This window comes from Chrysoperla carnea, chromosome 5, assembly GCF_905475395.1.
Source record: "Chrysoperla carnea chromosome 5, inChrCarn1.1, whole genome shotgun sequence".
NCBI classification, from domain to species: domain Eukaryota; kingdom Metazoa; phylum Arthropoda; class Insecta; order Neuroptera; family Chrysopidae; genus Chrysoperla; species Chrysoperla carnea.
In genome coordinates, this window is record NC_058341.1 from 55,120,605 (window position 1) to 55,264,783 (window position 144,179).

At 30.4% G+C, this 144,179-nt stretch overlaps 5 protein-coding genes across 5 annotated transcripts; 3 read left to right on the forward strand and 2 right to left on the reverse strand.

Moving 5' to 3' along the window:
- Window positions 1-6,834: 6,834 nt before the first annotated feature.
- Window positions 6,835-96,132, forward strand: LOC123301241 (fibrillin-2-like). Its single transcript, XM_044883976.1, has 26 exons — window positions 6,835-6,864; window positions 46,148-46,377; window positions 74,885-74,970; window positions 78,546-78,650; window positions 78,880-78,984; window positions 79,044-79,334; window positions 79,394-80,113; window positions 80,182-80,424; window positions 80,493-80,642; window positions 80,751-82,214; window positions 82,283-82,408; window positions 82,472-82,723; window positions 82,783-82,864; window positions 82,923-83,283; window positions 83,341-83,896; window positions 83,961-84,178; window positions 84,238-84,490; window positions 84,550-84,708; window positions 84,768-85,483; window positions 85,542-86,216; window positions 86,316-86,697; window positions 91,828-92,031; window positions 93,764-93,889; window positions 93,968-94,821; window positions 94,879-95,079; window positions 95,144-96,132. Exons 1-26 carry the CDS (start codon window positions 6,835-6,837, stop codon window positions 95,387-95,389), a joined length of 8,835 nt encoding a protein of 2,944 aa, XP_044739911.1. The 3' UTR covers window positions 95,390-96,132.
- Window positions 96,133-96,305: 173 nt separating this feature from the next.
- Window positions 96,306-98,103, reverse strand: LOC123300676 (protein trunk). The gene is made up of 2 exons (XM_044883287.1): window positions 97,732-98,103; window positions 96,306-97,539 (listed from the first exon to the last, which is right to left on the reverse strand). The coding sequence occupies exons 1-2, from the start codon at window positions 98,028-98,030 to the stop codon at window positions 97,182-97,184; spliced, it is 657 nt and encodes a 218-aa protein (XP_044739222.1). The 5' UTR covers window positions 98,031-98,103; the 3' UTR covers window positions 96,306-97,181.
- Window positions 98,104-99,514: 1,411 nt separating this feature from the next.
- LOC123300031 (coatomer subunit epsilon) lies at window positions 99,515-100,706 on the forward strand. Its single transcript, XM_044882488.1, has 4 exons — window positions 99,515-99,664; window positions 99,729-100,187; window positions 100,260-100,481; window positions 100,544-100,706. Exons 1-4 carry the CDS (start codon window positions 99,563-99,565, stop codon window positions 100,676-100,678), a joined length of 918 nt encoding a protein of 305 aa, XP_044738423.1. The 5' UTR covers window positions 99,515-99,562; the 3' UTR covers window positions 100,679-100,706.
- Window positions 100,707-100,716: 10 nt separating this feature from the next.
- LOC123300030 (fructose-1,6-bisphosphatase 1) lies at window positions 100,717-104,682 on the reverse strand. The gene is made up of 5 exons (XM_044882487.1): window positions 104,286-104,682; window positions 103,716-103,860; window positions 102,255-102,486; window positions 101,913-102,196; window positions 100,717-100,946 (listed from the first exon to the last, which is right to left on the reverse strand). The coding sequence occupies exons 1-5, from the start codon at window positions 104,504-104,506 to the stop codon at window positions 100,752-100,754; spliced, it is 1,077 nt and encodes a 358-aa protein (XP_044738422.1). The 5' UTR covers window positions 104,507-104,682; the 3' UTR covers window positions 100,717-100,751.
- Window positions 104,683-106,920: 2,238 nt separating this feature from the next.
- LOC123300395 (protein SMG5) lies at window positions 106,921-118,152 on the forward strand. Its single transcript, XM_044882966.1, has 5 exons — window positions 106,921-107,372; window positions 109,554-110,098; window positions 110,306-111,855; window positions 115,607-115,853; window positions 117,142-118,152. Exons 1-5 carry the CDS (start codon window positions 107,293-107,295, stop codon window positions 117,564-117,566), a joined length of 2,847 nt encoding a protein of 948 aa, XP_044738901.1. The 5' UTR covers window positions 106,921-107,292; the 3' UTR covers window positions 117,567-118,152.
- The last annotated feature ends 26,027 nt before the right edge of the window (window positions 118,153-144,179 follow it).

The following is a 144,179-nucleotide window of genomic DNA, read 5'->3' on the forward strand; positions in this document are numbered from 1 at the left end:
TAGATGTTCATAAAATCACCTAATTAGCCCATTTTTGGTTGTCCGCCTGTCTGTTGTTTGTCTGTCTGTCTGTCATCACGATAACTCAAAAACGGAAAGAGTCAATTGGATTTTGTGTCCGTAGGAAATTAATTTCGTTAACCGTTATAGATAGAACAAAAGCTTAAATATAAAAAAATAAATAACCATTGTTTGAAACATTTTTTCGTATACATCACTGTCTACTCGTGAGTGAGTTATTAGGCGAAAATTGTATAGTTTGTATTATATGGAAATATCAGTTATGATGTGTAATGTGACAGTGTAATCAGCACTATCTATACATGGTATTTCAACAATTAACTCAGTCAATTGTTTGTTTTCACTTGTTGTTAAATAATTCTCGATTACATCATTTTTTTTATTAAATACAAAACCTCAACGCATATATTTTACAATAGGCAATTAATTTTCAGTTTTTTCTTTTATCCTAAAATTTATTTTTATTATAATAGTCAAATGAAAAAAGAATTTATTAAAAAATTCATGAAAAAAAAAATCTGTAACAATACCTATTTATAATCACTACGCTATAAAAAAGTGAAATAAATTAAAAGCAACTTTAGTGTAGCCTTGAAATTTATAATTAAATATCTATAAATTTTTTTTTTTATTTATCAGCCGTTACGAGGAAAATGGAGGAGGCACGAGTTATATAAAAATATTTCTATTAAACTAATTTAGTATTTATTTTTTTAAATAGTAGTTAACTTTATATAGTAATGGTGAATATTGTAAAATAATTTGAATTTAACTAACATTAATTTTATTTTTTAAATATATTTATTTGATAAAGTTTTATGTAATGTCGTGGGAAACAACTGATATAAATTATGGAGTTATAAAAATTGGCCTTGTAAATATGTTAAAAATTCAATCTAATCGGTTCAGGTACTTGTTTAGGTCCATGCAAATAGTTGTTTCATATACAGGGTGTTCTGTTATTAACTGCAGATCGTTGGCATACAGAATAAGCTCATAAAGACGAAGGAAAAAGTCATTTACCAATTTTGGATCTGAGCCCTAATTTGGGCGCTACAGGTATGACAAAAATTGATAAATTAGTAAATTCACTGGCTATCATTCGATAACCAGTAGCCAATGATAATCAGTAGATATTAATAAATGTCATTTGATAATATTCAACTAAAGAAGGGGTATGAACTGATTTCAATTGGGTTATATTATTTTGAAAAAAACATTTAAAAAAACAATTTTATTATTTCATTGGTTTGTTCAATTCCCACTTTTTTTTATTATTATATTTTTGCAAGAAAACATTAGATTCTTAGTAAAAAAACAAATTACGTCACAAAAAGAATGTTTTTAATTTAGCGTAAATAAACAAAAAACGCCTTCTTTGTGACGTTATTTGTTTTTTTACTAAGAATCTAATGTTTTCTTGCAAAAATATAATAATAAAAAAAAGTGGGAATTGAACAAGCCAATGAAATAATATAATAGTTTTGCTTAAATGTTTTTTTCAAAATAATATAACCCAATTGAAATCAGTTCATACCCCTTCTTTAGTTGAATATTATCAAATGACATTTATTAATATCTACTGATTATCATTGGCTACTGGTTATCGAATGATAGCCAGTGAATTTACTAATTTATCAATTTTTGTCATACCTTTAGCACCCAAATTAGGGCTCAGATTTAAAATTGGTAAATGACTTTTTCCTTCGTCTTTATGAGCTTATTCTGTAGGCCCACGATCTGCAGTTAATAACAGAACGCCCTGTATATGCCACATACAGCTGTAGAGAGTAGTCCGTTACTTTTATACTCTTAAACGCAATAACGACACACTACTATAATTAAGTTTTTTTGCTTTTTTGACAAAAACTGAAAAGTATATAAATTGGAAAGCATATAAATTTTATAACAAAACTGTTCTTACAAGCTTTTATTTAGTTACCTATCCCATTGTCTGTCTGTAATCAATTCTTGTAAGTCCAATTTGATCCACTTCCCGGTTTCCGATTGAGCTGAAATTTTCCCTGCACATTTAGTTGGGATGACAATGCATGGTAAGATTGTGGCGTCCTAATTTTCCCATCGCTTCCATCATATTTGATATATATACATTTTTTTCAAACTCAAATTAGAAATTTTAATAAAAACGCTTTTTCTATGAATCTATGAATCACTCATACCCGACTATTTGTAAAATACACTATACACTATTTGTGAGGCCCTAAATATCAAGAATGAATCCAGCTGTCTTAAAATCAACTTTTTTATGATATTACTCAATTACAACAACATTTTCCAGTTCATATGGAAATGTTCTGACACGAATGATATCTGAATAAAAAACAGATTAAAATAAGTCTCAATCAAAATATTTGTTTGATAAAGTTCAATCACAGAGATTTTCTGGGTTCAATGTACATCGCCTACATTAATATTCTGGATTAATTTAAACAAATAAACAAACAAAAAAATGGCCCGCCAATAATCAATTAAACAAGTCTGATAAAAAAAACTAGTTTAAAATATATTCCAAAACTTCAACAAAATATTATAATAAATTTCAAAAGTATCAAAATCAATTTAAATTTATTCCAATCAAAAAATCAATTTATGCAATCAAAAAGCCAAAAAAAAAAACAATAATAGTAATAATAATTGAAAGTTATAAGTTAAATAAAAATTGATTTTCTCTAAAAAACTAAGTATTTGTCTTTGTAGGTTAAACATAAGTCTAGAACCACGCGGAGTATTTAAAAATGAATATAATATTTCCAAATGAGTAGAAATTGAAGAGTTTGTTCCTTAGGATGTGCCCAGCAAATTTTCCCCTCCGTGATATTCATTGATAAATGTATTCAAATAAAAAGATAATTAAATAAAATTGCAATTTTTTAGACTTCGGAAAACAGACCAATCGTTATTCTTGCCGTTAAGTCAAAAAAAAAAAAATACAAAACAAAAAAAAAAAAAACCAAAAAAAAAACAAAAAAAAGCTAAAATTATTTAAAAAATTTCAAAATATTTTCTGGGAATTTCAAACAAAAAAATGTTTTCCTGAAATGGACCCATTTGATCCCTTTAATATTGTCAAATGAGTTTATCATGGCATTAAAATCAATAGACTCTATTTGAAGCTACCTACAAATTTTCAACTCTTAATCATTAATAGATTTAACGAAAATGGAAACTTCAATTTTTCCCTTATTTGGACGGGAAAACAAAGATATTTATGTAGATAAATAGGAGAAAAAGGTATTTAAGATTTTACGTTTCAAACAAAAGTTATTTATTTTTATATATGGAATATTTCAATTTTTGTTCTATCTGCTTAAAAGATAAGTCATACCGATTTGGCCCATGTTGCTCATTTAAAAACTCAAACACACTTTAAACACGCTATACAAATTTCAGCTCGATATCTCTTTCCCTTTTTGAATTATCATGCTCACGAACGGATATTCGGATACACGAAGAAATACTAATTAGGTGATTTTGTGCACAGCTATACGAACATTTTGTTTGTAGCATTAGTATTTCTAAGCGTTTTAAATTGGAGATTAAACTTAATATACTTTGGTTTATTTCATATTCTCATTTCACAAAGTTCGTATATGTTTTGATATTTTATTGAAATGTAAACATTCAGACAATTTAGCCAAAATTCAGACAATTTAGCTGGAAACCAATTGTCATAAGGTTTTTACATAGTCATTTTCAGCTTTTCTAAAATGACTGTCAAGTACTACGCCTAACCCCAGACCTTATAGGTGATGATTATAATAATTTATAATGAGATGAACAGTGGCTGGGGGTCTGACTGGCTAACTAACTGGCTATTAAGATGAGTTTGAATAAAAACAAAAAAACGCATATTAAAACAAAATTGTTATGAAAGAATTTACCTACTTTTTATTTCAACAAAATATTTATTGTGATACACCCAAAAATGACTGTGTTAAAGAATTTCATTTTTTGTATAATTGTTAAATACTACTACACAGTTTAAAACGAATTGAGACTATCAACAATTGACCTTTCTCAATTATAATACATAGGCACCGTGTGAGATCTATTGTATAAGGTCTAAATCAATTTTGGCTAATATTAACCAGAAAAGTAGGTACTATTCGATCATTGTAACTCAGGCAAAAGACAGAAGCAGGTCCTTTTTTGGGTTACAATTACTTAAAAGTTGTCTATGGACATGAAATTTTGTTGACTTTGGCCCCAAAATACAATCGCTCGTATACGACTTTACTCGATATCTAAGAAACCACCTTCCCAATCTCCCAAAGGGTCTGACATTTAAATTTCAAGGGCCAAAATTGTGTTAAAAAAATAATATTTTTCCAAATCGGAGACAATAAATTTTCCCGATTTTTTACAATTCTCAAGATCTCAAGATGTACCTCCTTTGAAAAAAAATTAAGAAAATCACAACAAAAAAATTATGAAAAATTATGGCCCCAAAATACAATCGCTCGTATACGACTTTACTCGATATCTAAGAAACCACCTTCCCAATCTCCCAAATGGTCTGACATTTGAATTTCAAGGGCCAAAATTGTGTTAAAAAAATAATATTTTTCCAAATCGGAGACAATAAATTTTCCCGATTTTTTACAATTCTCAAGATCTCAAGATGTACCTCCTTTGAAAAAAAATTAAGAAAATCACAAAAAAAAAAATTATGAAACTTATATGTTGTATAATTTTGACCCAACAAAACTATAACAGGACTCATTTAACGATTTGGTGAGTAGGCAAATGAACTGGAATTTTTTGTTTATGTTTATGTTTTTTTTAATCCAAATTTTGTAAATAATTTATAGTCCTGAAAATCTGTTACATTTTCCAATTCAATTACAAGTTCTGAGATATTAACGAAAAGGATATTAATCCGAAATTTATGCTCTCCTCTATGATTCAGTTGACAAAAAACCAAAACTAGATTTTTTTTCGGCCAGAAAAGAAGTTTTTTGGAGATATTCTCCGTGTTATGTATTATAACTAGGGGTTGTCAGTTATTTGTCAATAACTTAAAAAAGAACTTCCTAATTTGCCTCCATTGCCCCGGTAGCTTTATAAGAGTACATATCTATGTTTTAAGCACGATCTACACACACAACTCATAATATTTACATACGGTATATTAAACAACAATTTGATAGTTATCTTAATATTCATATCATGGTCCACTGACAGACAAACTCAGGTGTTCTTTTTATTAAATCAGATTACTTTTAATTGCGAGCCATCTAAATCTTATTTAATTATTTAATTTTTTAATTTTATTTACAAATAAAAAATTTAATTTGTATAATGATTATATGTCTGTTTCCAAGTTTAATTTTCAAATTTTTTTACACGTTATACCACAATTTATTTAACTACTAGCCATTTCTTGCCAGCTTTGCTCGACAATTTCAGAATTCTTGAAAAATTCAAAATGCAATGTAAAGATTCATTAACTGACAGAATGATTCCGTAACCTTCTTACACACTCAATCATGAATCCACTACTTTGATCCACTATCTACTCTTAATTACTAAAAATCGATAAACCACATTTGCAAAATTTGGAACATGAGAAAGAGATTGATCTACTTGAACACTTCGTTTAAAATCCGCAAGTCTTGCAAAAGCATAGATGTGGAAAATCATCTAGTCGACTGTGTTTATTATTATTTGACATCCCACCAGGCGGTACCACTGAGCAGCTTGTATATGCTCTTTTTATGTGCAGAGAAACAATCGATGATGCTCGAGGAAGCTTTGCGAAATCGAGCTTTTCATTTGGTGATACATAGTTGTCCGAAGCCCATTCATTTTCCTGCTGTATAGCGCCTGAACTAGAACGGAAAGCCCGAAACAAGGGATTGCAAAAATAAACAATTTTTACTAAAAGAAAAATTGTGATTTCAGTCCATTTCGCTCTTAAAATTAAAAGTGTATGAATGACATTGTCTGCATGTATTTTTTTTAAATTTTAAGTTATCACAAAATAAGCTATGTAACTGCTTTATATAGAGATTTATTATAAAATTTGAAAAAATTTTAACCTTGGCTAAGCTTCTTTATTATATTGGATGGAAGAGGACCAAATTCATTTTATTTTTCACGGGCCTCGAACGGTATAATTACTCTACTGTTCGAAGCTGTCATTTTTGGTAAGAAAGACAAGAAAGTGGAAAAATGTAACCTGTAAATACGTAATTTTTCACATTTAAATAATTCAATACATCACTCATATCTTTCTGGAACTTTTTTATCAGCTATTTCATTTCATTATAATGATATCGAATACTGTTGAAAATAATGTGGATAATGATATTTGAGAAATTGTGTATACATGCAAGGTTCGAGAAGCTTCTCACCGAAGAAAAGTGCTCATTGCGGACATGCAAGCAAACAATGATCAAAATAGAACTGGTTCATTAAATGGTCAACTTAAACTTGATTTTGGTCAAAGCCATTGTTTTCATGCAAAGTACTAGTGATATTTAAAATGTTATATAATATAATACTCTTGAAATCTTCCATAAAACCTTGACATCAACCAAACCTTCAAGAACAACAAAGAAACAAACGAATCGAATTACAAAAACACCCACTAGATCCAATACTGTATGCCTTTATTATTATTTCATATACAGAATATTTTTAAAATTATGAAAGTGAAAAATCAAGACGTATTTTACATATTGAAAATTTGATATGAATAGCAGATTATTTGTGTGTTTTCGGGGTTTGCTTGGAGGAAGCCCACACACACATGTTTTTGCAAAAATTCTTGGATAAAAGCGTTGAAAAATGTCATCAAGCGAATGGTCACATGCAATGGTAAGGTGACAAATATTTACTAACAGATATTCTATCAGTCGATTTTTTGGATTAATTGGAGAGCCGAAAGATTTATACCTCGGAATCTAGGGCCAGTCAACGAATCTTTATAAAATTGTTCGACTGCATTGTTAAAAGCTGACATAAAGAAGTTAAAAAAAAATTTGTGCGATCTTGCCCCGACGATAGGGCCACCCCTTCTCGGGGGTGGAAAAATTTATACTGAAAATAACGAAGGGAATTGATATATGAATGAATTTTAAGCAAAAAGTGGCATTGTAACATATTTCAAAAAGTCAATACTTCCGATCTGTGTAAATGACCATAGTTGTTAAACACACAGTATAAAAATATATAAAAAAAAAAAAAAAAAAAAAAAAAAAATACTTCCGAGTTATTGACGATTGGAATTCGGAGTATTTAACGCCAAATAAATTAAAAGATTTGACGTTTTTAGAAAAAAGTATATCATACACTTTTTAAAGTACAATCAAAAACCTTGAAAATGAACAAAGTTTCAAGGCATTTGTATGAAAATTGACGGAGTTATAATGAAAACAAAGTCTCTCGGACCTTTCTTTTTATGTTTTATTCAGTACAAAAACTGATCAATTTTCCACGGGAACTAAAATTAATTCTTGCCGCTTTCCAATTAACTTTATTTAGGTACTGGCAATATAAAGTTCAAGCAGTTTTTGATATATATTTTTTGAAATATTTCAATTTAAATGCAAAAATTTTTTTCGAAAAATACAACAAAAATGTCTTTATTGTTAAATAACTCGAAAAATTATAAAGTTACAGAAAAAAGTTTTGAGAGAAAAAATACAGTTTTTTTTTTCAGCATAGTATTTTACCTTCTAAATGGTTATTTTGATATGAATTTCTTTATTTACTACCAAATAAAATTTGATATCAATTTCCCTGGCAGTATATTCTTTCAATATTTCCCAAGTTCACTGTATATTTGGACAATAATAAATATTATTAATGTATTATTAATTATTTTGATGATTTAATAATTATACATAAATATATTATTATTATTATTTATTGTTATTAAGTTTTAGAAAACAATACAAGATTATTTATGCGGTGGCATAATCTTTTTAAAACAACATATAACAAAAGTTGACGGTGCGGCGGTAAGATAATACAAACACCTTCTTGTATTTGTTTCTTTGTCATCACAAGAATGTTGGGCACGTTTAATTTAAGTATAGGTATACCTTAGTGTTATTGTTAGAAATCATCTTTAATTAACAAAATAAGATATGTATCTATTTAGGTATGTTTTTGTCTGAATATTAATTAATAGTCCAAGAGTCACGGCAAAACCTCAAATGCTAAATTAAATACGAATCGAGTGTAAAAATTCATTTTATACATAATAGAGGATATCGATGATTTATTTTCGCATTTCTTAACCAAATATGAAAATTCCGTAAAAGAGATGACAAAAGTGAAATTAAAATTAAAATTTTTCAGTTGTTTGACGCTTGACATATGACTCCAATAGTTTTTGCGGTGAAAAGGCAATTGTCTTCAACCAGCTGTGTCTCAACAAATATCGCTCCGAACACGAAACGAATAAAATAGTACACTAATATTTTCGATTTTGTTATTTAATTTTTCTATGGAAAGATTTTTTCCGTAGGATGTCAATTTCTCTAGTTTTAATAATAATAATAATAATAATAATATTTATCTGACTTCCTTCATTCATTCTAAAAATCACGGTCAAATCAAGTTTGGCATCCGTTATTCGAGAAAAGCTGATGGTAAACGTGATGTCTTCAACGAAAAATGGTTAATTTCAATCACTAATTACTCGGAAAGTATAGACTTTTCGAAATATGCTTGTATAACACTTTTTGCTTAGATTTGCTTAGATCGATTCCCGTTGTTTTTTTTTCACCATAACCTTTTCCATCCTCTAAAATGGGTGGTTACCATCTTCTGGACAAAAGCACCATTCAGCGCCATATAATTTTTTATCACGAGTGTAAAATAAAATTAATCCTAAATTATCATTAAAATCGGTGCTATCGGTCAAAATTTAGAGATTTCGCCTTTTTTCTCCTCGTATACTGGAGTAGTGAATGAGTTTTAATTAAAAATTTCAAAAAAATACGTCAAACAAATCATCGTCTCTTATTCAATAAAATGCGAACCTTTATGAACCTTATATCACGCTGCGTCACATCTTCCAAAACTTCTTAGTAAATATTAAGGCATTTTTTCTAGACCTCCTTTGCTTTTTCTCCCCTAGTTTTCGTGATGCATAGCCCCCTATTTGTAATGCCTAGAGTTGTCTGGTTAGAGTTAATAAGTTCCTGGAACATTCAGTTCTGTTTGGCTTATTGACACATGACTTGAAATTATCATTGGATTATCCACTTTAGATATTCTATTATTCTATTCGATCGATTATAAAAAATTCAATAACTCTTTCGATTGATCAACATTCTAAAGCTCTTATTTCGATATTTTTTTCAAATTTAAATATCTAAATTTACTTTCACTTTGGACATTTAAGTATTTTTCTAACCATTATACGCCACTACGCTTTTATTTTAATACATTTTAGGGCAAGAAAGCAATAAAAACCAAAGACTTCAAAAAAACTTAAATATGAAACACTACTTTATGCTCAAAATTCATGGAGCTTCCGGCATTTATCCGGCATTAGAAAAAATTTATATCCAAATATAGTAGCCGAATGGCAAAACAACTGCAAGTGGTTAAAACTGTGAATGATAAGAAAAGTTTTACATCTTTGCTCCCGGGGTTAAAAAGCCAGAAAATAATCAAGTAAAATTAATCACTGTCTCCCTGTCTATGATTAATATTCAATGAATAACACTCAAATTGATTTGATCTCTTTGAAAGAATTTACTATACATAGAAATATGTGTACCTAATATTTTATTTACAAACATGTGTTTTTATATGACGCATACTACATTTTTGAGGAAGTGCAACTTTGTAATTGTAGTCAAGGTTGAATACTAAAATATGATTTTATGTTATCACGTAGCGTACTCGAATTTCTATGAACTGTATGATAAATCATTTAATAATTATCATTTCTAGTATTAGTAATACGTTAGAAGTCCATATAAAGCAATAATAAGAACTAGATACATTCTCGAAATTTATAAGAGGTAATGATCACTGTGGATTTTTACTTCAGCACCCCCAAACTTTCATAAAATGCAGATGTCATTCGTTTGAAAATAATTTTTTCACGTTTGTCCATTCGAAATTTTTATTTGTCCACCCTTCAATTTTAATTTATGAAGACTTGACACATGACCTGAAATTATCATTGGAATATCCACATTAGATATTCTAAAGTGGATTAATCTACTTCAGCATCCCAAATTGGAATTTTCATAAAATGCAAATGCCAATCAATAGGTAAATCCTATTCGTCTACCCTTCAATCGTAAATTTTAAGAAAATTAAAATATTCATAAGCACTTCCAAATGCGAATTTTTACAAAATGTAGATACTACACCTTTAATAACGATTTGTCCACTCAAAAATTTTTTTTACCGACCCGTCAAAATAAAGGTAAGACAAAATAAAAATGTGGATGCTATTTTCACAGGGCTGATGTAATGCTCAATTTATAAAAAAATGTATACCAAAGGCAGAGTGACCTTCATTGCGAAGCAAATAAAGGATGATCCAATTTCAGTTTGCTATGTTTAAAACTCTGTAAATTAGAATGCCCTGAATATCTATTATTTATGTTTTCTTTTGTATACAATTTTTCCAAAGGCACTTGGTTTTAACCCATGAGGTGCGGCGTCGAGTCCTGGTGCAAGTGAATTTTTGAATTCTCTATAATTAAGATGCTGTAATACTTACGCTTTTTTCAGAAGTCAAATGTTTGTTTGAAACATTACTTTTACGAACTGAGCCAGTACTCAAATTGTTTGCTTGTTCTACAGAAATAACAATTCTGCAAGAAATGTGTATAGCCAATTCATTCGTCCAAGTGATCGGATAATGCGCATCATTTTGTAAAACTCGTATAGTGTGTATTCTCCAAGAATACGCCGTTTCTTTTTGCGGATTTTCGTGTCTTTTTCAACAAACCTGCACATTGTCGAATCTTAAAGCTAATATCTGTCTTAAGTTATAGCCGAAATAAATCTCGAAAAATCATAGAAAATTACCTCGAACGAGTAAACTACTTCAGAAGGTCCAGAGGCGGCCATTTGGTTGACATCATTTTTCATATGTAATGGGCTATGCTTAATATTCGATTAATTAAAATATAACAAACATAATCAATTATGTGTGTTTAAAAAAAAGTCGGCGAACATTATTGCGCATCACCCTGTATTATCTTTGATTATACTATCAAATTAATTAATTACTTGTTACTGCGACTCATTTAGTGGAAGTCCTTGGTAACCCACTATTAAATAAGAGAGTTTGATAACGTTATCTGGAACCAGGGTGATTAGAAGGAGAAGTTGGTCAAAATTGATTTTTTTTTACAAAATGTTCGAAGCGTTGGGAAGTTCAAGTGAATATTCCAATAATTAATTTAAGCAATATTTAAAAACATGACGGGACGTTTTAAAAACTTTTGAAATTTATTTATCTCTAGGATTATACAAACTCTCCACGGTTTTAATTATATTTATAAATAGGTAATTTTAATTGCAAAAAAAATTATAAAGAAAGACATTTTGATTTCTAAGAAAGTTGGACATTTTGTTCGTTCGTTTGAATAAACTATTCAATGTCGATCTAATGTCTATTCAATTTTCATCACATGAAGAAAAACGTCAATCTTAAGAAAAAATGTTTCGCATTCAACTTTCTTATACATTATATAAGATTAATAGATACGTAAGACTAAATCAGACGATCTACTTGAAATTTACTAGTAAAGCAGTTTCTTAAGATTTTAATCCATTACGATTTGATTAGAATAAAGAATTCTTTTATTTAAATCGCTCAAGTTTTAAATGTAATATTAAGAATAGTTAAAGAAAGATATTTACAGATTCACACCTACAGATTCATAATTATTAGACACCTTCGATGGCTCAGAATAATGTTTTTCGTAGGAGGTAAATCATTAACTTAAATTGGATAAATTTTACTAAAATTTATTTTCTTTACATACTGTGTATATTAAGCTTACAAAAAAAAAAGGATTGATCATAAATTCTAGAATAATCCCTAGACACGTGTAACGTCATACCTTTATAATAATTTGATAGTTTGAGCCTGGTGCGACCATTGAGGTCCACACGAATAACTTCCTAGTCTATTAAAAAGTAATATAAAAAAAATTAATATTTCAGCACATGCATAGGTTTATAGATAACTAAAGTATTTATTTAAAAACTAGCTCGATACCCGCCGTCTTCGCTGGGTTTAAAAGGAAAGATTAGTAAACACTACCGCGTTACAGCCTTTACCTCCTTTGCTCTCACTTATTCCCCTTCCATAATACTCGAAATAATGGTAGGGATTGTTTTACGCGGGTAAAATATATGTACAGTTTAAATTTTTTTTTTAAATATAATACCCATAATTCATTGAGTAAAGCAGAATAGATGGACATGAATTAAATTTAATTATTGTCATTTTCTTAAATATATCTTTATAAATTGTAGCTCATGTGTTATTCTGATATATCAGCTATATTATTGTTAAGTTTCATTCAAATTCATTCATTAGTTTTTGCGTGAAAGCGTAACAAACAAACAAACAAACAAACATCAATACTTTCACATTTATAATATACCTATAGGAATTATCCTTCAGAAGTTTGCCCGATAAATTTTTTTTTTTAAATTTTCTGATTTTTCATCCAATTTACTGATTTTCAGTCTTTTTGTTAAAACGACTAGACCGAATGTTACTAATTCTTACATTTCAGATCATAGTACCGTTAATATGCTTCGATTGACAACGTTGTCGATATCATTTTTTGTTCGCGCGATATCGATCAGAAAAAAAAAGGACCACACACTTACGTATGTACGTACTTCTTCACATACTTCTTCTCCAAATTATATTGTGATGCTATTTCCACTTGGAAATTTTAAAATATTTTGAATACTGCGATTTTTATGATCGGACCCACTGCAATAACTTCCCTATAGATATACTGGAAGTTAATAACGCACTTATACTTGGCTAAAAAAATCTCACCCCGAAGTTTTACACGTCTTGCCTTCATAATAAACTGAGGTAACAGTGAGATTTAAGAAGAAAATAACTCAACCATTTAAAGATAATTGTGTAGTTGGACAGTTTTTTGGATCCCTACCCCATTTTATACTCCGTGATTTGAGTGCATAGCGCATAGAAGTGTTAAGTCTGCTGCTGAGGGAGTGATTAAGAGTCCTTATTTTTCAAGAATCAGGGAAACACATGCTTGGGAAGTATACTTAAAGAGAAATATCAGAATTCTCTATGCAGTTTACATAAATTGAATTCCATTAGTATTATTTATCTCCTTTGAATTATTTACCCATTCTGCCATTTAAAGTTGATAAAGACGCGGCTACTTACTAATTAGATGAAAGTTGATCGCCAGAACTTATCATTACAATTAACATAAGTATATTATAATAAAAAACAAATGAACATCCCATCACATGTTTTAGTTAAATGACTTTTTACTGACTGAGCATTGCAATAAATAATTGAACAGAACTCAGAAAGAAGATGAAATGAAGAAAACGATTTAAATAATTTTAATGTAATTTAAATCTTTATACACAGTATCACTTAACAACAGTCAGTATATTAAATCAAGTGAAATAGGTTTTTTTTATGATGCCATAAATATGCTGTTATTGTAGCCTATATGTAGGTATTCTGAGAGCCAACAAACCTGCAAAAGAACTTCGTCGCACGCTGGACTTCTTGAATTAGCCAGGGAGATTGATAGCCCTTGTATCTCAATTTCTTGAAGATACTATTAAGACAAAGTTTACTTACTATGTCAACACGATAGTGGTTGCCCATATGCAATACCGTTTTCATGTAAAATAGAAACAAATTATTTTAGTGCACGTCGAAATTTTGGTTTTATTGTTTATTCATTTAAAAACTTATTTTTAGGTAATTTGCTATACCATATTTCACTATGATAAATGCGTAGCATGTTGAAGAGAAAAGGTACTATGCGATCAGTGAATAGGACGACTAAAAGCAAATACACTGCGCCAATTTATGAAGGGAACAAAATTTTACACAAATTTTACATAACTTTCAAACAGCTCATTTGAACTTCCATAGCTCATTTGAAAATTTGTACTTTCTAATTTTGGCATCTATTGGTCAACAATTTTTAAGTGTTCAACAACACTTGCCGCTTTGCATTGCGAATATCTTGATTTACAAACGATGAACGGTCTTAACAAATATTTTGAAATTTTTTTTTAAAATTTGTGTATGCCTTTGCATTTCTTTCCATTTCCACCTTCCGTACAAAGCGGCAAGAGATGATAACAATTTTTGACCAAAAGATTCCAAAATTAGAAAGTACAAGTTTTCTAACGAGCATCATAAAGTTTACGATAACGCTTTTTTTTATAAAATGGCAGCCAGGTGAAAAAACACCTAAAATGGAGCAATTATAAAAATTTTTACAAAACAATTATATGCAAGAGCTAAAAAGGAGATAGTTTAAGCTTATTAACGATATGAAAAAAGATTCAGTGGGATGATTATTTCAAAGATGGAGGATTTTAAATGCAGAATGTCAATTTTACTTGATAAGCAAATATCTTGGTCTAAAAAGGTCGTACGATAATTTTTTATAGCTCATTTTCAAGAAAGAAAACAAGCTTTCCTTTGGTTTAAACAAATTTGTTGTAAAATAATTTTTAAAATTTTGGTACGCTTTTTAACTTTATATAAAATTTAGGGGAAACATTTCTCACCCCTGCAACCCTCTGTGCAAAGCGGTAACGAGTGATAAAATTTTTAACCAGCAGATGCCAAAACTAGAAAGTACAAGTTTTCAAATGAGCTATTGAAGTCCCGAATACGATGGTTTATTAGACCTTATCGATATATAGTGCAGCAAGAATCCATTGTAAGACAATAACTTGGTAAATATGGCTCTTGGTATAAGGAAGACTTTTTATTAACAGTAATTATAATCATGCGAATAATTTCTTGGTTGTTAAAATTTGATTCGGTTCATTTTATTTATGTGTTAATTTATGGCAGATATGATAGATATTAGATATCATATGTCATGTTTAAATTACGTGCGGTTATTCTAAGATATTCACTTAAATATCTTCATAAAAGAATGTTAAAACAAACTGGCTGCACCTATTCCAAATTGTCTTTCCATATAAAATTTTAAAGTAAACTAAATTCCTTACTTTACATTCCGTAATGGATCTCATTTGTCTTTCTTCATTTTATCCTGTCATTTCTCACATTACTATCACCTGGGAAAATAACGAAGCATCGAGAATTCTATGTCTATGTCTAAAGTTGTGTTAAATGTCATAAATAAAACTTGCGTTGGGCGTACGGCGAGTTCGGCGAACCGAAAACCGATCAATTACAGTAGATTTCTCGAGAGATTTGCTGTAATTGTTTATCCATTGTTTTTTATTATTCCAAAAAAAAAAAAATGTTTCTATCGCACCGAAACCAAAATTTTCATTTTAAAATTTTGTTATCTATCAAAGTGGTTTTTGTGTGAATCAACATTTGGTCACACGATCAAAAAACTAAAACATTTGTTATTGAAATAAATATCACGATACTCGAAATAAAAATTGAATGTTACGAAATTTTATTTAAAAGATATAATTAAAAAACCTAGAATAGACTTATATTTTACTAAATATCGATATTTCGATTGCAAGGCAACCATCGTCAGTAGCTAAATTTTTTCGTATAAAAAAAACAAACATTATTTACAAAGTTAAAAATAAATATGTAATACATTACCAACATTTAAGTAACACTTACAAAAATGAAATAAAAATACACAAATTATCACCAAATCGAAAAAATTAATTTTCCAAAACCATCAAACTTTTTGTAATAGTTCACAAAAAATTATTTCGTAGGCCTTAGACTATATGCCTATATTCGCTATTACCGGCGAGAATTTTTTTATGCCTTTACGTTTAACAATAGTCAGTTTTATCAATTCAGAGGCAATTATAGGACCTTTATTCCTGTTGAAAGCCATATTACCCGCCTTGTGGATTGAAATGCTTTTGTACGCTATAAACTATAGTGAATCTTAACAGATTTAACTACAACATTCATCGTTTTGTCTGTCCGAGATTATCACAATCAAAATTTACCACAATTCGAACAAGACATATTTCAATTTCTGGGATGTAAAACTAACTTTAATCCCAGATTTGTTCAAAATTGATCACATGATCAAAAAATTAAAACATTTTTATTCGGTTACGCCATAAAAATATAGAAAAAATGATTTTGATCTATAACACACAAACTTACACAAACTTTCAATAAAGTCTATAATAATCAATTTAACAAAATAAGTGTGCATTTCTGGTGGGTACTGCTGAGGCCGAGTTTTATCAAATTTTTGGATAAACTGTACCCAATGGTTTAAATCAACCTACACAATTCTAAAATTCTATTTTTTTTTTATAACGATGCCATTAAAATTTAAAAAAATTGATTTTTCTCTATCATACCCAAACTTTAACCAATTTTAACAAACCAAATATGTAATTCTGGGAAACAAAATTTTGGGAAAAAAATTTAACTCGGGGCGTATATTTGGATAAATTTTATAAAGGTTTTCAAGTTTTCCTTCACTATTCAAATAATCAAATAATCCCTTGTCAAAAACCAAAAAAATTTTGTCTGTCACACCCCAATTCTAGTTTTATTCTTATCGATCTACTTTCTATTTGTAAATAAAATAAAAAAATATTATACCAAATAAATTAATTCAAACAGATTTTAAAGAGATAATTTATTAACTGATAACTATAATCAATTCGAAATTTGCTCCAAATATTATTATTATTATTATTCCTCCCAGATAAATCAATCAAAACTATCAATCGTTATACAGAATATACCGTTAATATATTATGCAAAATTTTTTAGTATGCCTTAAAGATAAGAGAGTATTGAATTGGTTTTAATCAATAGGTAATATTTGCCGCTATAATAATCCCTCTAAGCTTCACATTGACCTGTACGATTTATTTTCAATGTTAAAATGTTAAAATATGGCGAGAGCGGGTGTAAATTTTATTATGATGCTAAAATAATTTTTTTTGAAATTATTTTACAAAAATTATCATTATAAAGTATTTTGTAAGAGGAAAAATATGTTTGTTTCAATGTTAGATAGAAATTATTAATTTTTTTGTGATTTATAAACTGACAATTATTAATATTTTTACTTTCATATGATAATAGAATTTATGGAAGTATTGAAATTCGTCAAAATAAAATCTAGTTGTCACGTAGATCGGTCTCTCTGTGAAGAAAGAGTTTCAAAATTATTTCCATTTAAAAAAATGAAGATATGAGGTGTCCGTCAAATTTCCGCTAATCAAAAACATAAAAATGCTGCTCATTTTACGATTAGTGTTTTCGACATATCTTAAAAACTCCTTCGAAATTAAATATTTGTGTACTTGATTTGGGTGGTATTATTTAAACTAATCCAGGGCTAGATTTAATGGAGGACAGGAGGGGCTGAAGCTCCAGAGCCTTCACAGAAGAGGGGCATCCAAAAGAGCTTATCAAAGTTATCCGTACTCAGCACTGAAAATGATTTACTACGAGACCTAGATTTTACCGAAGTCGTTAATGATTTTTCGCAAAAAAAGCTCGCAAATTTCCATTTTCCTAAGCATATAATTAATTGAATTGGCTTTATTTCTTGTATTATACGATATATGTTTGTTGAGAAGATCTTGTTTGAAAAATAATTAGAGGCTTCCTACTTCTTTATCGCCCAAGGGCCTCCACACCTTTTAATCCGGTCCTGAAATAATCATTCATTCGTTAAATTAACTCAATTTTTTAATTTTTTGGGTCAAAAAAATTTTTTTTGTGATTTTTCAAAACATATTCTTATAAAACTCCTTTAAGCAAAAATGATTTTCTGTAACAACTTTGACACTAAAATACAAAAAAACAGATAACTTTGGCGATTAGGAGATTAGTTTCTTAGATACCGACTCAAATTGTGTATATTTATCATGCATACCTCAAATACTTGTCGATCTAACGCAAAACAAACCAAATTTTGTATCCAAGAATGTTTTAGGGTAAATACGATCCAAAAAATATACGAATAGATACAAACTCATTTGGCGCTTAAATGAATATTTTCGAGGCATCTCCAAAACTGCTTCAAATCGAAGCCTTTTTCGCCAACAGGATTGTAGGTGAAATCACAAAAACTACTCACACAATCCTTAAATTAATCAGATTTATATTTTTTTTCCGCTCAAAATTTCCCAAATTTTCAAGTTTATACAAATTTCCAATCAATAGTTTTAATGTGATTTTCACGATGTTTTCCTAAGAGATTGCCTATCCCCATAAGAAAGTCTTTTTTTTTTTTAATTAGTTTTGACCTAAAAAATATAAAAATCAGGTCACTTTAGCAATTGAAAAATCATTTATGTCTTACTTCCTCCAAAAATATTGATATGAATATGAAAGTAAAACATATATGTGTGAGTAATTTTGACCACAATCATAATTCCTAAAAAATTATTAAAATATTGTTTTTTTAAAGGTGATTAACATGTTTATTTTTAATTGCTTATTAATAATATTTATTATTTCTAATATTTCATAATAACAATAATTATAATATTATAAACTATTAAAAACAATATATTACCACATTTGGATGGCATGGCATCAAACACAAACTCACATATGGATTTTATCCGAATATGTACCTACGAGACTCACGTACCGGCAGCTAACAACACTTGTCTTATAGACACAAATTGTCTTATAGATTGGATTTACGAAAAAATAGATTGAAAAAAGTTTCTATAATATGGTCTCAAATTGAACGCAAGGACGAAAGACTTCAGAACCCAATTAACTCCTCTATAGTCGACAAACTCAACCCAACCAACCCGTAATTACAACAATGCTCCGAGCCTATAAAATTTTCGGTCTATTTTTTTCGATTACCTTATAGATTAACATTTGCCAATAGAATGATATTTAGCTCCAGAAACGGGTCGAATTCTAAAGTAAAATGCTTTCGCATCATTTTTCAGAATCCCCCTAAAAAGTATAAAGTACTTGATAAATCGGATATGGGCTAGTTATTAAACCTAAATTCAGTGATGGATTATCGACGTAGCCTAGAGTAGCAAAAGCTGCGGTCCTCGCGTATTTACGGGGACCAAATTGGTTTACGAATACTAAAAAAAAGTGGACAAATAGAAGAATAGTACAACGGAAAAAACAAATTTTATGGCCAAAGAGCCTCTTCATTGTGGACCCAGATAGATTTACGAAGTCTGAAAAAAAAAAGAAAAACACACACCCATTAACAAAATTTGATATAGACCCCGCGTTGGCTTACTCCGACACGGCTTAAACTGATTCGAAAGAGGGGCGAGTATTTGAAATACATAGACTTTTTCTTGATGGTCTTTCTCCCTAAAATATCTTAAAATCCTAACACCAATTTTCAATTTTGTTACAATTTTGCATCGACAGAATAAACGACGCCAAATTATTTTTCGAAGTAAACATAATTATCGAAGTAGGCTAGAAATGTTTCTCGAGGAATTCTAACAATTGATACAAGTGACATTCAGATCAAAATCACGACGCATTTTTTCGGGTTAAATATCATAGTCTATATAGACAATTAATTAATTTTTGTGACGATGAAGATTGATTTTTGTGACAATGAAGATTGCCTTTTATAAATGAACGAAACAATTATATTCAAATTTGATTACGATTTCCAGCGAATTTATTTCAAGATTCATAAATTTTGGATATTGTTATTCTTTTTCAAATTAGATAGGAATGAAGCACGCCTGACACCCAAGAGTGGTTCTTCACTTCCTTCCTATTTTAATTCTATAAAAGAATAATAACCTAAATTCCAGGCATTACTTTATGGAACAATTTAAAGCGTTGTTAACTAACGGTCCATCAAGAAGAATGGATAGGTATAATAAAATAATAAATAAAAAACTTTCATTAATGAAAAGTGAATTTTTTTTCATTTATGTTAATTATTGTATAAAAAAATAAAATTTATTATGATTTTTTGAAAAATTATAAAATATATTTAGAGATTTTATAAGAAAAAAAAAACCAGTTTTATTTCAGTGTATAATTTTTATTTGGATTTGGTCTAATTTTTAACTATTTTTGATTTTGACACAATTATGAAAGAATTAATAAATTAATTTGTGGATGACACTTGGTGTGTGTTTATCTATTTTTACTATCTATTAAATTACATAATTATTAATGGTCTTTTAAAAATACTAAGGTGTGAAAGTCCGTAGTTGTTGAATTAGCATCATTAAAAATTTTTAAATTATATTAACACTTACAGGATGCTACTGAATGCTACGACAAGTTCTGTGGTGATTCAAAATTTGAAGCCTACTTTAAGAGTGGCAGGTTTATGTTATATTACCTTTTGAATATGATTCTAGTCGATATTTCGGAAACTATTTTTTATCCAAATCTGGTACCAAAAATATATCCTGATTTTGATAAACAAAAGAAAATTTTTTATTCCAGAATTTGATGAAACTTCACATATAGGGTTCTTTTGACCCAAAAAATACAAACCATTTCATTTAACGATTTAATCGTATTTTCAATGGAATATCATGCAAAATCAAGTACGAAAATCTTTTATTTTGGAGCAATTCTGGAGATCGAAAATCGTCAAATGAGGTATTATAAATTTGGTCGCTATGTGTTTGCTTGTCTGCCTGTGGCATCCTAGCACCTAAACGGGTGAACCGATTTTGATTTTGTGTGTTTCGTTTGAAAGGTAAGTTAATGGAAACTGTTCTTATGTAGTATGAGCTTTGTTTCAAGTGCGAGTTTAGGGTCTTTACCCGAAATAACTAAAAAATTAGCGATGATCTTCAAAATCGGTTCAGTTTAGAAAAGGCTTTAAGAAAAAAAAGTAATTTAATGGAGAGATAAGTTAAGAAAAAGGTAAGGTAATTTAATTCACTTTCATCTCAAAAGCCATTGACACGAATACCTGGTTGATTATGCGATTGAACGCAAGTTTCTAATCTACCGACTGAAGAAATTGCTCGGAAATACCATCCGTCTTATACTATTCTAGTTGAAATTTCGGAAACTACTCGATCAATCGCCAAAGGACCCGATTTCTGTATTTTTTTTTTTAATTTTTTTAGGAATACCTCCCATTAAAATTTTAATAAATACTTGACTTTCTTACATTTTGGAGGGGGCAATTACCACGATTTCCTCCCTAAAGAAAAATCTATGCAACCGCTTGAATTTTTAAAATCGATGCAATCACTTTAAATAAATGAACATTTGTATGAATCATATAAGCAAAGTCCACTACATAAATGTCTTAGCAGTTGCCATAAATACAAAAAGAATGTTAAGAACACAACGTGATATTAATTTATCCAATCGAGTAAATATATTATTATTAAAAAATAAAACAAAAGGATATGAAATATTAGACATAATATTTTAAATTATATACTCTATCAAAGTATGAATTTGTTATTTATTTTACATATAATAAATGCTGCATTATATTACTGAAGAATATACTGATTGCTGATAGCTGATTGATGATAAATAATATTGAAGTAAACTTGTTTTATTTACATGGATAGACATCTACATCTATTATTATGTACTAGAAATTATAATCATGTGAAATAGAATGTTCAAGTAAACAATTAAACAAAGATAATCTAACATAATTTCTAGAGACCGATCCTAAACTTATAAAATGGATCAGGACTTTGATCTTGACGCAAATAACAAATCAGTTGTTGAGATTTCTTCAAAAAAATTTCTAGTCTACTATCCAGGTAATTTCTATGTGAATAAAAGTTATCTGAACACTTCAAAAAATAACAATTGATCGATTTTGGATTCGTAAAGTGGGTATAATCGCCCATAGAGAAGAACTTGAAATCTTCGAAACAAAGCGTGTACATTTTTATATATTTTAGTGCCAGACAGGCTGTCAGTCGAATGTTTTTGTTGATAAGACTTCCCGCCCTTTTAAAATTCGTTTAAAATTTAACTAATCCATACGACTATACGTCATTTATCAACCACTTTCAGTTTTGTAAGCCCCACTTATCTTCACCTTTCATTGTTTATCACGTTTGTAATTCCACTCGCCATTGATTTACTACATATTTTTAAGAAAACATTTTTCACATGATTTGTAGTTGTCTTTCAAATATGTATTATTTGCTTGAACATATCTATTGATTCCATAGTAAAGATGTGTGTATGCAAATAATGTAACAAAGGTATCCTTTAACACATAATTAGAGTTGATGTTAATTATGTAAAATTATTGACTTGTCTTCATACTTCATGTAAGAATAAGAAGTGTAACTACCGGAAACTGATATTAATTAACTACATACATCAATAATATACGTCTTATGTGTTTAATTTGCAAAATCTGATTTAATTCTTTGTAAATCTTATTAACAAGATTATTTACATCAGAATATTTCACTATTTGATTGAAAATTATATATATTTCACTATTTTAGTAAATTTAAAAGTAAAAAATAATTTTAAAAGCATTTACTCGTCACAATGCAATTTATGGTAAGTATGACCTGATTTTCCCATCGCTTCCACCATATTTCATATGCATACGTTATTTAGTTTTTAATTTAAAATTCAGACAAAAAATACTTATTTAGGGACCGACTTTTATTGTACTAAAAAGAAGAAATTAATTTTTATTGTTAGTAAAACCTTGAGGCGCTCCGAATCATCCCTAATAAATTAAATCGAGCGCGTCCTTCTTTTACAAATAGTCAGGTATTAGTGAGCTACAGTGTACTTTTTGGTACAATTTTTTCTTTCTTATTGTGCTTTTTAGTACAAATAAGAGTCTTCCCTTTTTTTTAGTATTTTTTTATAATTTTTTTTTTGTGTTAGTCTCAATCATATAGATATAATACCATAGAGCTGCAAAGTCACGGCCAAAATGTTTATCGCAGTAGAGAGGGGCACATAAACACATCCGTTTCTCTTATACGCCTACAATTTCTGCCTCTTTTTACCTCTCTCACTGCGGTAAAGAATTCACTCATTGCGTTTCCTATATCTATACAACTCTATGGTATTATCTCTATGATCTCAATCAAAATATCTAAAAATTTTATTATAAATATCCTTGTTAATGGCAACCTTCTATTGTATTTTTTTGTTCATTTATGAAACATTCCGGAAATAGTTATAATTTTGTAACATTTGAATTTTCTCATCGATTTGAACCAAAACTAATGGGAGGTCTTATTCTTGTACTTTTTTTTTTTGTTAGAACCATCCTTTTACTTAAACAATGTATATACATCAGTCAATGACTCAATGTAGCTTTATGCATTGTACAATCGTAGGTAAATTCATCGAATCTTAAAGGCGATAAAATCATTCAGACCAAAAAATGCTTATTTAGGAGCAATTTATAAAATAACTACAAATGTATTCGTTTTTGGAAAATAAGTTTCCAACAAATGTTGTTAGTTATTTATTTTATAAATTATAATTTTCAAAGTGTACCTCCACAATTTTTGCGAAAGAGTCTGAAAAAACCAGTGGCGGATTTACTAGCAGGCTGAGTAGGCTGGAGCCTAGGGCGGCAAATTTTAAGGGGCGGCAAATTTAGTTCATAAATTTTTTATTTCGATTGACAAAATTTAGAAAAAATTATAATACACACACAAAATACGAATTTCAAAAATTATAGAGGAATTAAAATATTCAACAAAAACCGAAATATAGTCCTACATATTATAGTCGAAATTTAGTTATTTTTACATATTTTCTTCACTGATAATTACTATAATTTTTTCTCCGTGTACCTAATAATTATGAGATCTCCTTACACAATTCAATCTTGATACAATATCGATGGTCTAATCATGATGATTGCTGCAGCAAGTTTGCAAATTGTCAAATTCTATTCCAGAAAGTTATTTCTTTATGCGTAAAAAATACTGACTAATTTTTATTAAATAAAAAACTAGTTCGATATCTTATAGAGATTCAGAATAAGTATAGTCTTTTTGTTTAAATCAATCGAATAACTGATATTTGATATTTTTTGGAGAGAATAAACAAAGTAAATGTTCAAATTCAGACTTCAAACATAGATTTAATCACCGTTGCTGATCTTTACGAATCACTCCGTAAGTTTTTCATAGCTGAACGAGAGAATTTCAAGTACTTCGAAGAAAAGGCGATCGAGTTAAGCGTATCAAAAGAATATACAAGAGAGAAGAAAAAAAGACAACCAAAAAGAAAACAAAGATTCGATGAAACACCCGATGAAGATATTGGAATAGCTGCGAGTGATTACTTCAGGGTTAACACATTTCTCGTTGTCATAGACAGACTCATATCCGAGTTAGCAAGCTTCTCTTGCTTGAAGAGAGTAAAGAACTACCTCCGATCGACTTTAAGTCAAGAAAAGCTAAACGCTTTAGCTCTCTTGTGCATAGAGTCAGAGCTAATAAACAAGATTTCGTACGACGATATAATAAATGATTTTGCGAATTCAAAGTGTCGCAAAATAGTATTGTAATGCTTTTATAATTTGACTTGAATTATAATACTAACAAATAATTAAGAAAGGATATATTTATTGTGTTGTTTTGTAACTGTAAGTGTAATAATAAATATTTATCAACGTTCGCCAAATCTAGATTTTTTGTGTAAGCTTTATTCCTATTACATAAGTATTGTATAGTTTTAACACATACCTTAACTTACTTTAAAATTGGTACATGTTTGAGATATTTTTTGCATAAAATATTGTTTTTTGATAATTCTTTGCTGTAAAAATAATCAAGGATCTAACACGGTACCATAGTTCTCGATGATACTAACCATACGGGAAAAGTTGATGTAATGAGGATAATGGAGCACAAATCATAAAGTTGCAATTTTATTGATAGATAATTGATATGATTGTGAACTAAGATATCAAAATTTAGAGGCGGCAAAAATTGAATAGCCTACGGGCGGCAAATCTCTAAATCCGCCACTGGAAAAAACCGCCATCAGCTCTTACCCTGAAGCAAGTACTTATTCACTGGTAATAGAAACTTTATTAAGTTGTCATATTTAAGGGGTTCTAGAACTGAAAAAAATAACTAAATTTAAAAAAAGAGGTCATGTTAGGAATATAGTTGCCCAAAAAGACCCATTCCATATAGAAAAATAATTATGTTTTTACAATTAAATATTATTTTTTGCAATTTTTTTTTAATAGGTACATCTCCATATCGATAGACATATGTCCATTTGCATTTTTATTAAGAATAAAAATTTTGAAAATTGTGTTAAACAAGTGGGCCATCTTGAGTCTATCAAAACTTAAAATTGCTACAAAAATTATAAAACATGCACTCACTTTGTTATATCAATGAAAACTAAAACCCAACGTTAAAATGGCGTCGCATTTGTGTATGGGTGGGATGCCTTTTTGCCTGAATACTATTATTTTTAAAGTGTGGGCTATCATGAGAACCCGGGTCATCACTAGTTCCACTACCTTATACTCCATCCAGTAAGCGCATTCAACAAAATATTTTGAATTTTAAAGGGAATGTTATAGTGGGAACGCCAAGTAAATAAAATAGTTCATGGAACCAAAATATTTATTTGAAAACGTGTATTTTTCGACTTTCAAAATTTTCAGAAATTGAATCTCTGAAATGATCCATTTTTAAAAGTTGATTCCGTAGAGCCTTTAAATAACAACTCTTCACAATGTATGAAAAAAAATTTACAGAAATGCAAACACAGTTTGTACATTGTGAAATTTGATTCGCACTGATGGATTATCAAAGCAGTAAAAACGGGAACATGGAATAGTATTGAAAGTTTTTATATTACGTCTACTCCGGCCGCTGAGTCTGTTTTCGTTGATTTTGCTCATAGACCGAAAACAATATACGGTTTTCGGCGAATTTTGTTTTATTTTTTCGAGATATGATACAGTAACTTTTTATATGCAATTTAATTGCTTACATGTTAGGCAACGATTTAGTTTTTAAACTGTGAAAACGGGTAATATTATTAAAATTAACCAGCGAATCAACCAGCACAGCCAATACAACCTAGCCCTTCGAAAGAATTTGTCAAAAACATTAATTAGAATAAAAGTTATTCAAAAATTTCGGGAGAAAACCGGGAAAATAGCACTTCTTTAGATATTTTCGCTTATATCTTGGGTTTTAATTAAAAAACAAAACTTCTCATTTGCAATCTAAAAATTTAATTTAAGTATCATGCAATATTGTTTAAAAGGAAGTTACACAAGTTATAACATCTCTATCTTGATTTTCGGATTCAGCAGAAAAAAAAAATACGACAAAAATCATACTTCGTTTTCGTGCAACTCAATCGGCCACGAAAACCGGCTCAGCAGCCGAATTATCCGAGCCATGAAACAAACTAACAGTTTTCATCTAGTTATTGGTAAAATTGGATAAATTTACTTCTAACCGCATGAAATGTTTTGATTTAAAATAAAGACCTTTTGTTCCACAGAATATTCAAGCTAATTGCATTGCCTTCAGGGTTGTTTCTACGTACAATATATCACAAATATAAAACTGTTGTTCAGTATACAGGACAATTTTTCATACATTGAATATTTTGTTTTGAATACAAATAATAAATTAATAATAATAATAGCCGCCATATGCATATTATTATAAGAGGTGATTTATGTATTAAAATTTGAAATAATAACACGTATATATAAAAACCGCCTACATTATAATACTAAACGTTTTACCAATTTTATACATACTGCATAAGTGGCAAAAATATATTATAACGAGGTGGAGAACCCGTTGAAAAATCATTCTTTGTTCAAATCTTAAAAACTGAGTCAGGGAGCCTAAAACGGCTAAATTTTGAATTTTTTTTTCTTTATTAAAATAAGGTAGGGATGAAGAACGTTGACATATGCTTGAAACTCGAAAAAATACTTTTATCGATAAAAATGATTCGAACCAAAACAGATGGGTGTGTAGGCGTACACTCACTGTCAGAAAAAGTGCCACAGTTAAAACATTCTAAGCGTACGCATCATATGTTATGTTATAATAGTAACACTTAGAATGTTTTAAAACGAGCATTTTTTGTGACATTGAGTATACATCTTACGCAGACATTAAACGTGACCTAGGTTTTCATGCTCACTCTACTCCATAACTGATAATCGATAGATGGATACTTTAAATTAGAAAGTTGTTATTGATTAATAAAGCAACATTTTTTGTTCAAAACGTTTTTCCGAAAACCGTACAACTTAGGCAAAAACGGATTGAAAAGTTTTACCGAAAATTGTTATTTCGTATCGAAATTGTTATTTCTTAAAATTGTTCCTGTGAAATCTAGGTACTCTTCGAAAAAAATGTTCCAATAAATCGAATAAAGTAGTTTTTCTATAAAGACCACTTTTGTTCAAAATGCTAAATTACTATTCGGCGTACAAAACAATGTTTCAAACAAAAAATGTTTGCCTATTTATAAAGGACAACTTTCTAATTTAAAACGTTCATCTCTTTGTCAGTTATGAATCAGAGTGAAGTTTAAAAAATTCGATGCCGGTATAAGATGTGTCCCTTTGGAACTAATACTTTGCGTTTGAAATATTTTCATCAATTAAATTTATTTATCGAGTTACAAGCATATGTCAACATCCTGTATATGGTATGAGTGTAAAGGACTTCAAATATTATTTTTGCCCGGAGCGGCTAAATAGCTATATCGGGCCCTGCTTATCGTGCTGGTTAATGACGAAAAATAGACTCACGGTCCAAAAATATGCTTCACCGATTTGACATTTAAGATAAAATTTTGTTCAGTATGTAATTTGTATGTCATATCTGTAATAAAATTGCCTATACACGATAATAAAACATATATCCACACTTATATATTTTTTTTTTAGCCTATTTTTAGCCATCGCACTACACGGACTTCCGGACGGATCGACTGATACATTTATCTTGCTCAACGGACATGAAAAAAAAAATTTCAAAAGTGTCTTTCTTCCACTTTTGACTTAATATCTCATAGAAAAATACTTCGCCAAAACCTTTTTCATAATATCCTGGATGCGACGTCATCCATTGTATACAGGTGCGTTGTGGTCAATGATACATTTTTAATTATCAATAATTTGTACTACGTTTGACCGTCATAAGCATTATTATGTTATTATACACAATTTTGTATACCTTGTAAATATGAAATATATATCACAAGTTATACTAATTTTAGTCCCGAGTTTGTAACGCTAAGAAATATTGATGATACGAACAAAATTTTGGTATAGGTGTTCGTAAAATCAACTAATTAGTCTATTTCCGTTTGTCCGTCCGTCCTTTAACAAGATAGCGAAAAGAAATATCAAGCTGAAATTCATAGCTTGCGCAGGATGTAAAAAGTGAGTTTGAGTTTCGCACTATAGGTCAATTGGACTTTGGGTAGGATCCACTTGTGAGCCGTTAGAGATAAAACAAAAGTTTAAATATAGAAAATGTTCCTTATCAAGGAGTAAACAACTTTTGTTTGAAACATTTTTCAGAAACATTATTGTTTTCCCGTGAGGCAGCAATAAGGTCAAAACTTTGGTGTCCATTTTCTCCAAAGCATAGAAGATAGAGAGATGAAAATTTGTCGGTAGGTTCAATTATTCTTAGAAAAATTAGTTACCTTTGAAAAAAAAAAAAAACGCAAAAAAAAGTTTCTAGAAAAAACTGGAAAAAGTTATTCGTTAGGGCCTCAACGGTCGCACCAGACCTTACCCACGGCTTGTTAATTATACATTTACAGACCCAATTTAAACATTTCTATTGTCATATTATTTTATGTTTGTGCCAACTGCAATCAACACTGGATTGTCTTAATCAATATTAATTAGTTAGTTATTTTATATGCGTGTTAGGTGAGGATTTAATCACAGCAGACTTTTTAATTACACAAAGTGTAATATTGTTACACTTACAACAACAACCTAAACAAAAATAAATATTATGTTTATAAAAATATGACTACAATAGGGCGATTAAAAGGCTTGTTTACACCAACACAAGTGTGTTAACTAATTATAATTATTTTTAATTTCAATGCATTCACCTGTAATATTTTTTTCATCCAAATATTTTGTTAACTGTTTTATTATTAATGCTTAGGCAACTTTAATGTCATATTCATGATGTAAATTGCCTAATGTAAGACACACATTATGAGATATGAGTACTTGTGGATAGAGAAGTGAGTTTAAGCAATAGTATTTTTATACCATGTATGAATAAAATATATCAAGGTATACTAAGTTTAATCCCAAGGTTGTAAAGCTTAAAAATATTGATGCTACCAACAAAATTTTGGTATAGGTGTTCACAAAACCATCTAATTAGTCTATTTTCGTTTGGCCGCCCGTCTGTCCGCCTGTCTTTCAACACGATAACTCAAAACTCAAAAAGGAAAGGAGATATCAAGCTGAAATGTTTATAGCGTGCTTAGGACGAGAAAAGTGAGATCGAGTTCGTACATGGGCAACAATGGCCAATTGGATCTTGGGTCCGTAGGCCTCATTATGTAAACTGTAAGAGGAAGAACAGAACTTTTGTTTGAAACATTTTTTCATTTACATCACTGTTTATTATTATATTTGGTTAAAAACATTGTATAGTATGTATACAGGGTGGACCACTTTAATCTATGCATCTGAATATCTCGCCAGAGGTGTCACCTTTTAAAAGATGGCCTCAACTTCTTCAAGTTATTCGAAAGAGGTATAAAAATACTTCTTCGAAGAGATAGAATAATACTTCAAATTAGAAAGAACTACTTTTTTCGAAAATCGACTCTTTTCAAACATGAAAACGAACCGTTTTGTGCTACAGAGTTTGTTAGAGCTAATGTGATAAATATTCGATATGCTATTTCCACGTTCCGAAAATCAATGTGAAAAGGCTCAGCTCTATCGTATGCAGAAGCTTCAATTATTTCGGAAGGTGAATTTCGATCTACCATTTGTTCAGTGCAATACGCGTGAAAGTGCACAAATTCGCCATATTCCAATGGAGATTAAAAAGTCTGAGAAATAAACATTTAGATCGTTGAATTTATTTATTATCCAAAAAGAACAAATTTCTTTTATTATCCAAATTGCCAAATACAGTAACAATCGATAATTTTTTCTGAAACTTTATATGCTTACACTGTAAAAAATGTGAATCTGGAGTCAAACGTCTGCGGGATTAGCTAGGTTTTTTTGTGTGTAAAACCTATATCGTTTGATTCAAAATTCATTTGTTTTTGTATAACGAAATTCAACTTTTGTTCTATCTCTAACAGGTTACAAAATGGAATGGGTTTACAAGACCTATGTTGCTCATTTACGAACTCAAACTCACTTTTTACGTTTTGAGAACGCTATAAAAAATTTCAGCTTGATATCTCTTTTCATTTTTGAGTGACCGTGTTGACGGACAGTCAAGCAGACAAACGGAAATAGGCTAATTAGTTGATTTTATGAACACCTATACCAAAATTTTGTTCGTATCATCAATATTTCTAAGCATTACAAACTTGGGACTAAAATTAGTATACTTTGATATATATTTCATATAAACTGATAGAAGATGCGAAAAAATTTGGAGAATTTCAAAGTCTAACTAAAATCAAGATAAATTAACTCTAAAGAAATTAAGCTTTATTATTCAAAAGACGATGATACCTACTATTTAATCGACTTTTGGGATTTCTTGAAATTATAAAAAGGAAAGGCTCTTTTCTTCATTTCGAATGTGGTTTACCATTTGAAGCGGGTAAAACATGTAATAGAAATACTAAAATAGTTTTTGGTGTGGCTCACGTACACCGAGACTAATTTATTACGGCGACATCAGCGGATTCATTCAAGTGAAAAACTACTATGATATGACATTGTTTACAGAAAAACGTGATATTTTGAATGCCGAAAGATCGAAGTTCAAGGATATATTTTCAATAAATTATCAATATATTTCCTTGTTTCACCAAATGCCAAGTGCAAATTTTTTTGAATGTAAAATTTTGCATTCCATACTTTATACATACACATGCACTTATTGTAAAAAAATTAGAATTGTTAAATTTATTCAAAAATAATAATTATCAATTAAAAAATCATTAGATTTAGAAAACCACCAAAAAAAAAAAATCGAATATTTGACGTCATATTATTAAAATAATTTTTGACCTAAATGAACTGTTAAAAAAATCAAACATTTTATTTTAAATAAAGATAACATAAAAGTGTCTACACTAGCGTTACAAAGTTCGAAATCAATTTTTAGAAATCGATCAAATTCATGTAACAAGATTTTGATAATAATAATAATAATAAGACAAAAGAGGGGTACCACAAGTGGGTTCCTAGCACCTAGACGAAGAGTCCTCTATGCCCTCCGTGAGAACGACCTGCCACCCGAAGACGAGACGTCTACAGGTAGGAGGCGCTATTAAAATCAGATGGAGCCAAAGGATTCTATGGAGGCCAGACGCCACACAGAAAGCCCACAGATTCTCCGTCGGGATCTCACCCAAGATAGATGGATCCCAGGTTTCGGACCCGAACATTCCGAATCTAACACACTGTAGGTTTCTGCTGGTGCAAATAACATGTATGGAGGTTTCAGGTCATCCTCTATAGAGGTTCTACAAATGGAATCATTAGCAATCCGCATATTGTGAAGGTGATAGTTCAATCGACAGTGTCCTGTCAAGAGTCCCTCTTCCCTTCTTAACTATGCTCTAGTAAGTTTTAGGCGAGCACAGTCGAATGGCCTAGCTGTAGTTATACACAGTTTTGCCTGTCGTATGCCCTGCGTAAAGTCCCAGTAATAATAAGATTTTGATAGTAGTTTAATGACAGTTTCGATACTTTTTTAAAAGCGAGAACCCTACAATTACCCAAAACAAATTTTGCAAAAATTTGTCAATATTGTATGCATTTTTATACAGTGCAGTAACAGATTACATTGAATGGCTTAGCAGCAATTACCACAAGCAATTTTTGCACAGTCAAATCAAATCTTGTTCAAGCTTTGAATATTCAATTCAATGTCAATTTGATGTTTTTTTGGGATGTCTAAAAAGGAAAGTTATCATAGTATGTTTTGACCAAATAAAATTTCATATCAACTATTCCAGGAAAGATGCGAAAACACCCTGTAACAGAAATAATTATCCAAAGCACACCGTAAGGACAAAAAAAGTAAATATCAATCGAAAAGCTTGGCCCCCTTAAAGCAAGAAAAAATTTGGTAAATCCCAGTTCACCTGAAGAAATTAGAAAAGTTGCAATGCAATAATAAATGAGGAGAATCCTATGATGAGACCTATGATGAAAATTATTATATTATTATTAAATAATTTTGAAAATTATTTAATTTATAACAATTTTAATTGTGTATAATTTTAATTTTAATATAAACCTGTTTTAAATACTTTAAATGTAAATTTCTTTCCCATTATAATTGTACTGCCAAGTCCGTTTAATAAAAATTGACATCACATCAGGGGGATGAAGTTCACAAATGTGACCACCTGTGATAAAGACGGTGGGGGCAAAAAATACTAAATTTGGCGTAATTTGTGGATGGCGTCTGATTACTTGAAGCGTGATCTGAAAACTATTTTGACTTCCAGTTACAATCCACGCTCAAAAATGCAGTGTCAAAAGTTTCCAAACTTTTGAATTTAAGTGTAACAATGTTCCAAGAAAAAAAAAACTTCAATGAAACAAGATCAAAAATTTACTACAAAGATTAAAAACATAATAATAAAAAATCGTTTTTGATTGATTGATTCAGATCGGGTTGATAGAACACCAAGAGCAAGTCAGTATTATACTACATCTACATCTACATAAGTAATAAGTATACCTCCTTCATAGTCATCGTGGTCGTCCGCGTCGTTATTAGTTAGATGAAGTGACGTCAAAAGTGCATTAAACAATATATGCATATTATTATAAAATACAAGGCATATAGTGTTTAATCGCTTGTAACGAACAAAATAAAACATTGTGAAGAAGACGAATTAAAACCGCTTTTGATTCTGTGGGGGATACACATACTACTCTTTTTCAGTTCACGACAGAAACAGTGTGTAAATATACGAAGCGAGAACGGCCACCGATACACACTCACTAAAAGTCGTAAGCAGTAGAGAGAGCATTATTGTCGTGTGGGTCTTTAGAAGAACGGCGTGTGTTTTTATTATAATCTCTTATCACTAACAGTGAGTGTATGTATTTGTTAATGGGCCCCAGGAAGTCGTGACGAAAGGTGGGTGGTGAAATCCTCTCTGCAGCTTCCAATGTTCATCAAACCCTCTTATCAAAAAATATAAAAAAATGACAATAAATTTTTGAAAAATCGAATCGATCGTGTATAATCGATAACTAACCACGAATTGTGGATTTTTAAGAAGAATTATGTGTTTTTTGAAATTTTTTGAAGTAAAACAGTGTATAATTTCAAATTGGCGACAATATCTAGTGCGTTCTTTTAATTGTTGTAAATAAATGCAAAAACATTAATTTGGGGTAACGGATTTAACCCGCACGTGAGAACGAAAGAAGGGGTTGTTTTAGTTTCGTACGTTTTTTTGGTGGTTAATTTTTATAATTGTGATTTTTTTTGCTAGAGATATTTTGTGTTCATATTTCTTTAATTTATTCATGAAGTTTATGTCGAATTTTTATTATTAAGGTAGGTTTTTAAATTTGTTTTGATTTGCAATAATAATATTAGAGAATATCTACGCTTGGGTAAAGTCACAAATAATTGATTCAAAATGAGCCTTGAATTGTAAGAAAGCGGAACATACGACGTGAGTTTATTATTTTAGAATTACGCCAGTAAAATCTTACTATTTAAAAATCTAAACTCAAATCGCAAAACAGGTAGACGGGTGTGAAATCACGTTTTGCAACCAAAAAAATGTTCATCTCTCTATCTTTTATATTTTTGGAAAAAAATGGCAACCAAAATTTTTCCCTAATTTTCTCCCTCACGAGAAAATAATGATGCTTACGAAAAATTGTTTCAAACAAAAGTTGTTTATTTTATATAAGAAACATTTTTTATTTTTTTGAGGAATATTTCTGAAAACCATGTAAATTCAAGCAACTTTTTTGTGCTACTTACGCAGGTAGCACAACTTTTTTGCTTGCAAAACTTAGTTTCACACTTCTCAAAAGAGTCCAAATAACATACCAAAAAAGCAGCTTTACATCGATTTGCGATTTTAATTTAGAATTTGACTGGCGTAAATAATGAGTTTTTGAATTTAATTTTTTAAATTATCAAATAAAGTATGATTCATATATGGCTCCAGAAATATTAGCTCGTATTTTTGAAAAAAAATAAAGCTAAATTGGGAGAGTTAACATACTTGAAACTCTACTGACAAAAAGGATTGAGGGCTACTGAACTTTATATATTAATCTTGGACAGCGAAATTTCGATTCTTTGAACGCAACGGCTTGATACGGAACCTTTATAATTTAAATGTCTAATTATTGTGGGAATAAATAAATATTCATTTGTTTTCAAAACAGATTCATTGACATTTAAGACCACCCATATTCTTAAAATTTTAAAAAATTTTAATTGCTGGCTTTCAAAAAAAATTAAAAAATTGATTGACATTACTCTAGGATTCACATCCTTAGCTTTGTTAAATCAGAAAGGCATGTTTAAGTAATCAAAAATATGTTATTTTTGTGAGTTATGAATTGGAAAGGCCTGTTTTTAAGTGATGAAGTAGATAAGTAATTATTAAAAGTTAAACGCCCTTTTTATACAGGGTGCGCAATACAGACTAGTTCGAATTTTTTAAGCTTCTACTAATTTTTTTATCTTTTGCTCATAATCCGACAATCTTAAATTTATAGAATTATGGGAAAAAGTGGGGATTATTCGCCTAAAACTAATTTTTTATTTTTTGAAAATAAAATTTATTTTTTGGCAAATGGCGAAATTATCAAATAAATAAATTGTGTACAATTAAGGTATTTCGAAATCAAAAAAGTAAAAATGATCTAAATAATTTGAAATCTTATTTAACAATTAATGATCCTTTTATACGTCTTTTATGAAAAAATCATATCAATTCTCTGTACGGTTTAGGAGAAATTAACTATCAAAGTCAGTTTAAAAAAAGGGCATTTTTGTTATCATTTTCTTTTCAACTCTTTAAGTTATTGAAAATGATACCAAAAATTTGAAATTTTATTTATCAATTAATCATTCTTTTATACGTCTTTTGTGAAAAATTCATATCAATTCTCTGTACGGTTTAGGAGAAATTAATCGAAGTTAGTGCTTTTCCCAAAATAAGTTTTTCATTAGCATGTACAGTTCTCAATTTTGGCATGCTTTTAGAGCTTCAAACTCGGGGAATATTGATATTAGTTTTCTATGTAAATGGTAACATTTTCAAAAACACTTTTTGACTTGAAAAACACTAAAAATCCAACATTTATTAAGACTTCTTCTAGAAGATGTATGAAATACTCATTAATTGACACACAAAATTTCAGTTTTTCGGTAACACTTTTGTTATCAACATTCGAGAAAGGACTAAAATATTACTTTTAAAATGCTAGAAATCATATCTAAATGGATTATTTCCGGATTTGACGTTTTTTTTTCTATTCACGCTTGAAATCACATTTAGGTTACGGTGACGTCTCCGAAAACTGATACAGTGATACCGCCTAATGAATTAGTTTTGAGTGACACTTTTGAAATTGTTCATTTCATTCAAAAATAAATACTATTACAGAATAAAAAATTTTTGAAACGCCTTGATTGGTAATAATTCAATTACTGATCAGGAAAAATTCAAAAAATAAATTTTTGCTATAATTTAGAAATTTTTTTTCAGAAAATAATTTATCAGACCAGTAAGAGCCCAACTTCCACTTGAGCTTAATTAATTGCTGATTTGACTACCTAACAGACAGCTAAATCACATTGGGAAAAATTTAAATTTCAATCACTCTGCAAGCAACAAAATTTCATTAAAAAAATGTACTTTGTACAATAATTTTTCAACACCTCTAAATTAATTACACAAACTTTAAAAAAATATATTTTATAGATTTATGTAAATATTTGCTAAAATATTTTTGATACCTATCATAAAAATATTTTTTAATAACAAATATAAACAGAAAATTAGTTTTTGTTTTATTACCGCATCTAGGGTTCATAATAATATTAAACAAACTTGTTTGTATTGTAATATGCTAGTAAGATATAATGTTACATAACACCTGTTGTTATAAATCACACTGTATAATAAGATAGGAGATTGTTGTACCTTGTAGTAATGTTCTTTACAGCACTATTGTTCCTATACACTATAAACAGCTATCGATAAAACCTTTATTTACATTTTATTAATGTGTGATTCATAGTACAAGACCTTAATGTACCTTAAAGCACACCATAATGTACCTTCGATTGCCTTTACTGACTTTGGGAAATATCTCTTCCAAATGTATTCTTTGCAGTTCACTCTAGTGAACAGAATCTTAGGAGGTAGATATCTATTACTTGAGGAAAAAATTATTGGTGGAAAAAACTATTAGGGTTTATTCCTTGATCAATAATCCAGTACGTTGTTTGAAGGAGGTTTGGATAAATTTTAAATAATTTTAGGAGTTGAAATATGGTATTTATACAGGGTGTTCTGTTATTGACTGCAGAACGCCTCACTCTCGTAATGAGCTGATCAAGACGAACGATAAAGCTCTTTGCTAAATTTTGATCCGAGGCCTAATTTGCGAGATTTGGTTATGGTACAAATCAAAAACAAAATGGAAGAAATCAAAATATTTAACCATTCACAATGTCAGTAAACCTGGTAGGCATACACTATCTTATATGGAAAGGACAATTTAAAAACTATAAACTTTAATTAGACAGTAAAAATCCATTAGCAATTTGTTATCTTTATTTTTCGCATTTAATTATTTATTTGTCTCACTAGTTTGTTGATTACTATTTATTGATTGCTTCAGATTGGACCTAATTTTTCGGATTGCTTTAATAGCCAATTTAGATTCTAAACGGTAAGAGATAGAATAATTAAAACAACTAACAACTAAAAAAATAACAACTTTTGTTTAAAACAATTTTTTCGAAACACGTTACCTTTCGGGAGAAAAGCAACATAACATATGTTATTAATGCATTTAATCGAAAGGAAACACGTTAAGTTAATCGATAAGTAGGTGAATAGGTGAATAGGTGAAAGTCATGGCATTTCTTACGAAAGCTGACGATTTTCGAACAAATGGCTAGATCTAAAATGTAAGGTTTTTTATGAGAATCAACTTTCTACTTTAAAGTGTTATTCTATCTCCTATCGTTTCCCGCCTTGTATATAGATATATAAGTATTAATATATATAATTTGCTAAGTGCTGTGAGAGTATGGGTCTCGAAAATCAAGTCATAACTTTACGTTAAGAAACTGCTCGTTTCAGTATTTAAAGAAAATACCCTAATAACCAATTGCCAAATTGTAGAAGGTAAATTGTAATCAAACGATACAACTCTTTACCCTGCATATATTATAACAAATAATTTCATTGTATAGTTTTTATATGAGAGATATATATTTTAACATTTTGAGAAATATATCTATTCGCATATAATTTCCTTCCGGTTGATTAATCTAACAGCAAGCCAAATAAAAATGTGATGAGTGGTGAAATGCGCAATGTGACCTAGAACAATTTGTCATAAAAAAACAGTTCGGTGAAGACAGTTTTGTGTGGAGTTTTTATGTGTTTGTTAGACCTTAAAGGTTTCGTAGATGTCATTTTAGAAGTAACTCCTTTTTTGGGTTGTTTATAATTGAGAAATTTTTTTAAGATCTTTCGCTGTCAAATGTTAATTAAAAAATATTAGATTGCAAGGAAAAATAATTTTTTTATAATAGTTTAAGTCTTTATCTATTGTATAGTAAAGTTTCGATACTTTGCCATGTTAATTTTTGTGAAAAAATTTTTCAAAAATGTTAAAAATTGTTCACAGTCTTACAAGAAAGAGTAAGAACGTAGCAAAGTTTCTTGAATTATACTACCAGTTATCGATTAGATGGAGTGAAAAAAAAAAACTGAAAATTAGTTTTTCGAAATATTCAAGTTTCTGTTTTTGCACTAAAATATATTTTAACTGTGAAATTTATTTAGAAATAAATAATACACTGAAATAAAATTACTAGCAGGAAACTTGTTTTTAAGGCAGTCAGTAAATACTTAAAAACAAGATTTAAGAGAATATTTTCTTAGAATACTTTAATTTTTAAGAAGTCAATACTTATTTTGTTGAATTAAAGAGGTTCTTTCACCGTCAATGATAATTTTTTTTTAAAATTGGGCAAGTTATTTCCAGCCATTGCACAATTTATTTCCAGCCAGCGAAACAACTCCTTAATTTGCTACATTTATTATTTTTGAAGTATAAAGGACGATGTTTACTAACATGCATTGTTAAAATCTCTTCAAAAAACGTATCCAGCCTTCTCCAATAATTTTCACTCACGTTTATTTCGAATTATAATAATATAAAAATTTTCATTGAATCTTATAGCCAGGAAAGTGCTTGATAGATCGCATATGGGTTAGTCCTTTAACTTGGATTCGAAAAAGGGCCGAGAATTTGATATGTAGATTTTTGCTAAAGATGGTATTTATGAGTTTTTTTTTCAGTTTCTTCAGCTTCTATCAATTATGTAATCGTTAAATCGTTATTTTTCGAGTACTCATTTTTCTGGTTACAGATTTGACCCAGTTTTCTGGTTACGAATGTGTCTCGTAGGAAATACATAGCAAGACCAAATAATATACAAAGTTAATATAGTCGAAATTACGACCGCTATATAAAAGAAAATCTACCACTCTCCTTGGAAAATCTAGTTTTACCCAACCAATAAACCTATTCTGACACGTCTTTAATGCGGAAATTATAGTTTTAATTTCAGGGTCAAATATCCTAAAATATACTTGATACGGAATCCTGAATTCGACCACATGTAAAAGATATCTAGAGTAGTTTTTTTCATTGCGAAACTAATAAAAATCAATGTTGATTTGTATTTTTGAGGGGGCCTGCAAGAATAATATATTATGTGCATAGTTTTTAGTTGTTTTTTTTTTCAAAGGAATTCGAGGTCATATTTTTTAAAATAACGACATAATTAAGGATTTAATGGTTCTTTAATGCAAAGGCTGCTAGGATATTAAAGTTGACATTTATTCAATTTACATAAATTTTTTCAAATTTTTATTAGGTCACATTTTTTACTGTTTTTCTACATTTTTAAAAGATTTTTATTACCTTAATTATAAATTTTGCTCTAATTAGATAAGATTGTATCTAATTATTTTATACGTTGTAGTGTATCTGTAATTCTTTAATAATTAATCTATCTCACAGATCATAAATTTAACTAGTCAGAGAATAACAATTCACAAAGCCAAATTTTTAGGCTGTTTGTTCTTAAAATAAGATTTTAAAAGTTTTCAAAGACTTCAAATTTGAATACAATGTTACTTCTATCATTAACTTAAGTTCAAAAAGAATTATTTGTTATTGTCTCGCTATGGGCAAATCGAAAGAAAATTCTAAATTTGTGTATACTTATTAAGAATATAATTATACTTATTAAGAATATAATAATACATTTACTATCCGCCGATTGACCGTCTCTATCTCGAGATAAGTTTAATTAAAGATGTTTTTAATTCTAGAAAGAAAAATTAGATTTAAGACACTTTTCAAAAACTAATTGAACATGCATGTATTTGTTCTGGGTCTAAAAAAAAAAAAAAAAACAATAATATTGAACCGCTTCATTCTTGAGATATATATTGTATAACAGAAACAATTATATTTAGAGTATAAGAATGTAAGATAGATATCTAGTTTATACAGAATCACAGATATCTATTATTATCATTTATCATACAGAATACATATATCAGGTTTTTACAATATTGTACAGCTTTAAGAATTTATTTTCAATAAACTGTGAACCTTTCGCGGACTATTTACTAATTTGAAACCAGCTAACAATTTTGTTGAAGAATTGGAATAATTTTTTGTCTTCAATTTGAATAAAAATCATTAACCAAGGTAATTTTGGTCCAAAAATTACGAAAATCGTATTTATTTAGTCTTATTGTCTGTCAATTTTATTATACAACGTGGTCAATTTTGAATTTAAAAACCATAATTCGGAACGGAGTTTAGCCAAAGTGGCTTCGTTTTGGCATGTTTAAAAAAAAGCCGCAAATTTGAAAATTGGAGTATAAATTTTTGTCGAATCATATGACTTTTAACAAATTTCTGGTAGATTTGCGATAAGAATTATTAATAACAAGTGAAATTTACAAAATTTAAAAAAACTCCGACAAATTTTCCGGGTACGGAATCCTAAACTCGCCTTTGAAACTCTACATTGAATTACCCTTTAAATAAAACCAAAAAAAATCAAAATCCGTGCATCCGCTTAAGCGCTACGATGCCACAGACAGACAGACAGGCAGACACACAGACAGACACACGCACATAGCGGTCAAACTTATAATACCCCTTTTTTTAGCTCGGGAGTGAAAAACCATGGAGAAAAATATTTCAAAATTGGCTAATTCGTTGCCTTTTTAGTGTTTATTGCTGCCTGGTGTGGACAAACTATTCACAGTACCTAAGGCTCGTCACTGCGCATAACTTTTATGCTCAGCTATCTCATAAATGTATCAAAGTTCTTACCTTTTAACTACTGTTTTGTTTAAATTAAATTATGAAACAAAAGGAAATCAACATAAAAAAAATCTTAATGTCAAAACGAAATTGAAAATGTAAACATAGATACTTTTAAATATTTTAAATAAATATTTATAAATAATTCTTTTTTGTATGTTTGGATGGAAGGAATGGATGACTGCTTATAATAAAATTATAATTATCTAAAGAATGCAACAAAAAGTTATTCAACACTTTAAAATTATAAAAATTATTCACAATATGGTTCATATTTATAAGCCACTACAGTCATTTTAGTTAATTTCTGATAATATTCCACGTTTATTGTTACCTATACAATAACAGTTAGCAAACGTACGCATTTATATGGACATGTCCGTACCTTTGAGAGCTGCCTGTATATATCATGAAATGAATCAAAAATTTAAAAAGCTAAGAACTTGGAAAATTATGTGAAGTAACGAATGATTGAATAATTCTGTCCAATTCTCTCTGTTTTCTTCGAAATAGACAGAAAATATAAATATAAAGCGAGAAGAGTATAAGTTTGTGAAGTAATCAATCATGCGATGCTGAAATTATAACTCAGTATCATGGACTTCAAGTCCCTGCTAAAATTTTTCGGGTGTAATATAGGAGCAAAAAGATGGTCGTATGTAAAAATAAGTTCTAATTGTAAAAAGTTCCACAAATATTTCAGTAGACATGCACATTTGTTCATTTATTGGTAGATTAATGATTCATTTATTGTTGTTTATCAATGTAAGGTATACGAAAATCAAAAACTTAGCTAGTACCACGAAATTGAAAAATGGATCACAAATAGCCGATGTTAAATACGCTCGACTATCGCTTCTAGACGTAGAAGGTTAAAATGATTGGACCTGAGTGCACTTATCCATGTTTCACTCATCAAGGTTTGACTTATATATTTTTAACTACAAAATCTAAAAACAAGAGAAGAAATTACAGAGGAAGATTAAAACCCTGACTCCAAAGAAAAGTTCATTAAACTTACCAATTCTCTGTACGGTTTATGAGAAATTAACTATCAAAGACAGTGTTTTTTACAAAAAAAAAATTTTTTTCACTTTTATGCATACAGTTCTTAATTTTGGTATGATTATAAAGCTTAAAACTTGAGGAATATTGAAAAAAGTTGTTTTATGTAAATGGTAAAATTGTTAAAACCACTTATTGACTAAAAACCAAAATTTATTACTTCTTCATAAATCACTAAACGGGCTGTTTTAAATAATAAATTTATCGTGAACCGTACAGAGAAATGACTTGATATACTCATTAATTGACACACAAAATTGCAGTGTTTTGGTAGCAGTTTCGTTTTGTAATCGAAACGCCTTAAACCATCAATGAATTTCTCAAAAAAAAGGATGATAAATTACACTGGAAAAGTGGAAATCATCAAGCAATTTTGAAAGTTTTATCTTTTGTTTAACTTGATAATATGCTTTGCTAGATTTTGTAAAGTCATTGAATGTAGAGAATTTTTATGAACCTCACAGTAAATTAATTCCCACGTGTCACATAACAACACATCTACTAAACCCATCATCTTTCAATCTTCATAATAATAATTTCAATTTCAATTTCACTTTATATTTATGTAAATTGAAGCTAAAAAAAATGTTATTAAAAAATAGGCGCTAAGGCAAATGATCTAAAAACACGGATAAATACTACAGGCGAACAGACAAACCATGCGATTTGAGAGATGGTTAGACAGACTTATGAAAAGTGTTAATTTTGTTCTAAATAAGTATATTATTATTATTTATTATATTTGAAATTTAAATGTTTAAACTAATTTTAATGTCTAACAAATAAAACAGAATGTAAATTAGGGAAACGAAATAAAAAAAATTTAGCATAATAGGCGACATTGTATTATGTAATGTTTTACTTAAAAAATTTTTGAGGAAATGAGTAATTTCAGGCTCTAGGAAGATGTATGAGACAAAAAAATTTTGGTTGACCCTGATTTTTAATATTAATACTAGGAATTAAAGAAATTAAACATTTTCAGGGCGAAAATATAAAAAACAAAAAACATTCCTGGAGTAAGCATAATAAATTAAGCCATAGAAGTATTCGTGTTATCGCTTGTTAACATCGGAGCTAAGACATTAAAATAATAGATATAAAATAATTTCCAAATGAGAAAAAGATAAAAATAATTTCAACCCTAAATGTACCCTGCTCGTATATCCCTTAGATATACACTTTTTGTTTTCTTTTCTATGTCATTGCTTTCTTGTCATGTTTACTTTCTATTAAAAAGTTTTTTTTTTAATTGTTTTCATTCGTTTCAAATTATCAAAAACATTCAAAATATATCGTTTTTAGAAATTTTCCCATAAGTACTTTATATCGATTTTCAATTATTTTTTTCTTAAAAATTCGCATAAAGGCGTAGGCTGAAATTTTAACCACATATAATTTGAGTAAAAATCTACCTATAAAAAAATTTGAGCCCTTAAGGAGATATGCAAGGATTGAATAATATTAGGGATTTCAATAAAACTTTATAAATACATTTTTTTATTAACAAAGTATGCAAAAATCACAAAAATTCATAGGTCATCAGGCTTTTTATTGTTATTTTATCGTTCAAACTTAACGATACGTTAACGTTATCCTTTTCAATTGGATATTTCTATATCAAAAAATCTAGAGAGTGTGATAAAAAACTATCTAAAATATTAAGACAATCTTGTAGTTTATAATAATACCATTAAAAATATAATGTTGTTGATGATATAAAAACAAAATTTTAATTTAATTATGAGTTCATCGAAGATCCATCGTTTGATGAACAGAGACGACTATAGTTAGAGTATTGATGATTGAAGAGCGATATTTATATTAATAAATTTATCACTTGCACACAACATATGATATATTTTTGTAGTTGCGTGGTATTGCAAAGCCAAAGCCATTACATGACTACAAAATATGTTTTGGGTTTATATGTATGTACTGTGCAATAAACCAAAACTTTTTTACAATACTATAGGTTTACAATCACCTTAAATCAAACATTGTTGTCATTGTTACTCATACATCCTTAACGAACCAAATTCACAAAACTTGAAATCAAAATATGTTTGAAAAATGTTTTAAAAATATCCATTCAATAAAACTTAGATCTGGATATCGATATTTCAATCACTGATAGTACTTTTACAAAACTACCTCGCTCCAAGCCAATATATTATTTAAAGAGCTTGATTTTTCATATTCGAGATTGTGAAATACAAAATGAATAGATTTTTCTTGTAATATTAAATATATGAAATTCGTTTCTTAGCAATAAAGTATTACAGGAACGTGGGTTGAATGCAATTTTTTTTATATCATGATGAATGCAAGTTTAATATCTTAAAATTTTCCGACCTATGTTCATTTGTTTCTTAATCGCATATTTGCTTCAAGGTCAACGTGATTTTTAACTCAGATAGTAAATTCAGGAAAACTCTTATTAAAATTTAGATAGGTATGTACGATTTTAACAATAAAAGAAGCGTAGGGCTTTAATTATTGTATTTATGATATCCCATTAATTAATTGCACGACGCTTGCACTATTACCATATTTCTTTATTTCTACCGCATATCACGTCGAATAATAAAGTCGATCTAATATTTAACGAATACAGTTGATAGAGAAAAACTTTTATTAAAATTAAGATGTGGTAACAGTCTGTGATAGTAAATATCATACAAATTTATATCTAATTTTTCATAGTTTCCCCAAGTCTGGTGACAGTGTTGTGTTAGTTTGCAAATATATTTGCAACCATTTCTTTCAATTTTGAAAATTAGATAAATTAAAAACATACAAACATTCAATTTTATAGGATGTGTTTCCCAAAGTGAAAGTTGGTTCATTGCAATTTAATAACAGTGATTGATTATATATTTCCAAGTAAGTAAATACACTCACCCCAAAAAAAAAAACATAGCAGCAAAAATCTAACAATTTATGAAGTTTAAATCTATAATATAAAAATGAATCGCTGAATGTGTTGCTAAGCGTAAATCTCGAGAGCAGCTGAACCGATTTCGCTAATTCTTTTTTTTATAATATTGCTTGAAGTACGAAGATGGTTCTTACGGAAAGAAAAATTTAAAAAATTGCCTGAAAACATCTAAAAACAACACTTTTCTAAATTCCCATACAGAATATTCGTAATAATAATTAAAATTCAACTTTAATACCATACCATAAAGTTTAAGTGTTAGTAGAGGAGTTCCGGGAAAACAAAACAATTGGGTGACGTTAGTATTGTATGAAAACAAACTGAATCGACTGTTAGGCGGGACGAAGTTCTCCGGGTCAGCTAGTTTTATAATTGTTGGACTTTTTTAACTTAAAAATCTAAAAAATTCTTCTTTTAAGCTCAACTGAAAATGAGTGGTGAAATTAATACATTTTTTTAAATATTAATTTATATATGTTAACCTACGAAAAAGTTAAAAAACACGTCAGTTCCATCGCTTAACTTACAAAATAGTAAGGATGACACAAAATCAAAAGAGAATCATCTTAATGTCATATAATACATGTATTGTTTTTAAATTTGCAAGCTAAAGTTAGCCATATTTATTAAGCGTTTCTATGTCAGTTGTCAATAACTATTAGTAGATAAATTGTATATAGAATGGGCCATTACAATCCATAAGTTGAAAGATCTTGTAGGATAACTTGTAGGATGACAAAAAAATTTACAAACAAAAAATGTTCAACTCCTAGAGGGAAATCTTTTGGATTCCTTTTATTGGACCTGGACTTTCAAGGTCCTTTAAAATTAATCTCAAACTCGTTACGAGTAAGATACAAATGAACACTTACACTTAGGAAGTTTTGCAAAAAACAAAAATTGTTGTTCGAAAAAAAATATAGTTACAACAGAAATTAAATACGAAAATAGTAGAAATTTCGCTGTAAATTAAAAGATATTGACAGAATAGAATTGAAGAAGATTGGAAAATAAACAGATTATAAAAAAAACCGTATTCTAGATAAAACCCGTTGAAAAATCGACATTAGGATTATAGGCTCTTATTTTACATTTTAAATTATTCCGATTTTTTTACAGTTTTTCAGATACAAGAGACATTTCTGAACAAGTTTTTCTTATTTTTCTGTTCCAGATGCGTATATTGACGAAGTATATAATAATATTATGTATATATTGTACAGTATGGATACAACACACCTATACCGAACCAGTAGCAAATATACGAAATCCATATACTAGTAGCCAGAGTAATCGTGAACGAGATCGTGAGCGTGATCGTGAACGGGATCGTGATCGTGAACGAGATCGTGATCGATCATCAACAGATGATAATGCATTAGCACCAAGTCCACATGTATCAGGGTATGTATATAAATTTTTATTGTTTATTTAATTTGATGATAATTATTTTTGCATTTTGCGAAATGAAAATTTTTTAGAAATGTTATATTGCAACCAGAAGACCTTGATTGGAAAATAATCATTATAATAATTATACCTATTTAATTAGGCTATAAATTTATTTGAAATGATTGATGAAAATATTTTATAGGCCTGTATACTTCCATAATATTAGACTGTTGGATGATGCAAGCAGATTCATTTTCCCACTTTTTCTGGTAGGGTGCTGAAAGTATATATAGGGTGATCCAAATTTGACTACTAACATAATTTTAGAAAAAAGCACACAGGATGTTATAGTTATAAAATAAACATTACGTATTAGACCGTGACAGAAAGGTTGCTTTGTTAATTGATTAATACGTAGGTACTTGAAACTTTGTGAGTGGCACGATTTTTTTCGAAAGTGAAAGGTAATTTTCATTGACTTTTCACTATTTCAGGGGAGAAGAAAACCCCACAAAAAGAAATTCAATCACGTATTCTTGACTGAACGCACGCTACGATAATACCGCCATTGCTTCCCCGTAAAAGTCCATACACATTTCTTAAAGAATTGTTATTTCTGTAGCACAAGTTAACAATTTCTGGGTTGTTGAGTGCTAGTTAGAGGATTTGTATCGTAATTGGAATGTTTTGATCTTCCATAGATCAAAATCTTTACTAATTTTTAAAACTTTGTACATGTGAAGACTTTATTCTCGTAATGTCTCCTCCAAATTCTCGCGAATCAGAACGTAGTCAAGTAAGGCCTGAGAATATCGATGCGATTTTTATGGTGCCTTCACTTCGTCCCGTCCGATATAGTGAAGTCAAAGATTATCCACTCTAAGAAAACACGAGGCACCCAGGGGAGAACAGGCGAGCTTTATCCACATAGTCTCGTGATTACTTGTGTAGTTCAGTTCAGTAGTCATTGTTGCTTGTGTAAAGCATTGTTATTCAAAAGGTCTTGTTACTGACAACGGTGGCTTTCTTAATAAACGTTTGTTAAATAAACAAAATAACAGGCTTGTTGATTAATTTTTTTTATCACTTCAGGGGAAGAATTCTCACTGCACGAGCAAACATAATAAAACAAAGAGGAAGCTATAGGTTAGTGACATCATTGTCCGATACCACCATAGAGATACATATAAAACTTAGTTTTGCTAAAAGGAGATGGGCAACAATCTTTGAATGCTTTAACTTCTTCGTTTTTTAATCAATTTTAATATCATTTTCAAATTTTGTCATGGTATCAAGTCTAGTTTTACATTTTTATGCGTAATATGGCAAATTCGACATCAGACAACTACCGTATTGTTTCTGTTAATTTTATAAATAAATTATATTTTTTTATTGTAATTAAAATGAAGATAATTGTACTATAGCTATACGCACTGAAATCTACCGCAACATCTGATACCACATCGATGTCAGCCATTGCAATGGGATACTTGTGGTAGTGTGTGCTTCATTTCGGTATAACTTTGGTGAGGATACTCCGCGATAGTGTGGATCAGGGGTAAAGATAGCGTCTGATCCAAATGATTTACGCAACTCAGTGCGTTCAACAATACTGCGTCCACCTACTACCTAATAAAACAAACAGGTGTAATTAAATACATGGAAGTATACAAATACAAAATTACAATATTTAAAATCAAGATAAAATCAAAATTAATATGATCCTACCAGCCCATAATACTTATCTTGTATCTTGAATACTAGTTACTTGCTAATTATATAAATAAATATTATAAAAGTAATAATTGTATAATTGCTAATTATAAAATACTATAAAATGAATGTCATTTCTATTTTTATCAATAACAGAGGGGACTGTAGTGCCTTCAATCAAAATTTACATTTAAGAACGGTAAAACCATGGTGATCCAAGTAACATTTTTAAAATTAAAGAAAACATATTTTTTAAATTGATTGTGTCTAGCTTTGGATTGATTATGTATTTTTAAGTTTTAAGGAAATAAATTTTTACTGATTAATATTTATTTAAACAAGTGAAAACAAACAAATGACTGAGTTAATTGTTGAAATACCATTCATAGACAGTGTTGATTACTCTATCACATTACACATACATACATGTCACGCATACGTAACTGATACCCCCATATAATACATATTATACAATTTACGCCTAATTTGCGCCCTCACAGGTAAACAGTGGTGTTTACGAAAAAATGTTTCAAAGAAAAGTTGTTTATTTTTTGATAAGGAAGATTTTTTACATTAAAACTTTTGTTCTATCTCTAACGGTTTACAAGATGGGTCTTACGAAGGTCAAAACCCAATTGACCTATGTTGCTCATTTACGAACATGACCACACTTTTTACGTCCTGAGTGCTCTGTAAAAATTTCAGCTTGATATCTTTTTTCGGTTTTGAGTTATCGTGTTGGCAGACAGACGTACAGACAACCGAAAATGGACTAATTTGGTGATTTTATAAACACCTATACCTAAATTTTAGTCATAGCATTAATATTTTTAAGCTTTACAAACTTTTGACTAAACTTAGTATACCTTGCATATTACATATATGCATGGTACCTATAAAAATACATATTATAACCACTAATGGAATAATATAAAAAAATATTCTCTTTAATTATTTTCATTTAAAAAATAATAAGTAATTTTATTTTAACACGTTAGAAAATCAATTTGTCACGAAGTAAGTGGTTGAGATTTTTCGTAGAAAATGATGGAAAATAGTACTCAAATAAATGTGTTATGGAAGAATTATAAATAATTAGGATTTTTTCTACTCCATATGCAAAAATCTTTCTTTTGAGAATAGTGATACTTGTATCACTATGTTTCTACCCTTTGTACTATGTTTCTACCTGTTGTTGTTTTCTATAGCTATTATTTAAAGCAGAACACTGAAAATAGTCTTTGTAGTGTTATTATTCCTGCACACTATGTATTTTTTGAGAATTCAAACAGTTATCGATAAAAAACTATGCGTAATTACAATTTGTAAATATATAAAGTCAATAGTACCGTCCAAGGCCATAAGGTAACATGGATCAATCTCTAACGTACCTAGGGTCACTCCTACTGATTGTATTTGAAAATGCTTTGATTAATTTTCCTTTTGTAAATAAACTTTGCCTTTATATAGTTCCCATCTCATAAATAGCAATATTAGCAATATGTGATCAAAGGTACATTACCCCTAGGAGTGCAACGACTTTACGTACATATGCAACCGGATTTTAAAAAAATTTTTGCATTAATTATTTATTGGACCAAATAAAAGAGAACAAAACTATTTCTATAATTGATTAGAACAAAATTTTTTAAATAGCAAAACTATGCCATTGTGATAAGAAAATGATGACCTATTACAAGGAAAAAAAATTATTGATAAAAAACAAAATTGAATTTTTTATTGTCTTTTATATTTTTCAATTCATAATTTTTTTACAGAATGGTTCATAAACATTGAAATTTTTGGTCAAAATTATTCAAGTTTTTTAAGTCAAGTTTACTTCGATAATAGCGTAGGGTGGAAAGGTTTCCTGTATAAGAAATACAAAATTTTGGAATTTATTATAAATTATTTCGAATTAGAGATGGTCAATCGACTTCAAACTTGTATGATAACAGCCTTAAGCTTAATATCGTTAGCTAGACTTAACTCGTGAAAATGAACGAAAAAGGATGGTTAAAAAGTTTTACAGTCCGATCACTAAGTTTTTATTCAAAAAACTAACTCTTAGTTGTATATTGTGAACTTTAGATGTTCCAGAAAAATATTCTTGTACAAACGAAAAAATTATAATTCCTAAATTAAATTAAATTTCATTGTTTTTTAAATAAATTTATGTGTACAGACTGCTACAGTTCGTTTAAAATATTGTAGTTTAATTGTATTATGTAATCATAAACTTCTATGTAAGTACACTATCACACACTACTGATAACTTGGCCCTCTATTATATCTACTATTATTTCTTACAGGAGAAAGATTCCCACAAAATTCTAAAGTAAAAAATGCCTTTCTTTATAGCCTGCATATCAATGTATCTGACATCGAAATGGGAATTATTTTCGAAGCATTTGGGTAAATTATATGCGAGAGTTTTCAAATTGCACGACAAAATATAAAGATATTTTAATATTTTTGATTAAAAGATCGTTAGAATACTTTTAAGAATCCTCTAAAATCCTAAGTATGCCTTAACCGAATCGATTAGACATGTTTTCACCTTCCTATGCCAACGAGAACCTATCTATGTTGACTTGTTCTCGTGATCTTTAAGGACGTTCCCAAAAAAAATGTGTCTATGAAAATATTTGAGATTTACGTTTCATATTTGAGGGTGGATTCTGTTAGAACTTTAGAAGACAAAAATTAAGAGTAAAATTTTTCGATATATACCATAGTTTTTCAAATATTGATTCCTATTTAGAGAAGTCAATAGAAGAAATTAACACAAATGGCATTTATTTCATCACTTCAAATGTTTTTATAGAAAAACGAGTTCCGCTTTTTATAATTTTTTTTATAGGAAAATATTTTTCATGGTTTTACTAATGAAAATTAGTTTTCCAAACTAATCCTAAGAAAGTTGGCTTTGTTACATATTAAAGCATGCCTTTAAAAAAACTTCAATATAGGATTTATATGTCAAAAACGCAAACTTTAACAGCTCAAATCAACAAATTTAACACTGTTATGGTTTTTAAAAAATTTACCTTTGCATAAAGGGCGCATTAATGAGAATACATATACACGATTTAAAGATGATCCTAAAAAAACGAGATTTTTTACGAATGTCTTTAAGAGATACACAAATTAAATAAGGAAGTTCTTCTTTGTTAATGATTAAAAACTTTTGTTTTGTATTAATTTTCTTAAACAGTTTTTAACCCCCGAAACAAAAACAGGGGTGTTATAAGTTTGACCGCTATGTGCGTCTGTCTGTGGCATCGTAGTGTCTAAACGGATGAACCGATTTGGATTTTTTGGTTTCGTTTTATGAAGAGTGTTCTTAGCTGTGTTTCAAGTGCCAGTTTAGAGTCCCGTACCCGGAAAAAACTAAAAAATAGACGATGATTCTCAAAAAAATAAGGAAAATAAGGTTTTTTAATGGAGAGTTTTCTTACATACGTTTCAAGTATGAGTTTATAATTCCGAACTCGAAAAATTTCTCGGATTTTATAATTTGGTAAATTTCACGTGTGTATTCAAAAGTGTATCTTCTACAACTTAATGAGTCTAAATAAACGTATTCGTTAAGCCACGGGCGAATCTGAAGACCCATAATATAATGGTGTTCATATTTTAGCACGTTAAATTTTTTGTATAGCGGAAGAGATGGCAAGAAGAGCTAAGTTTATAGTAATACAATATCTATACACATAACCTATAAAAAAAATAAAATAAAAATGATATTTATGATATCAATTATAATGTAATAAATTAAAAATTTTTTATCTATTTAAATATTTTATTTGAATATCTTTTTTATAAAATGCCGCTTTAACATTATATACTTTAGATAGAACTAAGGCTACTTAAATTATATTTATTAACAATTTTGTAATGTAAGTTTTATTTTTAAGAGTTTTTTTAAGTGACTTATGCATGTGAATATGATTCATTCGTATAGTACAACCCAGATTATTCTAATTCATGAACCCTAAATTTCTGCCTCGTGTTAAAGAAGCTCCTGATTTGATGTGGAGTATTTTTTCCCTTATATATGGCAGAGCGGCCATTTCCGAGATGGAAAGGGGAAATCAAATTAGTGAACATTGAGAAAAATTTCTGCCCTTCACCAAATAAGCTCAATGATCGCAAGACTGAGAATCTCATTGAGAATCTGTTCACATAAATTTTGAACATTTATGAGAAGCACTTCTACTGACGAATCAAATATCCATGCATATTTTGAGCTCAGTACATTCTTTGTATAGTAATTTGTCTTTGAATCGAGTACTTCAAACAGAAAACCTGGATCTTGACGAGGATGTCGAACTAGCTGATGCTGTGAAAAATATTTTGATTGAAAGAAGAGGAAACGTTGCAGAAGAGTTCAGGAAAACTTCCAAAATCTATCTAGTTATATCTGCGATGAATACGCTATAGAAATGCGGAAGCTAAGATTCGCGTCATAACAGACTCAACGTTCGAATATACAGACTGTTTCAGTTGAAGATTATAGATCGAATTTTTAACAAATTTAGCTTGTCTCTCTCTCAATAAAATAAAATATTTCGATGAAAACTCTTGCTCGACTTTTTGAACTAGAATATTCAATTTTGCACGATTATTCCCGTGACATCTGAGTTGACGAAGTTCAACTTTGGCGAAAACGCATTGCCTGACGGTGAAAAAAATTTACTCAAAGCACTCGATATTTGCAATAAGGATGCGTTTAAAAATGTCTATTAAATGATTCGCGTTCTGGCAGTTTTGCCTAAGACAACAACGACGAATGAACGCTTTTTTTCAACCTTGCCCCGTCTCAATACATATCTTCGACAATATCTGAAGATCGGCTAAACGGTTTAGTCCTCGCTCAATATACATCGTGATGTAGAGGTCATTGCTCACAGAGTTTTGGAAAAGCTTTTTTCTGTACCTCGCAGAATTACTTATTGAAAAACAGTGACTGAATATTACATTTTGACTTAATTAATTGTTATTTTACTTGAAAAAAGAATTTCTTGTTTTTATTGACTTTATGACCTAGCATGACAAACAAAAGTTTGGAACCCTCCCTTGGATAAATCCTGCGCACGGACCTGTTCCACGGAAATGAGAAATGTATAAGAATAACTAAAAAAATTGATGAAAGTTAGATAAATATCAAACAGTTTCGTTTAGTATTCATAGATGATGTGTATTGGATCATAAATCTGATCATAGTTTCATTAAATATTCCTAGATGTCGTTATATCTTTATCTTTATGCATAAAAATTAAGCTTCCCTATGTTTTTGGCCGTAATGGTATGAAATGATATATAAACCTAATTAAAGTAACAGTTTTAATTTGCCTCATACAGGCAAATCACTTATTCCGACATATATGACCTTCACAATGACTATCAATAAAGCCAAAGGGCAATCCTTGCAAGTGCGCGGTTTGATTTTAAAAAACGATTGCTTTTCCCCTGGGCAATAGAAGACCTTTTTTGGAGATGCTTTGGATTGCTTATCTAAGGCCCAAAAGTTTCGGTTTCCGCGACTTTTCACTTTTACTTCTACTAGAGTTGATGTACCGAAACCTCTTAGTTCTTTTTGTAGCTGTCCACATCTCTAACTTGCCGACTTTTCATTATAAATAATCAATTACAAGCGTGACAGGAAGATCGTAGCTTTCCGTATATATTTTTTTGAAATTATTAATTTCTAGCGACCCGATTTACCTTTATACGGGAAATTTTCATACTCCGAAGTAAATATTACCAATTATGCACCCGGTTTACCCCGAAAAGTCTTCGTTTCGTGGAATCAATCTAAAAATATGTATGTATAGAACTTTAGAATTTATTATTTACATAATTTACAAAATTTAATGCAATAATTTATTTAATCTCAAGAAATTTTATAATAATTCATGATTTTATTGCTATTTAAAAGAATGTTATGAATTGTTCTGATTTTATTGAAAATTTAGGTGTAAAAAATGTAATACATATTCTCTTATCTATAAAATAATTATTACATATATTTTTTACTACCAAATACATAAATAACATTTTGCCGGTTGACTTACTGGCTCGAATATACTGAACTCAAATTTAATTACTTGATTGTGTTATTGAATTATTTTGTAATAATTTTTAAGTATAATATACATTCTTAATTTAAATAAATAATGGATTGTTTTATTAATCAAAATATGAGAAAATCAATTTTAATATTTCCTTATTTTATGTAATCGATTATTGAACTTGAAATTTTATTATTTTATAATAAATAATTGAACTTTGTACTTTTATAAAAGGTCGTAACTTATAATGCATACAGATTGTACTTTTATAAAACTAGTATAATCCGCCTGCTTCGCTGGGCGATCTCATTTTTCCTGCCATGCATAACACTAAAATATATGTTACTTTTTATTATGAAACCAAATTATTTTGCTTTTAAAATCGAAATCATTCAGCAAAGTGGGCGAGAATATATTATGCTGATGTTTGAACTATATTATTGTAAAGTTTTATTAAAATACATTATATTCCTATAGCCTTCCTCGATAAATAGCCTATCTAACACTAAAATAATTTTTCAATTCTAACTATTAGTTCCTGAGGCGTTCAACCAAACGAACAAACAAACACACCTTTCAGCTCTATATATTATTAGTAAGGATTATCTGAAATCCCTATATATTATAAATGTAAAAGTAAAGATGTTTGTTTGTTTATTTGTTACGATTTATTGCAAAAACTAGCGAATGGATTTGAATGAAACTGTACAACAATATAACCCATACACCAGAATAACACATGAGCTATAATTTATAAAGTTAGATTTAAAAAAAATTAAATTCTGATATTTTACTGCCCCATCTATGATCATCATTTTAAACCATAAATTAAAGATTTCTGTAACAATTTATAATAGTAAATGTCAAACAATTTATGGCCTGTTTTTCTGATATACTGAATGAATTATGACTATTTTACAACTTAAAAAATCTAAAATTTTGCAGATATTTTAGCTGTGTAAAACATTTCCATCGAGTGTCATAGAAGGGGAATAAGTGAGATCAAGAGAGGTAGAGGCTATAAAGCTGTGGTTTTTACTTTTAAGCCCAGTGAAGTAGGCAAGAAAAAAGGGATAAGAAAAAATATTGGGAAAATGTTATAAGATATAAAACTAAGATTGCGACCCTAAAAAATAATAATGTCCCTTCTAATTTCGATTAAACTTAAAATCTTATGCATACTTAGATATTTCAAAAATACACTTTATAGAATACAATTGTGGAATTAACTTAACTTTTATCACAGCATCAATAAGTGATTGACATTGACAGATTACTATTATTATTATTATTATCATTATTATTACTCACAGCGGAGAATTTATACAAAGTTGAAATTAGAATACAGAAATAACTTTACATACAAAGTGGTCTAGATAAATGATCTTTAATAATAACATTTTTCAAAACAAGTGAAATTTACAAAATTTAAAGAAGCACCGAGAAATTTTTCGGGTACAGAGCCCTAAACTCGCACTTGAAAAATCTATAAGAACAGTCTCCATTAAAGTACCTATTTCTTTAAAGCATTTTGAAGATCGTCGCCAAATGTTTAGTTTTTTTTCGGGTACGGTACCCTAAACTCGCACTTGAAACATAGCTCATCAGCGGTAAAATCTAAAGTATACGGTATACAGACGTAAAAATTAGAGGGTCATTCAAGTCGGTCTTACTTTTGACTCACATTCATAAATTTATTTTAAGATAAAACTTTCCTTTCTGGTAAAGGAAATAAAAGCAAAGCATATTGTTGCAAGAATGAAAATGATTATTTTGTTATATACCGCACATCTACATAAATAAAAATGAAACATCCACGGCTCGACTAATTCGTCTAATTTTTTTCTTCATAATTTTTTTAAGGGCAAAATTTTATTTAACGCAGTTGGTTTTTATTTATTTTATTTTAGACGTTTTAGTGTCCCGGAACTCTAAGAACCATTATACACTTTATTAAAACTTTTTTAATCAAGTCTGTCGGGGCAGCTAGTGCTGACGGCTTGAAAGAGATTAAGGGATAATGCATTATTTTTACAATATTTACTTTTTGAACATTGATAACAAATATACAATATATTTACATTAATAAGACATAATCTTAATTATAAATTCATTTGGAGATATATCATTCACAACACATTTTTATGAACCACTTTGTAAGATATGATTATTAAAAATCACCTGTTAATGTTACATGACATTAAATATAACATCTAAATAATAATAATACACCTCCTATATATGTTTGTATTTTAATAGACCAAGCAACATCACACCTAATATTATCACAACGATAATAATCAATATCTTTATGTTATATCGATCGGCATTTACTAAGCTAAGCTGAGCTGAGCTGAGCTGAGCTGAGCTGAGCGAAGACTACATTGCGTCGTATACATCATATCTAGATTGATAATCAACTTTCATTTTAATATTATTTATTCATTTTTCAATTGCTAGTTAGTTCAGAAAATTATTATTAAGAAATCAGTGCAGTTATTATATTTTGTTAGATGTTTTTGAATATCAAAGCAGGAACGCAGTCATCAATATATGTTGGGGGGAACGATTTTTAACAAAATTGTCAAAATTAAAAGTACTGGTTAAAGGTCGAAATTAAAAGTACTAATGAAAAGTCCTTTTAATATGATAGCAAGTAAATCAACAACAAAGTGAAGGCGTTTACTTCATTACATTTTTATACTCTGTGTATATGAAATATATATCAAGGTATACGAATTTTAGTCCCAAGTTTAGTGTTCATAAAATCACCTAATTAGTCCTTTTTTGTATGTCTGCCTATCAACAGGATAATTCAAAAACGAAAAGAGAGATCAAGCTGAAAGTTTTATAGCGTGCTCAGATCTTAAGAGCTAGTTTGAGTTTGTTAATGAGCAACATAGGTCGTCAATTAAGCCTTGGGGCCGTAGAACCCATTTTTTAACTGTTAGAGATAGAACAAAATTTTAATGTAAAAAATATTTCTTGTAAAAATTCGTAAAGATCCTTGTTTTTTCGTGAGGATTAGGGAAAAAGTTTAGTGTCCATTTTATCTAAAACCATAACAGATAAAGAGTTGAAAATTTGTCAGTAACTTAAACTCAAGATTTGTGAGAGATTTTTGTAAAACAAAATAATAAGTTTTGAAGAAAATATTTCAAAATTTTAGTAAAGTTTTTTTAACTGTGCAGGAACTAAAGGAAATGAATGGTAATTTCAGTGGGGGTACTATTTGTTATTGCTACTAAAATCTGTAACGAAGGAACTACTACCACATTCGTAAAATAAATAGTGTGTGAAACTCATGCAGGCCCACTATTTCACAGCCGAATGATAGAACACTAATTTCGTTCGTTTTCCCAACTTCATTCTCATGTTCAATGGACAATTTAATGCGCTTGTTATTCAAAATACTATAATATTTTAAGTTGAAACATGGACTCTTTAAGTCGAAAGTTTATTGGTTTAATTCGACATTTTTTCATAGATGATTTTCTTTAAGAGAACTCAAACATGATGCATTACTTTCGCAAAAAGGATTTTATGAACGAACTTTCTTGACTTTTCAACGCTTCCACTATTTGATTAAAAAGATTTTCACTAGTCACTCCGATCCACGCACAAATACGGTTACAAAAAATTTCTTGGAAGACACGTCCTCTTAAAATCGAGAAACGAGGCAATAAATAGCTGTGAAAAAAATGGATGTTGCCGTACAAACTATCATTTTGAAAGAGCCTACACCTCTCTTATTTAATCCTCTTCGTAGCTACGTGTTTTTATAACTATGGAGACAAAGAAACCAAGAATTATACATATATTATTAATTTTTTTAAATTATTATTATTCAACTCTGAGTTTGAATTTGATTTTTTTTTTCTTGTATGTTTATGCAAGTGTTTGATATTTTATTAATAAAATACCGCGTGCAATCAATCTATAGGACGGGTGGCGTCAACACTATACTACTTAAGTGCATTGGCACTTCACTTCAACTCACTTAAATGAAATAACAATCTGTAGTATATTACAATAAGAAAACAAATTGTATAGCATTTTTGTAATGCTGATGAATAAAGATCGTTCCGACTCCTATGATTGAATTTATTGATTTCTTTTATAAAGATTTAATTATTTTCATAATCGAATTCTTCCTGTTAATTTCGCATATTCTAAGAAATTTGTGGAATATTCAGACATACTGACTTAAAAGGCCTTTGTCCGGAGGTCCATTTCAATGCAGCTTTCGTTAAAACTTGAAAATGCGCGAGAATAGATGATAAAAACCTGAAATCAAAATTAAAATCGATTGATAAATATGCCAGATTTTCTATCTAATTCTTGCAAAACAACTATTGATATGTATTCTCTATGGCAAATTTTAATTATGACGTCACCAAGTGTTATTTTCCATTCTTTCTATTTGTACATTTAAATCCTTCATATTTTCGTAGTTATTGATGTTATCAAAAAATTAATTTCACCAGATGTTTTGGCTCCCACGTCTTTTGAAGCAATAAAAAAATTTTAGGATAAAAGACCGTTTTAATATGAGCATTAAAAGAAACGCAGAGTACTAAAATTGTTGTTAATTAAATCGTTATATCCCATGTAAGATCATAATGCTTTCACCCTTACTCAAAACAATCTCTATACCTCAAACCCGATAATTATTATTAGCCAGTATCTATTTGATGTTCATTGATATTCGAAGGGCATATTGGAAATTCGTTCTTGATAAAACTTTGTGGCCAGCCTTACACAATATTTTGCTAATCTCATTGGTTTCGAAACGAGCTGTATGGTTTAAGAAAGGTGAGACTGTTGGAGTAACTTCCATAAAATATATCCATATGTCTTAATTATCCCCCAACATATTTAACCTTAAACTTAATTTGCGAGTAGACGTTATTATAAAAAGTACATTTCTCATAAAAGATTCACTGATTGTTACCAGGGCTAATAGAATTCCTGTTCTAAAAACTAATGGGGGAAACGGAAACGGGAAACTAATGGGGGGACGTGGGGAAATAATAAAAGAACTTTTCCCCAAATGGCCAATGCAGTTGAAAGTTCACTAAATTAAAAAAAAAAAAAAAAAAAAAGTGGAAATAATAATTAACTGACCTAATTGTTGACATACCCTGTATAGAAAGTGTTGAATGTATACCCTATGTAGAAAGTGTGCATGCATTATTTTTAATAAATTAGAAGATTTAAAAAAACCAACACAATTAGTTTCGAAACTTTCGAAAATATTTTTTAGATTTTGTTTTTCGAGAATGTTTCACAAGAACTATAGTTGAAGCTACCTGCTATCTTTTATAGTTTTGGAGAAAACGGACATCAAAGTTTTCTTCCAATTTACACCCCCACGGGTAAGCAGTGATGCCGACGAAAAAATGTTTCAAACAAAAAATTTTTTATTTAAACATCTGTTCTGTCTCTTACAATTTACAATATTGGCCCTACCCACCTCAGACCTAATTGATCTATATTGCTCATTTTCGAACTCAAACTCATTTTTTACGTCCTTGGCACGTTGAAAAATTTCATTTTGATAATTCTTTTCGTTTTTGAGTTATCGTTGTGACGAACGGGCTGACAAACGGAAATGGACTAATTTGGTAATTTTATGAACACCTATATCAAAATTTTGTTTGTATCATCAATATTTCTAAGCGTTACAAACGAGGGACTAAAATTAGTATACCTTAATATATATTTCGTATAAACAGAGTACAATAAAAACAAAAAATAAAAGAACATAATGATACAGATAAGCGAATGGTGAAAAATTATCCCTAAAAATCCCACCATTTTCTTTACACAAAACAAGTGCCTTTTCCAAACACAATTTTCACTATTCTTTGCGCGTTTAAAATGTAGCCTTCAGAAAATTAAAACAATGTGTGGGGTATTTAATTGAGTTAAATAATACCACTGATTTTTTTTATCTTTGCTTGTCAAACTATAATTTATGACCATAATTTTATTGAGTTTGATTAAAAGATTATTGAGTATGAGTAACCATACACACTCCATATAGATAAATATTATGATGCATTATTAGATGACTCAAAGGATATATGACATTATCAAAATGAAAGTAATTTTGATTTTTATATAATAATATTATTTATTAGTCCTTACCGTGCAATCAAAAAATGTAGACTTGATTACTGTCTATAACAATATTTAAAACGAGACACGTAGTAAGGCGAAAATACTTTTTATTACTTTTAGTCTTGTCGGAAATTATTGAACTATACCGGTGTTAGTTTTGTCAAAGTGTCGAAAAAATCTTTTTCCGTTTAGCATTTTTCAAGTTGCAAAAGAGAAAAAAAAAAGATGTAAAGGTGTCGTGGGACACCTGGTAAAAACTATGTTCTTTTCGTACCTTGTAAAATTATAAATGTAGCGCTTACTTCTTTTATTTACAAGATATTTTTCTGAAAATTTAAGGTAATAATTTTAGAAGTCAAATACTTGTTTGATTCTTTAAAGAATTTAATTTGTTAGCTATTTTAGTTTTTACTCTATGAAATAATTGTAGTATTAGTTTAAAAAAAGACTTCAGATTTAGTAGTCAACCCAATATGTGAGTGAGTACGTTTGGTTTGATTAGTATATTTATTATGGCATAATATAAAAATTGCATTGTACTTACTTTAAATTATCTCTGTTTTCTTCAACTTCTGATAACTTTCATAATTCAATTTTTTTTTAATGAAAAACATAAAATTTAAAAAAAAAAATACAAATTGATAGTTATAAAAAGATTTTTGCATTTTCTCATACCAACCTGAATCGATTGAAAAAGTTTTAGTTTCCTAGGTAGCCTAGATGACGGTTTTTGGTGTTTTTTGCAGTTTTAACTCCCAATCAGCAAACAAATATCGTGCGATAATAGTTCATAGTTCAAAAAACTTTTGCTGAGATTTTGATTACTGCGTTTTTTTAGAAAAAAACACTACCTTTGAAGCGCTCATTCAAACAAGGAGCTAATTCTGAAAAAATCCCACTTCGTCTAAACGAAAAGGTGTGACTGCGTTTACTTACTCTATGATTATTGCAAAATTTTGGGTCAGTGTATTATAGGGCACGTTTAAGAATTAAGTTTTTGTTGACTATTTACATTTTGTTAGAATCTCTTTAATTTATAAAAACTTTTTTTTGCATCGCTGCCTGGCATTGTTCAGTTTATATATTTTTTGATGCCACGGTAAGGACTAAATATGGTATTATTTAATAAATTTTAATAGGTATGGAAAATTGGTTTAAATTAGAAAAAAAGTAGCATTAGCAAATTGCATAGTCATATTTATCTTGTTTATTATAATCAAAATTCGTAGGTGTTCGAATTCTATCGGTGTGAGTATATCTCACAATCTAAGTAGTTCAGTTGCATTATAGAATTCGTTCAGTAAACATTGTAGAGCCTATAAAATCTTATTTATTTCGCAAAATAGGAAAAAGTTTTTTCTATAAGCTAAGCAGGAAACTCAGAAATAAGACCCCATTTTAGTCAAAACTGATTTAAATTTCAGTCTCCTCTCATGCAAAAGCAAGAAAATGAGGCCAGTCTGCCTTGACCAGTTATCATCATATGGTCAACCAACAGTTAACCAAAGACTATCGCGTTATAGCCTTCACTTTCCTTTCCCTCACTTAACTCTGCGTCTGTTCACAATTTAATGGGTTTAAATTTTTAAGTGCGAACTCTTAATTTTCTTGAAAATAAAACGCAGGAAAAAAATTTTTGCAAATAAAATAGCATTCTAAGTACATGACAGATTTTCATATAAGCTTTCCTCCCCTATTTCACCCCTTTAGAAGATTTCGGAAAATTCTTTCTTAAATGACACCTTCAAAATATATATTCTCTCAAGATTTCAACCTTGTACCATTGGTCATTTAAGCTGGGAGCCGATATTTCAATCGGAACATTGTCACTTTTATTTACAGATTGTACCATTTTAATCTATAATGTGTAATAACTCGTTTTGTACTTAACCAATCAAAAAATAACTTGCAAAAACAAGCAAAAGTTACAGAGTTCGATAGGGGACATTATGTTCTAACATCGGATTGGAGCTATTTCGCCGCAAATAGCCAATTTAGAGCCTAAACGGTAAGAGATAGAATAACACTTTAAGTTAGAAAGTTGATCCTCATAAAAAAACTAACATTTTTCATCTAAACCATTTTTTCGAAAATCGTCAGCTTTCGTTGGAAATGCGACTTAAAAAACTAACCCATAAAAAGCAAGTTTTATTATACTCCCTTTCTTACCGTTAAAATTACGAAAAATCCAAAATTAAACATTAATTCAATTTTTTTAACGAAAAACTTTTTTTATCGTCGCATCGAGTCGATAACCTGCAAAGTTTCAGCTCGATTGGATCACGGGAAAAGAGTTCCAAAATTTTTTCGGCAGATAGGCAGACGAGTAGACTCTACGAGTTAATAGAAAGGGAGTAAAAATATGTACTTATGGCATATAATCGAAAGAAAACACGCTAAATACGGAGAAACGGTTTAGCCGAAAGTGCTCAAGGTCAGTAGAGCAAATTCGACTGTGCTTGACCTACAATTATCGATAAACTTTAAGGGTATTTTTTTTTTCGATTAAATGCATTTATGGCATATTTTTAAATCGCATATCCTCCGGAAGCTAACGTTTTTCGAAAAAATGTTTTAAACAAAAATTGTTATTTTTTTTATTATAGGTTCAACTTTCTAATTTAAAGTGTTGTTCTATCTCTTGCCGTTTAGAATCTAAAATAGCAATTAAAGCAACCCGAAGAACTAGAATTTGATGTCTCTCATCAAAGTCTACAAGTAATTTTGTATTTGATTGGTTAACTACAAACCGAGCTATTACAACGAGCGCAAGTTGACATAGTTTCAACCTTTCGTTACATCTGTAGGTACATCAATTTATTTAGACCATATTTTAAATTCTATTTTACGGAATTCTAAATATAAAAGCGAAGAAGAGTGTTTTTTTTAATGATTAAATAACTTAATAAAACTGTGAAATAAATATACTGCAAGTCATCAAAAAAATGAGATAATATCTTTTATACTTCACTGAGATGTTTGAGCTGTTGTGTGATGTTCTAACAATTGTTTTACATATGTCTATCTGTCTGTCTGTCAGTCGATCTATTCGAGTATGTCATGCATATCATTTTAATTTAAATTGTGTAAAAAAAATAAATAAAATACAAAAAATTATTCTGCACATAGTAACTACTGTTGTAGACTTTAGAAGAAGCAAAAAAATGTTTTAAAAAAAAAGTATATATATTACATTTGGCGCCAGGCTTTAGTTTAGCAAGCAATACTTTGCTGATTATTGAAAAAAAAATTTTTAATTTATTATTTAGTTTGCAATAGCTTGTACAAAAATCAGGGTTAGATTAAATTTCCACCGGATCTTCGGAGAATTGAGTATTGTTCTCAAAAGCCAGTTCATTCACAAAAATTGCAAGGTATAAAATTAGGACTAAAAGAAAGTTACGGTTCCCATTTAATTGATTGAACGAGTAGTTTTCGAGATATAGACTAAAATCGTAAAAATGGTGTGATATCTCGCAATATTCCTTCAAACAATACCACATTAAAGTAGTACGAACACCAAGGCAAGTTTAGATTTAGGGTTGAAATTATTTGTACCTTATTTTCAACTTTGATGATGAATTTTGTTATAACTTCATGAATGTAGACGAAAAATAAGAAAAAAAATTTTCGATATCTGCCTTGATTTTCGAAATATCGAAAGGTAAATAATTAAACAAAATTTTCTATTTTCGATATTTTGAAAGTTAGTCCAGATAAAGCGCAAAATAAACCAGGTTCATGGCTTTAGGAATTAGGACAAAAAAACAGTCTGGTTTATTTCTCTATTAGAATTGTATTTTTCGAGATTTCTCCAGAATCTCTCGTAAAGAAATAAAAACTTTTCGTTCAGGATTTAAGATGATATTTAAAAAACTATTCACCCAATCGCCAACAGAATCCTTTTTTTTTGGATCAAAATTACTCTATATATTACTCTATATTTTCTAGATTGTTTGGCAGAACTCAAAAAATTTGTTCATTATCGATTTGTAAAAAAAAATTACATGTTATAGAGTAATTTGGTTCCAAAAAATTAAACAATAGAATCCATTTGACGATTGAACATGTCTAATCACAGAGGCCACCCACACCATTATTTGTTAATCTTTATTTATTAAATTACAAACATATTTACAATTACATTTTTAATGTGGGTGGAGTCGGTTACTTCGTTCTTTTCCAAGCGATGACAATGTGATCAATTCTGCACTCCCATTAATTATAAATTGTTCACACAGCCACTGTCTCTCAAGAGATCCTGTATCAGAAGGTAACGAACAAAATGTAAGAGATTAGTACCTTTTTTAAACTTTGATCCTTGATTTTTTATCAAAAAAGAACACATTTAGCATTTACAATATCGATTGTCTAAGGCATTGAATACATCGGGTATGCTTTTTCGTAAGATGGGCGCTTTGGTTCTACGAGAATAATATTGTCGTAAAAAAATTATCTCAAGACTCCTTCAATTTTTATTTCATAAACCAGAATCAAGGACATTAATGACCAAAAACACACTATTGAAATAAAAACAATATCCTTAAAACAAGAGTAGCAATTAAAAATGTCCTTGAATTTCAACTCTCATCTAACTAAATATTATCAAATTTCGTTTTTTCTAAAAATATCACACATTTAGTTTCAAATTACAATTAAAACAAGTGAAAACAAACAATTGAATGAGTTATTTGTTGAAATACTATGTATAGTAAGTGTTGAATAGCAGTGCTAGCATTATTTTTTTTTTTAATTTGAAGAGTTTAAATAACCAACTCAATTATGGCGGTCTTTCGGCCGCCATTTATTTGGTATTCAAAAATTTCGAAAGTATTTTTATAATTTTTTTTCCTTTTTCAAGAATGTTTCACAAGATCACTAATTGAAGCTATCTGTAAATTTTCTTCACTAATTGAAGCTATCTGTAAACTCCCTCTCTTATAGTTTTGGAGAAAATGGACACCAAAGTTTTATCCTATACCCTCACAAGTAAACGATGTTTACTAAAAAATATTTCAAACAAAAGTTGTTAATTTTTTATAAGGGACATTTTTTATATTTAAACTTTTGTTCTATCTCTAACGGTTTACAACAAGGGTCCTACGGACCCGAGACGCAATTGATATATGTTGCTTTTAACGCCCTAAGCACGCCATAAAAATTTCAACTTGATATCACTTTTCGTTTTTGAGTTATCGTGTCCACAGACAGATAGACAGATAGACAGATAACCGGAAATAGACTCTTTAGCTGATTTTATGAAAACCTATACCAATATTTTGTTTGTAGCATCATTATTTTTAAGCGTTACAATCTTGGTACTAATATTATTATACCATAATATATATTACATATATACAGGGTATAAAAATGTGTAATGCTTTGTTTAAAGGGCAAACACGTTTCATTTTATTCTTTTTCGTTTCTGTATTTGATATTTAAGAATGTGATCCGGATAAATTCATCATCACCAAACAGCACTATTTTTATGGTATAGTATTTTTATAAAAATTAGTAATTATAATATTACATATAAATTTGTTTGGTATAATATATTGTTGGGTTTATAATAATAACAGCTAAAATAAATTGTTTTTAATAATGTGTTATAATTATTATAATGATATATTATAAAAATATTATTATAAAAATATGAAATGAAATGAAAACATGGTATTTGTTATATTTATAATATTAATTTATAATTATAATGACTGAAATACACTACTTATTGATTATATGGTAACATTTTTTGTATCGGTGCTTAAATCGTACCGGGCAATTTTCTTAGTACTGATTATTTTTACGCAAAAACTAACGACCAATTCATAAACTGGTAAAAATAAATCGGTAAAAATAAAGACTTAACCATCAGCGCTATTGATGCTTGTTGCATGTATACCAAAAAATTTATTTCAAACTTTCTGTAAGTTAGTAACAACAATCTTCATGTAGTTGGCTCAATCACATATGGAGTAGACATGATAGATATGCGATCATCATAACCAAATTGTTTATTCAAAGCAAACGCAAAGAAATTTTCTTTTAATTCAACGGTTCGCTTTATTTATACGATTATCACTACATAGTATAAAACGAAGTCGCTTTCTCTGTCAATATGTCCCTTTGTATGCTTAAATCTTTGAAACTACGCAACGGATTTTGATGCGGTTTTTTTTAATAGATAGAGTGATTCAAGAGGAAGGTTTATATGTATAATAGCATCCATTAAATAGTGGAGAAGTACTACTATTTTTGAGGTTTCTAAAATAGAGCGGGCCGCTATGTTTTTATATACAACGTTCACAGTTTTTCTGTAGTGTATTTAGTATCAGCATTGCACCCGTGCGAAGGTGGGGCGGGTCGCTAGTATAATATATTCCAACTAAGTAAAATGTACCATTACCATATCTGACAAATAAGATTACATGCGTAAGAAAAGCGTAAAAATTATGTTTGCCCTTTTTTTCCCTTATAATTCATGATATTCTGTATCTTTCCGGTTACCCCTATCTGGCCTTTTGGTTGGTGACGCCCCTGATCATTTTATTATTTGATAAGATCAATTTTATATAACATTTTTAATAATTTACAGAGGTTAGTTTGATTTTTTCAAGTTGTACCATGGTACCAATACAGAGTTGCTGAGCACGTAGGTACATTTAAGTTTCTATACTAAACATTACAAATTATGTTTATTTACAGTTTAAATCATTTTTTGTGCAATGTTTATAAAATAAACAATTAAATTTTGATTAACTATGTATTATTACATAACTTTATTTTATTATCAACAAAAAAAGTTTGATTTTGGAGAACAATGAGTACCTTATGTGTATACCAGAGTAGGTACCATTTAGAAGACATGTGAGTAAAATTTATGAAACCGGTTACCAAAATGGTACTTTTTGATGTATATTTATAAACAATGAAAATATTTATAATCATTGATTATAAACAAATTTTTTGGTCGGGTACGTAAAAACAAACCAATACTTTATTATTTAAAACTAAATGACCTTGAGTCATTGGTCTTTATAGTTAACAAGTTTGATTATGGCTTCTCTTCCCTAGACATTGAAATTTTAATAAGACAGGTTTGATTTTTCTTGACCAAGTATACCTACTCCTATATATTATAAACTAGACGTAAACAGCCCGCTTTACTGGGCACAATCCTCACTTGCACCCCCTCCTCACATCTCTTTACACACTTGGATATATTTGAAAATATTCGATTATTCATTCCCACTTTCTCGCTCCACCTTTCTACCTATCGCAGGTTAAAAATAGATAAAAATAATCCTTGAAACCAGCTGGTTGTATATCTTGTCAATACTTGAGCTTAACCGATGCACAACTTTTTAAGTTTTTAAAGCACATCCCTTTCAACCCCTTACTCTAGTAAATTATGCATATATTATACGTAAAAGCCTTCCTCTTAAATCACTCTATATATTAAAAAAACAGCATCAAAATCCGTTGCGTAGTTTTAAAGATCTAAGCATACAATAAGGACATGATAGGTACAAACAGATGGATTGATGCGACTTTGTTTCATACTATGTATTGTTTGATGTGAAAGTAAGGATGTTTCTTTGTTTGTTTGTGACACTTTCACGCAAAAACTACTGAATGGATTTGATCGAAACAATATAGCTCATAAATGTACATCAGACTAACACATTAGCTATAATTTATAAAGATATATTTAAAAAATTAAAAATAAATTAAATTGAGTCTGACATTTCACTGCGCCATCTATTAGCATACAAATTATTATTATTAAAAAGTGAAAATGGTAAAAATACAATTCATGGCCAACTGTTCTGATATACTTTATGAACTATGACTATTTTACATTGAAAAAAAAAATGGAAACTGTACATACATATTTTACCTGTGTAAAACAATTCCTATCCCTATTTCGAGTGTTATGGAAGAAAATAAGTGAGAGAAAGGGAGGTGAAGGCTATAACATGGTGGTCTTTACCAGTCTTTACTTCCAAACCCAAGGAAGGGGGCGGGTATCAAGCTGGTATAAGTATAAATTAAAAATGATGAATACATAATGTGGATCAGACTTTATACGTAAGTTGAATGTATATGTATACATAATAAATTAATAAAAGTGTTGTTATTTTAAAGATCTCATCATTTAAAAAACACTGCATAATAAATATGTACTAATATAAATATATACATAATCAAGATTAATTATTATTATGGTGGCACTCCACTCAATTCATATGAAACTAAACTCACTTATTACAAGAAGAGTACTTCTAGTACAAACTACAATAATGTTTATTTTATAGTTTGTGCCATTTCTATATCACATTACGAATTCGTAAGGAAACAGCAGATGATGAAAGATTTCACTCCAAGATTTTTTCATTTACGCTTCCGAGAATACTAAAAAAATGTGTAAAATTAGTATTATTTGTGAAAAATGATGCATCACAGGTCCGTTCACAAGGGAGGTGTTTTGGGGGTCAAAACCCCTCCCATTGAGAATCGATATTTTGATTGAAAGAAGAGGAAACGTTGGAGAAGAGTTTAGGAAAATTTTCAAACCCAGGAGCGATATCTGGCAATGAATACACGACATAGTACGGAAGCTAAGGTTCGCATCATAATGACACAACGCTCGAATATACAAACTGATTCAGTTGAAGAATATAGATCGAATTTTGAATCATCGCAATATTTTATCAAATTTTTTAATTTTCTCAATCAAATGGATGAACACTCTTGCTCGACTTGTTGGACTAGAATGTTCAATTTTGTACGATGATTCCCGTGACATCTGAGTCGACGTTCAACTTTGTCTCCAAAATGCTTCGCATTCTGACAGTTTTGCCTGTGACAACAGTGACGAATGAACGTTTCAACTTTTCGTCTCAAAACATACCTTAGATCGACAATGTCTGAAGGTCGGCTAAACGGTTTAGTCCTCACTCAATATAAATCGCGACTTAGAGCTCGATGTTTGATAGAGTTTTGGAAAATTTTTTTTGGACCTAGCAGAACTAACTTATTGAAAGACAGTGACTAAATATCACATTTTCACCTAATTAAATGTTCTCTTACTCGAAAAAATAATTTCTTGTTTTTATTGACTTTATGACCTAACATGGCGAACTAAAGTTTGAACCCTTCCCCTGGGAAATTCCTGCGCACGGGCCTGATGCATCATATCGCAAACTTTATTTGTAACTGACACCTCATATAAAAAAAATATAAAGAAAATTTCGATGCTTTATCAGACCAAATGGTTAAAATGATGCAAAACATTTTTCACCATTTTCAACTATATTTGGTCAGTATAGTGGCCTTTTTTGTATTCCAGGAATCAGATTATTTTTCGATATCTCTAACCATCTCTGACACTAGACAAAATATTGAGAATCGGTCCTTTTTTGTTAATTTGTAGTAGGTTGAGTTTAAAGTTCAGATTTCGGTTAAATATCTTAAAAAATGTGACCCATCACGCTGTATGACTGTGCAAAATTTTAAATCAATATTCCTATAAATAACGAAAATATGAGGAACGAAATATCTTCATCTTAAATGCGACACACTGTATATTCTATACTTCGTTGACTTCCCTTCGCTTCCAAAATTTCCTTTTATCAAGATCTCTTATTGTCAGTGGGATACAAAGGCCAGTTTTTACCCTAACTGTGCCTTCCCGTAAAAAGCTAGGTATGAAATAAAAAGCACGATATTAAATTGTTTCATAAGTAGCACATGAACTATAATAAAAATCAGTAAAAAAAATGTTTGGTACGATATTTTTTTCGACATATGTTATTCTAATTTAATATTATTATAATGTCAACTCGAATTTATACATAAAATATTAATCGTGACCCTGACTCTTTAATAATTCATATTCTATTTATCTATGAATAAAAACATCACACACACACACACACATACTATATATAATATACACAAAACAAATTTTCTCAAAATATATGTTTCTTCGAATTTTATTCAATAATAATAAATTATTATACATGCATAGACCGGCCTCTAGCCTGAAAAATGGGTCGAGACTCCCATCGCCACTCACAGAATTGTTAGAATCCATCCATAAAAATATTTTTAGACTACTGCGGTAATTTCAACAATTTTCAACCACTTTTACTTCGATTTAAAATTTGTTTCATAAATTTGAGGCCATTTATAGCGATACAAAGCTGAAAGTGCTTGATAAATGGGATATGGCCAAATTATTTCATCTTGAATTTAAAGAAAATTTGAAAAAGTGCCGAGAATCTGATATTAACAGACTTTTGCTTAGTAGTCTGTCTCGCCTTAAAATGTATAAACATTCTGACGCCCAGAGGAGGATTATCAGTAATAAAAAGTAGGCACGTGCCTACAGGCGCGAAGTTACAAAGGGGTTCACGCGTCGAAGTTTTTAATCAAACTTAAAATTAATTGTGTAAGTATGCACAAAATTACAATCCGTTAATATTGACATTCTAGATTGAGAGTCGACCGTAAATTTAAGTGAATATGACCGACCAGCTTGAAAATATATGTTAATTATAGACGAAAAACCAAAGAATCAATTTATGTTACGTTGCCTTGCTAAAATCCGCCCGTAAATACGGGGAAAATCGTTGAAGTGTGGTTAAAAGAGAAACTTTTTTGGTTATACGCGACGCGGATTTGCCCATATGCGTTGGATAGAATTTTTATTGTACTTGGAGGATTTACTAACTTGCCTAGTTGAAGGCAAAAAAAACGCAGGCCCTTAAAACATTTGATAATTATTGTTGTCGACAGTAAGGCGACCATCTTGGATCGCGCATGCTCTACAATGCAAGCAGTCGGTAATTGGCGCGGCATTCGAAAAAGTGCGACGCTATGTGAAGTAAAGTTCAAAATAGAGCAAGCACTGAAGAAGTTCAAAATAGAGCAAGCACTGAAGAGCACTGAAGAGTGAAGAATTTCAAAAGAGAGAAAGTATATTAGTAACGATGTATTCCTCCATTGATTTATAAAGTGATTTTTTAATGAATGTATCCATCTACGTTCTTATTTAATAACGATAGTGCCGGAGAACTTCGCTGAACAACCAACGCGATTTTATAGGTTCTAGACGTAAGAACTAAAAATGGGTCTTTATTGATATATTTTTATTAGAGGGAAGGGAGGTGGTTCTAATTTTTGAAACTGCCTACGGACGCTAAATTTCTTCATCCGACTCAGCTTACGCCATTATTCCGTTTTGTTTCAATTTTTCATTTTTTAAAGTTAATATTTATGGCGTGAAGAACCAAATTGCATAAAACAAAAACGATTTTGAAATGTGGAGCAAAGTGGTGCTTAGTATTTCCATTGCCGTCTATCTGTCCATGTTTCGCAATGCAACCACGCCGAAGAAGATAATTGTTCAAGTTGAGGGCTTTCATCTTTTGCTTATTGGTATAGAACAGTCAAATAAGCCGACATCTTTGACTTGTATTAAAATTTCCACGCAACTTTTCTCCTGGTGGATTTTTCTCCATCATCTCCCGAACCACTATATTGATGAGTTAAATTAACAACCTTCAAAAATTTATAACATTTATCTGGTTTGTCTTCCAAAAACTGATAAAAATATAAATAACTTCCTCATTTGATTTTTGTTGTTTTGTTAAAAATAAATTTATTAAAATCTAAAAATAAAATGATTCTAAATTTGAATATACAAAATTCATTGTTTCTATTATTCCTTTTCTAAGAAAGTAAAAGTAGTTTATTTGTTTTTTAAATTTAGAAAATTTACAATTTAAATTATTTCCAATAAGCAATACCGATAATTTCGTTAATAATATATATGGAAATTTAATATGATACCGATTATTTTACGCACCTATTTTAATGTGTTTAAAATAAAATACAATAGAAAAATAATATTTTAATAATATAATATTTATGTTACCTACGTATATTATTAGTTCGTTTACATGCATTCAAATTGAGAACAAATTATTATATAATAATAGGATCAATGTGGTAAAATATTTATACTTACATTTTAATAAATGTATTGTAAAATATATCAAATGTCCGTGACATATTGGATTTTTGAAACTTGTGTCAAGTTTGTCTAGTGTAACGGTTAAAAAATAATCAATGAATCCTAATGATTTTTATGAATAAGTACTTTAGCATCTTTTAGAGTCTATAAAGACCTAAGGAACAGATTTTCACAACTTGGTAAAGATCTAATAATCACGTCCTAGGACTTACAAATCCGTTTTAATAGCCCTTTGTCTCTAACTGTTTTTTACATCACTGTCTTAGAGAAAAGTTTATACCATATTCTCAGCTAAAAACATAAATTATTCTACTTTTTCAAGTTTATAGCTGAGAAGTAATATTAAATTAAAAATTTAAAGAAACCAACGGCATGAAATCAGGTCTGATCGATTCGTTTGTGGCATCGAAGTTCCTGAAAAGATGAACCGATTTTGATTTGTTTTAAAGGTGATTTGATCGAAAATTTTCATGGCTATGTTTCAAGAAAATCTACTCAGCCGTTTGAAGACATTGCCTCTTTCTTAGTTGTTTTGGGTACCCAACCCTAAACTCGCATTTAAAACATAGCAAAGAAAACTCTCGTAACATTTAAAACAAACAAAAAATTAAAATCGGTTCATTCGTTTAGGAGCTTCGCTACCACTGACAGGCAAACAGATACACAGATAAGTTAAACTTATAACACCCCCACTTTTTAGTCGGGGATTAAAAAAATGTACAAACCACCCCAAACATAGTTTATAGGAATGGAAACTAGTGAATTATATGAACTCTCCACACAATTATTTTAACTTAAAAAACTTATAAAACGACGTCGATATCGTTCTCTGCAATGACCAAAGAAATAAACACTAAATTTTCTTACAAAAAATTTCCCTACAAATCAATCATAATCTCAATTTTTATTTTTCGCAAAAATATAGGACAAATTTGTAGGAGAAGTTAAATTACGAAGAGAAAAAAAAACAGGGGGAGGGTTTTAAATTTTTATGAGAACGCCCGCGCACAAGGGGGTGTGAAGTTGATTTACAAAAACTAAAAATAAGGTAAAAAGACAAATTTGCATGGTAGTGTGTCACATAAATGGGTGCCAAGGTTATTTACAAAGACAATTGTTTTGCCTATGGGCCCCGGTATGGGTTAATCCGTACCTGACTGTTTTACTCAGAGGATAAACACTATCTTTCCGCAAAACAAATTTTTAATTGCTCAAAATTCACTTGTCATATACACTCAAATAGGCAAATAACTATTTGCTTCTACCTGTTTTTATTCAGAACCAATTCAAGCGATTCGTGCTTCATACATGCACTTGTGTACAATTGAAAACACGTGCACTCGTTGCACGATTTACTATTTTCAAATCTTCCTAATTGTAAACAAAGTACTTTGATGATCTGAGAATCAGTTCAATTCGCGGTCAGAAGTTTAAAAAAAATACAAATATTGCATTTAAACATAGACACCAATTAATTAATAATAAAACGTGACACTAAACATCGTCTCTAGTCACACGCTAGCGTTATTAAAATAATAAATAATACCAATGCCGTACTTTCAATTTTGTCACAAGGAAATCTTCTTTCTTACTCCAAACCGTCGTTTCGGTAATACAGGGATAATAAAGAGATTATAACGCGCTATCTATGAGTTACGAGATAACTTCTCTATTACACTTCAAGAAAGAGAAAAAAATCAACAAAGCCATTTATGGTGGCAAATTTTCAAACATAACAAAAAAAGAGAAATTATCGAATGCTTCAACCAAATGACCAACGTTAAACAGATGGAATAAATCGAGAAACGAACTATTTCACATTTGAAATTAAAAAATTAGAAGACAATATTCAGACTGGAAAATCAGAATCTATTAATTCTTTGTCCACCCTGGTGGAAAAAATATTTGAAAAAAGAATAAGTCTTAATAAGTCTTAGGAAACTCTGAAAAAGTCTTAGAAACTTTAAAAAAGTATTAAGAACTCTGAATAACTCTGAATTAGACTAGTCCGAAAACGTTGAGAAATTCAAAGTTCCTAAGACTTTTTCACAATTTCTTATTCTTTCTTCAAATATTTTTTCCACCAGGGCATGCCATGATATATCCAATTAGCGTTGCAGTATACGACATTATGCAAAAAATAATCCAACGCTTGGGAACAGAACAAGTTACGAGCCATGTCTACATACAATGCACTGACAAAACGCTAGCTATAGCATGCAAATAGATAAAACGTGCGGCGTTATAAGGTGTTTAACTGACATAATTTTACAATATTGTCTATAATTAACTCTCATCTGCCAATCAATCATCAGACATCATAGAGATATATGTGTTACATCAAGGTTATGTTGTATATGTTATTACATAACCTCAAAAACAAACCTAACACATAATAATATCTAACCTCAAATTAACCTAAATTGTTTAACTATTTACATACACAATATATTACACGCAATAATATATCATCAAAATGTCATTAATCTGCCTCGCTGCTGTATTGAAGTCATATTATTTACTTTGGTTTTTAATCATTTTTATTTTATTTTTGTTTCAGACCAAATGTATGTCGAAGTAAATACCGTGATAGTCACTGTTGTCCAGGATGGACGGTAAAACCGTATACTGGCCTCTGTATTGTTCGTAAGTATATTATATGTACCTTTTCTACTTGGGGCATCATTTCTGATAGTATATTGTGCTGAAAGTTGATTATGTAGTCAATTTGCACGAGATATTCCTTCTTTTTTGCCAGCCAATGATGGGCAAGACCATGAATTTTCCAAAAACTCTGAAGATAAACTCCAAAATTTAGAATTTTTAATATATATTAACAACCAGTTGTAATCTTAATTCCTGCACGATACAATTAAGTAATATTATATGGGAGAGAAATAATAATGAAGGCCTTACAACCTCTTCCGAAATGTAATCCAATCAGGCTGCCTAGTCTCGTTTACTCATACCTTAATTTTTTTTCAATGTTTCAAGTTTTATGAATATAAGTTCAAATAATAACAATAAATACATTTTTAACAGATTTGCCTAAAGATTTGATTAATCTATTCCACGAAATTCCATGCCAAAAGTAGAATAGGTCTTGATTTTAGAAGAAAAACAAGACCAGGATAAACCAAAAACTGGTGGAAAAAATATTTGAAGAAAGAATAAGAAATTTAGAAAAAGTCTTAGGAACTTTGAATTTCTCAACGTTTTCGGACTAGTCTAATTCAGAGTTATTCAGAGTTCTTAATACTTTTTTAGAGTTTCTAAGACTTTTTCAGAGTTTCCTAAGACTTATTATTTTTTCAAATATTTTTTCCACCAGGGAAGATTTTACTCATCACTATTATGAACGTGGAATTAGTTTTGCAAATAAAAAGCTCAGAAAGATTGCCCGTTTCTTTCTCTATATAAAATCACTTTTCTTTATAGCGGAATATCTTATATATTTATCTCCTTTATTTTCCTATACTCGAATTTATGTTTGTTTTGAAATATCTTGGAAACTCAAAGGTGCCTAAGCGAGACAACTACGAGGAAAACTTGGCGAGTTTTCAATAGCTCAAAGTTCACATATACCTTGTCCTGGAACACTTACGCATCGAAATCGATGACTTGGACTAATCCAAAAACTCATTACTTAAATTTTTTACTTTTTCTTGAAATCCGTTTTAGAAATAAAGGAGAAAGAGACATTTCATAGGAACTGTTAGAATACCACAATCAAATTTATGGAATTTATAGAGTATCGCATTTCGCCTGGCCTAACAACACTATTGTCTATTGTCTAGACTGCTGGAGAAAGGAAAATAATCTAAAACTAGAAGACCGGTCTGGATGTACTTTTACTATAGCGTTCATTCCTTTCAAAATAGTCATCAAACCCAATATATTAATGTGCCAGCTCAGAATCTGTCCGTCGTTTTCATCACATTAGATTTTGCCAAAGTTTTTTCAAAAGATAACGAAAGTCGAAACTCGAACACTCGAATCGAAAAATTAAAATGTAAAGTTACAATTTTGTATTTCGTTGTATACTAATTTCAGGGCTGGATTTACCTTATGTGATCATTTCATTAGTTTCTGTCTATTTTCCATAAAATAAATATTGAAAAACTAAATCCCTGCTAAAACTTAATACCAAAATCACCAGCTGAAACATTGACTTTTTAAACTTTTGCTTTTTTTAAATGTAGGTACTACATATGTACATTAATGTAATCCATTTTGCCTATAATGATGAATAAAGTAAAAAATAATGAAAATTAACAATTATAATAATAAGAGGCGCCATGCCACAATCCATAACATTATCTTAATAACAATATTTATTTAATTTAAAAAACATTAATAAATTATTTACTCGAACACTTCTACGCAAATAATAAAAATAAAAATATTTTATAATATTTATTTATTGTTGAATAATTAAACAAATAATTACGACATTTTACGCAAAATATATTAAAAGGAAACTCTCTATAACATTATTTCTTTAATAATAATTTTATCACAATTAATTAAATAATCAATTTTTAATAGATATTTTAATTAATAATTTTTTTTTTTTTTTTTTTTATTATTAGAAACAAGTTTTATTACATTCGTAATTTTATCATTTAAATTAAAATGAATTAAAAAAGATATTTATCTGTGGCATAAAGTTACAATTTTAACTACCAAAGCTATTTCTTACAATAATTTCTAATGCAAACTTACATATACAGGGTTTTCGGATTTTCGGCTAGATCTATTAAAAAATAATCAACAAATAAAATTTCATTTAATTGCTAGTTGAGTAGTAGTTCCCAAAATAGTGCCGAAAATCTCAAAGATCTCGGGCACTACCTTTGAAAATACTCGACCAATCGTCAAAGGATCCCGAATTTATATTTATGTCCTCAAAATTATGTTATATTGTGTGTCATTAACTCCCGAGACAATTTTATGACTTTATCGATCTTTTCAATGGAAAAAACTAAAAAATTGCAAAATAATAAGGGGGAAAAATTTGTGTTTCCAATTTTGACCCAAGAAATACAAAAATTTTGTTTATATTTTGATTGATCTCAAGATGCTGAAGCCTGATTGTATCATCCAAATTGCGAAATGAGCTTCATTTATGTTCTTTATTTTAAGTCAGTCATCAGAAAATGATTAAGCCTATAAAAGAACACCTATATATTAATTTTTTAATAAATCCATAAATATTAAATAAAATTTTGGATTATTTTGCGTTCATATCGTTACATTTACCGTTATTATATTAAATTTTATTGAATTTTTGTCAATTAAAACAAAATTTTATCGTTTTTGAGTCTGCTCAAGTTATTTAGAATCATTTTGGCTCCTTTACGACTCCTTTGATTAACTTTACATCATGCACTAGAAAAAACAGTTCTAGTTGCAAGAATTTGAAGAATTTTATAATTGTTACTTTTTCCATGAATTAAGTATTCAGAACGTTGATTCAAGAAATATTTACTTATTATAAAAACATCAACATTAATGTTTTTGCAATGTATAGAAATCAAATTTTGTGTGCTCAAGGGCTACATGTAGCAGTCCGGTTCCCTAAAGCGATCCGGGCTTTGGCTGAATCACAAAGAAAAATACCCTTGCCTCTGGAAATTTTTGTTATAACTGTTAAGGAAAATATTTCAAATGTGCATTGCGCGTCAAATAATCCATGAACCCTAACTTTCTGCCATATGGTAAATAAGATCCTGAGTCGATACTATCAATCAAACCATGTGATCCCTTTTCAGGCATGTGGAAGGAGGGGAAATGTCTGCCAACAGTATGTCACGTTTGTGCCATCATTAGGGCTTATTTGGTGAAGGGCAGAAATTTTTCTCAATTTTTACTAATTTTATTTCCACTCCCTTTCCCGCTATCTCGAAAATGGCTTTTTCGACAATGTACATGATCTTTGAGTGTTTTCCCGATGGTGACAAGAAAGAATAAAGCAAAAAATTATAAAATTATCCTATAACTAATCCGATGAATAAATAAAACAAAGGAAAATAACCTTCTTTTAAAAACAATTGAAAAAATCATTTCTAATTATTTTCGGCATAAATAACAGACTAGTTTTTTTTTTAAATAGATGTGTTTTTTTTTTTTGTTTGTTCAACGAACAATTTGAAACTTGATATTTTGTCATTTTAAAAGCAATCTCTTTCACTAGGTTAATTTTTTTTTTCATTTTTAAGCAATTTGTGTTCGACCTTGTGGCCCAAGTGGACACTGTGTTCGTCCAAACACATGTAAATGTGATACTGGTGGTTTAAGTACAGCTTGTGGGAGTGGATTAAAACGTAAGTTTTACATAATATACAAAGTCTTTACAAAGCTCTACCAAATAAAGCGATCCAAAATAGGACGAAACAGTATTTATCAATCAACCGTAGCCTTAAATTTTAAGAAGCAAGTTTAACTAATTCGATTTATTTTGAGCTGAACTATAAGTCGTAGAGCGTTGCAAAGACCTTTTAGGGACACCATGAATAAAAATGAAAGCCTTGAAAAATAATGTAATATTTTTAGACCCAGGAGAAAAAGGATGTGGTGCAATATGTTTACATGGTGGAACTTGTGCTGGTGGCAAATGTCTTTGTCCCCCAGGATACACGGGACAATATTGCGGGGAACGTAAGTAGCTAAATTGTTCAACTAGAAACTCTAAGATAATTCGTTTTTAATTTTTGTAGCAATTTGTCGTGAACCTTGTCAAAATGGTGGCCGTTGTATTGGTCCCGATCGGTGTGCTTGTATGTATGGCTTTGTGGGTCGTCGATGTGAATCTGATTTTCGAACTGGTCCTTGCTATACAAAAATCAAAGGATCATTGTGTCTAAATCAATTAGAGGGGGTAGTGTGTACAAAAAATTTATGCTGTGCCACAATTGGGCGAGCGTGGGGTCATCCATGTGAACATTGTCCAATGGACATGGAATGTGATACTGGGTATATGAAAAATGTTCAAACAGGAATTTGCGTTGGTAAGGCTTAAAGATAATAAAAAATGTTATCCTCATTTTAAAGAATTTCAAATTAACAGATATCGACGAATGTGGAGCAATTCCTGGTTTGTGTGCGGGCGGTAAATGTATAAATACTGCAGGTTCGTTCAAATGTGAATGTCCTCCAGGACAAGCTCGAAACGAAGACTCAAATCAATGCGAAGATATGAACGAATGTGAAGATGAAAATGTTTGCCAAGATGGTCGTTGTGTTAATACCGAAGGATCTTATTATTGCCTCTGTAATCCTGGATATATACAAAGTCCAGATAAACGATACTGTATCGATGGCCGACAAGGAACTTGCTTCACAGACTACTACGATGGAGTATGTAATAATCCATTAGATACTCGATTATCCAAGAAAACATGTTGTTGTGGATTCAACATGGGCAAAGGTTGGGGTGATAATTGCGATCCTTGCCCAGATATTGGTAGCGAAGAATTTCGTATACTATGTGAGGAATCTCCATCCTCACATGTACCACGCCCAGGAGATCGTGGTCATGGTGATGGCGGACTTATTTACCCTGGCCGAGTTCCTGGTGGGGGTGAAGACGATGGTCGAGTACCAGATTATACTATTTCTGAACGTATTGGACAGCCTGAAATTAAACAACCGCCATATTCATTAACAAAAGTTGATGAATGCGCATTGCGTCCACAAATTTGTGGTGGAGGTTTATGTATTGATACTTTAGAGGGATATGAATGTGATTGTTATCCGGGATATCGAAAAGATAACAACTTTTGCGTAGGTAAATTTTGAATAACTCTCTTTTGGCATTTTCAAGAAATTAATATTACTCCTCTATTGAATATCTAGACATAAATGAATGTAACGAAGGTTTTTGCCAAGGAGGATTTTGTCAAAATACTCAAGGTGGTTTCCAGTGTGAATGTCCTCCAGGATTTGATGTATCCCCTGATCGAAAAAAATGTACAGATCACGATGAATGTAAGGAAACTGGTATGTGTTCAAATGGTATTTGCATTAACATGGACGGAAGCTATAAATGCCAATGTAAAAGTGGATTTACACTCTCACCTACAGGACGATCTTGTATTGGTAAACAAAAATACTGGACTAGAAGATAAAGTTGACAACGTTAAATAGTTTTGCTTTATCCATTTTAGATATTGACGAATGTCTCGAAAATCACCGAATCTGTTTATATGGTCGATGTGACAATACTCTGGGATCATATCGATGTTTATGTGATCGAGGTTTTACTGTATCATCTGATTCCACATTTTGTATGGATATGAACGAATGTACAGATACAAGTATGTATAATTTGAGATAGTATCGTGCAAAAATCATACGATTTTGCACGATCACTGCCTTTGTAAATCTTCCAATCACTGGTTATCAATAATATAGTTTCTTTACAGATATGTGTTCACATGGAAAATGCCATAATACAGATGGATCTTTCCAGTGCATATGCGATTCTGGATATCGGTTAGATAGCAACGGACACCATTGTGTCGACATTGACGAATGCCAATCAAATCCTTGCCAATATGGACGTTGTATCAATTTGCAAGGCAGTTTTCGATGTGAATGTTCACCAGGATTTAATCTAGGTCCTGATGGTCGATCGTGTCTTGATACAAAAACCGAATTGTGTTATTCCCAATATCGAGATGGGCAGTGCTTTAACCCAGCATCAGTTGCTGTAACCAAGTCCAGTTGTTGCTGTTGTACAATTATACTTGGACAACCAATGGGCTGGGGTAGTACTTGTCAACCTTGTCCATTACCCGGCTCATCAGAATTTGCCTCATTATGTCCACATGGATCCGGTGTAACGTTCAATGGAGATGATATAAACGAATGTGCCCAAAATCCAAATATTTGCCAAAATGGAGCATGTGAAAATATTATTGGAACGTATCGTTGTATATGTGATCCAGGATATCGAGTAGATGGCACGGGCAAATTATGTACCGATGTCAATGAATGCGAACTAGACCCAATGCTTTGTTCGGGTGGTCAGTGTAAGAATACGCCAGGTAGTTTTCAATGTATATGTCCGACAGGTACTCGATTTAGTGAAAATACTCAAAGTTGCCAGGATATTGACGAATGTGACGAACTTGGACCCGATGCTTGTTTTAAAGGTGAATGTTATAACACATTGGGATCATATGAATGTCAGTGTCCTGAAAACTATGTACTAGATAATACGGGGCGTATTTGCATTGATAATCAAAAAGGATCATGTTGGACTCGATTAATTCGAGGGCGATGTGAAAATAATTTTCCGCGATTAACACTTCGTTCCGAGTGTTGTTGTTCAATTGGTGTTGCTTGGGGTTCTCCATGCCAACCTTGTGACCATGCATGTGACTGTCCAAAAGGTCAGGCAAAAGTAGATGGCAAAACTTGCACAGATATTAACGAATGTGATCTGAATCCAAATATTTGTCGAGGTGGTGGAACGTGTATTAACACAGATGGAAGTTTCATCTGCACATGTCCACCAGATTTAACTTTGGATTCAACAGGAACACTTTGTGTTGATTTGCGTCAAGAACAATGTTACACCGAATATCGTACAGGCAAATGTTCCAAACCTATTAATGGATTATTTAATAAAAATCTATGCTGTTGTACATCGGTGGGTAAAGCTTGGGGAGGTGATCGATGTGAAGCATGTCCAAAGCCTGGTACACAGGCTTTCCAAGAACTATGCCCCAGCGGTCTTGGCGTCTTAAATCGTAAAGATATTAATGAGTGTACAGAATTCCCTGGCCTATGCCAAAATGGTCGATGTAAAAATTCGATGGGCAATTACGATTGTAAGTGTAACAAAGGTTACGCTTTGGATGAAAATAAAATTAAGTGTGTTGGTAAGATTCAATTCTTTCGTAACTTTAATTTTAATTATTTTTAGACTAACCCTTATTTTTTTGGTCAGATATTGACGAATGTTCTATCACTCATGATGTATGTGGAAATGGAACGTGCCGAAACATTCCTGGACATTTTGCATGTGATTGTAAAGAGGGTTTCGAATCAAATCCTATTATGAAAATTTGCACAGGTATATTAATAGATAGATACGATTAAAAACTGGCACAATTACAAAAATTTAATGTTTCTTTAGATATTAACGAATGCGAAGAAAATCCACAACTTTGTCGTGGAGGTCGATGTATAAACACCGAAGGATCTTATCACTGTGAATGTCCTCCAGGTCATGAACTAGCACCAAATAAAGAAGTTTGTAAAGACATTGACGAATGTTCGATCGATAGTGGAATTTGTTCGAATGGATATTGTGAAAATATGATGGGCACATATCAATGTGTTTGTGATGATGGTTACCAGCAGATTAGCCATAAACTACACTGTGAAGGTAAAACTCCATTCTCTCAAAATTTTGATCTTATAAATTGAAAACAAAATCCGTTTCAGATTTCGATGAATGCGAAGAACGAAATGGAGGCTGCGATCAAATTTGTATTAACAGTCCAGGAAGTTTTAACTGTGCTTGCGAGTATGTCTTTCAATCAAAATTTTCTCAAACATTGGATTATAAATGTTTTTCCTTTTAGAAATGGTTACGCTTTACAAGTCGACGGTCGTACATGTACCGATATTGATGAATGCAAAGAAAATCCTAGGATTTGTAGTGGTGGAAAATGTACAAATACTCAAGGAAGTTATACTTGTCATTGCACGGATGGTCTTCGGCCAGGACCAACTGTTGGTAGTTGTTTAGATATTGATGAATGTGCACAGAACCCAGATATTTGTGGTAATGGAAATTGCTTCAACACTCTTGGTTCATTCCAATGTCGATGTGAAGATGGATACTCCGTAAAGCCAAACGCTGGTCCAGCATGTTCCGATGATGACGAATGTTTCTTGGGTACTTTCATTTGTCACGAAAGTGCTGATTGTATCAATAACCCAGTAAGTATTTTTTTCGTGAGTTACCATTCTTTGGATTAATGCATGAATCTCGTTTAGGGTTCGTATCAATGTCGCTGTCATGACGGATTCACTGGAAATGGTGTAAATTGCCGTGACATCAACGAATGTTTAACAAACAATGGTGGTTGTGACCAAAATGCTCGATGTATCAACACCGAAGGTTCCTTTGAATGTGTCTGTGACATCGGTTTCAAAGGCAATGGTTATACATGTACAGATATCGACGAATGTTCAAATGACCCAAGTTTATGCGAGAATGGATTATGCTTAAATCATCCTGGGTCATTCCGCTGTGAATGTGAAATGGGTTTTATGGGTATTGATGATGACAAAGCATGCGTTGACATTAACGAATGTGACATGTTCAACAATCTCTGCGTTTATGGTCGATGTGAAAACATATTTGGTATGTTCCAATGTGAATGTGATGATGGATACAAACTAGATGGATCCGGCGGAAATTGTACGGATATTAACGAATGTGAAAATCCACAATCGTGTTTATATGGAACATGTATCAACACTCAAGGAAAATATTTATGTGAATGTCCACCAAACTATGATCTGGTATCGGAAGGAAATGCTTGTGTTGGTAGGTGTGATTTAAAACAATAATTTTGGGAATTGGTGAAACAGACAGTGTTCTATTGTTTTAGATAGAAGGACATCCCGATGTTACGCCAGTGTTGATATCTTAGGTCGGGGACGTAACCGATGCCATAGCACGGTAGCAGATAACACAACCAAGGCAGCCTGCTGTTGTTCAATTGGAAAAGGTTGGGGACCAAGATGTGAGCTATGTCCACCACGTGATAGTCCAGAATATCAAGCTTTATGCCCTGCGGGAACAGGATATAGACCAAATACTGTTACGGTTAGTTTCGAAGTTCAAAAAAATATGTTTCTTGGAAAATAATTAGTAAATTTTTTCAGGTAGTTTTAGAAGATATCAACGAATGTGAGGAACTACCAAACCTCTGCCAAAATGGACATTGTACGAACACTTTTGGAAGTTACATGTGCTTATGTAACGAAGGTTTTCGATTGGATATTACAAGCACTACATGTATCGATATTAACGAATGCATTGATAATCCAAATATTTGTAATGTTGGCCAATGTATAAATGAGCAAGGCACATACCACTGTGAATGCCCACCTGGATATATGCCAATGCCAGGAGGAAGTAAGTTACGCCTTAATATGTAGTATGTACAAGTGCTAAAGTTGTATTATCGTTTTTAGAGGAATGCGTTGATATGAGAAAAGAAACCTGCTACTTGAAGTACTCTCAAGGCGAATGTACGGCCCCTATGTCACAAGATCAAACTCGTCTATTATGTTGTTGTTCTATGGGAGAAGCATGGGGTCGACCTTGTGAGCCATGCCCAGCTCAAGGAACAAGTATGTGAAATTTGACATTTCTTCATTTCGAAATTAATACAATTTTTTTGAATGTCTAGGTGAATTCTTTACGTTATGCGGAGGAAATCGTGTTGGTCAAATTATCAACAAGTGGACTAATCAAACTGAAGAAATCGATGAATGTGTTTTGATGCCTTCAATGTGTAACAATGGTCAATGTGTAAATATTCCAGGAAGTTTTGAATGCCACTGCAATCGTGGCTACAATTACGATGAAAATTCTCACCAGTGTATTGACGATAACGAATGTTTACGTAATCCTTGCCATGGAAATGCACAGTGTGTTAATTTACCTGGCCATTTTGAATGTAAATGTCCCGATGGATATAAACATGGGCCTAGTTTTCGAGATTGTGTTGATATTGATGAATGCTTAGAGCGACCAAATATTTGTGCGAATGGAAATTGTAAAAATTTACAAGGTAGCTTCCAGTGTATCTGTAAGACGGGATATCAGTTGAACGCAGAACGTGATACTTGTCTTGATGTCAACGAATGTGAGCGGCATCCTGATATTTGTAACAATGGAATTTGTATTAATGGAGTCGGCATGTACAAATGCGAGTGTCATCCAGGATTTAAATTAAGCGCGAATAACGATTGTATCGATGTGGATGAATGTCGTGTTATGCCATATTTATGTAGAAATGGTAGATGTCGAAACACGCCTGGGTCATTTGTTTGTGAATGTGCATCTGGTTATGTTTTGGGTGCTGATGGACAACACTGCCGAGATATCGACGAATGTCATGAAGTAGGTTTTCAAGTTTGAGAAAATTTTTCCGATATTAACATAAAATTTTATTTTATAGCTTCCGAATATTTGTCCAGCACCAGGTCGATGTCAAAATTTAATGGGTTCGTACGCATGTATATGCCCAGTTGGATATAAACTAGCTGATGATCGAAACACATGTGTAGATATCGATGAATGTACAACGAATCCAGATATTTGTGAAGACGGTGTTTGTACAAATACGCCAGGAGGCATGCTATGCACATGTCCAGAAGGGTACATAATATCTGAAACTGGTATGAAATGTATTGATGTGCGGCAAGATCAATGTTACGATCGAGGATATCAAGAGCGTTGTGGTAACCCCCGTGGAATGCAAATGACACAAATGGAATGTTGTTGTTCACGTGCTTTTGCTTGGGGCCGTGATTGTGAACAATGTCCACGTGAAGGTAGTGCTGCATTCGCAAAACTATGCCCAGAAGGTTCGGGTCGTATGGATTCTGGCAAAGATTTAGATGAATGTGCATTAATGCCAGGTGTTTGTGAAGGAGGCGATTGTATTAACACTGACGGGTCATTCCGATGTGAGTGTCCAATGGGATACGTATTAGATAATACTGGTCATAAATGTATTGATGAAAATGAATGTCTTAGTCAGCCAAACATTTGTGGAAATGGTACATGTTCGAATTTAATTGGTAGTTTTGAGTGTAAATGTAATGAAGGATTTGCTCCTGGATCTATGCAAGTAAGTTTGTTGCAAATTATGGATTTAACCTTTTTTCAAGGTTTTTACTATTTTACAAGGTTTTTTTTTAAATTTTGTGCTTTTTTTTTACAACGTTAGGTCTGTGAAGATATAAACGAATGCCAAGAGCTCGAAGATAGATGTGCTTTCCGATGTCATAATGTTCCTGGATCATTTCGTTGTATTTGTCCATATGGATTTGTGTTATCTCCTGATGGTTTACACTGTACCGATGTTAATGAATGCTTAACACCTGCAAACAATTGTAAATTTATATGTAAAAATACAATAGGATCGTTTACTTGTGGTTGCCCAGAAGGTTTTACGAAAATTCCAATGACAGACGATTGTCAAGATATAAATGAATGTGCTACGAACAATGGATTATGCCAGAACGGTTATTGTGTTAATTTACGCGGCAGTTACCGATGTGATTGTTTTGAAGGATTCCAACCAAGTGCTGATAAAAAGAAGTGTATTGGTAAGTGTTTATTAGGTCGTATCCCAGAAACCCAAATTCTCACTCACATTTTAATATTGAGTGAAAAATTTCAGGGCATTATTACAGCCCAAAAAAGAATTTGGGATTAAAAACTTTTTCATATATATCTAGCCAGAATATAGATCTAATGAAGATTCCCTTAAACAACTCTAGCCTACTTCAATAATTTTTTATATGTTTACTTCGAGAAATAATAATTTAAGTAATTGGACAATTTTTATGATTTCCTAACGATAAGGAATATAAAACTTTCTGAATACAAGATCTATGTAGATCAGATTCGCGATCGACTGATACAAGATCTATGTAAATCAGATTCGCTAGTATTTTCAAAATTTCAAATTTCAAGCTAAAGTAACGTTTTTGACGATTTACGTGACGACCGTAGGACGTTGTAGGAAATCACTAACAATAATTTACTTCTCTGATGATCAATAAATTTATAGAAATATTTACGATAATTAATTTTATGAATTTGTTTAGCATTAAAAAAATATGTTTCCAGTTATCTTGCGTAAAACGCGCGTATGTAACCTCTAAGGTACAATTATCTCTGTAGTCATAGGGCTTAGCAAAATAAAACTGCATTTTATGCAGAAAGCAAGCCACTTCGCACAGTGATACTAGGGACCAAAATAAATGATTTCGTCCGAGGAAACACAATTTTCATCCACTGGAATTCAAGATGGCGGCCATTTTCCAAAATGGCAGATGCATAATTTAAAACATTTACAGGATCAAAACGGTTACACCGATTTAAGCGAGTGAGGTGTCAATCAATTCGTATTGACACCTCTAATCAAAAGAAAAACATACCATTCGAAAAATTAAAGATGGCGGCGAAATATTAAGAAAATTGTGTAATTTATCAATTAATTTTTTCATTCTAGTGAAAATAACAGCTAAATATCCTATGATGAAGGTCAAATATTTTTTGTTTAAATAAAACTTGAGAATATTACCTACAAAATAAAAAAAATTTCGTCACAATCCGTCGAGTAGTTTTTGAATTATACGCATTACAAAAAAAGGGTGGTTTTAAAAGCCTTCATTGTACGTAATGTGATGCACTATCTAATCAAAACGAATTCAGTGATTTCAGTAATTTATATAGGAAATGATTTTTCATGGTATTGTCATGATATGACGTCTGTGAAAACCGGCTTAGTGCAAGTTGAACTCGCGCATAAATTCGTACCGATACACACACAATTTTTTTTGGTCACAATTTACAAAAACTTTAACCTAGAATGCTTTTCGGAGTGGCAACAGGGAATTTCTAACAACTTTTGGAGGAATTAGAGAAATATATATACATATAATAAATATCATATTTTTCCGCTTATTCGTACTCCTCTTTTTCTTCTTCGTCCGATATGGTTAAACTGAAAGAAGAGAAAATTCATATTAAATCAGTTCAAAATATACCTAATATAATTTATAAACAGTAAGTAAAAAATTATATACCTTTCGTTTTTGCAGCTGCCTTTACATATGATGCATTGAACTGTGCAGGGTAGATTCACTCGCCGACACGTGCAGCGCATTGTTTCGCAGCCTTTTTTACAGCCGCAATGGTCCAAGTAAGACAACTCACGCCATATTTCACTGACTTCCGACCACTGCGGTACCCAGCTATCATTAAACGTCTTCCAACCCCAAGAGGATGGTAATGGCACAGAGGCATCATAGCACAGAGTAAGGGCATTGCCCCATAGGTGGTCCGCTTGATATACAACACGGAGTGCATGTTTTTGTAATGCTGCCAATGTTGGTGGGATATTGGTTACCAATTTATTTTTTGTTGCAAATAGTTCTTTGCGTACCAAGTTAACCGACGAATGTGTTGTTTGAGGATCATATAGGTAGCAAATGAACTTTTCCAGCATGGCCATTATTCCTTCAGGAAGACTTTGTAATGGCTGCGACATTTGTTTGAAAGATGGTGTTACTTCAGGGTGTGATAACCACATTTAGAAGCATGATTTCTTCCCTTTTGTATGGAAATAAGAAGTAGTTATACACCCTGTAAAGGCATGAAAACCACGAAGAGCAGTCGATCTGCCCGGACCTAAAGTATTAGCTATTTTGTGAACTTCCACAAAACGGCGTTTATTTTCCGTTCTGGTCAATAGCCATAGCTCTTGTAGGCTGCTGTCAATTGAAATTTGGTGAAAATATGATATTAATAACACCAAAACGTCTGTATCCGAATTTATTAGCAAGATTGGTCACCACATTAGCAGCATCAAAGTCACTTAGGAAGGCTTGCCCTAGAAAATGAAAACGCTCAGCTTTATTTTTTTCATTTTTCAGAAAATCTGCAATCCAACGTGCATAGTTGGTATGGTCAAAAGAAAAAAACCAAGGCATCATTTGTTTAAAGCTTTCTTTGTAAAGTGTAAAGTCTCCTTGCCTCACAGATTTCACAAAATTCAGTAGTAAAACTTTCAAATTTAGAACAGTAAGCCAGAACATGACGGTAGGAGATTTTGAAGATTTTTGCTAACCAGATATCGAAATCTTTGTGACCATCACTGTCTTCTGCCTGATAAGCCTCTTGCATAAGACTATGAAGCACAGTTGCAGTCACTTGATGCATGACTCGAGCTTTGGTGACGTGAGTAACCTGTTGAATGTTGATGAGATATTACAAGTTATCAAAACAAGAGCATTATTGCTTAAAAAGTTTATAGTTTCAAGAGAACGTGAGCTTGACCTGGACACTTTTTTTCAATATGAAAATCAAAGATGCCCACCTTCTTTGTCAGCTAATGGGCAACTTCGCTCAGGTGTTAAGGCTGATCTTGCTGAAAAACTAGAATCTTTAGTAAAAACAGAAAGCGTACCCATTCAGTTTGATGGAATAATCTTTGATGGAGCTGCACTTGTACAAATGATTCGGCCAAAGAACTCCAAAAATTTTCAAGAGTATTACTCAGCAGATCTTAGGCCTCATGTTCTACAACTAGTGCAAAAATTAAATGCAAAGAGAGTAGACCTAGTATGGGATCTTTATCTGCCAAATAGCCTAAAAAGACAAGAACGAGAAGGAAGAGGAGCTGGCATTCGACGTCAAGTTATTGCTAATAATAGCTTACCTTCCGATTGGTCAGATTTTCTGAAAAATGAAAAAAATAAAGCTGAGCGTTTTCATTTTCTAGGGCAAGCCTTCCTAAGTGACTTTGATGCTGCTAATGTGGTGACCAATCTTGCTAATAAATTCGGATACAGACGTTTTGGTGTTATTAATATCATATTTTCACCAAATTTCAATTGACAGCAGCCTACAAGAGCTATGGCTATTGACCAGAACGGAAAATAAACGCCGTTTTGTGGAAGTTCACAAAATAGCTAATACTTTAGGTCCGGGCAGATCGACTGCTCTTCGTGGTTTTCATGCCTTTACAGGGTGTATAACTACTTCTTATTTCCATACAAAAGGGAAGAAATCATGCTTCTAAATGTGGTTATCACACCCTGAAGTAACACCATCTTTCAAACAAATGTCGCAGCCATTACAAAGTCTTCCTGAAGGAATAATGGCCATGCTGGAAAAGTTCATTTGCTACCTATATGATCCTCAAACAACACATTCGTCGGTTAACTTGGTACGCAAAGAACTATTTGCAACAAAAAATAAATTGGTAACCAATATCCCACCAACATTGGCAGCATTACAAAAACATGCACTCCGTGTTGTATATCAAGCGGACCACCTATGGGGCAATGCCCTTACTCTGTGCTATGATGCCTCTGTGCCATTACCATCCTCTTGGGGTTGGAAGACGTTTAATGATAGCTGGGTACCGCAGTGGTCGGAAGTCAGTGAAATATGGCGTGAGTTGTCTTACTTGGACCATTGCGGCTGTAAAAAAGGCTGCGAAACAATGCGCTGCACGTGTCGGCGAGTGAATCTACCCTGCACAGTTCAATGCATCATATGTAAAGGCAGCTGCAAAAACGAAAGGTATATAATTTTTTACTTACTGTTTATAAATTATATTAGGTATATTTTGAACTGATTTAATATGAATTTTCTCTTCTTTCAGTTTAACCATATCGGACGAAGAAGAAAAAGAGGAGTACGAATAAGCGGAAAAATATGATATTTATTATATGTATATATATTTCTCTAATTCCTCCAAAAGTTGTTAGAAATTCCCTGTTGCCACTCCGAAAAGCATTCTAGGTTAAAGTTTTTGTAAATTGTGACCAAAAAAAATTGTGTGTGTATCGGTACGAATTTATGCGCGAGTTCAACTTGCACTAAGCCGGTTTTCACAGACGTCATATCATGACAATACCATGAAAAATCATTTCCTATATAAATTACTGAAATCACTGAATTCGTTTTGATTAGATAGTGCATCACATTACGTACAATGAAGGCTTTTAAAACCACCCTTTTTTTGTAATGCGTATAATTCAAAAACTACTCGACGGATTGTGACGAAATTTTTTTTATTTTGTAGGTAATATTCTCAAGTTTTATTTAAACAAAAAATATTTGACCTTCATCATAGGATATTTAGCTGTTATTTTCACTAGAATGAAAAAATTAATTGATAAATTACACAATTTTCTTAATATTTCGCCGCCATCTTTAATTTTTCGAATGGTATGTTTTTCTTTTGATTAGAGGTGTCAATACGAATTGATTGACACCTCACTCGCTTAAATCGGTGCAACCGTTTTGATCCTGTAAATGTTTTAAATTATGCATATGCCATTTTGGAAAATGGCCGCCATCTTGAATTCCAGTGGATGAAAATTGTGTTTCCTCGGACGAAATCATTTATTTTGGTCCCTAGTATCACTGTGCGAAGTGGCTTGCTTTCTGCATAAAATGCAGCTTTTGATGAAAATATCACCGTAAGCCCTAAGACTACTGTTCACAGTGGTAATTATGGAAAGTAATTTTCATAATCGGAAAAGTTGAATTTGTGAACCATAAGGGGGGTCGCACTCACATGAACAGCTAGTTTTAAAATGAGTTTGTGTGGAATCATTCACTACGAATCTTTTTTCGAAGTTTTACTGCTAGATATTCCACTTTTTTGTGTGTTTGAATTAACAAAATTCAGATTAAATATTTGTCTGTTCAAGATCATCGTCAAGGATACTGTTTCAAGAAACTGGTAGGTGGGCGTTGTAGTGAAACGCCCAAAGATATTATGAAAGTATCTCGTCAAGATTGCTGTTGTACAATGGGTGAAGCTTGGGGACCACATTGTGAATTATGTCCAGAACGCAACACAGACGCATACACTGAAATGTGTCAAGGAAGTGGAATGACAGTTGATGGAAACGGTAAATATATTCATCAAAATTCATTTTATTTTATTATAACACAATTTACAAAAAATAATTTTTGTTTAGAGAATCAAAAATACATACATTTTACAGATTGATTCGTGAGTTAATTACTGAACAATCTGTAAATTTTACATACTTTACATGTAATAAATTTTCTTTGAACAGTAAAAATGATTTGTGTTGGAACGTATGCCAGAAACGGTAAATATTTTACGAAGGTTGGTCTTTATGCCAAGAAATGGCTAATTATGAAAGTATTTCGTAAGCACATTATGTTGAACATTGTTACCAATTTTTACCACGATCGCCACATCTATGCCTTACCCGATAAAAGAGATAGGGGACAGATTTGTTCTTACCAGTCCATCTCAACATTCTTAACTGACTCTTATTCTTATTTGCAAACATATTGATATTCAACTAGGCAACTTTCATTTTGTAAGGCTATCTTCCCGATACGATCCAACACATACATCAATTAAAAATCTAGCTTACAAAAATTTTAAACAATTTTAATTTCCCAAGAATTCAAACAATTTTCTCTAGATTCTTGGACCTTCGTTGCAAGATTAATTTTATCATCAAAAATTTTTTTATTAAAAAATAATTTTTTATCGAGTTCACAAATACACACCTTATACAAACTATTGCCGAGACTGTGACTAATTGAAACACTCTGTATATTGTATATACTTTGTATGAGTAATAAAAATAAGAGTTTCCCTCTTTAATCTTTTGATTAATTTTAAATTTTGTTCCCACGTCCAGATAAACTTATTATAAGAAAAACCAGTCAAAAAAATTAAAACAAAAGAAAATTTTTCCCAAATTGTTCCAAAATAAAAAATTAGAATCTTTGAATGTTACATTTTTTATAAGCAATAATTCACACAAGTATTCTAAAACAAAATTTACGATTTATTAGTTGTTAAGCGTTCATCTACGCTGATCATTTGATGAGTTGAATCTTCAAAATCTTGAGGTTTTGGATCAATGTCATTTGATACTAAAACGGGTACAACTTTTTTATTTTCCATTTCTGGCGATTTTTTGCTGTTATGTCGCCGTTTTATCCATTTACACAAATCTTTCGCTAAATTACTATTAATGATTTTATCATATTGATTGATCTGTTGTTTTGACATTACATTTAAGTATTTGGACAAGAAATTACTTAACATTAATCCATCCTCCAACGATCCGACCAAACGTGATTGAAACATTAATCGTGCTTTTTTCATTTCAAATGGTTCTGTGTCGTCTGTTTTTGTTTCGTGAAAATTTTTCGCATTTTTTATTAAAAACTTTTGTGTATTTTTATATGTAAGACTCGAACTACACTTGGAAAGATTTGTCAAAATATTATTTGAACGAATTTTGCTTATAAAGTATGACATTTTTCGGCAATTTTTCTCACTGGTTTGTTTTAATTTCACTTAAAAATTTGATGTAAAGTCCAAGAGTAAGAAGTGTGTGGTCCAAGAATGTTATTTATAACCGGGTGAAATGATTTTGTTTTGATGCATATCTTAGCAAAAAAAAATTCAATTTTCATGGATTACTATTTTGGAACATTAAGTATTGGAGCTAAATTTTATTATTCATTTTTATGTTATTTTAATAACTCCGATACTGTTCTCCGCGACTATATTTTATGAACATATTTCTCAAGTATGCTTCGCCTTCATTATTAATTTAATCATTGAAAATTCAATTGATATTTCAGATATCGACGAATGCCGTACTATACCAGATTTATGCCGAAACGGTGAATGTATAAACACGCACGGCTCTTATAGATGTATGTGCAACAAAGGATACAAACCCGATCATCGAAAAACACACTGTATAGGTTTGTGTTAAATTGATCACCTAAACATCAACAAATTCCTCCAAAATGAACGCCATAATTATAAACTATTTTTTACAGATATCAATGAATGCCTGAATACACCATCGCCATGTCAGTTCTCATGTCACAACACCGATGGTAGTTACAAATGTTCTTGCCCTGCAGGATATGTTCTGAACCCCGATGGTATCACATGTCGAGACATTGATGAATGTCAAACCGGTCAACATGTTTGTCAACATGAGTGTATTAACACAGAAGGTAGTTATAAGTGCGCATGCCCCAGTGGATATCGACAAGTCGGTGATAATTGTTTAGAAATTGATGAATGCGCTGAGAATGAAGAAAATACTATTTGCGCCAAACCTGGAACATGTATCAACACTTTGGGTAGCTACAAATGCATATGTCCACGAGGATTTAAATTAGATTCCACTGGTATTTTCTGCATCGATTACGATGAATGCTCTGATGATTCGAAATGTACTCAAAGTTGCCAGAATCGTATTGGAGGTTATCGTTGCAACGCATGTCCTCCAGGATATATGCAACATCATTACTATAATCAGTGTATCGACCAAAATGAGTGCTTAGATAATCCTTGTGGTGGAACCGCACAATGTATTAACACCCTAGGAAGTTATCGTTGTGGGTGTGCAGATGGTTTCCAATTTGATAATAGTGTTCAGCTATGTTTGCAAGTTAGTTTAGGATGTTCTGGAGCGCCATGCGCTTTTGGGTGTCAAAGTGGAACTGCTGGAATTTCATGTGGTTGTCCACAAGGATATCAACGTATTGCTCAAGGTCATTGTTTAGCCACTGGAACTGGTTTTGGGGAAGATATTGGAAATGTTCCAATATTCCCAATTCGATCGCCCGATCCACAAGATAATAGCAAATTGTTATCTTCCGAAGGGTGTTTCTCATGCAAGGTAAGAAAGTTATATGGATATACCTGGTTACTTGGTTAATTTGTGAATTTTTTGTAGTTAAATGGAAGACATCGACGTCATACGAACTCTTCAGAATTGTCGAGTCGATATCCTGAATCAATTAAAGCATTATTTAAACAAAAATCACCAATACGCCATCGACGACATAAAATTAATGATCAAGTACTTATTTTAAATTTGACTTTAGATGAAACTAAACATCGAACGCAAATTATTAAGCTGCAACCTGCAATTAAGGTAAAGATTCATCGAGAAATCACATAATAATCAAAGAAAAATTGGTAAATTTTATTTTCCACAGGTTCCAATGGAGTATCAAATCGTGAAAGGTAACGAAAAAAATAAATTTGAATTAGTGAAAAAACATGGTATATGGATATTACATTTCCGTCGACGATTAAAAAAACCGGACATCTTTGATTTGCACATACATGGAGAGCCGGTTGAAAGCGAAGAATCGAATAAAATACAAACAGATATTGGCAGTTTTGAACAACCATTAAACTTACATTTACGATTAGTAGTTAATAAATCATCCAGAAAATAAATCATAATTTATTGTAAATAAATTACTCGACAATTATAATTCGCCAAGAGGAGATATGTGGGGTGAAACCAGATAGGCAGTATTTTTTATCAAATATTTTTTGTAGTTAAAATGAATTTTTTGCAAATTTTTTTCACTGCCTTTTGTACAGTATAATTAATACGACACTGCCAAAATAATTTAAACAAATTATTAATTATTATTTAACTTAATTTAACGAATTTATTATCAAATTTTATTATTAAAAAAAGAAAAAATTTTTAATATGCAAAATATTTTGTGGGACTCTGCGTATACAAGGTGTTCCAAAATGGCGTAAAATCGAAAACTTTATAATATGATGCATTTCTTAAATGTTCTTAGAGAAAAAAATTACCAATTTCTGATGAGAGTTGAAAAATATCAATTACACTAGAAAAATTCTTACTTAATCTAAATTATCCCTCCATGAGACAGGCAGACCAACTATATTTTAAATTTCATTCGTATTTTGCGTTTTCGATATGACTAGATCTAGGGCCAGGCAAAGTATTTGACAGTCATTTCAGAACCTCTGGAAATTTGAGACGCTTGACCTTAGATCTATAAATGAACTAAGTGTGAAATTGAACCTTTTTTGGTTCTTCCGGTTTCATACTAATTTCAAATTTGTTTTTGTAATATTTATACGCCATTTAGTTTATATTAATCGTACACAGAAAACACCCTGTATAAAAAGTAATAATATATATATTTTTATTAAAATTAAAACACATTTTTTTTAAATTAATATAATTATTGGTATCGATATATATTTTTAGTTACCTTAATTTCTAATCATATTTTAAAATAATATAACAATTTTAATTTGAATAAAATTTTATTTTAACAAAACAATTCGTTTATTTTTAAATGATTTATATTCAACACATGCTTATTTATCCTCTTTCACATTCTCAAGTAAGTACTTAAAAGGCTTTACGGAATTTAAGACACAAATTTCCAGTATAATTGAATTTCAGATCTGTAACTAAAATCTCATTGGAGAAATTTGTTGGTCTTTAGGTCTTTTCTGGTGTATATTTTTAAGTGAAAACGAATGGAACCGGTCCCGACGCTGAAATGTGGTCAAGGAACCATCAAATCACAAATGATTACAAAATTAAGAATTTTTTTAGTCCTATTCTAGCCCATTATAGAAATTTTATGTTCTTAAGGTGCCTTATAATGTACTTTATGCCAAATCGAATGGAATCGGCTCCGAGGCCAAAATATGATCGAGGAACCTACAAGTCTAGTCATATAATGAAATTAATAGTCTTTGATCTCAGTCTAACCCATTAGAGAAATTTGTAGGTGCTAAGGTCTTTTCTTATGTCTTTTTTAATATGAAGCGAATGGAATCGGTCCCAAGGCAGAAGTGTGAACGGGAAATCAGTTATCCATGAAATTAATTAATTCAAATCAGTAATACACAAGTTTTTGGGCGAATTTTTATACACTATAATTTCGTTATTTATGTAATAATATTCCCAATATATTTTAATAAATAGGAATTGAATTAATAAATTTGCTACTCAGAAGGTGCTGTTCTGCATCTAACGATAAGTAAATGTTTTAATGTATAGGTCAAAATGATTTAGAAACATGATTTCAACTATGATTTTGATCTTTTTTGGCAAATTAAAAAAATTCCAAGTGAAAATGTGAAAGAAGCTTTTTAAATTTCAAGTACTATAAAATTGCAAATAAAACCTGGTAACATCGGCTTCATAGTCAAGATATTAGGCCACAGAATATCACAGTTACTCTTCTAAGCTGAACAATCACAACAAAATGTAACAGCGCGTTCCTCCCACACCCATAATTGTCGAAGATCCATTGGTAAACCTTCTTGTCCAATTTTTCGTTTATCTTGCCCATCTTTGATTGGTGCACATAAACCTCCTCGCTTTCTTAACATTTTCACAGTAAACGAACGTGGTTTGCAAGTATAGTGACCATACCAACAGTCATGTGCTAAACATTCAACAGTACGTAAATAACGTGGAAAATATTCACGTCCTAAATCTATCCAACGTATTCGTGATTCACATTCCCAAGGTCTGGCACGTTGATTATTATTATTCTTACTCCCACCATTTGAGATCATGTCCAATTCTCCCATAATACTGAAATACAAAAATTTTACCATATTTTTATACCGTACATTCTGTATACATCGAATCCAGAAAATTGGGGAGGGAATGTTGCAGTTTGAGGGATATCGAATGAAATTGCTCCGATACCCCCACAACATGGGTATAGCTCTGTTGTCAGGGGTACCAGAATAAAAATTCCAGTAATTAAAAAAATTAACATACTTTTTAAATCGTTTCGAAACTGACATCGGTGACCGTTTTTCTCGACTTCGATTATAGTCAATAACATCTTCCAAACTATATTTTGTACTCCATGCAGGTAACAATGCTATATCGTCATCATTTTCATCCAAATTTGTGCCAAAATCTCCGTCAACATAAAAATTTGGTGCGAAATCACCAATAGTACGTTTTAAACCAGTTTTCTCATCGATCGATGTCACTTTTTGAGGCTCTTGTATACTCATATACCGTGGATTATAAGCTGGTCCCAATATTTCACGTAATTCCATTTCAGTCATTCCACTGCAATTAATATTATCGAAATTTTTATTGCTAAATTTTGCACTAAATTCACAACAATTATTCACAATTAAAATAATCATTATAATTTGTAATATTTTGAACATTATCTAATGTTTTTAACCGCCACATAATCGTAAAATGTTTAAAATCATTTAAAATTTTCAAATCACTTTCACTTCTTGAAACTTTCAAAAACATACACAAAAACCTTATCACTTCTAAAAATTAAAATTATGTTGTTATCAAGAGTTTTTAATGACAGCTCATGGCTTTAATATCATTATTTTCTGTTTATAAATTTTTAGAATCAGGTAAAATCTTGTTTTTGTAAAATGTTTTTATAAAAAGGGTCATACTTAAATTAATAAAAAGGAATAGGGGATAATGGGGCAAAGTGGGCCAAAAAAAATATTCAAAATAAACAATAAAACTCGTGATGTAATATTAAAAGTTAGTAAAACAATACAACACAATATCAAACTTAAAAAATATGTCTCCAAAATGAAGTTATCGGCAATCCTCTTCGAAATTTTTGTTTCACTATGCCTCAAGTATGGGGTGCTATATCACTCAAAGGGTTGACAGATATTTCAATCTGTATATACGGAGTAATGCGAAAAAAAATTTCTGACCATATTCCTTTATTAATCAGATAGATTTCTTTGAACTAGTTTTTCAACTTTTGTAATTTTGTCTCCTAGAAGACTGTGGGTCGGTTTTTTTGAAAGACACAAATCGGATTTTAAGCATAAGCAACATTTTTGCGTCTACATTAACTAATTTCGATTTTGATTTTTATGGTACAGGTATTTTTTAGAAATCATTATTCGGAACATTTAAAAATATGTTTCAATCGCTTTTGCTAGGACAAAATTAATTTAAAATCAACTTTTAAGGAAAATAGGAGAAAATTAATTGTATACCCGTATACCAACCAATTTTTCTAGGGGTAAATTTTTTTTTTTCTCTATATTAATAAAATTCATATTTAAAGGTAATTTTGACTCAGAATTGTCAAAATTTCGTTCATATGGTACGATATTTACGTATTTCAAGATATATGACCTTAAATCTCGCGAATTTTGGGACTGATTTCTCGAGAATCAAAACTCTCGAGAACCATAAGTGAGATTTTTGGTTAGTCGCAAAATCAGCCAGATTTTCGTGACTCTGAATTATTTAGAATAATTAAGACCTAAAACGGCAACATTAAAATGCAGCTTATTTGATAATTAGAAGAGTATTTACGATATATCTCCAGAAACATTATAAAACAAGGACTGAATTTCAGGCAATATATTAAAAACTACTCATTCAATCTTTAAAGACACTCGTATTTTGAGAAAAATTACTCTATAAAAATCGAGTTTCAACAACAATTAAAAGTTCAATTCCTGCGCTAGTTTCTCATTACGTTACTAGAGTAACTAATGGCGCTGCTGCAGGTTATCAGTAGTTCTCGGTCGATACTAATAGAGTCGCTATATACAACATTTAACTTCTGACAACACTAATAACAAATGTCAAAATGGCACGTCAGCAAACAGAAGGAGATGAATTATTCGATGTAAAAAATAATTATTACATTGGAAATTATCAGCAATGTATAAACGAAGCACAAAAATCCAAGGTATGCTAAATGTTTTTAGTTTATTTTCAACCTCAAAATTCAATTTATCTTGATAATTGGATAGGTAACCTCTCTGGAACTGGTATTGGAACGAGACGTTTTCATGTACCGGGCATACATTGCTCAAGGGAAATACCGTGTCTTATTCGATGAAATCAAACCAAATTCAAATAAAAAATTACAACATTTACGAATGCTAGCTGATTATAAGGCAAACCCAGCAAAACGTCCACAAATAATTGCTAGTTTAGAAAAAGCAGCACCTACCGATAGTGAAGCTGCAGATGATAATGACTTGTATCGATTAATTTGTGCAACAATATATTATGAAGAAGGCAATTTAGACAGTGCTCTAGAATATTGTTTTTACACTGATAATCTTGAATGTAAAGCTTTAAGTGTGCAAATTTATTATCAATTGCATCGACCTGATTTGGCACGGATTGAAATGAAAAAAATGGTTGAGAAAGACGACGATGCTACAATCACCCAATTGGTTCAAGCTTGGGTTTATATTTTTACCGTTAGTATATTTACGTTACCTTAGTTCTCTACGTTATTTAAAACACCAAAATTAATCTATCTTCTTTCTTAGGGTGGAGAAAAAATTCAAGATGCTTATTACATATACCAAGAATTAGTTGATAAATATGGTGAAACGTCGGCGTTGTTAAATGGCCAAGCGGTTGCATTTATAAGTCAAGGCAAATACAAAGAAGCTGAAGAAGCTTTACAAGACGCACTAGGAAAAGATCCTAACGACCCTGATACACTTATTAATATGATTGTTCTATCACACCATCAAGGAAAATCGGATGTAAGCTATTTTAGATCAACTTAAATGTTTAATTAATTATTAATATTTCGATTTTTGTTTAGGTTGCAAATCGTTATCTTTCACAATTAAAAGATTTATCACCAAATCATCGATATGTGAAAAATTATGAACAGAAAAAATTAGATTTTCAACGATTTTGTAAATCATATGCGCCATCAGTGACAGCCTCTGCATGAAAATTTGTAACATAAAATAAAAAAATAGTAAATTTAAAAAAATCTCTTTATTAATAAAATTAATTAAAATCGTTTAATTATTTGTTTCACATTTCTCAGAAGTTTCCAAACATTCTTGAACATCGAGAGCTGATCCTAAAATTACTGGAACACGTTCGTGAATTTTTGTTGGAACAACATCTAATATTGCAATCTTTCCGGTACTAGCCATACCACCAGCTCTTTCAATAATATATGCCATTGGATTAGCCTCATATAAAAGTCGAAGCTGAAAATTTTTAAATATTTAAATATTTGCTTTCGAAATAAAATTCCATGAATCTTACAGTAAAAGATCAAAAACTTTAAATTTTTAACGCAGATCATCTCTTCTCTTCACCAAAATTCGCAAAAAATAGCCTTTAAAATTACTTTTTTTACGTTTGCCGTGATGCAGAGTCAAGGCTGCACTGGGAAAATTGGCAGAGCCTCCTTGCGAGCACAGCGTGTGCTTACACATTCCAAACTAATGCCTATACTAAATAGCCGCCTTATTTTCAAAATGATGAAACTAAAGTTTGTGTTTAGAAGGCGGGCTAAGCGGGGACAAGTGAATTGAACGATAGCACCTGGTGAATTTGTCTCTAAAGTTGGAATTGTCTATATTGCGAGTGGTACATAGAGAGTGTAAGTGAGAACAAGGTACATACGTTCTCTAAATAAAGAACCAATGATTCTTTAAATGAATCATTTAGTGGGTGCATTGAAATGAATCATCACGGGCGAAGCCGCGGGTAAAAGTATTATGTATATATAATAAGTTTTAAAAAATTATATTACCGCTACATTCATTTTTTTGGACAATGCGTTTCTCTCATTTAAGTGGTAACATCTTTTTGGGCAAAATGAACCCTTTGAAATGTCTCATTTACTAGGTAATATCTTATTGAACAACCACCTAGTTTTAATCAAATTACGAAAAATTTGTAATGTTTATAATTTTTTTCAGTGGATAACTCTTAAATTGCAAAAAATAAATTGACATCAGGTTCTTAAGGTTCTTGTATTAAATTTATTTGGACGAAAAATCTACCCTCTAATGATTGTGCGTTTCAGTGTGGCTTTAATCTTTTTCGAATATATATAAAATATCAAGTATTTCAGATTACGACAGGTTCACAATTCCATCAAAGATAATTCTTTTTTAATTTTGAAAAAGGGTTTTTATTTAAAATTTTATATTATTAAAGCATACCTTGCCATTTGGTGCATCCTTTGTTGCTGGATACAAAAAGATTCCACCATATTTAATAGTTCTATGCACATCGGCAACCATAGATCCAACATATCGTGCCGCATATGGTTTTCCTTTAGCTGGATCTTTTTTATCTGCTACATATTGTGCAATACCTTTGGACCATTGGTGTGTATAACCTTCATTAACTGAATAAATTTTACCTTTACGAGGTATTTTCATATCGGGTTCAGTTAATATAAATTCACCAACCGTTGGATCAAGAATAAATCCATTTACACCACCTGGAGGAAAAATTCACAGTTAAAAATTTTCTTCAATCTGGCAAAAGTAAAGAATTACCGATGTCTGTTGCAAGAACAAGCATTGTCGCACTTCCATATAATGCATAGCCGGCTGCTACTAATTGTCTACCAGGTCTTAAATAATCATCTGGTTTAAATCCCTTTTCTTCCTCATGATGTTTTTTATAAATGGCAAATATTGAGCCAATTGATACTAAACAATCAATATTTGAGGACCCATCTAATGGATCAAAACATACAATATATTTTCCAGAATATTTGTCACCTATCTATAAAAAAAAATCATGTTAATGGATAATTTGTCGGGTAATTCAATATAGTTAACTCGTATTGGTGACTGTGATAACTCTTGCAGGAAAAGAGAAGTTCTTAACAAGAAAATGTTATTTATAACAGTTGTACCTTTCAACCGCCTAAGAGTGAAATTTCTATGCGAAAGAGTCGTAATTAGAATTTTCCAATCAAAATTATGTGGCCCGCGTTGCTTGGTTAATTTCTAATGACGTGGCTTTTCGTTATTTCAAATTAACAAAAAGTTCATACAAAGTTCTATAAATGATATGAAGAATCAGAAAGAAGAATAGTTTCACTAAATTTGTAAAATTCACTATACATGGTGGTTAAGCAGGATTTTATCAAATAGTAGATAACGTTAAAATAATGGCAATTTCTCAATACACTTATTTCAGGGAAAGCGACCTTTTCTAGATACAGGGTATTGAAATTTCAGAAGAAATGAATGGCATTGTAAATATGTCTAAAACGGAAAAATTGAAAATTTGGCAATAAGAACTAAAGATTCTTCACGATTTAAGGCTTAGATGATAAATAACGAATACCCACGGTAAGAACATGGGTGTGTCATATCACTTTTGTTTCGAGAAAAAACCTCTTGCGCCCCTAACTTTATTTCAAATAAAGTTAGTAACAACGCTTGCGGCATTATGTGCCAAATTTTTAATTTTTCTAAGTAGTCATTTTTAACAGTCCACTGATTTTGAAAGAGTCGCCATTTCAAGCAGTTATGATTGTTAGCGTTTTATGAAAGGAATTTTTCTTATTTCAAAAATTTCCAAAGTATATATGAAAATTGCATGATTTTAACCATAATTTTTTTTAGATTCAGTTCTTTTGCATTTGACTGCGAACCAAAATACCAAACCGCAAAGTAACTTGTCATAGGTGTTAATTTATCTGCTGTTTGCGCCGGCGCCAAAGATATTTCCTATGTTAAGAAATGCCATTTGCGCAGAAAACACGTCTACGCGCGATCATTGATATGTGTTGTCTCCATGACTGATATGCTGATATACACAAAGAGGATATACATAACATTTTCTTTTAACTACAAATTATCAAATTTCTTAAACGTTATCAGGAAAGGTTTTGCTTAGTAAAATTTACTAACAGGAAACCTGCAGTCAGTATTATGAAAAATGATTTAATATCATAAAAAGTCTTAAAATTTTGGTAAATACTAAAAAAATAAATTAAAAACCTGTATCAGGTGTTCATTTTCTTCAGAAATCAATGCACATGTTGTATACGAAGATCTCAGCATGTTAATAAAAAGCTCATTAGCCAAAAGATCTAGTTTTTTCACCTCTTCACCTTGAACATTTGATGTACCGACCAATCCATGCCTATATTTTAATAAATAATTATTTTTTTTAAAGTCGGGTTTTTTTTTTTAAATTTTAATCAATAAAGCTGTATTTTCCTTCTAAATAATGTTTATAAATTTTCTTTTATTTTATAATAAAAAAATAATGAATATTCGAAAAATCTACAAATGATTGTCATAAATAATAATGGCATTAAATTCGATATGTTTTATTTTCGACTTACTAGATGAATAGAATTTTTGTAATTTTAATACGACCACAAAACAGCGGAGAGCGTTTGGTAAGTTTTCAAACTATTTAAATTGATAACGATTTGCCCTAGGTCAAATTTTATCAACAAAAAAATATTTTTTAAATCCTGACTAAAGTCCAAAATTTTTAAAACCGGTTTATTGTTAGAGGTGTGTCATGTGACGTCATAAGGATTAAAAACACATACTTACAAACTTGCGATTCCAGCTTTTCTGACAGCAGCGCTTACAGCTTTAACAGCAGATTGTATGGAAACCATTAAATGTGTAAATTCACCTGTAGCTTGTGGAACTTGCTTTTGAAGTTTTAATATAAATCTGGGTAATGTCATACAATCTGTATCGATAACCATTTTGGATACATTTAAATCCCTACTTAAGGATTCATTGGATTGTTTTTTAGCCTCTGCCATTGTTTGGCTGAATTTGTTCGCGGCGGTTAACACTTTTCAATTTCTTTGAATTCACTAAAGTATGGAAGTATGTTTCACGTTTAAATTTTGTTATAATATTAACCAGTTCATAATAACAGACACTGGCACAGTTTATTCTTGATAAAAATTTTATAAACAATATAAAATACCCCACCAAGAGCAAAATTATCTATTTTAATTACAATATGTCCTCACGGCAGACAGATACCATATTGACCGCATCAATCACAAAACAAGTTTATCAATGTTATTAATAAAGGCATATTAATAAATTTTTAATGTAAAAATAAATTATTATACAACTGCTAATAAATTGTGGGTGGAAAGTTTTTAAGTTGGAAAATTAAAAAAATTTATAGTATACATTTTACTCATAATTGAATTTTGAACGTATCATTATCCACGAATTGGAAAAATCTTTGAAAGGTTAAGAATTGCTGAAAATTTGATAACCTTGTTTACTACAGTAAACAATATATTCTTTTTTATCGAAACAGATAACATGTAGAAAAATAAATGACGTCTAACCAAAGTATGAGTATCGGTGAATTATAATGAAATCCGGTTGAAGTAAAATTTTGAGCTAAAACATACAAGTTAATTTTTCTATCAAATTTTTGACTATGTAATGTAGAAACTAGAAACTGTTAAGTGTGAGGCAAAAAATTCATAGGTACTATAAGGTTCCGTGGCCTCCTTACAACTAAAATGTTTCTGTAAACTAAATAAACGGTCCGAAACATCGGACAAGACTTTATTATATTATAAAATTGATTATTCTTGTAATATTTTTATTGAAAGCAGCCAATTGTAAGAATTATTTAAAAACAAGTAATGAGGAACAGGCTTAGGTATTTATTGGATTTAATATAATATTTAGAAGGATGTAGTTTGGTAAGGGTGAGGTTAAGCAAAGATTACCAAGTTACAAAAGTTACTTAAAAAGACATTTTAAATAATATTTGATCAATTTTGGGTAGGGTTGATTTGACCACTTTTGACGATTTCATCCCCTCCGGCTCCACGGCTACAAGTGAAGGAGTCCCAGGGGGGAGCTATATCAAACCTAGGACCTTGTTGATATAAACCCTGATACGAAGTTTCACTGCTGTCCCCTCAGCCTCTCCCTAGAAAATCCCATTTTCCTGTATTTGAAAAGGTTTTCTCTAGGGTGTGGGCCTTCTCGAATTTTCCCGGATATGTGGCTTATACCAATTCTAGGAACACCTTAAGGTCTAGCCTTGTGCCTAGTTTAATCGAAATCTTTAGAGCCGTTTTTGAGAAAACCCCAAAAATCCTGTTTTGACCTAGAGGGAAATACCCTTGAAAAAAGGCCTAGGGAAAAAATGACAAAATCGTCTGGAATTATGACCAAACTGAACCTCTGTACCGAGTTTGAGAAAAATCGGTTGAAAATTGAAGACTGCAGCTTGGTAACAGACATATACCGACATACCGACGGACGCAACATTTTTTAAAAAACCACTTTTTTGGAATCAGGGAACCTCAAAACGTGTATTTCCGTTGAAGCCCCGATATCGATTTTTTTTTCGATCACAATACTTTATTATATTTATAATATAATAAAGTAAAAACCGTCCAGATCAGAAAACCAGCAGATCAGGATGTTTAAATCTAAAGGCGAATTCAGAAACTAGGGGATCTAACCGCTTTTGTAGAATGTTCTTGGGTATCATAGCAGAAATAATCCTATCAATGAAATTTTAAAGAAGTTCTTGGGGAGATTAGGATATATCCGCGGCGCCACAATTTGATGATGGGTAATTGTTAAACATACTAAAATTATTATTTTACCAAACCATTCCTGCGTATCATCACCTGAGAACCCATTGATATAGTAGGACATGCAAGGGACAAATTACAATCAAGAAGGGAGTTAAAAGTTGGTATAATTCGTATCCATGTTTCAAAAATTGTATTATGGGCTATAAAATTAACTCGTTTTTAACAGCGAAAACTGTCCATGAAAACTGGACTGATTTAGTTTAAATTTAGTCTAAAATTCTCGATTTAATTAGATGTTTTCGATTTATCTTTTCATCCTTTTCATGTAATGTGGATAAAAGCTAGATTAAATTTTATTCGTAAAAGGACATATAGTTTGTTTGGGAAATATTTAAAAAAACAATTGATAAATATTTATTATGTTTCTGTCATTAAATGTGAAAAACTGTCAATTTTTTGATGGAAATATATTTCTTACAAAAATTTATTTCGACTTAAATTATAAATTTAATAATATTTATGCAATTATTTTTTTCAATTTACCGCCGGTTGTTCTACTTCGAATATATTCCAATAGATGGTAGTTTTGTACATAATCTAAATAAAATTGTAGCTTACATCACATTATGTAAAAATTGAAAATCAAAGTTTTACATCGTGAATAATATTCGTTTATGTAATTGATCACGAATTCGTTATATCAAAGTGTCGTTAACAGACAATGTTTTGTGTGTACTAGAAAGAAAATAGAATGTAAAAGCATATTCTGCTTCTATAGAGTATAAAATTATTGAAAACTTACAAAAACTCCCACACGAAATGGACTTTGGATTGAACAAGATTAGATGTGGTTATAATTTTAAAATATTTTTGTATTTGAAAATGGTATCATGAAAATGTATGACAGAAAAATTGATTCGGAAGAATTGGTGATCAGTCAAGGAAAATGTTATTTTTATTCTTGATATATGTGATAAAAATAATGAGGTGAAACAAAACATAAATAGTGAACAAAAAAAATGGAGAAATTATATGATTCAACATCTACGGATCTTTCACGTTCTCAGGGAGATCAAGAAAAGATTAGACGTTTATACAGGTAAATTTTCTTTCAGCCTAGTTTTACGGAATTCTTGTTTCTTAATTTAATTAAATATATTATAAAATGACCTTCATTTTACATTAACCTTAAAAAACAGGGTGTTTCGAAATTTCTGGAGAATTACCAGCGAATTTTTTAACCTATAAAACATATGGCTAAAAATTGCATGTAAACATTTATTCAAGTGGACTTTTCAAGGTTAATAGCGTGTTAATAGATGATATTAGATAAGAAAGCTATTAATTTTTATCAGATTTTATGATGAAATATTGGATTTGATCTTAAAAAATTATAGATATCTTATAAGTTTCCTTTCCGAAAGTATATTTAAAGTAAAAAAAGTTTCATAATAGAGGTATATTTCTTAATAGAACAAGTTTAAATTTTTTTATTAATATTAATATTTGGACCTAAATCCATGTGAGTGTGAATAATGTTTACTGATTGGAGGTAATTCGAAAAATTATTTGTAGCTGATTTCGTAAAAATAAATAAATAATATAATAAGTATTGCATTTCATACCAATGCCTTGGAAGCGAAAATTTTCTTTTACATGCTTGCCATTTTATTAAAAATTTGTTTTTCCTTACCGAGTTTGTAGGAATTCATTTAAAACTTTAACACCTCCGTTCCCCAGGAGAATATAATTCAACCAGGTGATATGTTGAATATCAGGAATTTTCTACTTATTCTCACATAAGATTTAAGTAAAGAGGTTGCAATTCGGATGAATCTAAGAAGTCTTATGAATTATCCAACAATAAAATCAATTTTGGGTTTTAATTGCCTTACAATGATTTTTAAATAAATTACAATCAAATTTTATGATTTTTTCGATGTTCTTTAGTAGAATATATAGGGTAAATAATACCTTAATAGGGTAAATAATACCTTTCTTAAGTAATTAGAACCCAAATGTCACAAAAGTATGGTTATTGACTAGTAAAAAGAATATTTTTCATGAAATTATCTGAAGAAACTCGAGAAAGCAGTCTTTGATATGAGATTTTGAATTATATTTTAAAAACGGTGTATCCCATGATTATACGAACAGATATATGAATATTTGAGGTCAAAATCACTATATGTATCGAGTTTTATCAAATTCTGAAACAAAAAGTTATTTCCAATTTTTCAAAAAGAAAAAATTTGAAATTCTCTTATGAAAAGAGCAAAAAAATGGTAGAAAATTGTTTGTTTCCGATCACTTGATGATGGTTCAAATAAAATAGAATAAAAAATTCAGCTGCTCAAAGTTAGCTTCCTCCATAAACATAGACGGATTAAGAAATTCGCCAGTAGAAGGCAGTATCAAAAATTAGCGCCATACATCGGAATATAAATAAATCGGATAATAAATCATCAGAATACATCGTTACTAATATACTTGCTCTATTTTGAACTTCTGCAGCGTTGTTTAAAAGCGAAAATTTACTGTAAAAATTGCTGTACAATTTTCGCCACTTTCGAAGTTCAACCACAAGTCTGTCTATAATTATTAGATATACTGCCACTTTTAATGTTTCCCAACCAGATAAGTAAGAAGTAATATCTTCGGCAGATTCATTTGGTGTGTACTTTATCTTCCGCACCCTCTTTGTGTCTTTTTCATATTCTTTGATTATTGAGAGTTTTAAGTCTTGCTGTTCATATTTTTATCAAAATTTTTCCTTTTCGCAGTAATTATATGAATTAGACTGTCATACATTTGATAAACTGTACAAATGTCAATATCAACGGACGGGCTGTAATTTTCTTATTAAGATAATTATGTTTGTTTAAATACTTCCACGCGCGCGCCGCTTTGTAAACGCGCGTCTGTAGGTATGTGTCTACTTTGTCTTTTTCGCCATGGCTATTAGCAGAGACATCTTTAAATAATTTTCGCTCTAATTTGATCTGAAGGTTCATTCTATTTAAGAATAAAAATATAATACGTATTACTAACTGATTTTTTATAAGTATTTAATACAAAATTGAGTTCAAGATTATTATACACAAAAAAAAAAAACATTACTACTTCCGAGGATCTCCGGTTGATTCACCTTTGCCCATAAGTGAGATCCTGTTCTATTTTTGCTCACATATCTTTTTCTTCCCCAAATATTTATTACTATCTTTTTCATTTATTTATGTTAAACTAACATAGGTTTGTTTTTTTTGTTTTTAAAATTTAGATACATCAGTGATACAGCACGTATATTAGATGAATCTCGTGGCCGGGCATCAACAATACGAGATTTATTCACACCATTACAATTATCAAATCGATGTCGTTTACGTGTCCATTGTGAAAAACTAATTTTTTCACATCCATTACAATATGGCATAAAATGTGAGGAATTATTATGGCGTAAATCATATTATGATGTTATATCAACTGCAAAGCGTTTTAAATCATCATCTACAAATCATCATAACAATACAACTACAAATCATCATAACAATATAACAACAAATCATCATAAACATCAACAACATATTTACACTGCAGATGAAGTTGCGTATATTGATGCACATATAAATGCTGGTATTGGTCATTATTATCATACTATAGCACGATTACAACATGAATATGATTTAAATTTATTTGGTACTATTGATTTTTCATTTATTACAACTTCAACATCCACGTCAATAAATCAGTCAAAATCGAATAAAATTGATCAAAAATTAAAAGAATGGGCGAAAAATTCTTTACATCGCTGTTTAATTTACTTAGGTAAGTTTATTTTTTGTATTTACCTTGAAGAATAGGGTAGAATTTTCCAAAACACGGCCTCGAATTTTGCTTTCTGTACCTCAATAGACTCTTCTTATCTCCAATTTGGTAATTGTGAATCAATAACCCAGAAAAAAGAAAAACAGATAAACGTTAAACCAAAATAAATTTAACAATGTTAGTAACGATTTTAACTTTTGGTTGCAGGCGATTTGAGTCGTTATCGACTTGAAATACATCCCGATCAAGACCCAGTATTAGCAATACGCTACTACGTTCAAGCATTTAACTTTAATCCCGACTTAGGTATTCCACATAATCAACTTGGAAGTCTCGCAATTAACCACAATTATTCATTAGACGCGGCTTACCATTACATGCGTTGTTTATCATGTCCACAACCTTTTGATGGAAGTGAAGGAAATTTAGTTCGTTTATTCGAAAAAAATTCCATTGTATACGACGAAATATCTTCAATCAATAAAAAAACATCTTCGGAATCACCAGAAGACCCCATAAACCATATAAAACGTTTAATAACTCGATTTTTATATTTAATTTATATCTGGTTCTTTGATAAACAAATTAAGATTGAAGTTATGAATTCATTATGTCAGGAGACTTTATTAGATCTTCAAACATGTATTACCTATCCAAAACCATTATCTAGTGAATCAGAGGAAAGTAGCATTGAGGATGATGTCCAGGGAGGAAATTCAAAAACGGAAATTATAACCCCACAATATATTCGTACGGATATTATTTTCAAAATGGTCGTAATGTGTTTACTATGTATTTCAAAATTACAGTCCAAATCATCTCGAAAAGTTTCGGCCGTGGTTGCATTCACATTAGCGATTTATTCCCAATTAGTCAAGGAAGTTGTACAACATATACAAGATAGTGTCCTTAATTTATCGATTATTAGTCCTGAACCTGTTAAGAAATCCATGAAACGAAAATCAATATTGAAATTACGTCGGCGTCGTAAACGGATTAATAGCAGCGAGGACTCCGATTTAAGTGATACGGATATACCATATAATAGTACAAGTTCCGATGACGAAGAGGATGATTTTAATTCGGATATATCCGAAGAAAGTACAACCGATACAGATGAATCTGAAATTGAAGAATATGAAGACACAAATTCGGCTTCAAATACGACCATTATCTCAACAAAAATTGAGACCAACGGCGGAGATACAAATGAACAGTTAAAAGAATCTGTTCGAAAATTACGTCGATTAGATCCAAATGATGTGCTTGAATTGATCGCGGATGAAGGGATCTTACAAAGTATCAAAATCTTATCGGATTGGTTGCTAGGGGATATCGAAATTATTAAAGCTTGTGGACAAAGTAGTCGAATACTGATTCAACGGATTATTCAATTAATTAATCTTATTAATATAGATACGAAACAAAATAAGCGTTATTTGAATAATGTTAAAGTGAGTCCAGAACTTTTGGATAAAATTCATCCAACTATTGCGTTACCCGAGGATATTATACTAAAAAATGTGACGATTTTGAAGAGCGCTCAAAAACAAATTAACTGGTTAGAGTCATATAAAATTTATTTACCAAAAGAGGAAGCTTTGATACGTTTATATAAATTAATTGATTTTGGACATTTTTTAAAAACTATACCGGAAACCGGTGTAAATTATAGTGAAATGGAACGACGTTTTGAAGTTGCGGATATTATTTCGGAGAATGGTGATTGTAATCCACCATTAATGAATGTTTTAAATGTAAGTATCACATTTTAATTTTTAATTAGGCTCCCCTTTCATTACAATTCTTCTTGATTTTCTTCTCATCAGATTTTTTTGTTTTACGAATATTTGATTCCAACAATTCCTCCAAAAATGAAATAGTGAAAAAAGAGAGGAATTCGCAGAGTTTTACCGACAATGCTTTGAATTAAGTTAATTTATTTTTGATCAAATATCTGTGAACCAAGTGCAAGAAACCTAATGTCCATCCGTCTTTGATTTTTTAAAAGCTACAATGAATAAAAAACGAGCGTATCTTTGTAAAATATGGGAATTGTATCTTTGTAAAAGCTACAATCAAAAATAAGAGTTCATGCTGATGATCTTTTGATCCGCTTTGGTAGACCGTCTTCTGTTTATCCAGGATAATGCAGTCTCTTTATTCAGACCTTTAATAATATCATACTTGCCTTAAAAGTACACCTCCGATTTTTACAGGACCGTGCGCAAACTGTTCGTATAGAGTGTAGAAAAAAGTCAGTTTAGCCAGAAAGTGTGGTCTTTAAATTTACGCTCATGAGCGGGCTTAGAAGTTCGTACGAACAGTTTGCGCCCGGTTCCATATAAATCGGAGGTGTACTTATAAATTCCGAGCTTTTGATCATTTTTCGGTTTTAATACCTCGATTATTAGGGGTGCCTTAGAAAGGATTTTCTCAATTGAAATAAAAACACAAATAAACAACAAAATTTATTTATTAAAATTATTTTCTAATAATTAAAGTTCCATTATTGATTGGAATACTTCGCACTCCATAACGAATTACTACATCATTATTTTTTGCATCAATTTCTGCTGTACCAAGTGGATTTACTTTAGGCCCTTCTAATTTTATGGTTTCTTGTCTGCAAACATAAAAGATCGGATTAATTAAGAAAAAAACAGTTTCATCGAAAGTTCTACTTACTTTTCAACTCGATATCCATTTTCATCAGCCACGTAATGTACAATATATCTGATATTTCCATCACTGTAAGAGTAATGTCCACGTACATTTAAACCATCTCGAACTTCTGCCCGCTCTTGTGTTAAATCGTTAATATTGTCTTTGATATCTGTGGAAAATGTATAATGCGCGTTGGCATTTTGACGACGTGATAACTCTTCTAAGCCAACTGCCTCATCATAAGATCGAACTCCACCACTTTCTATTAACGAATCAGATCCAAAATTATGTGATTTTGAATATCCAATGGGGTAATTTTCTACACTTTCTTCAGCAATAGATGAACCAACTCCTTGAACAGATAAAGAACTTTCAATTTGATGTTGAGCCGAAGAATCAACATTTAAGGCTGATGTTGATTTTAAAAAGTTTGATGCCTGATGATGGCTATTTGTTTTTGCTAAGCCTGTTTCGAAATGTTCTTGTATTCCGCCAATATTTGATAAACTTGATCTCATATTATTTCTAATATGATGGCTTGATGAATCGATAGTGGAATCTAAGCTTCCACTTCTTGAAAGTGATAAACTTGCACCTGCTTGGCTTGCTAAACTTGCACCTAAGTTGGCTTGTCCTCTTACATTCGATGAAATTGCTTGAAAATCACTTTCAATCTGATGACTTGATGAATCAAAATTGGAACCTAAACTTCCACTTCTTGATAGTGATGAACTTGCACCCTCTGCTTGGCTAACTAAACTTGAATCTAAGCTGGCTTGTTCTCCAAGGTTGGATGAAACTGCTCCAAAACCACTTTCAATCTGATGGCTTGATGAAACAACATTTGAATCTAAACTTCCACTTCTTGAAAGTGATAAACTTGCACCCTCTCCTTGGCCTACCAAATTTGCACCTAAGGTGGCTTGTCCTCCAAGATTGGATGAAACTGCCCCAAAGCCACTTTCAATCTGATGGCTTGATGAAACAACATTTGAACCTAAACTTCCACTTCTTGATAGTGATAAACTTGCACCCTCTCCTTGGCTTATTAAATTTGCACCTAAGGTGGCTTGTCCTCCAAGATTTGATGAAACTGCTCCCAAGCCACTTTCGATTTGATGACTTGATGAATCAATATTGGAATCTAAATTTGTACTTCTTGAAAGTGATAAGCTTGCACCCTCTGCGCGACGACTTGCTAAACTTGTACCTAAGCTGGATTGTCCTCTAACATTCGATGAAGTAGATCGTAAACTATGCTGACTCGATGAATCAATATTGGAACCTAAACTTCCACTTCTTGATAGTGATAAACTTGCACCCTCCCCTTGGCTTATTAAATTTGTACCTAAGGTGGCTTGTCCTCCAAGATTTGAAACTGCTCCAAAGCCACTTTCGATTTGATGACTTGATGAATCAATATTGGAATCTAAATTTGTACTTCTTGAAAGTGATAAGCTTGCACCCTCTGCGCGACGATTTGATAAACTTGTACCTAAGCTGGATTGCCCTCTAACATTCGATGAAGTAGATCGTAAACTATGCTGACTCGATGAATCAATATTGGAACTTAAACTTCCACTTCTTGAAAGTGATAAACTTCCTCTTCTGGCCGAATTTAAGCTTCTCTGACTTCCAGATGAAAATGATCTTTCAATTTGTTGACTGGATGAATCAATATTCGAACCAAGACTTGCACTTTTTGAAAGTGAGAAACTCGCACTATTTTGGCTAGATGTTGCCAGGCCGGAATTTAAATTTGATGATGAATATGATCGTTCACTTTGATGTCTTACACTATTTGTTTGGCTACCTCCTCCTACGTTACCGGATAATGAAAACTGTGCATTTTCAATTGGTCTACTTATTGCATCTACGGTTTTTTTAGCTGCACCCAAAAATCCTCTTGTGATGGGAAATGGTTTTCCTGTTAATCCAGCATTTATGTTAAACGATAACGGTACACTGTGAATTAAACCGACTATACCGAGGCAAATTAGCAATTTCTAAAACAAAAAATTAAAAAAAATGTACTGAAAATGATTTTAATGAAATTCGAAAAAATTTTACTTACCATTTTTAAAGAAAACTCAACACTTAAAACATAAAATTGTTACTTCAGTCCCGACAAAATTAAAATTTAAAAATAATTTTGCCTTTTATATCACGGACACGGGCGTTAAATAAAAGTGAAAGTTATATTTCTATTTTTAATTATACTCAAATTTTAATTATGCTAGACTGCTTTTGTTAATGTGATTAAAACTACTGATAATTAGTATCACAACTTAAGTAATTAGTTTGTAGGAGGTAGGATTATCCAAGGATGGTAATGGGTGGTCCTTAAAATTATACTACAGAATGTCTTACAAATGTTCTGAAAGATCGACGTTTTAATTTCATTATCAAACTCAATTTGAATATTTATGAGTGTCTTCGTTGTCCGAATACTTGTCTAGTGATGATGATCTTTCTCCACCCAAAAGTCATGGACAGGCGGCTGGCTATTTAAACTATTCACTATCTTTTGGTTATCACATTCAGGTTGATGCGTGGGTCTTTTAATTATTTGCACCCTGTATACAAAAAACATGTTATGATGACCTTTGATATTAGAATTCCTTATAATCATTAAAGTAATAGAAATTTCTGAATACTTTGTTTGTAAACAATTATTATAAATTATTTTATTTTTCAAAGAACTTGTATTTGTTGAAAGGCAAGAAGAGAGTTGAATCTATTTGAACCTTTCATACCAATTATGTGAGAAATAATATTGAAAGTATTAAAATTTTTTATCGATTTCATTTTAAAAATAATTATTTGTTTGTTTATAAACAGGACGAAAACAATCGTAAAACAGATGAAACCGGTGATCCAGGACAACCAATATCACGTGGTGAATTAATGAAAAGTATGGGTCAGCTATGGTTAGCAGCCGAAGTTCGTGACTTAGAATGTAAAGTACGTGGCCGCACTGCCCTATCACCATATTTGGTATTAGATACCGAAGCATTAATACATCATACACATTTAATTAAACAATTGGTCGCCGCTCGCAAATTTATTGTTGTGGTTCCATCTATCGGTAAGTCTTTGAAAATTTTAATAAAATGATCCAAATTCTGAGTGTGGTTACAAACCGCAAACATTTCGAATTATCAGGGAATATGTTTGATCAAAATTATTATGAAAATCAACAATAACTAGAAGTATAAAAAAATCGTAAATTGATTCGGGTAAGAAGATAGCAAGAAATTTAAAATTGCGTTGTCCCTGTTTTTGGAAAGTATAGATAGGATACAGAATCGAAAAACAATGGGTCAAATGACTGGGTGGTGAAAATTGAATGAAAATTATTAGTGATTTATAACAGAAAAAATTGAAAAATAATTTAAAAAAAAAAGTTTTGTCTCGGTTTTTATTCGACATGAAAAATCATTTCATTTGGCTAAATATAAGAAATTTCTTGAAATCAATTAAAAAAATTGCCTTTAGCATGGGGTTTTAAAAGTTATTGTGATTTGATTTTTCAAAAGGGAGGTACTACATAATATAATTTTGGCTCACGATATACAAAAATCATACATTTGGATCGGATTGGATGTATAATTTCCTGAGGTCAAAATCGCATAAGAAGAGAGAGATTTTCGTAATACACGTATACCAGAATATCTTGGATTCACACCAAGCACTTTACGAACTGGTCCATACACGCTCTAGACATACTGTACAATTTTTTCTATTAAATGAATTTTTATATGTATATGATAGTCAATACTTTCCTAGATAGTGCCCTTAATGTGTATTTAGCTCAATGGATAAAGCACTTAACATGAACCCAAGAGACTTTGGTTCGATTCCTTGTATACGTGTAATTTTTTTAAATTCTCTTTACTTAGGATTAACTCGACAAATTGTTTGTAAATCGATTTTTATGTTTAAATTTGTATACAAAAAGTTATTAAACAAACAAAAAATAATAAATTAATTAGTCTTATGACATCTTATGTCAAAGAAACCAGATTTTCGTGACTTCTGGGTTTTACTTACCACAGAAAATTCAAAAATTGAGTCATAAATTTTGTTTGAATCTGTTGCAAATCTTTTAAACTTGTCAATTAAAACATAAAAAATCAAGAATTAAAAAAATTTGTTTGATAATTGCATAAAACCCAATATTGAAAAACATCATCATTTCTTAAATTATATTGAAAAATCGAGAAACGTCAAGAAATTTGTAGCAAAGTTGATCTTGTGGCAATCTGTAAATGTGAAGCTGAAAAAAAGGACCCAACTTTTACATACATAATAAACAAAAATTCAAAATTTTGAAGGGTATGATGTAATAACAATTTTTATTTTTTTTTTAACAGTGGTATCAAATCTAGATGAATTAAAACGTGAAACCGGAAAAGCACGTGACGCAATACGATGGTTAGAGGCCCAATTTCAACGTGGTAATCGATTTTTACGTGCTCAGCGTAACCATGAACACACATCAATACCATTAATAAAATACCCGAAGAAAAAGGATAAAAATGCATTTATTTACATCCAAATAATCGAATGCTGTTACTTTTTAACGCGACAACAAAAGGACTCATTAGACTTGGTAACCCTTTTAACTGGCAAACAATCACCAAACATCCCAAATGGAACAACCAATCATAGCAACAATTTTTATGATGGTCCCAAAGAAATTAGTTACACCGGTTTGGCACAAACTGCTGGTATTGCATTAGAACATATTACAACATTTCATGCAAAATGGAAGAAATCGCTAAAAGGTCAAAGGTGAACAAATCTAAATGCGAAAATTTTTCGCATGCGACGAAAAATGTGTACTTTTGAGTTAATTTTTAGAAATGCGTCTGATTTCAAATTGTGAGAAAAAAATGGACGGCATTTATATATGGATACCCGATTTTTTTAAAAGGATAAATAGAATATAAAAATCGGGATAGAAAAATCCTCTCACATAATTTTGATATGAAGGGAAAATAAAATATATGATCCAAAATTACAGTGAAACCTCACTATAAAATTGTCTTATTTTTTAAAACCACATGATTTTTAACATGACTCTTGATAGGGTGTGCATGATGTGCTGTATTACAGGTTTCACTGTAATAACAAAATTTGTGTTTATTTTTTATTATTTTGGATTGGGCTCTTATCTCCCTGTTGCTTGAAGAAAAAAATCATGTGAAACATGTTTGGTTTGTTTTTGGAAATTGTCACATTGTTAACTTATTAGAACAAAAGGTCTTTCTTTTTTTATAACTTTACTAGTAATCTTCAAAAAGAAAATTGAATCTTTTTTCTCTGGTTTTCTCGTTATATTTTCATGTGGGATTTGTTTTGAAATAATCAAAAAATGTGCTCTGGAATTACTCAATTTTTTCTTTTAATTATTGTAACGAACAAAAAAAAAACATTTTGTTAATTATTATGATTTTTTTCATTAATAAAAATATATTATCTGTATAATAAAAAATTATTTTTGTATGTATTTTTACAAGTGTTTCAGAATGTTAGATCTTTAATTTTTTAGAAAACCAATTGAAGAATAGAGTAAATTATCTGCTTCGCACATTTCTGTTTTTTCGAAGCAATTTTCCATAATCTGTCGTAAAATTTTATCAGTTATGATGGTTTCGATTTTATTGCGAGTTATTATTCAAGAGGACTTAATAATATTCAAGAACTATATAAATTATCATCAAAAGGAATATGCAGGCCTGAAAAAGCTATATATATATAATGGCATCAGAAAGATTCCTTAAGGATCGGGAGATTTTAACAGAAAAATAGGAACGGCGGGTCTGTCAATTTGAATATTGAAAATAGAGATAGTCCTTAAAGCAGAATGCGAAATTTTATGCGAACTTAGGTTTTTATTAAGCAGCAGGCTTCCAATTTCTTAATATTAAATGAAAAATTTGAAGTTTTATTTTTCTTCACCTCCACGAACCTCCCAATTTCTATGCGCCTCTTGAAGTCTTTTCAACACATCGTGAAAGAAAAAATGTCTACGAACGAGTGCACCCACAAGCGTATACAAAGACATCAATCTAAAAGTAGTGTTAACAGGCCCATGCGCAAGGGAGGGAGGTTCAAACTTTTGTTCATCATGTTATGCCGCCAAGTCAATAAAAACAAGAAATTCTTTTTTCGATTGTGAGAATATTTTATTATGCAAAAATATTATATTGTCACTATTTTTTCTTTTGTGAGGTACAAAAAGAAACTTTTCCAAAACTCTATGCGTATCTACCTCTACATCGCGTTGTATATTGAGAGAGGCTAAACTTTTAGGAGATATTCAGACATTGTCGATCTAGGATATGTTTTGAGATGACGCAAAGTTGTAAAGGAGCATTCATTCGTCGCTGTTCTCACTGAAAACTCTAACAGAACGCGAAGCATTTGGTAGACGGAAACGCATTTTCATTCCAAATATCGAGTGCTTCAAGTGAATTTTTGAACTTGATCGACAATCACTGTGTAAAATTGAAGTGTATGGTTCAAAAAGTAGAACGCAAGAGTCTTCATCAATATTTTTCATTTTGTTGGAAAAAACACAAGGAAAATTTGATAAAATATTGTGATGATTAAAAAATCGATCCTTTAAATGTGTACAAATCGATGAACGGTATGTGGATTGTGCTTCGAAAATAATCTTCAACTGAATCAGTCTATACATTCGAGCGTTGGACTGTTTCGACGCGACCCTTGGAAATTCCATGTCGTATGTATTGCAGATTTTTCTTTTTTTTTTTACTCAAAAGGCAATTAAATAGTCAATGGAACGGGCCTGTGTGTTAATACATGTTCTTGACTATGAAATGTAAAAATATGTATTTCCTAATTTCTATTTGAATTTTCGTACCCATAACAAGAATTTCCCTAGTTAATAATAAAACTGCATCTACTGATGCTTCTCATTCTTAAATAAAGATTTGTATGCAGTGCCGAATTAGGCCAGCGCGGGACCTATAGCAAATTCTACCAAGAAGCCTTGGTTTGTTTTAGGTTAGGGCTGAAACAAGTGGCTCTTGCACGTGTGTGTGTCGGTTTTTGTTGTGCTGAGATGCGCTTTATTGGGCTTTTTTGCACTTGTAACATTGAAGGCACGCATTTGCTACGTGGTTTTTGTTACAATATTTCAGAGAAGTATATGTAAATCCATGAATAATAAGTAATACAAGTTGCCTAACATAAACTTTTCATGAGCATTTTTTGAGTAATACAAATAATTTTAGACTTTACATACTCTTGCTTTTTAGTTCGTAAATCGTTTCACACAGTGGGTCTTTTATATGTAAGTAAAAAATTCGGAAATTTAGTTGATTCTGCGATTGAACTGCAAGTTTTTTTAGATATCGACCGAAGAAATTGCTCTGCCCGATTCTTGTATGTTTTTGCCCAAATTACGTAAGAAAATTATACCCAAATCGAAGACGATTTTCCGATTTCTTTTTCTTAAGAGGTATTGCGCACCTCTTTGAGGAAATCGATAAAATCATAAAAAAATTTTTAGTTTCCAAATATTAAATTTGGTTTATAGAGAACCTACATTTTAACCGCAATAGAATTAGTATGAATTAGCTAATAGTATCGCCTAAAATTCTTTACGAAAAGCTGTTCTTGCGGGGTAATTAGGAAGATACCTTGATATTCTATGCTTTTAGGTCCTAATTACACCGAATGCTTTCTGACGAGTATTAATTTTACAAATATCGTAAGTTGTTTTAATTAAAAAATTTCCATTATTTTAATCTTCCTATGTATAAGTCTTTCCAAATTCAGATTAGATAAATGCCGTTCGAGGAAGTTAACTAATATAGAAATATTTATTGAATTAAAACAAATTTTAAGAATTGATTTTGTCGGACTAGAATAACAAAAAACAATGATTACAATCAATCCAATAATGTTTAAAATCCTGCTAAAAGATGGCTCTAGAATGACTTAAATTAAATGATTTGCTTCTGATATTCATGAACATGGAATAATATATATTTATATTCATGATTGATTGTGATATGATCACGAATAAGGTTGAATGGGAGCTACAATGGGGGCCACTTTTACTTTGATGAATACTTCATTAATTATGGTACATAAAAAATTAACAAAGCTACTTTTCGTAGCCAATGGATGTTCAAGGATTTACCGACATATCGCAAAACAGCTTATATATGCGCAATATAGCGTTATGCCAATTTAGGCATTGCGGAATTTTTGGTTAAAATCTCCGAATAGGTATTTACTGTTTCAATTTTGATTCTCTTCTTTTTTTGACTTCATTAGAGAAAGGAGAAAAGGAGTATATATTTATTGACAGAATCGATCTATTAAAAATTCTGAGTACCTATGTTGCACTTCTTAAGCCTTAAAATAGCTGTCTTAGTCAGACCCCTGAGGCTTTTAGTTCAGTTATAATTGTGAATTACGACTAGGGCCGTCTTAACCGTATTTGGCGCCAGGGTGCAAAAATCAAACATCAAATTCAATTTGCCTAGCTTTTAATTTGGCAAACTTTTTAATGATATCGTCTGTTTTGAAATCTAGGCTTTCGCTTCGATATTTATTATACCCAATTCATCAATCTCTCTTGGGTCATGGCTGATCATAAGTAGTCATTGATTAATTTCAATTACGAAAAGGACCTTTCGTCTTCTGCTACTGTGAAAGAAAGTGTTAAGTATACAGGAGGAGCCATTTTAGTCTATACACCTAAATATCTCGTTTTGTAGTTAGCCAATCAAAAAATAAGTAAAGATTGCAGAGTTTGATGGGGTATATCATTGGACCTTGTTCTTCAGATTTCTTTAATAGCCAATTTAGATCTTAAACGGTAAGAGATAGAATAACACTTTAAATTAGAAAGTTGATCCTTTTTCGAAAATGTTAGCTTTTGGAGGAAATGCGACTTAATATGTCATTATTGCATTTAATCGAAAGAAAACATGCTAACTAGGGGAAAATGTTTTTGCCAAAAGTTTTCAAGGGCAATCGCGGACATTCACCTGTGTCCATGACTTTCACCTACGATTATTGATAAACTTTAAGCGTATTTTCTTTCGATTAAATGCAATAATGACATATTTTTAAGTCACATTTTCTCCGAAAGCTAACGTTTTTCGAAAAAATGTTTTAATCAAAAAAAGTGTTAATTTTTTTATGGCGACCAACTGTCTAATTTATAGTGTTATTCTATCTCTTACCATTTAGGATCTAAATTGGCTATTAAAGAACTCCGTAGAACTAGGTGCAATATGATGTCCGAACATGATGTCCTCAATCAAACTCTGTAACTTTTGTGTAAGTTATTTTTTTTTTTCAATTACAAAACGAGATAATTAGGTGTATAGATTAAAATGGCCCACCCTGTATAAATAAAGGTGTTGAAACATTAGGAAATATGGGCATTAAATTATTAGAATAAATATAATGTAGTACGTCGAGTAGAGTGCCTCTTAATTTAAAAAATAGAGGCAGCAATTCTAAGTCATTAAATAGATCTTCCCCGTCGATGCCCGTTCTATTTCCATGTGTTAACTTTTCTTCTAAGTGGAGATATTGTGCTTTTCTTTAGCCCCTCTCCAGTACCCACCAACGGTCAATGTTTTTAAAAAATAAGTTTTGTTCTCTCATTTCATTGTAAGATCGCAGTGTCAAGTAGCAAAAAATAAAAATGTACTTTGAATTTTGTTTTTTTAATCTGCAGCCTCGTAATTAAAATGTCTTTTTCGGGGCGTAATTTTGAATCAAGTAGCAATTGTTCAAACGCACTGGCTGTGCGATTTGCGAACCCACAGGCCTCTGCACCCGGGTGCCACGCACTTCTTGCACCCCCGGGTAAAGTTAATTGTTAACATAAGAAAGAGTTTCTTAATTTATAAAATTTTGAAAAATGTTGACGAAATATGGCGTTATGCCAGTAGTAGGTTTGGGTAAAAATCTCCTAATTTAAAGAGAGAATATCTGGATGACCGAGCTTTGCTCGGTTATTCGCCAATAGATGTCAGCAAGAGTCATATTTTTCACTTTAGACTACTCAAACGCCTCCTTTTTGTTATGTTATAATTTGCATTGTATTTCATTAACTACGTTATACACCAATAGATGTCTGATGAATTTTTCATGAAAAGACGGATAAAAGGACATTTCTGATAAATGAAACCTAGCTAGATCGACTTATCGCCCCAAAAAACCCCTACATACTCATTTTCATGAAAATCGTTGGAGCCATTTCCAAGATCGTTGATATATATATATATATATATATATATACAAGAATTGCTCGTTTAAATATATAAGATATATTACTAAATAATCAACTAAAATGGAGGCTTCAAAGCAGCTGCCTTATTAAAACCCCTGAGCGTTTTAATTCAGTTAAAATTGTGAATTACGACTGTTGATTGTTAAACGTGTGCCTTAAGTCTGCAACGAAGCCAATTATTAACGATTTCTTATCAAAAAGAAGGAATTTCTTATTTTATAAACTTTTGAAAAATATTAAAGTCATACATTATGTGTTTATACACAAAAGAATAAAAAATACATAAATGTCTACAAAAATTTGTCTTTACTTTCGGCATTTATAGCAATTTCATCCCCTTAGCCAGTACGTAAAATTCCTAGAATTTATTTTATTACAATATACATAGACGATACATTCCCTTAAATTCCTTAGTGATGGATCTTTTTGATTCTTTATAAAAATAAGTAAAAATTTAAACAACAGTTTAGTTTGAACTATTATGTAAGACCTTTTCCTACAATAGAAATATTTCGATAACAATGCCACCATACACATTTTTAAGGGGTTTATAATATTTTTATATTACGGATATGTGCATTTTTTTTAATACACAGGGTCGGAATTAAGAATTATTCAGTTCATTGGATTTTAAACTTGAACCGAGAACCTTAATTCCAAATGGACTTTAGACATCGTTTTCGCCATGGTCAATTTAACTTAAGTGTTCGATTTTTGCCTAAATTTTCTTGATCAATTTTTGTATTATATAAATACGTATTTTGACTACAAAGTAATAATCGTCAGTATAAATCAACTTCGTGCAGATGGCACCAAATTGGCAACGTATAACTTATGTTATTTATAGTTGATTTACACTGATGATGACTAACTTGTAGTCGAAATACAAAAATTGATCTAGGATAAATTGGGGCCAAAATCGAAATTTATTTCGAAAAATCCTAGAATTCTCATTTATTATCTTTGATAATACTTATATTAAGTTTTCATGATAATTGGAGAAAAAATTGGGAATAATGTAAAAAAATATGTTTTCAATTTTATTGAAAATCAGTTAGAAAGATAATTTTCACCCAAAAACTACGAAAATTGGGTTTATTTGAAGGCATTGTCTGCCTATTTAAAGATATGACGCTGTGAGTTCATTCGTTTTCATCAAGTTTAAATTGGCCTGAAACAATCTTTTCGTGAAAATAAGATATTCTGATCCGAAATTTTATTGTTGGGTACTCTGAAATCCCATGTCTGTGCAAACAGTGCTGGTGTTAAAGTTAATTTGCCTCCGAACGTCCTTACAAGCCCCCGAAAATTTTTAATACAGCCCTGCATTTCTTGTCAAACAGACTTAGTAAGCTCTCTTTATCATAAAAATCTAATGTGTAATGAGAGGTATTTTCTATTGTTCAATTTAGTAAACTTCACACAAAATATTATTATGTACAGTTAAAGATAATAAAACATTTCCAACAATGAAATATTTATATTTACTCGATGCATTTTTATTTCCTCGTACAAAAGTAAAGAAAACATTGTAATTGCGAAACAAATTCAGTGTTGAGTTTTCACACTGTAGATAATGCCTCATTTATAACTGTTGTGGTACGTAGACGAATTTTTGGTGGAGGCCCACATAAGCAAAGATGAACTTTTTTTTAGTCCTCGTAAATCTGCCTGAGGCCCCACACGGGAGCCCAGATTTTATCAAAATAAGAAAATATGAGTTTTTTTTTTGGTAGAGGGTAGTCCATTTTAATATATTATGGCAAATAGTCTGTTTTGTAGTTAATCAGATAGAATCTAATTCTCCGGGTTTCTTTAATAGTCAATTTAGATCCTAAAAAAAGTTGTTTATTTTTTTATAAGGAACATTTTTTATATTTAAACTTTTGTTCTATCTCTATCGGTTTACAAGATGGGTCCTACGGATCAAAGACTTAATTGACCTATGTTGCTCATTTACGAACTCGACCTTACTTTCTATGTCTTGAGCACGCTATAAAATTTCAGCTTGATATCTTTTTTACGTTTTTCGCTATCGTGTTGACAGGCAGACGGACAGACAACCGAAAATTGACTAATTAGGCAATTTTATGAATACCTATAGGTACCAAAATTTTGTTCGTAAAACGTATAAACTTGGGACTGAACTTAGTATACCTTGATATATTTCATATACATGGTATAAAAATGAAATTAAATCAAAACTATACGATAAATCGTTTAGAATTTTTATCAGTGTACGTTTGAGGCAGTTCAATATATTTCCATTTTTCACAAATCATCAATTTCCGGCGTTATTGAACAGAGACATTCATAAGAGTCTATGTAATTTTGCATAGTTTTAATTCATTATATCTATTAAACGGTACAATAAAAAAATATTATTATTTTTTCTTAAGTTAATACTATCGGTAATAGACTTTGCAGTCAGAATTTAATGAAACTTGTCATAGTTGTCCATTATTACATCATAATTAACCAGTTAAATTTTTATAGAACTGAAAAAAAGATATTTTAACATTGATCCTTATGGGAAATCACAGATTTTATTTTATTTCACAAAACTGGACGTTCAGATTTTCAGTTCTCCGAAGGCCCCTAAAAATTTAACTGGTTAATTATGATATAATAATGGACAACTATGCCAAGTTTCATTGAATTCTGAATGCAAAGTTTATTACCGATAGTACTACTTTAACTAAGGGAGCTATGATCTTTAATAGTAGGTAACTGTGATTCTCGATACTACGATACTACCTTAATTCTTCATTTAAATACTTAAAACTTTTTGTTACTGCATCTATACATTTAACATACCAGTAATGAACATGGTAGTTAGTGCACATAATATATGAGAACAGTTTTTTCTTTTCTTACTAAGGTCCTCTCTCATCATTCATTTTATGAATATTATTGAATTTTTATTATGTATTGACTTAAAAAAAATAAATATTTAACCACAATGCTCCAAAATAACCATATATTCTTTTCTCCGTTCTGATAGTCAGTATTGGTTCCTTGATTTGGCTTCTTCTTGTAATAAATAAAAATTGATTCAATATGATTTTTTGGATATAAAAACCACATTGAAAAACGTGACTGAATTTTCGGATATGAAAAAAAAATTACCAATAATTATTACATAATTTTGTGGTTTTCCTTTTAATTTCATTCCAAAATACCTGTATATAATGTATGAAAACAACCTCGTTGAGTTTAAATTTGTCTTTACAAATGTGATTAGTTTTCATAAGCATCTTAGGGATTTTTCATATGAAGCAATTGTTCTTTTATTAAGGATGCATGAGCACGAAGTATGGGTACAAATATATATTTTCAATTTTGATGACAAATTACATTATAACTTGACGATATAAGACGAAAAGTTAGAATAAAATTTTTCGATATCTGGTGTAATTTTCAAAATATCGAAAATTGAAAATTTTGTTTCATTATTCAGCTTTCGATATTTCGAAAACCAAGGCATATATCGGAAAATTTTATTCTTTTTTTCGTCTACATTCATGAAGTTATAACAAAATTCATCATGAAAGTTGAAAATAAGATAAAAATAATTTCAATTCTAAATCTACCCTGCTCTTACAACCCTTATATGGACGGAGACACCTGATTTTTTTTCCTATACCATTGCTTATATGTTGACTTTCCATTAAAAAGTTTTTTTTAATTTGTTTTCATTTATTCCATACAAGTGAAAATTATCAAAAACTTTCAAAATATGCCGTTTTTTGAGATTCTTCCATAAGAGCCAATGTATTTTATGTCGATTTTCAATGACTTTTTTCTTAAAAATTTGCATGGATATCAAAGCTGAAATTTTTACCAGATGTTCTTTCAGCCTTTAAATCAAATTTCTTGTCATGCTCGTACATCCTTAAAAGCATGAGCCATTACTTGATGATTACCTAAATTATTGTATTCATTAATTAATAAATATGATGTATTTTCTGCTCCCATTTCTATTTTATATTAAAACAAATACTGACCCGAGAAATTCCAAATTAAGAATTTTAATATTAAAATCTTTACTTTATTATATTTGTAAATACTAGAAGATATTAAAACCATAATTTAAAAAAAAATTAACACTAACAAGTGAAAATAAACATTTGACTAAATTAATTGTTGAAATACCCTGTATAGACCACGTTGAATATTAATTAGTGCCTTGCATTATTTTAATAAATTTAAAAAACTAACCCATTTATCTATTAGTTTTCAAAAAAACAAAATATTTTCTAGAAATTTTTTATCCTGTTTTTCGAAAATATTTTACAAGATTCGAGAGTTGAAGCTTCCTAGAAATTTTTAACTCTTCGTTTTATAATTTAAAAAAAAAAATGGACACCAAAGTTTTGCGCCCTCGCGGGAAAACAATAATATTTACAAAAAATATTTCAAACAAAAGTTTTTTATTTTTTCATAAAAAACAACTTTTGTTGAATCTCTTTCGGTTAACAAGGTGAGTTCTACGGACCCATGACCCGATTGACCTATGTTGCTCATTTACAAACTCAGTAAGTTTTTTTACTCTCTGATTATGCCATATAAATTTCCATTCGATATATTTTTCATATACAGGGTACGAAAATCAATGTTTACTAAATACTCGTCTTCTCGCCACCATGGGCGCAGGTAGGTTGGTTGCAACGGGATGCACTTACACACTCCTGTCGTTAAAGAAAATACACAGAAAAAGATTACAAATTTTTTTAGTCATCGTTTGAATAATAACAATTGAGTTACAATCATATATCGAAAAATTCATTTTCTATTTTTCATAAGGCTTACCTAGCCTTTCCCAAATTTAGTGCCAATATTTTTGTGGACCACACGGTATACTACATTTTCAAACTTTTCGATTGGCAGAAAACTTTTTAAACATTTCTTAACACAGAATATTGTCATATTTCCCTGGAAAATCAGATGTTTTTCCCCACTTTATTGTCATTTATGATTCCTTCCGAGGAAATGGTGAGAAAACGGACCAAATCTTATTGACCCCTGAACCAAAAAAGGGGTGTTACAAGTTTGACCGCTATGTCTGTGTGTGTCTGTCTGTCTGTCATTCTATGACATCGTAGCACCTAAACGGAAGAACAGATATTCATTTTTTTTTGTTTCGTTTGAAAGATAATTTAATGGAGAGTTTTCTTAGCTTTGTTTCAAGTGCGAATGTCTTCAAACTCGGTTCAGTTTGGAGCAGGCTCTTAGGAAAAAGGTAATTTAATGAAGAGAGTTCTTAGATATGTTTTTCAGCGTTTTATGCGAGTTTAGGGTTCCGTACCCAAAATTTGTTCGTTTTTTAAATTTTGTAAATTTCATTTTATACAATTTGTCGTTTAAGGTACCTTTCACTTCATATTTGATGTTCTTCTTACACATTAGTGTAAGTCGAAAACGATAATGCTATCTAGTGTACTACAAGACTATCCTTTTCTACTTACGTAACAAGTGAAAACAAATAATTGACTGAGTTAATTGTTGAAATACCATGTATAGACAGTGTTGATTACTCTGTCACATTACACATACATACATGTCACAAATATATAACTGATATAGCTATAACATACATACTATACAATTTGAAACAAAAGTTGTTTATTTAATTTCAAACAAAAGTTGTTTATTTTTTTATAAAGAACATTTTTTTTTTTACATTTGTTTACATTTAAACTTTTGTTCTATCTCTAACGGTTTACAAGATGGGTCCTACGGACCCAAGACCCAATTGACCTATGTTGCTCATTTACAAACTTTACCTCACTTTTACGTCCTCAGCACGCTATAAAAATTTCGGCTTGATTTCTCTTTTCGTTTTTAAGTAATCGTTATGCCAGACGGACAGACAGACGACAGACAGACAGACAGCCGGAAATGGACTAATTAGGTGATTCTATGAACACCTATACCAAAATTTTTTTCGTAGCATCAATATTTTTAAGCGTTACAAACTTGGGACTAAACTTAATATACTATGTATATATTTCATATATACATACTATAAAAAGTGTAAGAAAAAATAAGGTCCATTTTAAGGAATAGTTTGAGTATTTCCCTTACAAAACAAATATACAATTTCAGTTAACAAATCGTCGGTTAACAAATTGACTATTTATTAATTTAACAACGCTTGTACAAAAAGATTTCCCTTACGAACAACCTTGACTTTAAAGTTCCGTGTGAATGCGTAACGAATACGAGCACACGTTTTAATAACGAATTATAACGAATTTACTTAGTTAAACCAAATAAAGAGATTATTTCAAATGTACATACTTTTATAACTTAAATTAGACACAAAAAAAGTTTTTATTTTTTTATTTTTTTTAAATTAAAAATTCAACGTACACAGAGGTTGAATGAGGTTTATATCATATACACATTTTTATACATAGTTAATTACTCTGACGGATATGTAAATAATTACGTCATATCCGTTTTATTTATACATATTCAATATGAAATATTGAGAAAAAAGTGTTTAGAACTACATATGGATTAAAAATATACCTGATGTTTTCAATTATTTTGTAAACTATAACACGGTAATAAATGCATGGCGTTTACTACAATGCTGGTATGGTATAGAAACAGATACTATAGATCTATGTTAGCATAAATAATATTACCGTATTGAATAGGGCTATTCACCAGAAGTATTGTGGGATCGTCAACGTGTGTGGGCCTGATGCCAATTCTGCATTGACTCGTCCGCCATAACTTTAGTTAATGTTACTATTTCCTCAATGAAGTATACATGGCGTTCACACCGATGCTGACATACTGATATCCATAAAAAATTTCTTACCGTGTATCCATTCATTATTAGTTAGTGGTTCCTACTAGGTTACCTTTTTTCCAACGGAGGTGACTAAAGTTTATTTATTTTGATGTTATGCAAAATGTTTTAACAATTAGGATTAATATTAATGTTAATAAGGTATGAGTTGGTGGAGCACACTGGAGCAACCATTATATTTGTAACTTATTTCACGATAACTTTAGAATGAATTACACAGAATTATTAAGATAACTAATAATTTTATGTAATTTGTTCCAAAATTTTCTTGGAATAAGATACAAATAATACGGCTGTTCCACTATGCCCTGTGTTCCACTGTGCTCCACCTCCCCGTATATGAAGAAATAGTAAAATCCAGGATATCGAGGCATGAAAGAATAAATTGTACACAGCTAATGTGAAACCCGATGACTCAAAATTCTTAAACGATTATAGCGCTGGCCTTGAAAATAAGAAATTGTCGGGTAGTTTTCAATTTTAAAATATTCTATTCGTCTGTATGTCTGTGGCACCCGAATACCGCCTTAACGGATGAACCGATTTTGATTTTTTTGGGTTTTGTTTGAAAGGTAATTTAATGGTGAGTGTTCTTAGCTATATTTTAAGTGCGAGTTTAGGGTTCCAAACCCGAAACAACTAAATAATAGACGATGATCTTCAAAATAGGTTCAGTTTGGAGAAAGCTCTAAGGAAAATTGTAATTTCATAGAAAGTGTTCTTAGATATGTTTTTAGTGCCAGTTTAGTGGTCTGTACCCGAAAAATTAGTCGCGGTTTTTTTTAATTTTTTAAATTTCACTTGGGTTAGTACTATTAGTTGTAGCATCAAGATGGGCATCTGCACATCTCCTTTTTTGTACTATTGATTAACTCTGAATCCATTTCCCATTCATTTAATCTTCATTAATTTCAGAATTTTTTATTTGGATGCTAGTTTAATCTGAATTTTTAACCTCCGACGCAAAAAGGAGAGTGTTGTAAACGGTTCAACTGAATTGAATGCCTTTTTTTTATTACTTTTTGTTTTTTGTTTACTTTTAATCATGCATACGATATTTATTTACATCATGGTCTCTTCGATTATAATTGATGTTTTTAATATGATACATACAGCGTAAACTAAATATTGACATATATCTTGTCTAGTAATCTTAATTAAAGTCTTTTTTTTTTGTTTGAAAGATTTTTTGAAAGCGAGTGTTCTTACCTACGTTTGTAAGAAAGTCTTAGGGGAAGTGGTCGAAGTTTATAAATTTTGTAAATTTCACTTGCTGTTTTATTGAGTTGGATGTTGGATTAAACTTTTGAAGGTCGATAACTCTTAAGAAGCTTTGATGCTGACATGGAAGCTCCAGAAAAAATAAATGAAACAGGTGTGTACATTGCTAATTCCAATATGTATTACTTTCATGTACTATCACCAAAAATATATAATTACTTTTAGCAGTCGATAAAAATCGGTTTCCGCTTTTACCTTGAAGTATTTTTTTCGCTTGGATACTAATGAAACCGTTTCCTCTCCAGGTAAATGATTGTGTTAATTTCGCATAAACATACTGTATACAGATGTTAAGGTTCAAAAAAAATAGTTTCACATGCAAGTGGTAAACACAACAAAAATGATTTTTATAAATTTTTTTTTGTGTCAAATATTGTATAGGATATAAATACTTTTAGGTATTTTTAAATATTATCCTTCCCAAGAAAGTCCTTTTTTGTGATAGTTCACAGGGCACATTTACTACCATCCATCCACAATGTATATGATATTATAAATACAATGTATTATTGTATTATATAGGTATATTTTTCTCACGGTAACATCAAATAGCTTTTATTCACAAACAGCAAAACAAAGTTTTTTAAAAATGAGGAAGTTAAATAGAACATGTATTGTTAAGTGTCATCGGTTTTTGGATATGTAAAAACCGATGAGCATATTCCTTTTGGATTATCTTCGAAAATAAATATATTACATAAATCTAGAAAATGTCAGAAATATTAGAATTTTAGTTTGAAAGAAGATTTTTAGAATGATAAATTGGAACTAACTTGAACCGTTATTCGAATACTTTGAACTTATTCAAAAAAAAAATCTTTGTTTTGAAATTTGAACCATGGGTTTTTAATTTTAACGAGATAAAAACAGATAAAATCAAATTTTTTTTCTAAAAACTTATTCCGAAAAATATCAACTCAAAATTGTACTTAAGGTAGTACCAGCATGGTATTTGCAGTTTCTATGTTAAAGCAATGGTACAATTTTTTTTTCGACAGAATTTAACGAAAAATTAAATTTAAGAATTTAATAATGCTTACTATTAATTCCCAAAGTTTCAGAAATTTTGACCGTTTAAAATGGGAAATAATTATGACAACGTCCCAATTTCGATCAATTTACGTCAAAATTAATATCTCGAAAGTGAAAATTAATTTCTAAATTTTTTTTTTAGAATTTTATTGTATAAACATTTTTTTCTACTTTTTCTTCAATATATAATAATATCATAAAAAATAGTTGGAGAGACCGGACATTTTACATGCTTTAAATGGGACATGACCCTCAAAATCGCGAACTTTGTCTTTAAATATCTCGCAATCTAAACGGTCAAAAATTATGAAATTTTAGGAATTCATAAATAAAGCTATTATAAACCTGAGAAAAAAAATTCGGCCAAATCTGTCGAAAAGTGATTTCATGCTGGTACTACCTTAAATGTCAGGAAAAGTTGTAATAACATACCAAAAAGTTTTTGTGGAAATGACTGGAACTTGAATGGAACTAAAAAGCTCTGTGAATGAAAAATAAAGCATTACAGAAGTGTTTTTTTAGAGTACGTATATCTGCAGGTCTAAAAATGACTTGACAATAAGCACTCACGTTATGAGCATTTTGTTCACGCTCGATTTAAAACATAAATAACTTTTATTTTTCAAATATGTGGTCGAAACTCTTTCTGTTTTCATATACATAATTTTATCTATTTTCGAATTATAAATTATTTTAATCTACTTTTTTTTTTGTAATATATTTTTTTCAAGCTCTTCAGAAATTGTGCGGATTTCTCTCATCACGAGACTAAAGATGTAAGCAAAAAAATATTACCTTCGGAAACCTTTTCGTGTACTTTTTTAAATGATTTATTTATATTATAATTTTTATTGAAAGCATTCTTTCTGGTAGATAACCTATAAGTATATTTATTTATCATTTTTAAAATGCAAAGAATTAATTCCATGCATATTTACAGTATAATTAATTAATGAATATGATTATGATTAGTTTGAATTTTTGTTCTAAAATTATTCACTGATTCAAATTCATACTCAGTAAATTGAAGAATATATAGCGCGAGAAATATTTGACACGTGTGCAGAACGCGTGAGCAAATCTCTCATCACGCGACTAAAGATTACCGAACGGTTGACTTAGGTGCTGGTGGGTTAGGTCTCGAAAATAGGGGATTTGATAAATTTGTAGGGAATAATATTTCACTTTTCCTGTTTTGCGTATACCTTTTAAATTCTATATAACTACCCTCATTTCCCGGTTAAAACATAGAGAAGATGATAAAACTCCCAATCACTGATATTCTGAGAAAGAACTCTTAGCTACCATATAATTATGGTTTGATTTTTTTCCTTTTACCCAATTCAGATTGTTAATAAAAATACCATTAAAAGGTTACGTTAACGAAGGTTGTTAAATAGGACAATTTTTAAATCAATTCATTGTCGATTCTTTTCTGGTCTTAAACAAAAATAATCATATCGTTATCCGATAACATATTTCGTAAACATTTGAATACTGCAGACGATTAAAAAAATTGACTCATCCTTTTTTTTGTACTATCGCAACCGATTAGTGCCTCTAATCTCCGATCTATATACACAAAACTTTGGAAGATAATTAATTTATGAAAAAAATTATTTTTATAAGTTCTCACATAATAAATTTTTACTCACAGGAATATTTTTAACACTTTGTCCGTTTTTCATGGTACAAGTGTTTTAAATGTTTTCTCATATTTATAATTTTTAACGATTTGGATCAAACATATTATGTTAATAGCATTCGTTTATAACTGAAAAGTTTACCATGGTTAGTTGACCATAATTTGTACTGGACACTTTTATTTGTGGGTTTTTATGTGTTTTTCATTTCTCACGTCCCGTGTGATTGGGAATCTTTTTTGTATGTACAACGTACTTTTATAAGCGAAAAGTTCACGATTGTAGATCTTATTATAAGTACTTATCAATAGCCTTTACTTACTGGAAAATAATGAACTTTTTAAAAAGATTTTCAGACAACAATACACGAAAACAATTCCACGTTCTCAAATCTGTTCTTAATTCTGAATTACTTTCTTAAGATATCAGCTAATATAGTCTCTTGAAACAGATAGACAGATATTGAAATATGTATTTTATGGGCCAATTTAAAAATTAGCTTCATAACTTATTTTCATTAACATTGAAAAAACAAATTTGCTCAATTATTTCCCTTATTAATATTTCCCAAAATTGTAAAAATTAGGATTATTGGATGTTAGGTGTTCATAAAATCACCTAATTAGTTCATTTCCGTTTGTCTGTCGGTATGTCTGTCTCAAAAAGTCAGTTTGAGTTGAGTTCGTAAATGAGCAACATAGGTAAATCTTGTAAATCGTTAGATATTGGCACCGTGTGTGAGTTTTTTTGGAGGCGTTTCCATGGTAACGATACACTACTTTAATTATAGAATTGTATGGATGCATATATAATTGTATGGATTGGATTTGTGATTTACATTGAAAATTTAATATTATTGTCTCACAAATTTAAATAAATAATTATGATAATTTACATTTGAAAAATAATATTTGTCCAATTTGATTTCTTATTTTCACAATTTTTAATGCATTCAGTTTAATTAATTAGTGTTTTTCAATAATTTTAATTTGGCATTTTCTATAAGATTAATATGTAAAGAACTGCAAATTAGTCATAACAGCCTACTTTATCGCCAAAATTTTTCACTGGAAGCGCTGGAATCGATTTTATTGTCCCTACCATGACTACGCACACAACGAATAGAACAAAAGTTTAAATGTAAACAAGTGAAAACAAACAATTGACTGAGTTAATTTTTGAAATACCATGTATATATAGTGTTGATTACGGAATCGTTTGGTTTTTCATGTCATGTAAGTAAAGAGAGACAGCCAGCCATACAAAATAAGGACAAAACTTTGGTGTCAATTTTCTCTAAAACTATAAAAGATAGCTGGAGTTGAAAATTTGCTGGAGAGAATTAAAAAGGACGCCATAATTGTGTTGGTTAAAACTAATGCAAGCACTGGCATTCAACACTTTCTATTCAGGGTATTTCAACAATTTTGAATTTTGAAGCAAACATATGCAGTTTCGATTTTAATTACGACTTTAAACTATTTGAATAATTTTCATAATTGAATAAATCTTTTAAACTAAATTTTATTCAAAATCAATGCAAACTAATGTTATTAGAAAAAAAAATAATTCGAATTTCGAGATACCTTATAAAACAGATCACCTTTTTAAAACATTAATTATATACCATATGTGATTATACCTATAAGCAAATGACTCTTTTCAAAAAAGACCAAAAATATGTTTATGTAAAGAAACAATCCCTCAGTATTTAAACATCTGTTTTTTTCTTCATCTGTCTTATAAGGTTCTGTATATTCTGTTTAAGATATTATTAATCTCACTTAACTTACATAGTCAAAGATAAAGAAAGGACCCATTATTTTTGTTGCAAGATGTTTTTTTAAATTTTGATGTGCTTGCTGTGGCGTTTGTAGAGAGTACTTTGAATTTTAAATAATATAATCGATATTATTTATCGATGGTTTTTTAATTTAACGATAAGACCAAACAACGTTATTTGATTATTAAAGTATTCTTCTTAAGGCAATACGATCATGGTTCGATACGGAACAAGGATTTCAAAATTTTCAATATTTATTTTTAAAATCTATATTAAATCAATTTTACTACAAATGTTACGTCAATCAAATGAGCTTGAAAGAAATGCCATCATAGTGGTTTAGGTACTCTCTGAAATTATTCCACGTTTTACATTATTTATCAAGTGGTTTTAAACTCAAGAAAATATTTGAGGAAAAATCAGGAGTATTGTAAATCAAAAAGTATTTAAACACAATATTTAAAAACAAAACATAATTTTATGGCAGGTACAGTTTTCAATCAGTAATTTTATAGGATATACGTATGAAAATACGGCAGTAGAAAAATATATTTTAATTTTCGCACATTAATAAAATTGTGTTTGCTGTTTTTTTTTTTTCTTGTTCATTCAGCTCAATAAAAGCTTGCTTTTAAAAAGTATATTTTACTTAACATTTTTTCTTTTCCTATCAAAATAAAAATGTTCATAACTAGTGATGGCATATTGAAAAATCTCAATTCTGCATTGTTGGGGTAAATTTAATGAGGTTTATGCAAGTTGTCCAGAAACACAAGACTTGATATTCTACTCTAAAACGTACAATTTTCTCATTTTTAGTAGGTACCATGATCGAATTGCCTTAATTTTAGACTATATTTATATGTATTTTCAAAACGCATGTGGGCACGGATAACTAACCTATTAGATATTTATTATTTTTTTACATTAGGTTCATTCTGATTGAATTTTTATATAATTTATTGAAAAATTTAATACAAAATTCTCTTAAAATGTTTTTCACATACCATAGAAATTTTTGTATATGACTCTAATAACTTTATTTTATTCTTTTAGTAGAAAAAAGTACACTACTGAACCATAAGAAGGATGCATTGAAGCAATCACGGGAAACGATGCAGTCGGGATCAACCTGGAAAAACGGAGGATTACAGATGATAACTTCTACGAGGAGAGTGGGGTGGAATATTGAGTAGAATAGCATCTGTCGATGTTCTGTTCTGGAAAAACGTTCGTTTTAAAATATTAGAGCAAGGTTTTCTAAATAATCTGAAAGGAGTGGCTTCCAAGCTAGTCTAACTTATAAGCCAGAGTAAGTCAAATTTTGAATATCAATCTTTTCGCTTTTAAATTGGTTTCTAAGAAGAATTTATATCTCCAATTGTGTTTAGATTCGTTAGAAGGTTATTTTATTGGAAACTTTATAAATTTGGGTAGGTTTTATTATTTTTTAATGAAATTCACTTTGACCCTTTTTATGAAGTGCGTGGAAATGTTAATTTTACATGCTTTCAAAAAACGTTCTATTCAAAGTTTCATTCTCTGTGTTAACGTGTAGGCGTATAAAGATTATTGGGAAAATCGCTAATGACATCAAGCAGCCTGGTGTAGTCATAAGCAATCATAAATCTTAAAAAAACTGCAGTGGTCTATGGAATGATTAGACCATTTTAAGAGTGGATTTATTTTTTACTAGACATATACTCATTTGAACACTATAGTTGTAAATTACTATGGTTTCTCAATATGCATCTATTTATCCACAACTTGCTGAAACCCATTTTAAGCCTGTAATCATATTTCCTAGTTTAAAGTCACCAGTTGTAGAATGGCAAAATGATTTTCCCAATAAAAGAGGGTTTGAATTGGTGGAAGCGCAGATAAATGCATTCAAAATGTCTATTTTTTGTAAAATTGAATGAATCCCGCGCGTCCATCATATAATTCGATAGATATATTCATCATGAAAAAATTTTCACACGTTGGAACTCCCATTGGGGCCTTATTCATCCATTGTGCCTCTTTAAATTTTGATATTTTCACTTGTCAGTGTCACCACATTCATTTCAAAAATATTAATAATCCTAGATATAAAATAAAAATATCATATTATTATTTTTTATTGTTAACACCTGGCATTGTTCACAATAATGATAATCGTCATATGCTGCTGTTGTTTACTGCTCTAGCAGCCTAGCTAAGGCTGGCTATGTTAAAATTATTTGAAATTTGGTTGGTTCGTCGCACGCGCCAAATGTTCAAAACATCTGCCACTAAGTATATTACATATATGTATATAAATTACACATATGAGTATATATATGTGTATATATATATATATATATATATATATTACATGTGTAATAACAAAAAAAAGCGCCCTTATATAGTTCATACAGGATGGCTTGGCTACTTAGAGTCCAAAAATCCAAAAACTAGTTCGTAGGATGATTGGACAAATAATTTCTGTAGTATAACATATACTAAACAAATTTCAGTTGAGATTTTGAAAGCTTCAGAAAACTTTATCAGAATAATACGTATCGGGTATATTTTCGGGGGGTAATAATTGCTTAATAACTTTAAAGCTACTTTCAAACTCAGACTCAGAGTCAGAAAACGTATTCTAATTGAAGGCACTAATTTTATAATATACAATATATCTTGTCATTTATTCTAAAGTGACGGGAAAGTTTTAACTAAAAAAATTACCCACTTCACGAAATTTTTTTATAGAACTCAAAATCAGATAAGTTTTCAAACCCTTTAAAAATTAAATGGAAAATAAAGGAAAGCCTAATATTTCCAACAATTTTAAATCCTCTCAGGTTGAATACAAAGAATAATTTCTAATTTATAAAATTAGAAATAAAATATAATTTTTTTTCTACTTTCTAATTTATAAAAATTTAGGGCATTATAATGCATGGTGTTGATAGAAAATGTGTTTAAAAATAATTTTTTGTATAAGGTGAAACAATATAAACAAATATAATAGTGGATCATTTTACCCATTTTTATACATTTTACCCATTGATAAAACAATATTTCATTCTCATTTTTAACCCCCGAACCAAGAAGAGGGACGTTATAAGTTTTTCCGTCATGTGTATGTGTGTCGTCTGTCTGTCTGTTTGCCTGAGTTCTGTCTGTGGCATCATAGGTCCTAAACGGACGAACCGAATTTGATATTTTTTGTTGTTTGAAAGGTAATTTAATGGAGAGTGTTTTTAGTTATATTTCAAGAAAATCTTTTCAGTTTGGATAGAGCTACAAATAAAAAACTGCATTTGTCGGAGCCTTTTTAAATTTTCTAAATTTCACTTATAATATGAGTTGTTAATGATATTTTGTTAATTTATCCGCTATGTGTGTGTGTCTGTCTGCTTGTCCGTGGCATCAGAGCTAATATAAAATAAATGACTGATTTTGATTGGTTTTTTTTTGGAAAGGTAATTGAATAAAGAGTATTCTTAGCTGCAGTTTGGAGAAAGCTACAAGAAAAATACCGCATTTGTCAGGGGTTTTTAAATTTTGTAAATTTTGCGTGTAATAATACTAGTTAATGATATTTTGTGATAACCATGAACGTAGTATTGAATCAAATGTTATTTTCATTTCCTGATGTACATATTTTTATGATATTTTATAAATTTTTATTATTGTATTTTAAAACAACCCAATTATACACAATTTAAAGACGTAAAAAAAAAATAAAAATTCGCTAAAATATTAATTCCATATGATTTTACAAATTTAAACATCATTACTACCAAATAAGATTGAGAAATATTACTTGATCAGTGGGAGAAAAATTCTTAATAACTCCAAAACTGTTCATTATTTTTAGTTATACAAATTGAGACATTGGTTCAGAATACTTAAAACTATAGCATATCAAAAATCCAGACAGTTTCGCTGGGAGCCAATTCTCATAAATTTTGTGGTATTTAACATATTTAAATGAAAAAAAAGTATTAAATATTTTCTATTTTATATCGGATGTTTTAAAAATGTTGTGTATTTTTACTTGCTAAAATTTTGTTTTATACTTAATTGTGCGACACTCTGTACTAAAACCAAATACATAGACATAATATCAAAAGTATTGGGTACCTATTTTAATATCGACCGGAACAGTGGCAGATGTAGAATTTTTACGATGAATTGCCGCGCGTGTTTAGTTTTAAAAACTTAAAACCAAAATACTAAGTTATTAAACGGCGACACATTTTATGATATAATAATGAAATATATAGCATAGCTTTAAGTAAAAGAAACTACATGAATATTATATGACTATATGTCTTAAGACTTATTTTTGAGTGACCAAACTATAGGGTAGCAATAACAAAGAAGTACCTTCAAGCTGAACTTATAATGCAGAATTTGAACACAAAACATTGAACAAATATTTTTAAAGGAATTCTGAAAATTTAAACCTGATCACAGTGTTTCGTCTAATGCAAGCTAGCGGGACAAAATTATTTTTTGACTTATTTTTATTGTTTATGTATTTTCTAGGTATATTATGCTATTTTAAGAAAGAAAAAACATAATTTGTACACATTAATGTACGTAGACCGTAGATCGGTATTGATATCACAATTTCGCACGTGTCATTACCATTCCCGGGGTGAAATGTAGGTAAACACGCTGTAATTAGGGGTATATACCTACATACGTACCTTCCTTACTTACTAATTTGGGTAGAATTTATCATTTATACTTCCTTCAGGTAGATTTTAACATTAAAAAAAAAAAAGAAAACATATGAATTGTCAAAAACTATATTTGATTCGGTTTCAATATTTTTTCAAATTTTTATATAATAAATTAACTAAAATATGGTAAAAATAAAATAAATAAGCTAAAGTACTACGAAATTATTTAGAAATATAAAAAAACTTAAAACTATGTAGGTTAGTTGCTAGAAATATAAATCTTAAAACGAGTAACATATACTATATTAAAAAAAATACATAATACTACATTAAAAATAAAAAAAATAAATATTAAAAAAAGTTAATCAAGAAAAAATGTAAAGTTAATAGTCGTCATAAGATTCTTCGTCATTACTATCCCATTCTGTAGAGTCTGGCAACAAATAATCCTCCTCATTAATTTCGCGTACTAATGACGTGGATTTTGATGAAATTGAAGGTGGGGCAATTAACGGCAGAGTCTCCGCTGGCAAAGAAGTATAATTCTTCCGTGGTAACTCTCTAAATGCGTTTATTACAGGATCGGAAGTAATCAGAAGCATTCTCAATAGATCTGTATTGGAGGCAACACGTGACCTCGTTCTGGTGTTTTGCTCACTGAATCTACGGCAATCTTTATTTCTTACTTCCTGAGCTTCCTTGGATAGCTGCCCAATTGGAAGAAGACAAGATTAATGACTTCTGTACTGTCTATAAGACTTCGTCTGTAGCGTTGCTGTTCTCGAATCTCTGCTTATATAGAATGTGCCTCGAACTACCATCACAGCCCCATTCACTTATCAAAATGTAGGATGAACGAGGTAGCACACTTCTGATAACTTCCGACTGAGCTGCAACTTAGTTCATTTGCAGATCGAGTTTCCAACAGGTCTACTACTCTTGGTCTCTTTGTTTTCATTGATAAGTCATCAAATGACTTTTTTGGTCGGCCTATATTCTGACCTCCTGAGGTCGTTGAAGATGTTGAAGGGCACGGCTGGTTTACACATACAGTTAATTCCATCCCGCACCCATCCAACCAGTTCTTATGTTTCATTAAAAATATTTACCTATTGCATTTTGATGATGCCCACTTTTCACTAAATTTCGCGGAAAAACTTGAGATTTTCGTCTTGAGTTTTCTTGTAGATTCTTCAGACATTTTATTCAGGCTATGTTTATTACATAAAACATCAAAAATGCGATGAATTCTTTCACTTTTGTCATATTTTAGCCATTCTTCGAAAAAATCCGATTTCGTCATAGTTACGACTCGCTCTGAAAAAAGGACAATATTTTTCCTTGCGGGGGTTTTCGGGCCTTAAAATATATATGAATCTTTTCTTAAATGTTTGAAGTATAATATACAGAAAAATCTAGCTGGATACATGTGGATACAAAAAGTTGCAACCCTTTAAAGTTTAAATTTCACAAAAAATATTAAGTATTTCTATGATATTAGTCTAAGCCATGGTACACGAAAAATGTGAGTGATTTAATTATAAAAAAAACATAAAAATAGAGTACATACCTTCAACTAAATGATCCATCACGAAAATCACTTTCCACTATACCACAAATTTTAAGATATGCTATCGAAAGTGTGAAAAAAATTCAACCGATTTGCAAATGCTACACTACCTTTGTTATCACTGTACTTTGAACACAAACACCTACTTGGGTGGGATGTTTAGCCCAATGGTATCTTCGAATTTGGTACCTACAAAGGGTTGTTAACATAATGTTCTTATCATTTTTTTGAAATTGCGTTATGACTTTTGTCCCGCTAGCTCCATTTAAACGAAACACTGTGCTGATATAAATTATCTCAGATTCACAGAAACGTTAAACTTCGTTAAACACCTCTGTTAGCCGAGAGATAAAAACCCGTCACAATATGCACAAAATACTGAGAATACAACCCAGAAAAATTGTTTTCTTAGCTCAAGAGTATTAAAAGAAAATCGAAAAATTACTTGACCCAAGTAAATATTTCTTGTTACAAGAAATTTTTATTTACCAGAAAGTTGTGTGTGCGATTCTTTTAAGGACGTTTCATGAAAATAACTAGCCTGAAGTTTCATTTACAGGTTCTTTGTAAATATGATTTTTAATAAACAATGAATTTGCCTTTATAATTTATATAATCTAATTAATATAATTTAATTAATTATTATAATTATGACTTTTGTCTTTTGTCTTTTTGTTTCAAAATTTTTCATAAACAGTTTTAGACAAAACCTGAAGGGTATGGCAATAGTTTCAGATTAAAACAGTTTAACAAATTGCATATTGTTTTCTTCTGAAACTTTCATAAAGAATTGAATAAATTTGTATTATCTTTAAAATTATTCGTTCAATTTGAATAAAAAAACTTACACTTATTGACTTAAAAATCCAAGTGTCAGATTCATTTGAAGTGTTTTTGATTATATCGAGAGATAATATTCACTCAAACTCCTGAAGACGGAACCAGAGGAAAATTCGGCTAGTCACCCATCCAATAAGAATGTAAGATTCTGCACAGGTACTCTTATAAAAAACTAATGACACTATTTCCACCTGGAAATCCACAAACTAGTGGAAAATTGATCCATAGATTTTGTCATAAATTGAGCAAAAAGGGCAATATACGGTGTCAATTATTTATGTTAATTCGGCTCTTCTTGAAGTTCAGGAAATCGAAAAACTAGTGGAAAATTGAATTAGAGATTTTGTCATAAATTGGATAAAAAGGGCAATTTACGATGTCAATTTTCTCTGTTAATTCGGTTCTTCTTGAGGTTCAGTTTATTCAGTTTTATTTAAAACTATTTTTACAAACTTATTAACATAATTTTCCTGATAATTTTCAATTATTTTGTATATTTTAAACTTTAAAGTAGCTATGAAAAGAGCTTAAGAAATCTTTATAGACAAATTATTCGATTTTGCTAAACTATGTAATAAACTTATAATAAACAAATTATATTGTCTGGATCATTTGTTCAACAAGTGTCCATAGACATAAGTTTGAACTTTTTTGTGACTGATTTAGGCGGATGATATAAAAAAGAAATTGTTTTATTTGAAATTCTAGCGTAATTGAAGATATTAAAATTTCTTTTTTGATGTATTAGTTAATTAATCTTTTTTCCACCCTCAAATTTGGTGATAACCATCTTAAAAACATTATATATTTTCTATCATATCTTTAGGCTGTAAAATTTAGTGGACAAATTATTATCGATCCTAATTTTAGGGAACATTGTATTAGTTATACATGTATAGAAATATTTAAAAACAATAAATAAGAATCTTTTTATGTGTAAAATGAAAAAAGGGGTTAGATACAACACAGAAAGTTAGTAGTTATTCATTATTTATTGAAGACCGGAAATAAGGAATAAATATATGGAACATATACAACTTGTATATATACATAAGGGGTGTCGCGTTTTTTTTACTATAACAGTCTTCTAAGATCCGTTTCCTGTCTATGCCCACCATATTATACATTTTGTTTGTAACATGGTTAGGTTTATATATATTATATTATGTATATATGGGTATTTTTTCTATTGAATTCCATCAAGGACTGATGGTGAATACCATTTATTGGGTAATAATTACCTCCGATATATAGGTACTTATATAACAAGCTTTTATTTAACTTGTAATATTCGTATGCATCCTTCCGGTTAAAAATTCCTAATCATTTTTTCGGTACAAATTTTTAATTTGATAAAAAAATACCAAGCAAGACTTACAGGTCGCAAAAAGAAACTTTGAAAAATTTCTCTACATTTTTACTTTATAAGAAATCGATTAAAAAACTTCCTGTTCTTTAAAACTATGAAATTTTGAAGA

Bases quoted from the DNA above. Each gene is read 5' to 3' on its own strand.
- LOC123301241 (XM_044883976.1), top strand. From the start codon at position 6,835: ATGTCATCAAGCGAATGGTCACATGCAATG. The intron at 80,114-80,181 runs GTAAATTTTGAA...TTGAATATCTAG, and splicing joins AGATAACAACTTTTGCGTAG to ACATAAATGAATGTAACGAA. The intron at 95,080-95,143 runs GTAAAGATTCAT...TATTTTCCACAG, and splicing joins AGCTGCAACCTGCAATTAAG to GTTCCAATGGAGTATCAAAT.
- LOC123300676 (XM_044883287.1), bottom strand. From the start codon at position 98,030: ATGACTGAAATGGAATTACGTGAAATATTGGGACCAGCTTATAATCCA. The intron at 97,540-97,731 runs GTATGTTAATTT...TTTGTATTTCAG, and splicing joins GTTTCGAAACGATTTAAAAA to TATTATGGGAGAATTGGACA.
- LOC123300031 (XM_044882488.1), top strand. From the start codon at position 99,563: ATGGCACGTCAGCAAACAGAAGGAGATGAATTATTCGATGTAAAAAAT. The intron at 100,188-100,259 runs GTTAGTATATTT...CTTCTTTCTTAG, and splicing joins CTTGGGTTTATATTTTTACC to GGTGGAGAAAAAATTCAAGA. The intron at 100,482-100,543 runs GTAAGCTATTTT...ATTTTTGTTTAG, and splicing joins ACCATCAAGGAAAATCGGAT to GTTGCAAATCGTTATCTTTC.
- LOC123300030 (XM_044882487.1), bottom strand. From the start codon at position 104,506: ATGGCAGAGGCTAAAAAACAATCCAATGAATCCTTAAGTAGGGATTTA. The intron at 102,487-103,715 runs GTTTTTAATTTA...TTTTTTTTATAG, and splicing joins AAAATGAACACCTGATACAG to ATAGGTGACAAATATTCTGG. The intron at 100,947-101,912 runs GTATGCTTTAAT...AAAAATTTTCAG, and splicing joins AGGATGCACCAAATGGCAAG to CTTCGACTTTTATATGAGGC.
- LOC123300395 (XM_044882966.1), top strand. From the start codon at position 107,293: ATGGAGAAATTATATGATTCAACATCTACGGATCTTTCACGTTCTCAG. The intron at 110,099-110,305 runs GTAAGTTTATTT...TTTTGGTTGCAG, and splicing joins TCGCTGTTTAATTTACTTAG to GCGATTTGAGTCGTTATCGA. The intron at 115,854-117,141 runs GTAAGTCTTTGA...TTTTTTTAACAG, and splicing joins TGTTGTGGTTCCATCTATCG to TGGTATCAAATCTAGATGAA.